This window comes from Dipodomys spectabilis, unplaced genomic scaffold, assembly GCF_019054845.1.
Source record: "Dipodomys spectabilis isolate Male_0828 unplaced genomic scaffold, ASM1905484v1 ptg000714l, whole genome shotgun sequence".
Taxonomy (NCBI): domain Eukaryota; kingdom Metazoa; phylum Chordata; class Mammalia; order Rodentia; family Heteromyidae; genus Dipodomys; species Dipodomys spectabilis.
In genome coordinates, this window is record NW_024871391.1 from 2,046,435 (window position 1) to 2,185,893 (window position 139,459).

The 139,459-nt window shown below is 54.4% G+C and overlaps 4 protein-coding genes across 4 annotated transcripts in view; all 4 read left to right on the top strand.

Moving 5' to 3' along the window:
* Positions 1-5,270, top strand: part of Fem1c (fem-1 homolog C) — a 14,373-nt gene extending 9,103 nt beyond the window's left edge. Inside the window, exon 2 of the mRNA XM_042672498.1 lies at positions 3,783-5,270. Within this exon, the coding sequence (XP_042528432.1) occupies positions 3,783-5,092 (1,310 nt within the window). The 3' untranslated portion in view covers positions 5,093-5,270. The remainder of the gene's footprint in view (positions 1-3,782) is intronic.
* A 53,249-nt stretch (positions 5,271-58,519) lies between these two features.
* Ccdc112 (coiled-coil domain containing 112) lies at positions 58,520-77,108 on the top strand. Its single transcript, XM_042672525.1, has 10 exons — positions 58,520-58,675; positions 62,472-62,590; positions 63,460-63,581; positions 65,681-65,770; positions 68,240-68,315; positions 68,633-69,023; positions 73,624-74,037; positions 75,564-75,659; positions 76,535-76,653; positions 77,066-77,108. The coding sequence occupies exons 1-10, from the start codon at positions 58,577-58,579 to the stop codon at positions 77,106-77,108; spliced, it is 1,569 nt and encodes a 522-aa protein (XP_042528459.1). The 5' UTR covers positions 58,520-58,576.
* A 774-nt stretch (positions 77,109-77,882) lies between these two features.
* Positions 77,883-100,473, top strand: Pggt1b (protein geranylgeranyltransferase type I subunit beta). Its single transcript, XM_042672503.1, has 9 exons — positions 77,883-78,049; positions 84,547-84,665; positions 90,876-90,943; positions 91,863-92,014; positions 93,378-93,510; positions 96,483-96,528; positions 97,275-97,459; positions 98,018-98,126; positions 98,597-100,473. The coding sequence occupies exons 1-9, from the start codon at positions 77,910-77,912 to the stop codon at positions 98,776-98,778; spliced, it is 1,134 nt and encodes a 377-aa protein (XP_042528437.1). The 5' UTR covers positions 77,883-77,909; the 3' UTR covers positions 98,779-100,473.
* A 20,041-nt stretch (positions 100,474-120,514) lies between these two features.
* On the top strand, positions 120,515-136,588 carry Trim36 (tripartite motif containing 36). The gene is made up of 10 exons (XM_042672526.1): positions 120,515-120,585; positions 125,689-126,014; positions 126,669-126,815; positions 128,195-128,290; positions 129,510-129,704; positions 129,998-130,056; positions 130,589-130,713; positions 131,257-131,547; positions 134,030-134,327; positions 136,234-136,588. The coding sequence occupies exons 2-10, from the start codon at positions 125,856-125,858 to the stop codon at positions 136,586-136,588; spliced, it is 1,725 nt and encodes a 574-aa protein (XP_042528460.1). The 5' UTR covers positions 120,515-120,585; positions 125,689-125,855.
* The last annotated feature ends 2,871 nt before the right edge of the window (positions 136,589-139,459 follow it).

Consider the following 139,459-nt stretch of genomic DNA (forward strand, 5'->3'; position numbering starts at 1 on the left):
AACTCAGGGTCAGAGCCCAGGCCCAGAGTTCAAGCCCCAGGACCCTCAAAGCAAAGCAGCCTTGCCTATGTATTCAGACTATAGGCCCTTCATCAGGTAGATGGTATATTCCATGCTAGCATTGGTATTTTGCCTCGCACAGTATGGGTTATAGCAGTTTAGATTTTTATTTAGCAAGCTGATTGTTGTTCATTTGGGCTATAGATCACTTATTTATTACAATAGTCAAATGTTACAATAATAAAATAGTTAAGAATAGACAATGCGATTTGCCGATAACATTTACTATGCAAGTTTTCCATGGATGAAACTACACGTAGTTTGTAATGCACGGCCTGTCCCAGCTTTGGCCTAGAGGAAGAGGGGTGGGGTGGCGTTGCACCTCTGTACTGTGTACGGCGGGGCTGTGACCGCCCTGTGAACTTGGCTTCACATAGCTAGGTGCTGTAATTAGTCATGTCAGCTTGTGGCATACATCTGTGTGACAAACCAGAAGACAATTTTTCCTCTAATTCCTCAGAGATCAGCGTCAAGCAGACGTCACTTGGAACACCCTACAAAGCCAAGTCAGAACCCGCATTTTACCTTGATCCCTTGGTGATTTTTCTACAGGAAAGTTTGAGAAGCACAGCTTTAATAGACTTAGACTAACTAACACAATGTGAAGAGTATATATACAACCAAATCTGTAGAATTTTTATTGCCAGAAAAGCAAATTATAATCTGCATTTTGTGTTTATTAAATGCTTTGTAGTCCTTAGGTGGACATTTTAAAAATTTTTTTTTTTTTTTTTTGTCGGTCGTGGGGCTTGAACTCTGGGCCTGGGTGCTGTCCTTGTGCTCTTCAGCTCAAGGCGAGAGCACTACCGCTTGAGCCACAGAGGCACTTCTGGTTTTTTTAGTGGTTTATTGGAGATCAGAGTCTCATGGACTTTCCTGCCTGGGCTGGCTTTGAACCGCAGTCCTCAGATCTCAGCCTCCTGAGTAGCTAGGATGACAGGTGTGAGCCACCAGCGCCCAGCCAGGAGGACATTTTTGTTTTACTGAAATGATCAGTTCATTCCCCGTATGCTTGGGCTTTTAGAAGCTTGCTCTGGATCCTGGTTCATTGTAGTGATTCACTGGGTAGAGACACTCACAGTACAACATTGAAGCTCTTCTATTATGTGGCAGTCCAGCTCCTGTGGTGAGTGCTATCGATAGCCGCAGCCTCCTTCGCTGTCAGACCCTGCCGCCGCTGGCTTCTAGGCCTCTGAGCTTCGCCTCTGGCAGGCTAGTAGCCTTGGGGTTACGTACGTAACTTATCGGCCGCTGCGTGGCACTCAGAATAGTTCTTGCCTCCTGTGTGTTGCTGTCAGAGTGCAGTTGGCTTCCTCTGAAGAGGTATTTATGTTTCTCTGGCTTTTGATTACCTATACTGGCGGTACTGGAGTGTTTATTAAAGTTGATTTTAGCTCCTCCGTGGCTTGTCCGTTTATGAAGAGCTGTAACCCAAGGCACGAGGCCTTGCCCAGGTTCCTGCCACTTTCTTCTCAGGCCTGCAAGTGACCAGAGATCCTGAGCGTTCTCAGAAGCTTCTTCCAGGATCCAAGGAGGCCGCTGGGGAAGGCGGGCTGTGCCAAGTGCTGCCCTGTGCTAGTCTTAGTTCTCCTTGCTGTCTCTTAAATGCTGCTACGGAAATTTAAAATGTGTTTCCACCAAATATGATGGTATATAGCTGGAATCCCAGCAGTCAGGAAGCTGAGATCTGAGGATTGTGGTTCAAAGCCAGCCCCGGCAGGAAAGTTGTGAGACTCTTATCTCCAATGAACCACCAGAAAGCTGGAAGTGGCGCTGTGGCTCAAGTGGTAGAGCGCTAGCCTTGAGCTGAAGAGCTGAGGGACAGCGCCCAGGCCCAGAGTTCAGGTCCCATGACCAACCAAAAAAAAAAAAAAAAACCAACAACTCAGTAGGCACTCCACCACATGAGTCATGCCCCAAATCATTTTTAGTTTTAGTTATTTTTTTATATAGTTTGTTGTGGTTTTGCCCTGGCTGGCCTTGGCTCTCAATCCTCCTTCTAGGCCTCCTGTATAACGGATCACAGGCAAGTACCACCACACCCTCCTTGCTCTTTGAGGTGATGTCTCTTTTTGCTTGGTCTGGCCTTGAACCTTCCAATTTCTACCTTCCTGGTAGCAGGGCTTACAGGCACGTGCCAGTGCTCCTAGACAAGGTATTTTTTTTGGGGGACAGGGTCTTACTGTAGAACCAGGGCTAACCTCAAAGTGGCCATCCTCCACTGTAGCCTCTTGAGTGCTGGCCTTCCCTGTGAGCCTCCATGTCCAGCTCTCCTGGTTCTTGTGCAAGACTCCTTTCTCTTAACCTCCCCCCCCCTTTTTCCTTTTTCCTACACATATTCCTTATTTGTTTCTCAAGAAAATCAGAAGTGGGATTCATTTTGAAATTGGCATTCGCTGCATTGTTTTGCTGGATTTTGTCACTCTGAATAGAAGATGCGATGTAAACCTTTTTCTCAGATTTCTTTTTACATATCGTGCTCTTCTTTCACTGGATATGGTGGAGAAAATGGGAGTAGCGAGAGTCTCCATTCAGAGTGGTTTTAAAATACACTTGTTGCAGTTGTGTTTAATGGAGATGGTTGTGGACAGATGAGCATCCATGAGCTGTTCTGCCTGGAATATCCTACACTGTTTTGCATCATTGATCTTTGAAATGCTGGGTCAGAGTAAGCATCGAGAAGAGCCATATTGGCCATGTAGATATCACAAGAGATTAAAAGTCTTAAAATACACAGGAAGTTTCTGCCAGGGAGACGCTGTTGCTGTGGTGTGGACAGCCTTCCGTCAGCCCTCCAGGACTGCTGCTTCCTGGGGAGGAGGCCACGTGTTGACTGTGAACCACTGTTTTGGCACCCTGAGTTTGCCCCCAGCCGGGGGTCAGCCTTGTGAATCTGTCTGAGGATGCAGCTCTGCCTGCTCTGTTAACTCTTGGCTACAGACATGTCTAAAAGGACGCTCTGTGGAAGCCGTCCACAGACGTGTACCTCTCAGGCGCTGTGACTTCTCTCCCGATAGGTAGTGGAATGCTGATCATTTCCCGCGGGGGGCGTGTGTGGGAAGCGCAGGGTGGTGTGGGAACACTCAGCGCTGCCAGCGGGAGCGGAGAAAGCCACGCTGCGGCAGGACGCAGTCGTCCCTTATGAAAGGACAGTTCAGACGCCTCCCGAAAGTTCATACGGAGCCACCCACGTGTTCGTCAGATTTGTTTTTCTTGTGGGAGCAGTTTCTCGGAGAAAGTACTATGTAGCTAGGAATTTTGACTAAAATAGCTCAAACTAGCTAGAAAAATAATTTCTGGCCACTGTTAGAGTCAGATGGAAAAATCAGCTCTTAAAGGTGGAGTCCTTGTTTATGGGTGAGTTCAGTGACTGTCAGAAAGACTGTCCGTAGCCTGGTCATTGTACTCATCTGCTCTTAGCCAGCAAATGAGCGCTTGCGAATCGCGAGGCACACCTAGAGCCATGGATTCGTTTTGAGGTTTATCGGGTGAGCTAGGTTCCTCTTTATTCTCATACCTAGTTTATTCATGGCACTTACTCAGTAAGTTTAGTGGGTATTTTCTTCAGTCCCTGTGGTGTAGAAGACACTTTTTCCAGATGCTGGGTATGGCGATGGTTTTCTCTTGTAATCACATGGAAACATGGGCTTCGTATTAAGGAGGAGGGCTCTGAGGTACGCACATGAGCCCTCAAAGTGTCTGTTCTCTCCCCTGTGTTTAAGGTAACACTGCCCTGCATGACTGCGCGGAGTCTGGAAGCTTGGACATCATGAAGATGCTTCTTATGTACTGTGCCAAGATGGAGAAGGACGGCTACGGGATGACCCCGCTCCTCTCGGCCAGCGTGACGGGCCACACAAATATTGTGGACTTTCTGACACACCACGCCCAGACGAGCAAGACAGAGAGGATCAACGCGCTGGAGCTCCTGGGAGCCACGTTTGTAGATAAGAAAAGAGACCTTCTGGGGGCTCTGAAGTACTGGAAGAAGGCCATGACCATGCGGTACAGCGACAGGACTAATGTCATTAGTAAACCAGTGCCGCAGACGCTGATCATGGCTTACGATTACGCCAAAGAGGCCAACAGCGCTGAGGAGCTGGAGGGCCTCATCGCCGACCCCGACGAGATGCGGATGCAGGCACTGCTGATTAGGGAGCGCATCCTGGGTCCTTCTCACCCTGATACCTCCTACTACATCAGGTACAGAGGCGCCGTCTACGCCGACTCGGGGAACTTCAAGCGATGCATCAACCTGTGGAAGTATGCCCTGGACATGCAGCAGAGCAACTTGGACCCCTTGAGCCCAATGACGGCCAGCAGCTTGCTGTCCTTTGCCGAGCTGTTCTCTTTCATGCTGCAGGACCGGGCTAAAGGCCTGCTGGGCACGACGGTCACGTTTGACGATCTCATGGGCATACTGTGCAAAAGCGTCCTTGAGATCGAGCGCGCCATCAAACAAACTCAGTGTCCGGCCGACCCCCTGCAGCTGAACAAGGCCCTCTCCATCATTCTGCACCTGATCTGCCTGCTGGAGAAAGTCCCCTGCACTCTAGAACAGGACCACTTCAAGAAGCAGACCATCTACAGGTTCCTCAAGCTGCATCCCCGGGGAAAGAACAACTTCAGCCCTCTCCATCTGGCTGTGGACAAGAACACCACCTGCGTGGGGCGGTACCCGGTGTGTAAGTTCCCATCGCTGCAAGTGACGGCCATCCTAATAGAATGTGGTGCTGACGTGAACGTCCGGGACTCCGACGACAACAGTCCCCTGCACATCGCCGCCATCAACAACCACCCGGACATCATGAACCTCCTCATTAAATCAGGTGCACACTTCGATGCCACAAACCTGCACAAGCAAACGGCCAGTGACTTGCTGGATGAGAAGGAAATCGCTAAGAATCTGATCCAGCCCATCAACCACACCACGCTGCAGTGCCTGGCCGCGCGCGTCATCGTGAACCACAGGATACATTACAAAGGGCACATCCCAGAGAAGCTGGAGACCTTTGTGTCGCTCCACAGATGACGGGCACTGCCGAAGCTCCTGCACGAGCACTGTTGTGGTAACGCCCGCGTTCACTTGGCTTGATGGTGGTGTGCGCTCACTCACCGGCTAGCGCACCCACCGCAGACGTCAGACTCCACAGGATTGGCTTCCAGTATTTAATAGAAATACACCATATAATAGATTGTTTGTGAATGATCGAAACATGTAACGTCCTATTCAAATTCCTAAAACTGTCTGCCAAAGGCTTAATCCATTCTGGTTTTGTTTGCGGTTGGTATTTGGGACAGTTAGCTGGTTTTAAGTGGTGTCTTTATACTCTACTAGTCTGTGGGTTTTATACAGATTGAAAGTCCTTATCCCTGCTGTCCCTTCTCTTCCCCAAGCTTCACCCGTTTCTACTTTCTTTCCTGACCATTTCTACCAGTTTCCCCGTGCAGACCTGTGCTAGCTCACACAAACTTTTCAAACTCCTTACCATTTGCAGTTACCGTAAGTGCTTTATCTTTTCTATGCACTGGCTTACACTTGACGGTTGTACGTTAGCATCGTCCCTATGCAGCGCTTGTCAGCTTCACTGAAACCCCTGGTTTCTCCTGTTCCTTTCGAAGTTCACTCTGTGGAAGTACGCTTAGAACATGAGGATTTGCTTATCTGAGCTCAAGCTTCCCCACCCCCCAATGTTTTTATTTTCTTTTCCCCCTACACATGAGGTTTCTCTCTCTAAATCGATAGAAATGTTGTACACTAAATTTGGGAAAGGTTATGACTCAGCCCCATTGCAGAGCAGGTCTGTCCTGGCAGTCTGTCACGTGGAAGGAATACCCTTTTCCAGAGAGACTCTCCCCCCCCCCCCCCCCCCCCCCAGCTGCTCCAGCCTTGCTGCCAGCGTGGTCCTGCTCGTGCTCATGTGTGACTAGGTGTAGAGAATTTGCTTAACTTTAACTTCAAAGTTACGCATCACACAGCTGATGTCACTGGCCACATTGACATCCTCTGTCTTTGGACTGCGCTCATTTTTAGTTAGAAAAAACGCTGGCTTGGTTTTTACCGTGCCCCGGGCCCCAGAACTGCCCAGGTTTCTGCCCCATGCCGCTGTGGCACCCGATCGGTGCCAGCAATAGCGCTCTTCCCCTCTTCGAGCTGATGTACACCTTTGAGATACTTGCATGGTTACTTTGGTCTCAGTTATTGTCACCCTAGCTAAACATAAAGGTTGCACAGCGCTTTCTGTTCTTGCACTGAGAGTTAGCTTCTTTTCCACCTTTTCCGTCCTCTCTTCCTTCCTCCTCTCCTTTTCTTCCTTTTCTCCTTCTTTCTCCTATTTGCTAATGCCACAGAAAGGGCTCTATTTTAACTTAGGAAAAGAAAACTGAAAAGTACCAAAAAAAAAAAAAGACTCAGGTAATGGGCGTGCAGCACTTTATTGTTGTTGAACACAGTGGTGACGGCATGCTTGCCCTGCAGAGGGATGTAGATGGTGCATGCACAGCTCCTCCCTGCGTGGCTGGGGGTGTGGTGAACGGAGCTCGCTGGGTCTGTGTTCACTCTTGTTCTGACGTGTCCTCCCCCTGTCAGGCCGTGTCAGGTCTTGGCTGCCACACAGTCATGTAGGTTTACCTGCATTTTTATTCAGCACAGTTGGAATGAAGAGCAGTAACTAAATCCACAACCGCAGACTTTTGGGTTAAAGAACTGAGTTGTTAAAAGGTGAACTTAACTCATTTTAATAGGTTATGCATTTCACCATTGGGATAAATTGGGATAAAATGGATTACGCACCAGTGGGCGCTTTGCCACCTTTAGATGAGCAGGTTTTTACTATGGGCAAATTAAACATTTCAGCTGTGTCATATAGTAAGAATACTTTAATTTGTGATTTAGACAAACATTCTAGAAATATCACACATGAATATTTTAAGTTACCTGCCTCTAACTTGAGAGTATTGAGAGTTACATATGCATGAGCTACTTTTTTTTTTTTTTTTAAATCTTGGTCATTCTAGTTAGTCCACAGTGGTTAATCTCAGCTTGAGGGGACAAGGTGACAGTGGGGTGGGAGGGAGTTAGACTCCCCCGTCCTCTGCAGGGGTGTGGACGGCGTGCTTCCCCGTCTCCTCAGAGGAAGGCCACCTCACCTGATCCACAGGGGATCTGAACCGTGCAGTTCTGGAATACACTGTAAGGATTTCGCACCACTCTACATAGAATCAGAAGGGCTGCCGTGCCTGGGCCGGGGCTCTCCCTCCCGCGTGCTGTCTCCACAGAGCCAGCGGGAGCCTCCTGTGAAAATCAGCCGGGTTCATAGCTCAGAGTCGCCCATGGGTTATGTTAGAGGAAGCTGACTAATAAATGTGACACCAGATGCTCTTCAGTCCTTCCTTGGGAAGTTTTCTCAGAATTGTGAGAGACTTCAATTTGTGTTTTTAGAAGCCAAAGATGAGTAAATTAGATGAGCTAATTCTACTCCTTTGAGTCAAACCGTTCATTCTAGAGGGTCATATTGGCTGGAGTGAATGTGTTCCATGGTCTCGGTCATTTCTGTAGAAGTGGGTCATTCCATTCAGATGCCAGTCTGCTTGCTGAAGACACACGGATTATAGACTTAAATACAGTCATTTTTACATCTGCCCAAAGTAAGCCCAAATCAGCAAAGGTAATTTTGTCCTTGTACCCCCACTTGTAATATTTTAGAAATTCCCACTCACTGTTACTTGGGAAATTGTTTAGGGTGTATTTGGAAAAGTAGCTCTTGTTCAGCACAATCCCTAGGCTGAATAAACAGGTAGAATATCTCCTGTAACTTTCTCTCAGGATTGCAGGGTCTAGATGAGGTAATCGCGCATTCTTCCATGCAGTAACAGCAACAGTAACAATTTTGGAGCTCGATACTAAGGAACTTTGATTGGCGGTCATCTTTTTCTTGTCTTTTTTTCTTCCTCTCCCCCTCATGTATCACTAAGCACCTGGTTTCTACCCCCATTGTCAGTTCCCATTGTGTGTATTTCAAGAAGTACTGTATTCAGATGCCAGCCAAGACATTGTCACACAATGGAAAGTGATATGCCACAGCATTCATTGTAAGGTTTAATAAAAGTACATTTGCATCAAATTTAAGCGTATTCTTGTTAATTCTTTAATCGTTATTATAGAGGTGGTGTGCAGAGGGGTGACAGTTACATAAGTCAGGTAACGAGCACATTTCTTTTTGGACAGTGTCCCCCCTTCCCTCGCTCTCCCGTTTCCCACCCACAAGTTGTTAGTTCATTTTCACTAGTGTCAAGTGAGTACCACTGCTGCATTTGTTCATTTATTCCTCCAGTTCTGTGAACTCCATCAATACAAGTTTTGATAGAGAACTTGTTGACTCCTTTAGAAAAAATTGCCTACTTGGAAACTCACAGCCAAATAAGAGAACATTTATTAGTCATTCTAGTGTAAAAAAAATCTGGCTTAGCTGGATGCTAGTGGCTCATGCCTATAAACCTAGCTACTCAGGAAGCTGCGATCTGAGGATTGTGGTTTGAAGCCAGCTCGGACAGGAAAGTTTGAGACTTATCCCCAATAAACTACTCAGAAAAAGCTGTAAGTGGTGCCGTGGCTCAAGTGGTAAAGCACTAGCTTTGAGCACAGAGAGGCTCAGGAATAGCACCTAGGCCCCAAGTTCAAGCCCCAGTACCAGCAAAAAATAAACTGGTTTGTGTATGATTTATCTAAATTTTGTTTTCCTAGTAAAGACCACAGGAACTGAAGATGTGAGAGGTGCTGTGGCATGTTCTTGCTTTTTAACGTTGGGGTTCCGGAGCTGTGTAGTAACAAAAGCCTTACTGGGAGGGTAAGTTTTTTTTATTTCCAAATTTTTTATTGTGATTAAGTGGTTACATAATTTCCCAAATTTCACAGTATTGTGGGATAGTGATGCTCAGTTAAAGCCACAAACACATTCTAACTTTCCTGGAGCAAATTGTCTATCACGGTCTGTAACATGAGTTCTGTGAGCTTTGCGATACAGTTATTTCTTCCACATTGGGTGGTGTGTACATTGCTTTTGCATAGCATCAACTGTTCCCTCTTTCCCACTTGTTCCCTCCCTCCCATCGCTGCCATTGAGTTGCTTAGTTCATTTTGGTCAATGTCCTGTGCAGCTGATGGGTCCTGCTGTTGTATGTTTTTCCCTGATTCCCTCTAGTTCTGTGTCGTCTTCCTAGTAACAGAAGTGTTACCATGAGGGTAAGTCTTATATAATTGTTTCTAGTACTTGTAAATCATACATTTGGGTTTTTCCCTGGCGAATCATTTGCACACGTCATCCTGCCATCCTTTTGTGATGGCCTTTTGTGATGAGTGTAGGCCAGTCCTCTGTGGGTGTACGTGTGGGTGTGCTGTTCCCACTGCCATTACAAATACTTGACGTCCTACCAACTCTAAAAGGCATATTTAAGGATCTAAACAAAACATCTTACCCCTCAGGATACTAAATGTCTTTTTTTTTAAATCTCTGAGCTATTGGATAGACTGACAATGGTTAAGAAATTTGAGGCTTTGGAGGGGAAATGAAATAATTGATCACTGATTCCAGACTGTCATGTTACCTTATTGCATGATTATTATAGAAGATTATTTGAAAGAAAGATTTTCTCAGATTTATGCAATTATATCAGCTCAGTTGCTTTTCCTCATATGTTCAGTTCATGTGTGATTCCAAAAGTCAAGTCATCAACTTTTCTGACTTAGGAAGTTGAAAATGTGGTCAGGTGCTGGTGGCTCACTCCTTTCATCCTAGCTGATGAAAGGGGGCAGCCCGGGCAGGAAAGTCTGAGACGCTTCCCTCCAGTTAAGCACCCAAAAAAGCTGTAAGGGGGCTGTGGCTCAAGTAGTAATGTGCTACTCTTGAGAAAAGAAAGCTCAGGGGCAGCATTCAGGCCCTGAGTTCAAGCACTACACACAAAAGTTGACCATTTAAACTTGTCAAGGAAATAAAATGAGGTTAATTCACACTGTGAGGAAGGACTGGGTGGGAAGTAGTTCGGGAGCACGTGGTGGTGTGTGCTGCTGCGTACCTGCACGGCAGAGGCCATCCTTGGCCTAGGGACTTGAGGTGCTTGAGCTGTGGCTGACCCCTTCATCCTGATGGACTTGGAGTCTGCTAGCAGTCATGTGTGTGGTCTTTTTTTTTTTTTTTTTTAATCAGTCAATGGGCTTGAACTCTGGGCCTGGGCGCTGTCCCTCAGCTCTTCATCTCAAGGTTAGCGCTCCACTGCTTGAGCCACAGCACCACTTCCAGCTTTTTCTGCTTATGTGGTGCTGAGGAATCGAACCCAGGGCCTCATGCATGCAAGGCAAGCGCTCTACCACTGAGCCACCTTCCGAGCCCCGTGTGTGGTCTCATTTGTCAGGGGCTCGTAGGCCGTACACATCCTTAGCCTTGGGATCTGGTCTGGTGTTGTATGACACAGTTGTCAATTGAGCACAGGATGGGCAGAAGGGAGCACGCAGTTACCAGGGATTACTTACCTTTTGTCTCTGTCTCAACCTCAACACCAAGTGCTCTGGGCTCACCTTGTATTTCCTCTGCCCGGTCTGAGAATCAGTGCTGGTGTTTTGAGGCACGACATCCCTTGCCACCTGCACTGTTTTACTTTTCTCTGCCAGTGAGAAACCTAACTTCCCATTGCTACAAATACTAATTATTTTGCCTCAGTGTGCATTGTAAAGTAGCTTCCGAGGTGCTAACCTAGCATCCCTGAAAGAGCATTGCCTGCTAGGGTGCAGTGGTCCCGACCCCAGTACTAGGGTCATGTTTGAGGGGCAGGAACTCTACCACTTGAGTCAACTCGCAGCCTTGGCTCAGGATGGCTGCGGATTCCAGATCCTCCTGCCTCTGCTTTCTAAGCAGCTGGGGTTACCATTGTGTATCGTTCCACCTGGCTCACAGACATTTCTGTCTTCAGACTTCCATTATTAAGTCAAAACATACTGTACTTGTTATAAAGGCAAACCTTTTTTGTGGGCCTGGGCGCTGTCTCTCAGCTCTTCATTGCAAGGCTAGCGCTCTACTACGTGAGCCACAGAGCCGCTTCCGGCTTTTTCTGTTTATATGGTGCTGAGGAATGGAACCCAGGGCCTTATACGTGCAAGGGAAGCGCTCTACCACTGAGCCACCTTCCCAGCCCTCCTACTGTATTTCAAAGGGTAGGTTTCGTAAGAATTGAGGCAAATCTTGTATCAAATTAGCTTATACTGACCTCTTTAAACAACGTATTTCACACCAGTAAGATTGGCTAGGTAACTTTTTTTAATCAAAATGAGACTGTGTAATAGTTCATTGACAGAATTTCTGGACATCATTATTGTGGTCAAAAACGTGTACTTTATATTTCCTTTTGCAACATTTTTTTTAGATGAAATGGTAGAACTGAGTGTGCATGTTTTCAAGTGACTTTATGTATTCTCACTAAAATTGACCCAGTGTACATTTGGAAGTCGTGTTTATCCTGATTGAAAATCCTAGTCAACCAGGTATATATAGCAAGATGGGTTCTGTGTATAGTATATATAGTTAGAAATTTCAAAGCATTTATTTATTATTATTTGGAGTTGGCCAAAGACTAAAGATGAGTAGAGTCGTCTGAATTAAATTATGCAGCTTTAAATTTTTGTTAGTCTCAAGTCTTCTTGAAATAGTTAAAATACTTTTAGACATCTTGAAACATCCGGGAAAATGAAAAATCACTCCTCAGCCACCACTGGGAAGGGAGATTTAACTTTTAGCCTTGCTTATGTGCTCTGGTCTTAATGTTGTCACAGGTTAAAAGCCGTCGAGCCCATGAATCAGATTGAGAACACGTCCTTGTGCTGTAAATTAGGGCACAGAAGAGGCAGTGAAGAGAATTAGGCCAGAGTCTGCCTATTTGGAGCAGCAGTGGTAGGTATCTTATTTTCCTTTTTTAAAAAATGGAATTTGCTTAGAATTTATCCATTGGTACCTTTACATTTTTTTTTTGGGGGGGGGGGTCTGGTTGTGGGGCCTCAACTCTGGGCCTGGGCGCTGTCCCTCAGCTCTTCAGCTCAAGGCTAGTGCTCTACCACTTGAGCCACAGCACCACTTTCGGCTTTTTTCTTTTTGCTTATGTGGTGCTGAGGAATCGAACCCAGGGCCTCAGGCATGCAAGGCAAGCGCTCTACCACTGAGCCACCTTCCCAGCCCTGCTCACTAATATTCTTGCCTGTGGACTCTTCTCATCCTCTTTATCTTTCCTCCCGAAGCTCCTGTTGAACATGTTGCTAGACTTTTCCAACCTATCTCGTGCCTTTTACCTCATCTCCCAATTTGCACTATGGGACTCTGATTTTCTTAGTGTATTCACTGCAATTTACTGTCAGACATCTCTGTCAAGCTTCTACATTTCAGTGGTATCTTTTTATTTTCACAAGTTCTGTTTTTCTTTTCCCCAAGTTGGTTTTCTTGAGTTTGCTGTGTACCTCATCATTTTAAGTACCCTACTTGGTATCTTCCCTGCTGGCCCTAGCTCTGACTCTCAGGGGGCTAATCTTCGGGGTTGCCACGTGGTGTGGCCTGTCTTCCTGTCAGTTGTAGTCTCTTCCAGCTGTATCCAGCAGTGGCATTACTTCTGACGGGACACCTGCACATCGGGAGGCCTTGAGGATATCCCCTCAGAGCAAGCTGGGGAGTTCTGGAATCTGCTTTTTTATATTGCATTTACTTCGAGGCAACCTGTCTGAAAAGGGGGAGCTAATTTGGATTTTAGATGACTGCACAACTCCAGATCAGGTTTCTCATGGGAAGACAGCAGAGGTGCCCAGCTCCCCCCTGGATTAGCAGGCTGAGGTTTCCTGGGCAGCCCTAATTCAAGTCAGGGCCCTTGCGGGAGTCCTGACGTTGTGCCTGTCTATCTGGGAGTGGCGGTGTTAGATGCGGAGCCCCAGCCAGGGACACAGCTCTCCCCACTGACACGTGTGGAATTCCCGTGTGAGTTTTGGAGTTCAGGGGATTTTTCTTTCATGCTCAGCTGTGTCATTCATTTTTTTCTAAATTGTATTTTTATCCGGTATTGCTGTGTGTTTGAAATGGGACAGTCATCTGTCTTTCTCATTTTAAACTGCTGCAGTTCCGCTACCAAAATGAAGAGATTTCTGATTTTATGAACAGGAGTGATTGGAGGCCATCTTACGTTGTTTTTCTCCCTATAATTCCATTCTTCCTTGTTAACAGACCAGAGAAGCATAGATTTGCCAGGCTCCGGCGGCTCAGCCTATAATCCCAGCTACTCAGCAGGTTGAGATTTGAGGATTGCCATTTAAAGCCGGGCAGAAGAGTCTACCAGACTCTTACCTCCAATTAGGCACCAAAAGAGTCAAAAGTAGAGCTGTGGCTCAAGAGGTAGAGCACTACCTTGAGCACAAATGCTCAGGGACAGCACCCAGGTCCTGATTTCAAGCCCCAGGACCAGTACCAAAAAAGCATGGATTTACCATTGTCCTGAGACTCAGACATGACCTTAGCACTCCTGTGTGAGTCGGAGGAGTGTGACATTATCTTTCCTTCGCACCACAGCATGGCGTGCTTGGGATGGCGAGCTTTGGGAGCTGCTGAGCCTGCCTTCACTTTGTAGTCACAGCTCAAATAAACCGTCCTGCCTGGTCCAGGGTACCGTAAGGGTAAGTGTTTGCATAATTCCTCTCATTACTAGGAAAATTCACTCAGGTTATATTCCTGTACAAAGTCCACCTTTTCTATTTCTTCTGTGTGTATGATTTAATGCTCAATAGGCTTTTAAGATAATGTCTGTCTCTAGGAATGGATACTGCCAAGTAGTTAAAAGAAGTGTGTATTTAATATGTCCTTTTGGCATATGCAACCATTTGATAAATATTACATAGTGGCCCCAAAACATTGCACTTGTTATATATGCTAATGTATGTGCATATATATTTGTGTGAGCATCTCTATATATAGGAGAGAGAAGCTCTTCCCAAAATGCGATTTAATACCCAGCTAAATGGTAACCTTTACGTGATTGGCTGAGCCAAAACTCGAGTGCTCATATTAATGTGAATGTTGGCTAAATTACAGTGGCAAGACCATTTTCAGTCATAGCACATGGAAGCCATTCAAGTGTCAAGTGTCTCAAGAAAGCAATGAGACTGGTCAGATGGTAATACACTTTAAATAATTGTGCCCGCATTTGTTTGGCTCGCTAGTTGCCTAGTGATATGGGCGTGACACCAGTGCACCAGTTACCTTGGTTATCAACCGCTGAAAGCTTGTAGAGCTCTGGTGATAGTCACTTACCTCTTCAGAAAAGAACTCCCTGGCCATTGCCTCCTCTTTAACTTCCTTGAATTCAATCAACATGGCCTTCGTGCCAGAGCTGGAGAGAGGGAGTTGAAGGATTAAGTGTGAATTCTGGAGGTGTTTGAGTTTCCTCAGGCAAATATTGAACGCCGTGGTTTTTCCTAGGATTGTGAAGTTACACGTGTGTTTTTAATTTATTCATTCAATTAGATTTTAATAAATGAGGTCAAAGGAGTATTGAGGAGAACACGACACAAAAATGTTTTTTGTTGGGGCTGGGAAGGTGGCCTAGTAGCAGAGTGCTCACCTAGCATGCGTGAAGCCCTGGGGTCAATTCCTCAGTACCACAGACACAGAAAAAGACAGAAGTGTGGTACTGTGGCCTAGTGGTAGAGCGCTCGCCTAGCATGCATGAAGCCCTGGGGTCGATTCCTCAGCACCTCACACACTGGAACAAGCTGGAAGTGGCGCTGTGGCTCAAGTGGTAGGGTGCTAGCCTTGAGAAAAAAGAAGCTCAGGGACAGTGCTCAGGCCTGAGTTCAAACCCCAGGACTGGCACAAAAAAAAAAACCCGAAAAACCCCAAAATGTCTTGTTTAAGACGTGGGAACTAACAAATAGAATATGGGAGAGTAGAGATTGATCCATTACTTAAGTGCATGAGTTTCTATTGGCTGACTGTCAATACCAGCTTATTGGCTGGTACTGTGCTACCTGAGCCATGCCTCCAACTCCTGGAGGTAGTTAACTTTTCTAAGCTACAATTTCATAGTTAATGAGAATACTTCTCTCATGAGATTTTTTCTTTAATGAGGCATAAAGAAAACTCTTTAAGGCTACAGAGAGTAGCCAGACACAATTTCCTAATAAAAATAGTACTAGCTATTATCTTTGGTGGAAAAGAATAGCTCATTAAAATACTTTCAACACTAGATTTATTTGGCTTTTAACCTTTACATGAACTTTATATCTACAATGAGATTATACATAATCAAAAATGTCGCTAGACCATGGTGGCTTAGGCCTGTCAGCTACTCAGGAGTCTTGAGATCTGAGGAATCTCACATTGAAGCCAGCCAGGGCAGAAAAGTGCCTGATACTCTTTATGTCCAATAAACTCAGAAAATGCTGGAAGTAGAGCTGTGGCTCAAGTGGTAGAGCACTAGCCTTGAGCACAAAGAGGTTCAGGGACAGTGCCTAGGCCTTGAGTTCTGGCTCCAAGGCCAGTGCATGCGCGCATGCGCGCGCACACACACACACACACACGCACACGCACACGCACACACACACACACACATACACACACACAAGTTGAATGTTTATTTTCTGAAATCTAGATTATAAAACTTAACAGACTTCTGGTGTTTAAAACAAGAAAGCTGACATACTTTCTTAGAAAGACAAACTCAGAGGAAAAGAGCTTAGAATTAGAAAAGCTTCATTTGGAATTCTGACTCATGCCAAGCCAGCCTGTGAAACCCTAATACCTTAAAAATTCTGTAATGACTGTTTGGAGTAAGTCCTGAAGCAGCATGCCCCGGATGAGATCTGTGTGGAACTTCTCGAAAGCTTCACTTTGAAGGGTCTTGCCAGGGTGGGGTTGGGAAAACTGACCCAGTGTTGAGTGCTAGAAGCCCAGAGGGAAGTAGGTTCTGTCTCTGGCTGCCTGTGGGAAGGGTGTTGCTAAGGAACAGAATTCCAGATCATTCTGAGAGCAGCTTGTCATTTCAGCACGTGAAGAACACCAGGCTTTGAAGGCAGTGATGTCTTCAAATCCAAGCAGCCAGGGCTGGATGTGTGGCCTAGTGGTGGGAGCGCTCACCTAGCACGCACGAAGCCCTGGGTTCCATTCCTCCAGTACCACAGACACAGAAAAGGCCGGAAGTGGCACTGTGGCTGAGGTGGTAGAGTGCTAGCCTTGAGCAAAAGAAGCTAAGGGACAGCGCCCAGGCCCTGCGTTCAAGCCCCAGGATTGGCAAAAAGCAAAAACAAAAATCCAAGCCACCTGCGTCTGCAACTGATTAGACATAACCTCCAGTTACGCAAGGTTCAGACATCAAAACATGCAGGACAGGCCAAGTCACCGGCCTGTGTGTGAGGGCTCAAAGGAGGGATCTACAGCGTTCGAATTGTGAGAACACAGTGAAAAGTAAGCGAGCATCCCTTGACCTTACAAGTAAGCCCGCGCCCTTCCCACCACAGCACAAGGCCCAGCAGCCAGGCCATGACTGGGAAGCAGATGCTGTCCTGCCTGGAGGACAGGCTAGCTGATCGGGAGCCTTGTGCTTTCCCGACCCACGTGCAGGGCTCGGCCACTGCACCCACCAGGCCAGGCCGGAGGAGAAGCACCAATGCCAAGGGGTGCCAAAAGAGGGGCCAGGGCTAGTGCACCCACATGCAGGCCTGGGCCCTTGGCAAGGCCTCTGGCTGGGTTCCTGTGCTTGCCCAGGAGCAGACACCTGCTTACCCCTGCCCTTTAAGGCACACCCAGGTGACCAGGTGACCGGGCCTCCTGCCAAGACTTGTAAGATACGGGGAGCTGGTTGCTGCCCACAGCCATCTGGTACTGTGTAGGAAGCCACCTGAGATGGCACGATTCCAGCTCTGTTCCTCTTACGACGCCTCATATGGCTGTGTGTGTGTGTGTGTGTGTGTGTGTGTGTGTGTTTGTGTGCACACACGCGTGCATGTGTATTGGGGTTGGGGCTTGAACTCGGGGCCCTGGGTGTTGTCCTTTTCTTTTCTTTTCTTTTCTTTTGTCTGTCAGTCGTGGGGCTTGAACTTAGGGCCTGGGTGCTGTCCCTCAGCTCTTCAGCTCAGGGTGCGCACTCTACCACTTGAGCCACAGCGCCACTTCCGGTTTTCTGGTAGTTCCTTGGAGATAAGAGTCTCACGGACTTGCCTGCCCAGGCTGGCTTTGAACCGCGCAGTAAGCATCCTGGGCCAGGCCCGGGTGCTCTGCTTCCTCCAGTCCTGACTGCGCAGACTTGGGCGTCTGGAGGCCACAGCTCTTGGCAGGAGCGTCCTGGGCCCCGGCTCCAGCAGGCAAGGGATGGACGTTTGGTGCAGAGGCCAAACCCGGTTCCAGCCCATGTTACAGAGTGGGCACCGCGGAGGGAGAGGACAGAGAGCAGGACGAAGGGATTGGGCAGGGCAGGCCAGGAACACTGCAGCCCCTCCTCGTACATAGGATTTCCTTTCTAAAACATTCCTGGATTGGAGGTAGCTTTATCCATCCTGAAACCCAGAGAATTGTCTTCCTGGGACACAGATACTTCCTCAGGCAGTATCTGAAACCACTCCCCTTCATCCAGAAAGGCTGTTCACCCCTATGGAAACTCCCGGCCAGAGGTCCCCGGAGCCAGGAGGCTGGCTTCTGTGAGGCCTGGTGGCTCAGCCCTGTCTGTCCACGTCGGAACCCAGCCCCCACTGAGCTCAGTACACATAAATAGATCTGAGCAGGAAAGGTGTGGCCCGACTGCACACACCAGCGCAAGGACCAGCTCCGCTAGACACTTAATTTGGAAGGGCCGCGTGTTTTGCTCCAGTTTTACCCTGTGTGACACATCCCTGTCTATACTGAAGCTCAGCTGGGTCTGCATCCCAGCCCCCCTTTTGTTGGTGGTGGTGGTGGTGGTTGTGGGGCCTGAACTCAGGGCCTAGATGCTGTCCCTGCGCTCTTCAGCTCAAGGCGAGTGCTCTCCCCTTTGAGCCACAGCGCCTCTTCCAGTTTTCTGAGTGGTTTATTGGAGATAAGAGTCTTATGGACTTTCCTGCCCGGGCTGGCTTTGAACTGTGATCCTCAGATCTCAGCCTCCTGAGTAGCTAGGGATGACAGGCGTGAGCCACCGGCGCCGGGGTCCAGCCCTGTTTTTATGAGAACGTGGTCAAGTTCTGACATAGACACTGAATCCCAAAGACATCCCTAAACAAACAAAGCAGTCAGCAAGTGAGTGCCACCACACGTAGGCGGTGAGACTGTGGGGTAGGGAAATGGAGCCGGGCCGGGGGCCGCCTGTGTGCATTCAGGATGGATGCGCGGGGCTCCGCTGTCCACCTTTCCTCCCGAGGAATGGGTCTGACCTCGGGGTGCCAGAGAGAACGCACACGTGTCCTCCTGTGGGTGCGCTTAGGACAAGAGGCAGAAGGAAAGAGATGTACACACGGCCACGGGTGGTCTCAGATTGTGTGTCCGTGGTTTGGGTGCAGTGGAAATCAATAGCAGAATTATGTTCAAGGGGGAAAAATAGTGAGGTAGAGCTGGCTGTAATCTGTGCTTTTAGTTATCTTTAAAAAAAATTTTAAAGCTTTTTATGAAGTCAGTGTGTTGGAGTTAGGGATTTGTTCTGACTGGCTTGGGAAAGGGGTGGAGGAAATTAAAGACAAGACCAATTTGGCAGCCATGGTCCCCTGTTCTCAGGGGGCCACTGGAAACGTTCCCCAAGCCACTTTGCCGAATTCTCTCCTGCCAGTATTTAAATAGAAGGCAGGCTTTCCTCTACTGTCTTCCAGAAAAGCCATGGGCAGAAAATAAACCAGCCTGTGTGGACTCTCTTCTATTCTAGTCTGCAAGAAACCCAAAGCCAAGCAAACCCAAAACACGAACACCAAAATAGTTCTTATCTTGTTAGGAAGAGAAATGGTTCTTCGTCATTGCTCCCATTGATCAGATAACCTCCCACCGTGACATGTATAGACAGTCCCCATCGCTAGCACCCCAGAAGCACCCGGGACTGGGAAGAGAGCAAGTGGTGTCTGATCTTGGTGATGGTTTTGAAAACACTGAGCCTCGAGTTGTAACAGGTGGCAGCGTTCCACCTGCCCTGCTTGAGCATAGCCAGTTCCTAATCTGTGAAAACACGTGTGTCGCTTGCAATGCTCTTAATTTAGCCATAAGTAAATGCTTCTCCTCCGAGGCCCATCATAAATACAGTTTTAATTGCATGCCAACTGTTAGACCCTAAAATTAGACAGCTTTGGTCTTGCTTTGCCAAGGGGAGGGGAGGGGCGAGGAGGGGGTGTTCTGGGGTACGCCAACTGAGATTTGCTGTGACACCACAGGCATTTCGGGAAAGAGAAGAGGCACAGAGGGTTTTTGTTGTTGTTGTTGTTGTTTTCTGTGATGAGTGAACATATTTGAGTTGTAGAAAACTTATTTCTGGGTCAGGCAGAAGCCGTGTTGAAATGTGTTCCAACAGCTTGGAGGCAGCCTGCCTTTTATCTTCTCTCTTCCTTGGGCTCCCTGGGGTCCATTGTGCAGGATGTAGCTGGTGGCCGGCTCAGAGGCTGCCTCCTCCTGGCTTGCTCCTGCCTTCTGGTCTTCCTTAATTAGCAGAGAAGGTGCTGGGCCCTGGTGACCAAGTGCCTTCAAAGAGCCACCCTCGGAGAGGCGATGTAGGGCGATCTTACAAATTAACCTGCGCACCAGGGAATATAGGCCATGCATGAAATTAGGCTGACCCCAATAGAAAACTGACAGCTTTGGACAAGGTCTTCCCACCAGATAAGCCTGGATAGGAACCATGGCCTTTGGACGGAGTTGCCAGGACTACCTCCGACCGTGTTTACCAAGCGGACACTAGGCCACCCCTGCTTCTATTTCCGTTTCCATCTCTTCCTGCTATGCGGACATGAAGGGCAGACTCGCCAGGGTAGAGTTCTTTGGAAAAAGGAGGTGGACACTGGGCACACATTGAATTTAAAAAAATCCATGTTCTTAAGACGGGTACTGGTGGCTCATTCCTGTGATCCTAACTACTCAGGAGGCTGAGATCTGAGGATCGAGGTTTGAAGGCAGCCTGGGGTAGCAAAGTCCATGAGACTCTCCAATTAAACAGTAAAAAGCTGAATGAGGAGCTGTAGCTCAAGTGACAGCATCCAGGCTCCAAGTTCTAGCTTCAGGGCTGGCACAAAAGAAAATCTGGAAGCTTTGCAGATACAAAGTATTTTATTTTTTCTTCTTTTTTTTTTTTTTATCAATCGTGGGTCTTGAACTCGGGCCTGGGCGCTGTCCCTCAGCTCTTCAGCTCAAGGCAAGTGCTCTGCCACTTGAGCCATAGTGCTCAAGTTCATTGGAGATAAGAGTCTCACGGACTTTCCTGCCTGGGCTAGTTTTTGAACTGAGGTCCTCAGATCTCAGCCTCCTGAGTAGCTAGAATGACAGGCATGAGCCACTGGCATCCAGCTTTAACAAGTCTTAATAGATCCATCCAGGGGCTGGGAAGGTGGCTCAGTGGTAGAGTGCTTGCCTTGCATGCATGAGGCCCTGGGTTCCATTCCTTATCACCACCTAAACAGAAAAAGCCAGAAGTGGTGCTGTGACTCAAATGGTAGAGTGCTAGCCTTAAGCTAAAGAGCTGAGGGACAGCGCCCAGGCCCAGAGTTTAGGCCCCACAACCAACCAAAAACAAAACAAAACAAAAATTCACCCAGCAAGTGTCCTGATACTGCATTTTTAAACAGCCCATACTTACTAGGAAAAACGAGCAAGCAAACATCGCTCAATAACAGGTGCTAGAGTTCTTTGCCTTTCTCCCTTAGATGTAGGAAGGTGATCAGGGACCCCAGCAGAAGCCTTGGCCAGCCCAGACTTTGGTCCTTCCTGTCCCAGAACAATTCTGAATGCAAAGAAGCAAAGCATGCATATCCTACTGTATGACAGAATTCCGGGGCGAGATATGTCGGTAGTTGACTAATCCCTCTGGTTGCATACGTCGGGGATTTGGGAAATGGGTCTGGGCTGGGAGATTCTCACAGCCACACAACAAGAAGATACTTTGAGAAAGAAAAAAAAAAAAGGAGGGCTGTGGAGAATGTCTGTGGTTGTGTTGTGGGATTTTTTTTTTTTTTAACAGACGGATACACCGTAGAGATATGAGGAGCTTCAGGGCTCTTGGTGAAGCAGGAGAGCTAACTGGAAGGCCCAGGGAGACGTTTACTGAAAACAAAATGGGCAACCGGAAGATGTAGCAATTGGAAAAAACAGAACTGATATTTCTAGGTGGTTCTTTCTATATGAGTACTTTTTTTTTTTTTGGTGTGGAACAACGTTAAAAACTTGAATCATAGCCGGGCGCTGGTGGCTCATGCCTGTCATCCTAGCTACTCAGGAGGCTGAGATCTGAGGATTGAGGTTCAAAGCCAGCCCCGGCAGGAAAGTCCCAGTGAGACTTCTATCTCCAATAAACCACCAGAAAACCGGAAGTGGCGCTGTAGCTCAAGTGGTAGAGCGCTCGTCTTGAGCTGAAGAGCTGAGGGACAGCGTCCAGGCCCAGAGTTCAAGCCCCACGGCCGACCAAAAAAAAAAAAAACTTGAGTCATTAGCTTGTTCAACAGTATATTACTGCTTGTGTCTTGTCGCTGATTCAGAGTTTCCTGGGTTGGGAAGGAGTAGCTATAGGTATTGCTTAAACTCCCTGAGGTTTTTTTGGATCAAGGCTGGTGCTCTACCACCTGAGCCACAGCTCCACTTCTAGCTTTTTAGTAGTTGGTTGGAGATAAAAGTCTTGGGAATTTTTCTGCCCAGGCTGCTCTCAAACCACGATTCTCAGATCTCAGCCTCCTGGGTGTCCAGGCATGAGCCACCGGTGCCTGGCTCAGGGCTGATATTCTCATAGTGTTTAGTGTCTCTGTCAGAGAAGAGCTATGTAAGCATACCTGTGGTCAGAAGAGAAGCTCACTGGGCCCCGAAGGAGTAGTTATCAAAAGTCGTGGAGGTCCCAAGCCCCAGGGCTTCCAGGGAGTAGCTTGCTTTCTAGAAGGTCTCTTTGGCCTCTGTCCCACAGAGCTGCGAGGAGCCTCACAGAGTTAGTGCCGTCAGCACCACCTTTGCCGTTGTGATGGGGGGACTGAGGATCAGTGCTGGAGGTCCGGGAGAGGGAGGGGAGGCCGGCCTGGGTTGCGAGTAATCATTGGAAGGTGGACGCCACTTTCAACTTCCGTGTTGGATTAAATAAAGTAATTTTGTGGTGGAATCTCCTTACGTAGAGCCTGGGTTGACCTCAAACTAACGATCCTCCTGGCTTTGCCTCCCAAGTGCCAGGACTGCAGGCATGAACTACCGTACTTGGCCAAAAGGCCTTCTTTTGTTTGTTCCCGTTGTCTCCACTTGAACTGAACTTTGGGTTCTTTTCGTAGGATATTAGAATTACGTAATTTCCTCTTAGTAAACTTCTTCTGGTGCTTTTATTTGTTTCATCAAAGCAGTATCCACCCATTTGAAAGTCTCTTGACTTGCCTCTTACGCCTCAATTTCTGGGTTTTCCAAGATCTACCATGATGGGCTTTGCTGGGCTTCATCCTCTGTTACATCCTTCCTTTGCCTGTCCACTTCCTTTGCTGTTTCCACTGAGATCCTGTGAAGAGCGGAAGCCCCTGGGCACCTGTCAGAGGGAGAAGGGAAAGGCTGGAGGAAGGAGCCAAAGTAGGAGGCTGACTTATTTATTTATTGCTGACTTGTCTCTGTAGCCACAACCTTTTCTTATTTCCGTCATCTCTGCTCAGGAAAGGAGAAGCTATGGGTAAATGCCGTTCCACATCTTATCTTGTGCCTCAGTGGGGCAGGAAAAATCACCACAGGACGGTGTAAGAAGTTGTTCCCACATGGGCCGCCTTCCTTCCAAAATGGCCGCCTCCCAAAATGGCCGCCTTCCAAAATGGCCGCCCCGACAAGGATTCTTTTGAAGGAGAAGCAACCACCACCAGCACAAGGAGGGACACGGAGAACCCCATGTTGCCTGAGGTCTGCTGACAGACATCAGGAGGTGAGGTCTGCTGACAGACATCAGGAGGTGAGGCTAGGGTGCCGGGTAGAGTAGGACGGCCAGCCCCACAGCCGTCCGCAGACTTCATCTCCCTGCCTCCTGCGGGGACTCCAAGGGGCATTCCTGAGAGAGGTCAGAGGAGGCATTCATTGTCCTGAACACATGGTCCCCTTGAGCCCCAGTCCCTTCCAGAGTCAAGGAGAAGAGGAACTGCGGAGAAGTTTAATAGTGATTGTCGGAGGTGATCAGAACTTTGGATTGGACTTTGTCCCGGTGGATTGTAATTTCTTAGGAAAGGTTTGTAAATGAGGATTACGGTAAACTGCAAACCGCATTTGGCAGGGCGTGGTGCGGTAGAGCCTACCTGTAATGTAACTGTAAGGCCTGGAGAAGGGGACCTCCGCCTGTTGGTTCAGGCAGACAGAGTTTATTGGGAGAAACCAGACCTGCTGGCCATGCACGAGGTGTAGTGTGCAGAGGGAAGGAACTAATCACGGAGACTGATTATGTAGGGAGAGGGCGGCGAGGACATGTGGCCACACGTAGCAAAGGGCAGATGAGGATGTGACCTCAGAGGAAGTGAACCTCCCACTGGGAACCTCCCACTGGCCCCAGCTGCGCCGGTTAGCTGGGTTACAGCTGTGGTACAGGGACGTCTAGGACAGGGGCCGGGCGTGCACCAAGGGAAAGCAAAGGGAAGGGGCCATTTTTCCTTGGCGGGCCTAACATTCCAACCTTTTGATAGTTATAAAGGGGTGCTAAATCTTTGGCTACTTCTTTCTGGCAAGGGGCAGTTGACATTAAGGCTAGAAAGTGGACATGTTGTCCGGTCAGGGAAAAGACATCAGTAAGAGTTCCTTGGTGGTGAATGGGCATGTTGTCTTTGGATGAGATCTGAAAGACATGAGGCAGAAGGTGAACAACTAGAAAAGAAAACAAAATATTAGAGGGCACAGCTATCCAGTGTGGAAAAGAATAAAGGTGGATGACTTGACTCATTCCTGGGTCCTGCCTTGTGGGAAGTCCTAGAGTTGCTGGATCATGTCCCTAACTACCTGTGACTGATTAACATCTGGCCACCGGGTAGGGTAGAGCATCATGGACTGGTTAAGAATAACCAGTCAGAAGCTATGGCTGGACTGAAGTGGTTAAAGGCCTGATGGGAGGCCTTCATCATTCTGTGCACTATAGAGTATGGGAGACCCAGGAAGGTACCAAGGCAAACGTAAGTCTAAGACTCACTGTACATTCCTGTCCGCTTAGAAGGCAGGCAGGTATGAGCATTAGATAGGCGTGCTCATTAATGACTCTCTTTTTGGCTCTGGTTAGTTTTGAAAAGGGTAGGCACAGAGTAACTGCGTTTAGGATCTAACACCATCCCCTCTTCTCCAGCTGCCTCTGGTAGACTCTTGTTGCTAGGACAAGCTGTGTCTCAGGGCAGTCTTCTCCTTGCTGGGATAATGCCCCAGTTGGCATTTCTTTTGTTGTTCACTGGCCTGAACTCAGGACCTGGGCGCTGTCCCTGATGAGCATGTTTGCTCAAGGCTAGTACTCTGCCACTTTGAACCACAGCCCTGCTTACAGCATTCTGCTGGTTAATTAGAGATAAGAGTCTCACAGGGACTTTCCTGCCTGGGCTGGCTTCAAACTTCAATCCACAGATCAAAAGAGTCTTTGCCCTATGAGCAACAAGATCAATAGGAAAGAATTTTTAAGCAGGGCTTACCTGAAACTTATAAAGAATAGAAGTTAAATTTGACCAATAAATACGTACAAGGGTTATTTATCCTTCTGTGGATCTGAATAAATGCTGCAGAGCTTAAATCTGTGATGACAAAACTCAGTGATGAGAATTTTAAAATAGCAACTGATTAAACCATATAGTTAATTTTTAACCAACTATACCACTTAGGATACTAAGTAAGATTGAGATGAATGTCAGCTCTGTCCCCAAGGCTTACCTCCTTGGGGAACAGCCCGTGGGCACAGTTGTTTGCACCCAGATCTGACGAGCTTATTTGCGGCTTGTGCTGAAAACGTCCCGTTTTTGTCCATTGGCCTGGAGAGCCAAGTAAGCCATGGTTACCTTTGAACCGCATGCGGTTTGAGGTTTTGTCCTGTGAAGCCAGTTAAGTCTTACTTACCAGAAAACCTTCAAAACAGTGTTGGTAAAGAGACACATTAGCATACGCATGGACCTTTGAACACTTTCTAGAAGGGTGGGGGTTGCATGAAAACCTGCCATGTGGCCAAGATGGCGAATTTCTAGACAAGTCACCATGGTAAGAAAACTTGGCTGAGCTTTATTGAGTAAGTAAGCAAGCAGACAGACCCAGCCCGTGTTTCACTCTTGGCACAAGCCAAAAGGCTGTCGGCTGGAATGGAGGAGACAGGAGAGAGGCAGAAGAAGGATGAGCGAGGAGAGCAAAGGAAGCCTGAACGTGTCCTCTGGCCATTTGCTCTGGCGTTGGCAGGAATGGTTGGTTATAACGGCTGCTGGATGGAGTCCTTCAGAGGGTGCCTGGTGAGGAGGTAGCGGGAGTCCCTGGGGATGCAGCAGGTAAGCAAAAGGCATAGGGGGTCTCGCGTGGCGAGAGGGGTCACTCCCCCGATGGAGGCTTGAGGCTAGTGAAGCTGTGGCCAGCAATGGTAGAGGGGAGAGGTCCCGTGTGAGGCTTCCTGGAGGGGGTCAGGAGGGGACTGAGCGGGGGGGGGGGGGGGGGGGGAGAGGGTCCAGCGACTCCCGACACTATCCCTCCGCGGCCAGCACACCCTGTGTAAGGTTTGGACAAAGGAGACCTCCACGTGGGGGCTGAGGCAGAGAGTTTATAAGCAGGATGGAGGCTCGTGGGAAGGGAACTAATGGTGGAGATTGCTTCTATAGGGAGAGGACGGGGCGGAGGGGTGGCCACAGCCAACACGGACATGACCACGGAGCCTGGGGACCTCTTAGGGTCTGAAGAAGGCGTGACTGGAGAGGAAGAGGAAGTGACCTCAGAGCCTGGGGCCCGCCCACCTGGCTTACAGACTCTGGGTGGGGCTTCTGGGGAAGGGGCCACGTGTGCACAGGTAGAGAGCAAAGGGAAGGGGCTGTTTTTTTCCTAGGGGGATCTAACAGTAACGTTATCCCTGCACCAGGGAGGCTGGGCAGGAGGACTGTTCGGTCTAAGGCCATTTGAGCCACAAAGTGAGACTCTCCAAAAAATAAAAATGTCCTTGTTTCTTGGCACAGCGTTGGCAAATTCGTTGGAAGGGCCTGATGAACGTGAGAGAGAGGAAGAATGAGAGAAAAGGAGAGAGTCGTTGGCAATATCGCAAGTCCCGAACGAATCGTTTATCACTAGAACCCCCTAGTATTTGATATAATAATAATAATAATAGAAACCTCCCTTCCCTTCTCCCCAGCCAGTTCAAGTCCCTTGAACCAAATATGGCCTTAGCACTTCCCAGTTACTCTTCCACTCTGGTCCCAGAGGGCCGGGGACTCACATGGACCATGTCTCCTAAGTCTTTCTGCCTGGAATTCTGTGGGCTCGGCACTGGCCTTGCGAGCTGGGGTCACCATGATTCCCAGCTGATGACCCAGGACGAGTCATAGCAACCTGCAAGGAGCCCCGGCCACACACACATCATGTCCCAGCTCCCTGGGACAGTGGCCAAAGGAGGTACATCTGGTGTCTTAGCCTTGCCAATGTGGTAAAACCTAAGTGTGGGCAGAGATGGGAGGTACTGGTGGCATATGGCATCTGCTCTGGGTCAGGTGTGTGGGTGTGAGTGTGGGTGTGTTGTGCGGGTGTGTGTGTAACAGAACTTTGTCTTAACATCTCTGTCAGACAGGAGATGGTTCACATACACGGCACCCCAAAGTTCCTGGTTTGGAAAGGTGGTTCATTGAGTAGAAATTTCCTCTTGTCACTGTGCTACACCTCTAGAGACTCAAAGACAAATCAGGGGCTGGGGGTGGGGGGGATAGGGGGAAGGGACAGGTGACCTCCAAAGTTTGGGATATCCTAGGAGCGAAGCTAAAGGTCTTGGAACTGGAGGCACGGATCAAGTGGTACGGGCCCGTTCAAGGTCATGCAGCTGACCTCGGGGCGGATGCTCTGAATGTCGACGGGAAATCTGGGTGACACAGCGCGCTCGTAGACTGCGCTTTATAAGCGCGGCACCTGTAGACTTGCTGTGTGTGCCTTTCGTAGGTGGTAGATGGGACACTAGCGAGAGCTATAAACAAATATGGAGCCCTAGCAAAACAGCGGGCGTGCTGGACTGTTTGGGCACGCAGATGGCCACCTGCAGTTGACATCAAAGGCATCGGAATGCGGAGGCGCCCGTGGGAGGTGGAGGCGCAGGCGGGTAGGTAATGAGATGGCATGGATGGACGCTGCCAGGCCCTCCGCCGTGCAGACGTCTGAGAGTTTTCATGAAGGAGGCTAGGGGAGGAACCCGTATCCCAGGCCTGGATTTCCACCCCAGGGTCTTTGCTCGTGTGACAGGGCCCAGGAGACTCTTGAGGCAGAAAGCAGCTCTGAAATAGCCCTCTGTCCCTGCTGGCACCCCCTCTGTCCTAACTGGAACCCCTTCTTGGGCCACTCCCCTTACCGTCACTTTGTAACCCCGTTCCCTGCCTCTGCCTTCCTCTCTCCCTCAGCCTGGGTCCCAGAAACACCAATGGTTCCTTCTTCGCCTTCCATCTTTTAGTGTCCTCCGAGTCACACCCAGGGGCTGAGCAGACCTCTCTGATTGCGGTTTTCACCTTTCGAGTAATAATCGGGTCCCCGCGCCGTCCTGCTCTGATTTCTGCCCGTTCCTTACAACAATAACCGTGGGTGGCGTTTGCACGTGGATATTTTATTTTATTTTATTTTATTTTGGGGTCTGGTCATGGGGCCTGAACTCTGGGCCTGGGCACTGTCCCTCAGCTCTTCAGCTCAAGGTTAGCGCTCTACCACTTGAGCCACAGCGCCACTTCCGGCTTTTTTCTTATGTGGTGCTGAGGAATCGAACCCAGGGCCTCAGGCATGCAAGGCAAGCGCTTTAACCACTGAGCCACCTTCTCAGCCCCAGCACGTGGATATTTTAATTCCAAGCACTTCCTTCTCCAGGAACAGCCCTGCCTTTACCTCCACCTCCTGAGTGCCAGGATTACAGGTGTGCACCACCACGCCCATCTGTGTGAACGCCCCCTCCCCCACAGGATAGACTGACCAGTGCCACCCTGTTTCCCACGCAGAGGATCTGCGAGGTGTTGGGTATTGCACTCGCTGACTGAGGTCAAAACCCACAGCTCCCTTGTGAGCCTCCTAGGGAATGAAGATTCTGTTCACAGATGAGGAAACTGAGGCCCAGAAGAGCGTTTTCCTGAGCACAGCAGCCAAGCAGCACCAGCAGCAGCTGGAGCGGGAGGAATGCCGTGGCTCCCCGGCCGAGTGTGGTGTCTTCCTGCCCAGCAGGCGGAGGCCGAGAGTGTGGAAGGGAGCTATTTCGAAGAAAAGCTAGAATTAGAACTCAGGTTGCATTTTTTCCCCCCTAACTTGGCCCAATATAGCGAATGACAAACCGCTTATAGCTGCAGCCATATGGGGTGTGTCACAGTACTGCACAGCCCTGGGGGCACGTGCCTGGCTGGCTAGCAGGGCACCCGTTAAAATCTGGCACAAACCAGGCGCCGGCGGCTCACGCCTGTCATCCCAGCTACTCAGGAGGCTGAGCTCTGAGGATCGCGGTTCAAAGCCAGCCCAGGCAGGAAAGGCCGTGAGACTCTGATCTCCAATAATCACCAGAAAAGCAGAAGTGGCGCTGTGGCTCAAGGGGTAGAGCGCTCGCCTTGAGCTGAAGAGCTGAGGGACAGCGCCCAGGCCCAGAGTTCAAGCCCCACGACCGACCAAGAATAAAAAAAGAAAGGAAGAAAAAAAGAAAAACATGTCAAGCAACACCTCCGCCAGCTAGACACCTTGGGCCTATTCCTTTGGGGCCTAGGGGGGAGGACATGAGGGGTTCAAAGCCCAACGCCCCCCTTCTTCCTTAGCAGGTACCTTTGGGTGTGGCTGTTCACACTCGTGTGTAACTGACCGCGTCTTACTTCTGTGCTGACCTTTGCAGCCCTCTCTCCCTAGCGTGTGTAGCCGGATCAGAGCTTTAGCGGCGTATTTTACTTGCTTTGGTCAGGCTGCTAAAGTTGTGTGACTCCTCTGCTCTCCGGGGCTCCTTGCCGTGTGAGCTGGCGTGGGTGAGGGCGGCCGGTCGCCCGCGGGACACCTGGACTTCTCACGTGGAGGTCCTAAGGAACTTTCGCGCGGACTTGCCTGGCGCGTAGATCCTAATCGATGGAGGACGGCAAGCGTGGGCACACGGGGACAGCGATCCCCTTGTAATGTGGCCCGGATTGGGGACACAGCATCCGCCTGCTGATGGCTGCCAGACTCCGGTTGTTAGCGCAGGCCCGTGCCTGGGGCGGAGGGATGGTGGGGAGAAAACTCAGGACCCGTCTTCCTCCGGCCATCTCATCAAGCCGTAGACCGGGGGACCCTGTCCCAGGACGGGAAGGGAAAAGACCAATTAATAATGACCCGTTAGTAATGACACGGCTCCGAGTATGCTCTCCTGGGACCCTGGGAAGGGGGAGAAGCGGGGACACTGCTCGCCGGGCCCTGAGGCACAGCCTGGAACATTCTCTGTCATCCTGGCGGTGGGCGGGGCCGGGGAGGTGGCATCTGGGTCTTTGCACTGAATCAGACTTCCTCGGTCTCTGATTTTTATTTATTTATTTGGTCGGTCGTGGGGCTTGAACTCTGGGCCTGGGCGCTGTCCCTGAGCTCTTCAGCTCAAGGCGAGCACTCTACCACTTGAGTCACAGCACCACTTCCAGTTTTCTGAGTAGTTTATTGGAGATAAGAGTCTCACTTGGACTTTCCTGCCCTGGCTGGCTTTGAACCGTGATCCTTGGATCTCAGCCCCCTGAGTAGCTAGGATGACAGGCGTGAGCCACGGCGCCCGGCTCACCCTCCCTTTTTTTTTTTTTAAATTTTAATTTTTATTATGTTCTTATTTCCAGAAGAAAAATTCGATCCCTTATTCTTGACTCAATCTGTCTATATAGCCTCTCTTTGTGATACTATGATACAGTATCTTATTTCTCAAAGGCTTGGAATCCCTTTTCTTCCAGTGGTTCTTGTTTATTTTTGCATTGCTTTTTCTTCAGAAATGCACACCGTAGGGCTGGAAGCTTTTCCTTTAGAGTCATCTGATTTGTCCAGAAAGAGCTCTCTGCTTCTCAGGTCTGTTCTGCGCGGAGGTACCTTCCGCAGATGTTTACACGTCATCCGGCCTCCTTCCTATTGGGGAAGCCATTTAAATGATAGAGGAAATAACGCTAGGAGACATGATCGGGGTTTCCTTTGTCAGAAGATGTCCAGTAACGCCTAGATGGCCCCCCATGTCCACCCAGCTCCCACCCTTCCAGCACCCGGGGTCTCCCAGTGTGGAGGACCTCCAGTTGCCCACTAGAGACGGAGCAAAGCCTCTCCTCCTGGGGGACTTACACCCCTGCTTTCCCCTCCCTGCTCACCACGCCCCTGCCCTTTATCCCGTCCGGTCCTGTCTTGCAGGACTACATCAGATCCTCTTGTCTGCTATCTTGTCTTTTATGGATTTCTACCTTTTTTTATTTTGTAGTTCCCTCCCTTTTGAATGAGTGGCATCTCAGGCAGAAGAGCAGATACACGCTGCCATCTTAAAATATGTACCCCATTCACATTAGGCGTGCCTGTTAAAATCTGTGCTCTTGGGGTTTTGTTAGACTCGCTTGGATTTATAGGTGAACTTGAGCGTTGTCAGCTTTGTGTTAGCCTGTTCCCCCTACACACACACACTCACACACACACACACACACACCAGGAACAGGGTAAGTCTCTGTATTTGAGTGCTGGGATCTCTTTTCCTGCTTGTATGCTCTTCTTCATGTTAGGAGAGTTAATTTAAAAAAAAATACTCCACTGATAATGTGCAAGACACACAATTGATTTTTTTTTTTGTTCTTTTTTTTTTTTTTGGTCGGTCATGGGTCTTGAACTCAGGGCCTGGGCGCTGTCCCTCAGCTCTTCAGCTCAAGGCGAGCGCTCTACCACTTGAGCCACAGCGCCACTTCCGGTTTTCTGGTGGTTTATGGGAGATAGGAGTCTCACGGTCTCTCCTGCCCGGGCTGGCTTTGAACCACGATCCTCAGATCTCAGCCTCCTGAGTAGCTAGGATTACAGGCGTGAGCCACCAGTGCCCGGCTAAGACACACAATTGAAAAGCAGATTCGTGCCAGGCGCTGGTGGCTCACGCCTGTCATCCTAGCTACTCAGGAGGCTGAGATCTGAGGATCGCGGTTCAAAGCCAGCCCGGGGAGGGAAGGCTATGAGACTCTGATCTCCAATGAACCACCAGAAAACCAGAAATGGCGCTGTGGCTTAAGTGGTAGAGCGCTCGCTTTGAGGTGAAGAACTGAGGGACAGCGCCCAGGCCCAGAGTTCAAGCCCCACAATCCACAAAAAAAATAAGTCAGATTCATGAGCTTGAAGACTGGCACAGAGGGACAAAAAGAGTGTCATAGATCATCTAGAAACCTAGGAAATAGACACCGATTCCAACAGCCTTCAAATAAGAGCCATTACAGGATTACAGGTGGCTCACGTCTGTCATCCTAGCTACTCAGGAGGCTGAGATCTGAGGATCATGGCTTGAAGACATCCCAGACAAGAAAGTCCATGAGACTCCTATCTCTAATTAACTACCAAAATGCTGAAGTAGAGATGTGGCTCAAGTGGTAGAGTGCCAGCCTTGAACAAAAAGCTGCCAGGCCTTGAGTGCAACCCCCAGTCCCCCCCCCTTTCTCTTTCTCTCTCTCTCTCTCTCTCTCTCTTCATACACACACACACACACACACACATTCCTTAGCTCTTGTTTACATGGAAACAATGCTGGCTTTGCCTACCTGACTCTCAGATTCTTTGTGTGAGGGTGTATGTATCCAGCACTATAACTGTCAGGATTATAGGAAGCAGTAGGAGGACATCATTGTGGTTATTTTTTATTAGCACAATTGTATAAAGAGCTTTCATTATGACATTTCAAAATAGGACATTTGTGTGTGTGTGTGTGTGTAATGATGTCTTTGTCCTCGTAATTTCTGAGCTCCTGAATTGATGGTGAATGCACAGGATACTTCATGTTCCCAGCAGAATGAACAGCGCCTGCCTCTTGGTGGGTGGTGAAATTCCCTTCCCTCTGCCGTCCCTTTCCCAGAGCTAGTGACTTTTCTTTTTGTCTTGTGATTTTAGTTCTATGTTTTTAAGTAGTTGCACGAAGGGGTGTAGCATGGCGGTTTATGTGTTTTGGTTGGTGTCGGTCCTTCCGTGACGCTCCCCGCCTTTCCCAGCCCCACCCGTCCCCTCGCCTCCGATGTGGGTTTGGCGGCCGGCTTTTCCCCATCTTCACTCTACCCAAGACGGTGCCCTGTGCTGACCGGGCCTGTTGGAGAAAGAGAAGCTGGCCCCTTCCTAGGGCTCCGACTGGTGCCCGCTGGGCACTCCCTTGTGAAAGAGGTGTCACCAACGCGTCGGACCAAACCACTTACTAGAAAGCAATTACAGCGGGTTAGCACTTGGGGGTTGTAAGAACTTTCCGCTTGTGTAAGGACTTGCCATAGTCCTGCGTGATCCCGATGCCGTAGAAGAGAACAGTGACACTCTTGGAAAACGGGCGAACAAACTCGCTCAAGTTCCTAACGCTGGTGAGCAGCAGAGCTGGAATGTGATGCTAGGCAATCCCTCCCAAGAGTTACCCCAACTTCTAAATCAGCTCTCCTTACCAGCCCAGTGCCCAGAGACTCTCCCAGCCTTTCAGGAGTCTCGTCTGTCATGCTAGTTACTCAGGAGGCTGAGATTTGAGACTCAAGTACTCAGCCAGCCCAGCCAGAAAAGCCTGGAAGATTCTGTGTCCAGTTCACCAGCCAAGAAGCTGGATTGGAGCTGTAGCTCAGGAGGTAGAGTGCCAGCTGTGGTTAAAAGCCAAATGACCACACAAGCAGGGCTGGGAAGATGGCTCAGTGGTAGAGTGCTTGCCTCCCATGCATGAAGCCCTGGGTTCAATTCCTCAGTACCATATAAATAGAAAAAGGCCAGAAGTGGCGCTGTGGCTCAGATGGTAGAGTGCCAGCCTTGAGCAAAAGAAGCTCAGGGACAGTGCCCAGGCCCTGAGTTCAAACCCCAAGACCTGGTCCAAAAGCTGCCCAAAGGAAGCAAGGGGAAGATTATCATCCACCACTGGAGTTTTGTGTTAACTCTTTTTCTGGGCAACCTACCAGATTTGGAGTGGATGACAAAGGCATATAGACGGTTCATCTTCTAAGAGCTTCTAATATACTTGGGTTAAATGTGTATGGGGAGGGAGGGGGGAGGCTGGGAAGGGAGGTGAAGGGTAAACAAAGGAGGAGGCTGCAATGCTTGGTAAGAAATGTACGCATTATCCTGCCCATGTAATTGTAACCCCTCTGTACAGTATGTTCTCAAATAAAATAAAATTAAAAAAAAAAAGTGTGTGTGTGTGTGTGTGTGTGTATGTCCACATATATACACACACTGGGTAAAAAGTAAACATACATTTATATATTCTACAACACGTAAGACATTACTGTGAAAATGCCAGGGCTCTTGGGAAGGGTAGATTTGAACTCGTCACTAGAGGATGATCATGTAGGAGTACTAGAGGTCTGTGCGCCGATGCCCCCTCCCTGTGCTGTCTTCCACCTCTGCCTTTTCCCCCCCTCTCGTGATCCACGCAGGTGATCAAAGCCCGGGAATCACCGATGACTTCTTTCACTGACTCCCTCCCCCTGACTGCTGCCTCTTGGTTCAAGGACCGACTTCTACCCGCCATTCTTCCTCCAGCCCTGAGCCCGGCTCTGCTGAGCTCAGCTCCCCACAGCCTTCTCTCTAACCTACAGTTGCAAGATCTTTTTATCAGACACCGTCGATCACATACCAGCGGATCATATCCCTGTTGGAAACCCGCCTTTTTTTAAGGTGTTGGTACTCAGCACAAAGAGCCTCTCTGCTTCCTGCCGCGGTCAGTGCGGCCCTCTCCTCCCCTCCCAGCGCCCACGTCCCTCTTCCGATAGCTGCTTCTGCTCAGAGATGGAGGGATATCACTGGAGGTTGTCACCCCTCCCTGATTCTTCTGCTCAAGTCTCCAGGGTTAGGAATCCATCTGGACAATCAGAATATTCTTTCTTCAGGTCACAGCGACTCAGCTGGGAGATGAACACATCTTCCTGACTTGATCCAACAAACCCAAGCCCCGGCCTCCCGCTGCAACACAGGAAGGCTGGCCGTGAAGATGGTTGACGTTTGACCTTGACAGCAATCTGTCCTTCGGCTCTGGACGCTAGCCAAGCCAAAGGAGCCTGCAGGTGGGAACGGCCGTGTTCTGCTGATTGTTTGAGACTAGCACAATCGCACTTCCCGTTCTTTTCAGTTGTATGAGCAGAAAAATAAGCCGCTTCTCGTGCTGAGATAGACCTACACCTGTCCACGTCTGTCGTTCAGAGACTGCGCCTGGCTTTCCAGAGGCTTCCTTTGCAGTCTGGCTGTGTGTAGCATTGGACAGTATTGGTTCTCATGTCTGGAGCCAATTCTGAGGCGCAGACCAAACCCAGCTGAGCGTGGCTCCTCAGAGGAGAAAGGACCCGAAGCGCGTCTTTCCAGAAAGGGCTGTCGGTGACCGATTGCCAGTTAGGACTTAAAATAGTTTGCAAAGGGGCTGGGAAGGAGGCTCAGGAGTAGAGTGCTTGCCTTGCATGCACGAGGCCCTGGGTTCGATTCCTCAGCACCACATAAGCAGAAAAAGCTGGAAGTGGTACTGTGGCTCAAGTGGTAGAGCGCTAGCCTTGAGCTGAAGAGCTGAGGGACAGCGCCCAGGCCCAGAGTTCAGGCCCACGACCGACAAGAAAAAAAAAAGACTGTCAGGAATCACGTGGGGTCTGCCATGGTCATCAGTAAACAGAGAGATGTCGGATGGACGCTCACGCCATCCTCAGACCTTATCATCTATCCGGGGAGGTACTTCATCCGGGGTTTGGGACGCGTGGCCCCAGAGTATGTTTTCTTCCCGCTGGAGAACGCGGCGGCGTGGAGTGCATCTGCTAGCACCTCCTCTCGGTAGAGCCGGTGCGCGGGGTCCACGCCGGCTGACTCGGGGATTCACTCCCGTTGTGGATACTCACAGCCCATCCTCCACGCTCCGAGCCCTTCCCTGTGTCTGGAGCCTTTGTGCCAGGCTCGAGCCGGCCCCGAGCAGTGAAGCCACGCCGCGCCCTTCTGTCAAGAGGGACCCATTGGAGGCTGAAAAGCTGGGCAAGGAGTCGGGGTTTGCTGGCATCCCGTTGTGTGGAGCGAGTGTGCCCTGTCAAATCAGAGATAAGAATCTCCAATAAGGACTTTTCTTCCTGAGCTGGCTTCAAACCATGAGCCTCACATCTCAGCCTCCTGAGTAGCTAGGATGACAGGTGTGAGCCACCGGCGCCCCCAAGCAATGCTGAGCATCTCGAGTGCCAGAGTCTGAGCTTTTCATCTGGGGATCGGAACAGGCGTGTGCTTTCAGTTCTGAACACGATGCCTCCAGGATCCCCCGACACCTTCCTGAGATTCGCAAAGTACAAGGAGGTTCGGCGTCTTGAGACGTAGTGTGGTGCATGTCTGGGTGCCAGTCAGGGGCATCATCTCGCTCACCAGGTGCCTGGCACTGGGCCCAGGGTGCCATCTCTGATTTCCTTCATAGCAGCTGCCCCCTGCAGGGCTTGGAGTGGACCCGGCAGATAGGCTAGTTCCATGGAGGATGGTCACAACATCAGAAATGCTTTCACTCACCTCCAAGGGTCTGTGATAGAATCATGGTGTTTCTGTGTGTGTGTGTGTGTGTGTGTGTGTGTGTGTGTGTGTGTGTGTCCATCCAGGGTGTTCTACAGCAGCTGGATTTCATAATAGGAAAGACAGATTACGATCTAAGAGAGCCTCCACTCCGTGACGTGAATTACGCAACTACCCACAAAGAAAACACCGCAGCTCCCAAAACGAGGGATGGATAAATGGATATGGATCGCCAGGTGTGTTGTCAAGCCCAAGATGAAACACTGTCTGCCACTTGCCACGTTTTATATAAAGGATTAAGGAGTAAGTGTAGTGTAGCATCTGTGCAAGGAAACTGGCAGGAGACACTAGACCAACTAGGAGGAGGTGAGGATGGGAGGAGGGGGAAGGGGAAGAGGACAGAGTTTTCAATGGACACTTGCTCTGTGTGTGTGTGTGTGTGCGCGCGCGCACACACACGCACGCGTGCATGCCCATGCATGTGCCCATGCACGCCAGTACTGATGCTTGAACTCAGGGCCCTACACTCTCAACCTGGCATTTGTTTTTTGCTCCAGCCTGGCTCTCCACCGCTGGACTCACAAGTCTATACCTCTGGCTTTTTGGTGATTAACTGGAGATCAGAGTCTCACAGCCTAACTGCTTGGGCTGGCTTTGAACCAAGATCCTCAGATCTCAGCCTCTCGAGTAGCTAGGCTGACAGGCGCGAGCCTCTGGGGCTGGGCTGTCTCTAGGCACAGAAAGAAACGGGCAGGCTTTTCACAGATGGGTTGCTCTCGTCTTCCCGCCAACTCCCGCCTCTCCCTGACGTCGTTATAATGTCCCTGAAATACCCTGTGTGAAAATATCCCACGTCTACTTCTAAGAAGCGGCTGCCTCCAGCCAAAAGAAAGAAGAGCCTAGATTCACCAGAAACCAAAACAAACCACGCCACGGCAACAACAAAACCCGGATGATGCGCGTGTGCTTTTTCCCTTCTGCCCTGGTAGGGGCCAGATGCTGGGGTTCTGGGAGTCACGCTGACCTGTTCGGCTGCTGGGGGACCCAGTGGCCAGCGCCTGGCCCTGATCCTGGAGGAGGACCTCAAGATGGCCCCTGGGCGGCCGGGTGCGTGACCGCTGGCTTGACAGGACCAGATGGGCCTGGTGAGTGGGAAGGAAGGATCGCCGGGCCAGAAGAGGAGCTCGGGCCCCGGGCGCTGCGCTGGGGAGCAGGAGGGGCAGCCGAGACCCCAGCACCCGCCCAGGCTGGCACTGAGCTCGTGACCCTGATATGGGAGCCCGGTGACCGCGACTGTCCACCCCTCCAAGGCCCGGAACTGAGGGTGCCTGCGTGACTTTCTGTTAGTGTCACTGGGCGCTGCATATGGGCACTGGGTCCTGCCCCGGTCCACCCACGCCCCAGTGCCAGGACGCATGCCTCCTGAGCATGCCCGCTGAAGCCTGCCCAGCGCCGACCTCCCCGGCAGGAGAGGGGCAGGGCCTGTGGGCTGCCTGCTGTCCCAGCGGGAGGTGGAGGTGCCGGGGAAGCAGTCACGGGCAGTCCCTGCCTCCTCAGTGCTTCCTCAGCCATCTATGCCTCCATCCACCCCTCCATCCACCATCCATCCACCCATCCATCCACCCATCCATCCATCCACCATCCATCCATCCACCCATCCATCCATCCACCCATCCATCCACCATCCATCCACCCATCCATCTACCCATCCATCCATCCATCCATCCACCCATCCATCCACCATCCATCCATCCACCCATCCATCCACCATCCATCCATCCATCCATCTACCCATCCATCCACCCACCCATCCACCCATCCATCTACCCATCCACCCATCCATCTACCCATCCATCCACCCATCCATCCACCCATCCATCCACCCATCCATCCATTCACCCATCCACCCATCCATCCATCCATCCATCTACCCATCCACCCATCCACCCATCTACCCATCCATCCACCCATCCACCATCCATCCACCCATCCACCCATCCGTCCATCCATTCACCACCCACCTACCCATCCATCCATCCACCATCCACCCTGCCATCCATCCATCCATCCATTCACCACCCACCCACCCATCCATCCGTCCACCAACTACCCATCCATCCACCCATCCATCCATCCACCCACCCATCCACCCATCCATCCATCTACCATCCACCCATCCATCCATCCAGCCACCCATCCATCCATCCATTCATTCATTTTCTCTGCTTCTATCAATCTCTCTTTCTGTTTTATTGTTTCTATTTCTTTCTTTGCCTCTATCTGTGTCTCTGTGTGCCTCTCTCTGTGTCTTATTCTCTCTTTATATGTCTGTTTCTATCTGCCTCTGTCTATGTTTCTTTCTCTGTCTCTGTCTCAGTCTGTCTTTCTCTCTCTCTCTCTCTCTCTCTAACACACACACACACACACACACACACACTAGTGGTAGGTAGATTTCTAGCTGCACCTCAGGCTAAGGAGAGAGTTAGAGCCCAAGTCCCTGGCTAGCTTGGGTCGTGGCCCCTCACCCTGTGTGGGGCTGAATCAATATCGAGGGGACCGCAGTCCTGAGGCACTGGAAGAACACTGACCGAGCCCCTAGGTGAGCTGAGCCTGACCGGGAGCTCCATTCCGTTCATTTCTGGATCCTGGGCCAGGGCCTTGGAGCCAGGGCGGTGTTTGTGGAGAGGAGATGGTGGCATGGCACTGGGCTGGGCAGACTTGCTCTGGGGCATGACCCACCGAGGCTCTGACTTGTGCAGGGGAGTGAGGGGGGGGCTTGATTTTGTTTAGTCTGGGCTTGGGGTTTCCGGGGAGGCTTAGCCTGGCTCCACGGCCCCCAGCGTGCAGGTCCTCAGCTCCAGGCGGATCCGCACGCCATTCGGGCAGGCAGGGAACTTGATATGCGGTAGGATGGTGGACACTCTCTGGCCACAGCAGCAGCTGCCCAGTGCTCAGGATGCCCTGCAGCGGGGCCCGTGCAGAACCACAGCAGAACCCGGCTATAAACGGCCTTGGGGCCCACGCGTGTGTGTGTGCCTGTGTGTGTGTGCCTGTGTGTGTGCGTGCCTGTGTGTGTGCGTGCCTGTGTGTGTGTGTGTGTGTGTGTGTGTGTCTCAGGGTTACGGCCATGCGCTGAGCCAGCTGAACCCCAGTCGTGATCAGTAACCCGGACGGTGGAGGCGAGTGAGGAGTGGAGAGACGCCCGGCAGGCGGGGTTCGGATTGATGGGCACAGACGTCTGGCTCAGGGGATCTTGGCTGCGGCGCTTGTCAGAAGGAGGGAGGAGAGCGTGGCTAAGCAAGACCCCTGCGTTCCAGGGTCAGCCTGTGAACCTGCCGTCCCTCAGGGTTGTTTTTCCAAAGATGTGGGAGAGCCCGGTGTGTGTGTGTGTGTGTGTGTGTGTGATCTCTTTTCTTATGAAAGGCTGAAAAACTAAACTAAAAGCTTAAGAGGATTTGTGAACAATATGTTTGTGTTAGCAGATGGCTAGGGCAACCCAGTACGCAAAGATGAACAGAAAAGGGGAAAGGGATCATCTTGTTTTGCTCCTGATTGTGGAAGTTTCCATCCGTGGTTGCTCAGCCCAGTTGCTTTGGGCCTGTGGGCTAGCCCCGTCCCTCACAGTGGAAATCCACAGCCAAAGAGACCCATTCACCCTGTGGGAGGCCTGGTCTCAGTCCTCTCCAAGAAGATGGTCTTAAGACCTAACCTACACATCAGCGCCTCCATGGGCCACAGCTGCAAGACCAACTTACCTGCAATGCCAGCCTGACCTTCAGCCTCACTCACTGCATGAGCCAAGTCCTCCTCCCTGCCCTGTGTGTGTGTGTGTGTACACACACACATACACATGTGTGCAAACATTGTATCAATCTTCCCATTTTATCTGGAAAACCCAGAAGTCTCAAGAATCCTGAGTGCAAGCTGGGTACCAGTGGCTCACGCCTGTCATCCCGGCTACTCGGGAGGCTGAGATCTGAGGATCGCGGTTCAAAGCCAGCCCGGGCAGGAAAGTCCGTGAGACTCTGATCTCCAGTGAACCACCAGAAAACTGGAAGTGGCGCTGTGGCTCAAGTGGTAGAGCGCTCGCCTTGAGCTGAAGAGCTGAGGGACAGCGCCCAGGCCCTGAGTTCAAGCCCCACGACTGACAAAACATAATAATTCAGCACCAAAAACATCATACTGCCTGAGCAGTGGCAGCTTTCCTGGTAATACGTCAAGTGCCAGATGGTTGAGGAACACCCGTGGAAAAATACCATTTCTCACAGCAGTCTGCCGGGTGTCTGTCACAGAGCTGCTGGTCGCAGGACCACCCTGGAGACAGACCTTCCCAGAGAGCGTGATCTGTCAAGGCTCAAGGTCCCTGTTCAGTGTGCTCTTCTAGAAGAAGAATGATCTAGAAGAGTGCATCTCACTTCACCTTGGCTGTCGATTGGAATCCCTTGGAGAAACTGAAGGCATCCATTAGAGTCTCATCACCACTGGGGCTGGGGCCTAGAAATTAGGGAATCAAGGATTTCAGAATGCCACAGACAGAGGAGAGCTCGCCTTACAGATAAGACAAAAGGTACTCTGAGAGACGGAGATTCGCTCAACATCCCAACTGTGTTGATAGCAGAGTTGTCACTGGACTCCATCTTGGGTGTGTGTGTGTGTGTGTGTGTGTGTGTGTGCGCGTGTGCGTGTGTGTGTGTGTGCGTGCGTGTGTGTGTGTGTGTGTGTGTGTGTTCAGTACTGATACATGATCTTTTTACAAAATATTTTGAATCCCCAGAGCTGAAACTGAAGGGCTCTGGGTCAGGTTGCACTAATTTGTGATCTGGAGTTGTGTTTTTTTGTTTTAAATTCTGATTCACTGGGGCAGGAGGGATGCATCATTGTTTTAGCTTCGGCCGAGTTTAATCGTTTTTAAATACCAATAGCATAAAAGCCAGAGCTGAAAGAGAAAGGCCAACGCGAGTGGGAATCGAGTGCAAGTCCCCCACTGTGAGCGCTTTTTCTGTTTGTTTTTTTAAAAGCATTTTTATCACCGGTGAGTAGCTGCATAAAAGAGTGGTTTCAATCCAGCAGAGCAATTTATGAGTACAATGAATAAGCTCATTAGTCATCGGGATATAAAACCCTTCTTCGGAGAGAACGTTCCAGAAGTGCTCTCAGGGATTGTGTCTGTTTCCTGCAGAAAGAGGAGTCTGAATTCTTTTGTAAGCAGCTTGAGATTTCAAAGAATCTTGGCGCTCTTATTTATTTCCAAGGAGCCGGGCTTGGTGAGCTGCCCTTGAATTATGTATGCACTTGCTCTGTGGCGAGGTGGGCTTAGATCAGGCCACAGCTGTATACACCGAGCGCAGTCCTCAAAGAGCGGCTGGATTTAGAAGACACTTGGTCTGTTTGCATCCACCGGCGTTTCCCGAGACTCTGGATTCTTCATGGAACCACCGGGGAAAGGGACGGGGCCCGTTCTACATAGCAACTTCTATGCTGCGGAGTGACCTTCAGGGAAGAGGAACTGGTTGGTGGTCTGTTTCCCCTTTGGAGAGGCCGCAGGGGCCCAGGAGGCTCGGGGAGGAGGCAGGTTTCATTCAGCTTCAGTGAAGACCCCAGCCACGCTGTTTATCCACAGACGGCTCGTGGTTAGTGGGATGAGTCATTGACTGGCTGACGGTAGGATATTGCTTTCCTCTCTCTGGGTGCTTACATGAGCTTTTAGCTGCGTCCCTCTCCCTTCATGCAGGTTGTTTTTAAAAATTAATGAATGAGCCGGACGCCGGTGGCTCCCGCCTGTCACCCTAGCTACTCAGGAGGCTGGGATCTGAGGATCACGGTTCAAAGCCAGCCTGGGCAGGAAAAGCTGTGAAATGAATGAAATATATATAGAAATTCTTTGTGCTGTTCCTGGGGCTTGAACTTAGGGCCTAGGCGCTGTCCCTGAATTTTTTTTTTTTACTTAAGGCTAGCACACCTGAGCCACAGCTCCACTTCTGGCTTTTCTGCTGGGTCATTGGGGATTAAGAGTCTCTCAACCTTTCCTGCCCAAGCTGCTCATAAACCACGATCATCAGATCTCAGCCCCCTGAGCAGCCGGAACTGCAGGCGTGAGCCGCCAGTGCCCGGCGGGTTTTTCTGAAGTGCGCACATGTGGTTGTTTCTCTCCGAATCATCTGACCGAGGTGGAGGCTTGTGGCCCACCCCGAGCTCCCGTGTGTGGCTGCCGCCGCAGACAGGCATCTGTAAAACCCGCCAGATGCGCTTGCAGACTGGAAGGCAGGAGCCTGGACCTCATGGTGCTGGCACGCCCACCGCAGATCAGCCTGCACACTTACTTCTGCACCAAGAAGCCAGGCCACGCTGTGGTGGTCACAACCAGGAAGAGACAGAGAGCTGGACCGTGCGGAGGGGTGCACCCGAGAGTTACCCTTGTGGAGAGGACCGTTCCAGAAATAGGCAGGCCGAATCTAGATGACATGATTACACGGGCGGCGGGCGCATGGAAAGGTTGGAGTGCCTGTTCGGCAGCTACGCCTTTGTGTTCCGCCCTCCTTTGGGTTTTGCTTCTTTTCAGCATGTTTTTGATGATCTTTGCGTCGTTGTACAAAGGAGTTGCCATCCAACAAAGCACTTTACGAATTCAGCGTGCGCCGATCATTCCCACACGCCCCTCCCCTCGTTCCTCTTAATGTTTTCGGACATGCGTTGAATTTTTTCGGTCGTATGACAAAGCAGTTGGTGTATAGCATGCATCTAGATCCCTGTCACATCTTCACCCCCTTCCACACACCCCTTCCCTACCTTTTCTTTCTTTTGGGGTCTCTACAATGAATTTTTTTTTTTTCTTTTTGTCTGTTATGGGGCTTGAACTCTGGGCCTGGGCGCTGCCCCTCAGCTCTTCAGCTCAAAGCGAGCTCTCTACCTCTTGAGCCACAGCACCACTTCCAGTTTTCTGGTGGTTCCTTGAAGATACAAGTCTCACGGACTTTCCTGCCCAGGCTGGCTTTGAACTGCGATCCTCAGATCTCAGCCTCCTGAGTAGCTAGGATGGATGACAGGCGTGAGCCGCCGGCACCCGGCTTCTACAATGAATTCTTGCCTGCGTTCTCTCCCTTCATTCCTCTACCCCCTCCCCTTGCCCCCCAGACACACCCCTCTTCCTTGTAAGTACCCAGCCTCTTCCGGCACTGGTTTTGTAGGGGGTTGACTTTGTCCTGGGCCTTGGGGCGACGCGCAGGTGTGGTGCAGGTTTGTGTTGGTTGTGATGGACTTGGTACTTTGAACTTTGCCAAGGGGATGCTTTTCAGATTTTCACCCCTCAATCAGACCCTAGCTCCCCGCCAGGGGGGGACACTGTCCAAAACAATCCCCTGCCTTACCTAACTGCAACCTCTCTCGCTGCCCATCACCTGTATCATAACGACAAAGCAATCGATTTTCTTTGTAAAAAGAAGAGCTCTGACTCCTGTCCGGGTCGCGTCAGACCCTCCCCCCCCCCCCCCCGTGGGAATCGGGGTGAGGTGACCATGACTGAGCTCCTGGAGAGAAAGCCCTGCCCGGCCGCGACACCCGGCCGCTGGGTACGCGGCGCCTGCCCCGTGGGGTGCGTGGCCTGGGCCCTCGTGGACGTGGTATGGTGGCCTCCCCAAGACACCGTGGCTGCCCCCCGCCTTTCAATGGGGTCCCGCACTCACCGCCTGCCGGGCCCCCTCTGATCCGTGGGAACGGACGGAGACAGGCCACCGCACACCCCCCTGCCCCGGGCGGCTGCTTCATCTGTAAGACTCTTCTCTCGCAGTTATTCTAGAACCTTCCATCCTCTATCATGGGTGTGTTTGCTGGGGAGGTGGAAATCCCTTCATTAAAAAAAAATGTATTGTTATTATTTTTTATTTGTTATTTTTATTGTTAATATTTTTATTATTGAAGGAGTTAGAGAGCCTTACATTTCCCTAAGGCAGGTAATGGGTGCAGTTCTTCCTGGAATTCTTCCTCACCCCTTCCTTGGCTCCCTCCCAATCTCCCCTCCTGTTCCCACCCACCATTCTGTAGCTCATTTACTTTATTTTATTTTATTTATTTGTTTTTTGTTGGTCATGGGGCTTGAACTCTGGGCCTGGGCGCTGTCCCTCAGCTCTTCAGCTCAAGGCGAGCGCTCTACCACTTGAGCCACAGCGCCACTTCTGGTTTTCTAGTGGCTTTATTAAAGATAAGAGTCTCACAGCCTTTCCTGCCCGGGCTGGCTTTGAACCTCGATCCTCAGATCTCAGCCTCCTGAGTAGCTAGGATGACAGGCGTGAGCCACCAGAGCGGGCTTCATTTTTTTTTAACATGGTGTAAAATACCATGGTTGCATTTGTTCCCTCTACATTTGTGTCCCCCACCCAAGAAAAACAGACAGATGGCTCACGCCTGTCATCCCAGCTACTCAGGAGGCTGAGATGTGAGGATTATGGTTCAAAGCCAGACCAGGCAGGAAAGTCCATGAGACTCTGATCTACAATGAACCACCAGAAAACTGGAAGCGGCGCTGTGGCTCAAGCCTTGAGCTGAAGAGCTGAGGGACGACCTACCAAAACAAAACCAACAACAAAACAAAACAAAAACAACGCCGTCCTTAAAGGGAGTGGTGAGAATCACCCCAGACGCTCCCTACGCAGTTGGCTCCAGTTGGGAGATTCTGCGATGGGTAACAAGCAACCTTATCCCTGTGCTGTGGCTCTCGGTGCCCACCCATCCACGCAGCCAGAGCTTTAGTAAAAGCAGCAAGCGACTAGATGATGCTCAGTGCTCTGTGCTTTGTGCTCAGTGCTTAGTGCTGCATGCTCAGTGCTCAGTGCTCCACGCTCAGTGCTCAGTGCTCCATGCCCAGGGCCAGCAGTTGTAAGGGCCCTGCTCTGAGAGTTCAGCCCCCACTCATTCCTTTGCTGCCCTGGTCTCTGGCTCGGCCCTGTGCTGCTTTGCTGGAGCCAGACTCTATTTCTGGAAGGCAGAAAGTTCAGGCAAAGGGTAAGCTGCCAGGAAGGTATTAATTTACTGCACGCAGCGTTCAGGGCAGGCCCAATAGGGAGAGGGTTATTTTGGAAGACTGTACTCATCCAGTTAAGCCAGGAACGCTTGGGGTGATCAGAGTTGGGGGAGAAGGCAGAATGTCTGAACCGGGGAGGGACTCTGTTCCTACTGGGGGTTTGGCTCTGCTCTGGCAGCTGCGCAACGGAACCTTGGAAGCTGGGCCTGGTGGGGCACACCTGTAATCCCAGCTACTTGGGAGGCCGAGGTAGGAGGATGCCAAGTCAGAGGCCAACTCTGGAAAAAAGGGAATGAGACCCTGTCTTCCAGACCAAGATAAAAAATACAGGGCTGGGAAGGTGGCTCAGTGGACATATAGTGTGTATACGTATATATGTATATATCTAGATAGATAGATATGTAGATAGATAGATAGATGGATAGATAGATGGATAGGTAGATAGATGGATAGATAGATAGATGGATAGATGGATAGATATGTAGATAGATAGATAGATAGATAGATAGATAGATAGATGGATGGATAGATGATAGATAGATAGATAGATAGATAGATAGATAGATAGATAGATAGATGGATAGATAGATGGATAGATATCTTATCCACTAAGCTGATGGAATAAAACGTCATCATTGTGTCTTGATTGACAGCCTAAACTTCTCTCTAGGTCCGAATGCATCGTCCGCAAGTACAGAGAGTCCTGATCACTCGACACCCTTGGAGGCGGTTAGCTCAGCTATCAGGTGACCTTAGTTGTTGGGTGCAGGTGTGAGCAGGGCTCACTGAGCAGGGCTGTGTGGTCTCCAGGGTGGTGATCATTTCATGAGAGTAAGGAGTAGCGATCTGAACTCCTGAGTCTTCGCTGGGGTTGGGGGTTGGCAGGAGGCTGGGGGAGCAGTCGGTTAGGAGTGGCCGCGGAAGGTCAGCGGTGGAAGGCAGTTGATGGAAACACAGCCAGGAGCCCAGGAGCAGGGGGAGACAGGCAGGGCCCGGCCTGGGATGGGAGTCAGCTGGGCAACTGAGGCAGGCTGACCGCAGGAACAGACACCAGCTAGAGGGCCGGAAACAAACCAGGGAAGAGCCATCCTACAAGGGAGCGTCCACAAGTGACTCAGGACACCCCCAGATCTCAGAGAGAATGCTCCAGCGCCCGCCCCAGCCTGCTGGGGGGGGGGGAGGGTGCCACCCGGAACTGGGCACTGTCCATTAGCTTTGTCTTTCAGGCCTGGCGCTCTACCACATGGACCACAGCTTCACCTCTGATTTGGGGGGGGATTCATTGGAGATCAGAGTCTCACAGACTTCTCTGCCTGGCTGGCTTCACACCTCGGTCCTCAGATCTCAGCCTCTTGAGTAGCTAGGATGACAGGCGGGAGCCACGGCGCCCGGCTGGAATCTCCTTTTGATTTGCGTTTCACTGTGGCTGAGGACGGTGCAAGGTTACTTGCCCCTTCTTGAGAAACATTGGCTCAATTAACTTCCTCTTACTGTGTAATCCATTCTATTGGAGCTAGCTTTGCTGTGCTCTCCTATATTCTGGATATTGAGCTATGGATTCTTCGATGAATAGCCGGCAAAGGCTTTCCCCCTCCTAATTCTCTAGAATGTTCCTCCATTGTTTCCTTTGCCGCGTGGAAGCTTTGTAATTGGATGCGGTTCCATGCCATCCATTTCCACCCTGTCTTCTCCAGCCGCTGCGGCCCTGTTGAGTGTCGCATCTCACGCGAAGGTCTTCGATGCACTTTGAATCGGCTTTTATGGGGGTGAGAGAGCGGCGTTCAGCGCATCTACATCCTGGCTGTGCTGGAGTTTGGTTTTTTGTGGACAGACACACAAGGAATGGATGGTATCGCTGACAGCGTCGACCTGGAGACGGGCTTCATAACTAATCCAGAGATGGCACACGGGGACAGGGCAGGTTATATACACACGGTGCGCCATGTTATACGGGGGGCTCGAGCATGTGGGATTTCAGTGTCTACTGACACCAGGCAAACACACACACACACAAATGCACACATAGGTCCACACGGGTGTACACACACATTTTTATGTACCTAGAAAAGCATAAGAGCTTGTTAGAGAAACGCATAGAGGGCCAGAGATTTGGTACCGCAGGGGAGGAGGATTTTGTGACGATCTGGATTTTTGTATGAATTTGTTGGTGGTGGTATTGGTGGAGATGGTCCTGGGGCTTGAACTCAGGGCCTGGGCGCTGTCCCTGACTGAGCTCTTTTGCTCATGGCTAGCTTTGTACCACTTTGAGCTACAGCTCCTCCTCCGGTTTTTGAGTGGTTCATTGGAGAGTCTCACAGGGACTTTTCTGCCTAGGCTGGCTTTGAATCTCCATCCTCAGATCTCAACCTTGTGAGCAGCGTGAGCCCCTGGCTCCCGGCTTTCATTAGAGCTTCCTGAATGTCCCGATCTTGATATTTAACTTCTTTTCCAATGTTTGATTTTAAGGTTTTCAATTGTTGCTATAAAGGAGGCGTTGGAGGAGCTACGGTTCCGTAGGTCAGGTGCAGAGTGCCTTTGTGTTTGGACCGAGTTTCCCCCCTTCCCCATCACTCTGGTAAGATCTAAAGTAGAACCTGGCTTCTGGTCGGCAGCGTTGGAGGCAGTTCCCGTGAACGGGGTGCTGTGTGCGCCCCTGGGGTCCCCTCTCTGAGCACCGCGCCTCACGGAAGCCCATCTTCCCGGGGCCCACGCCAAGATCAGGGGAGAAGAGGACACAGGAAAGCCCCTCCCGGGAGCCGCCCAGCGGCCGGGGGTTCTCTGCCAGCTGGACCTTGTCCTGCCTGCACATGGTGTTCCGAGCAGGCTGGGTGGCACCCAGTGGCCTGGGCCAGGACCCGAGCCTCACCCACCCTGGAGAAGCAGGTGCTCTGCCAGGCCTGGGCCTGGGGCCGGGAGCGTGTCCGTCTGGGCTTCGCACGGCCGTCAGGGTTAATCTCCGTTTCATCCTGCCAGTGGGGGCAGCCTGCCAGCCTGTGCCCGGAGGAGCAGATGGCCCGAGGGGTAACATTCGATTCCGGCTGCCTCCCGCCAGCAGCCCTAGCGACTTGGCAGGTGGAGAGGGGAGGAGGATTGAAGTTCAAGGCCGGCCAAGCACGGAAAGCGCCGGGCACGCCGCCTCCGTCTGAACCCCGGGTGCCTGCCTGTCCCACTAGCTTTGGGGGTGGGGGCTCCCAGCGAGGTGTCACCCTGTCCTCTCAGACGCTGGGGTGAGCGGAGATAGGTGGATCACAGTCTGTGCTGGCTCGAGCACCCAGTACAAGAGCATCTCAAAGCCAGCCGGTGCACCGAGCGCCCTGCCGCTCCTCCTCCGCAGTGCTAGCTGCCTGTCCAGGCAGGCTGTCCCCAAAACAGGCTCAGAGGGTGGGGACCGCGGCTCCGCCAGGCTCTTCGGCAGCCCTGGGGCTGCTGCAAGCCACCATCTCCGCACGGGTGTTCACTGGCCCACAGGGAGGCCACATGTGCCTCTGTGGACCAATCACCGTCCCTCCGATTTTCCCAGGCCCGCCCAGCCCACCAGGTCTGAAGCCAGAGCCCCTGAGGACCAGGGGCGAGGGGGAGTTTCAAGTCTCTCCTCCTGCAGTTCTGCAACTTTCCAGAGACTTCTCCATCTTCAGCCCCAGCCTGCTGGCCCTACGCTAAGGCTCCCTTTATCTGAGCTTAAGATGAATGGATTTCCACTTGAATTAACCTCCCACAGGGAAGATCCTCCTGGGCAGGTGGGGGGGAGGGGAAGGGGGGGGAGAGAAAGCATTTGACGCCCTAACCTCCATCTCCGGGATCCCCTGGGTCTGCAGCAAGACCTCCGTGCCCCTTTGTGCCCTCCATGGAGAGTGGTCTCCGCCCTCAGCCTCTGGGCATGACTGAGGATGGCAGAGACCCCAGCAACCTGTGAATGACTTTCTTTTGTGTGTGTGCGTCTGTGGGGGGGGATCGTGGGGCTTGAACCCTGGGCCTGGGTGCCTTGCAGCTCGCACACCGCAGCCGTGGCCAGGAGGGGCGTGGGCTAGTGCCACGGGCTGCCAGCAGGTCAGGGGGGAGCCAGGTGGGCCTGTGCTGGGAGCCGTGGGAAGGTGGGAGTGGGCGCCCCGGGCCCAGGAGTCTGAGCCTGAGCAACACATTGGTGGCCTGACTCCTGCCGGCCACCTGTGCCAAGCCCCCAGACTGCACAGCTAGCGAGGCACCGGTGGCTCACGCCTGTCATCCCAGCTACTCAGGAGGCTGAGACTGAGGATCGCGGTTCAAAGCCAGCCCGAGCATGAAAGTCCATGAGACTCTGATCTCCAATGGACCACCAGAAAACCGGAAGTGGCGCTGTGGCTTAAGCAGTAGAGCGCTCGCCTTGAGCTGAAGAGCGCAGGGACAGCACCCAGGCCCAGAGTTCAAGCCCTACCACCCACAACAAAACAACAACAATGAAGAATGCACAGCTGGCAGTGGTAGCTCCAGGCTGAATGTTTGGGATTCTTCGACTCTTGGAACACGTGCTTAAGGATAACACACACACACACACACACACACACACACACACACACACACACACACGTGTCCTCACGGCTGTCTAGCAGCTCCTGCCGGTTGTAGGATGAATGGCTGAGTCTCCAGATCTCCCTGGGGCCTGGACGGCAGAGCAGGCTGTTAGGGCAATCACGTGACTTCCAGAAAACACCAGACAGGTCATGACTGGGCTGTGATGTCATGGGTCCCGTGGGGGATGAGCAGCCCCGGAACACCTCGGCCGGTGGTGTCAGCCTCTCCAGGAAGCAGAAGTACCAAGGAAGGGAGGTGCGTGCTCTCCAACCATTACACAACTCCAGTGTGACCGAGCAGAGCAACCCTTGTTTTGTTTTGTTTTGCTTTGCTTTATTCCATACAGAGATTCCAGCTGCCAATCACTTTTTGGTCAGTTGTGGGGCTTGAACTCTGGGCCTGGGCGCTGTCCCTCAGCTCTTCAGCTCAAGGCGAGCGCTCTACCACTTGAGCCACAGCACCACTTCCGGTTTTCTGATGGTTCATTGGAGAGAAGAGTCTCACGGGGACTTTCCTGCCTGGGCTGGCTTTGAACCGCGATCCTCAGATCTCAGCCTCCTGAGTAGCTGGGATGACAGGCGTGAGCCACCGGAGCCTGGCTTTTTTTTTTTTTCTTTTGAGCAAAATTGCTGTAGGTTCAATGTACTTTCCAGGCCATCAGAATAGCTCCTGGGTTCGCTGGCGTGGTCTGATGACGCCAGCCCTGCCTCTCCGGGTGCTTGGGCTATTTAGAACCTACTGGGTCACCAGTCTCTCATCTTCCTTCCTTCTCCACCCATTCTGGTGTCACCTCATTTCCTAAAAAAGATCTGCAAAAATAAATTTTTAAAAAAATACATGAAAGCCTGAGAGAAAGCTATCTCCAGAGGGAAAGATTTTGAGACAGAAACCTACTTTTTGTATTGGTGTTTTGTGGGGGCAGGAGAGGAACGCCGTTCTGATCTCGCAGACTTTGAAGAAACTGCTGTTTTGGATCTTAAAAGGCAGGCGTGCATTATTTCTTATGTTCATCCTCGAAAGAGTTCCAGAAGGAGTATAACTCAGGTTTGAAAGGGATGGGGGACAGTTCACTGATCACAAAAATAAAAATTAAAAAATGACCCTCCCCCTCCCCCGGGACAGCTAATCGATGCCAATTTAAAAATATTCGAGACGGAAGTAAAAAAATAAATAACTAAAGGTGCGATTTTGGAGGTGCTGCTTCTGCTCCAAGGCTGTTTCCTGTAGCTGGTGAACCAGGCCTGAGGTGTGTTCTGATTGGTTCTGGTTGGTGGTGTAGCCACGGCTGAACCAATCCCGGTGGACAGAGGACGGGCATCTCGTTCGCTGGCTGGGGAGGGACTGAGTCAGGAGTTCCACCCTCACAGCCAGGTCCCGGGCCGGGCCGGGCAAAGAACAGTTATTAATATCACATCACTACCACCGCCAGTCACGAGTGAACTATTCCCCTCCCTGGCAGGGAGCCGCGGCTCGCACACGTGGAAGGATCGGCCGAGGAGTCTTAGGTCCGTGTAGATGTCAAGACCCGGCCACCTGAGGCCCGTGCACACGGGCCGGCCACGGGAGACGTGGCTGCATCCCAGAGCCGGTCCGGCTTTGTGACCACCCTGGCCGCGTGTGCCTGGGGGCCACGGCGAACTCCCTTGGCTACAACCATGGCCAGTTGGAGGCCTCTCCCTAGGTGTGTGAGCCAGGCGTCCCTGGCTTTGCGCTGCCTTGGGATGCTTCCAGAATGTCCTCTGAGGGGCTGCAGAATGCACCCCTCCCCAGGGGTGTCTAGGTGTCTAAGTGGGGAGCCCCTCCCACCCTGGGGTCAGGTGCACGCTCTTTCTTCTGGATAAAAGAGTCCATCGCAGTGAGTGTGTCCGCCATGGATAAGCGGCTCAGCCTCTAAATAAAGACATAAACCCCACGGTCACTTCACCGTGACCTGCTAAACAGGACAGCACACACCCAAGGAAGGGAGGGGGAGAGGGAGGAAGGAAATCGGAAGGGAAGGAGGGAGGAAAGGAAGTAGGGAGGGAGGAAAGGAGGGAAGGAGGGTGAGAGAGAGAGGGAGGGGAGGAAGGGAAGGAAGGAAGAAAAGAGGGAGGAAGGCAGAGAGGGAGGGAGGGAAGGAAGGAAGGAAAACAAGACACTACCTTCAAAACTAACATCAGTGACCAGGCATGGTAGCTCACCTCTGTAATCCCAGCTATTTGGATTACAAGAGACTGAGAAAAACAACTAAAGCTAAAAAGGACTGAGGGCATAGGTCAGGAGTAGAGCCTGTTTAGCCAGTTTAAAGTCCTAAGTTCCACGCCCAGTACCGAGCAACAACAAACAATAACGAGACTGAAGGATCTTTAAAGACATGTTGAGGACCAGAAGACAGCGCATGCAGTGGAATCTACAGAAATCCTACACCTGGCCTGGTCTTTAAAATGACACCGCCATAATTTCCACACACGTCAAATAGAGGTGATGTCACCAGTGGCCTGCAACTATCAGGAAAAGGGAAGCCGAGTTCAGATAAACTCACCGACCTGTAGAGAGGAGAGGTGGGGGATGGACAGGTCCATGACTATTGTCTCCATTAAAAATGATTCGTAAAATCTAGAATGTGCACGAGAATAAGATGTAAAACTGTAACAGAAGTAGACGGGAAGCAGCGCTGTGGCTCAAGTGGTAGATCACTCGCCTTGAGCAAAAGAAGCTCAGGGACAGCGCCCAGGCCCGGGGTTCAAGCCCCACAACCGACAACAACAACAACAAATCTGCACATGCAAGCCACAAAGCCAGAAGGAAAAGAAATCCCGAGCCCAAAGTTATACTCAGTTCAAAATAAAGCAAGAAAGGGAAGGAAATGAAATGGAGCCAGCAGGAAAACTCAAAACAAGACGAGAATGAGACAGCGAACCTGACTCAAACCTATCAGCAGGTTTTGTGGTTTGGGATTTTTTTTTTTTTTTTTTTTTTTTTTTGGTCCGGTCGTGGGGCTTGAACTCTGGGCCTGGGCGCTGTCCCTCAGCTCTTCAGCTCAAGGCTAGCGCTCTACCACTTGGGCCACAGCGCCATTTCTGGCTTTTTTCTGCTTATGTGGTGCTGAAGAATTGAACCCAGGGCCTCATGCATGCGAGGCAAGCGCTCTACCACTGAGCCACCTTCCCAGCCCTGGTCTGGGGTTTTTATTTTTGCCAGTCCCGGGGCTTGAACTCAGGGTCTGGGCGCTGCCCCTGAGCTTTTTTGCTCAAGGCAAGCACTCTACCACTTGAGCCACAGCGCCACTTCTGGTTTTCTGGTGGTTGATTGGAGACAAGCGTGTCACAGATTCTCCTGCCCGGGCTGGCTTTGAACTGCGATCCTCAGATCTCAGCCTCCTGAGAGGCTGGGATGACAGGCGTGAGCCACATCAATTATGAGCCTAGTCCTTTGGATTAAGGCAGCAGCCTAGCGTGGTGGAAATGAACTCTGTCTAAAAGGGACACTTTTCCATCACCCCCTATGGGGCTTGACTTCCACTTCCAGTGTTTTCCTCCAAATTTACCCAGCCACCTTATCAAAAAGAAATCCATGTCACAGCTGAAAGCTAAAAGATCAGGAATAAAATAAGTGCTAGAAATAGTGACCTCGTTTCCCTAGAAACTGAAGGAAATGACTGCTTTATAGGTCACTGGATTTTTTTTTTTTTTTTGGTATCAGAAGCATCTGACTCAATTAGGTTATTGCCAGATGACCTTTAACTGTCTCTCACATAAATAACATGTCCCAAGAGAGCCCTAGGAGCCCTGTGCACTGAAGACATTTCCACCTATTGAATAAGGTATCTTATTTCTGGGTTCAGGAGAAACTTGGTTCCTTCAAATGAACCTAATATGAAAATCTCAGGATTGGAGGTGATACATGATAGAGTTGATAGAGTGCTAGCCCGTGAGCAAAAGTGACAGGTACTGAGTTCAAGTACCAGTCCCGGCCCTACAACAACAACAAAATGAGATGAAAATCTGTTCAAGGCCAAAGGTAGGTGGGTGAGGAATATGTCTCTGTGTAAGAGGATCTCGGTTCGAATCCAGCCAAGGTAGCAAAGACCATGAGATTTTTATCTCCAGTCAACTAGCCCGAAGCCAAAAGTGGCAATGTGGCTCAAATGGTAGAGCACCAGCCTTGAACGAAAAAGCCAAGCGAGTGCACAAGGCCATGAGTTCAAGCCTCCATTCTGGCAGCCCCCTCCCCCCCCAGCCATACAAACAAAAACTCTTATGGGTCATATAAAAGGGATATTATTGTAATCATGATAGGGATGCGGAGATAAAAGTGTGTTCTGACCGGCCAGCACCACACCGTGAGGCCATATCTCAACAGAAACTATCATCACCGTTTTCAAGAGAAAAGCATTCTTCCACGTAGGGTAAGATTGTGAAAAACCACACGCATTGAAGTCTTTAACATTTTCCATTGGCTGTATTTGTGAGTCCGGAGTTGAGAGGCTGCATTTGTGAGTTTTCATTCCTCCGCAGGGCTTTGGCTGGTATGTTTCCTCGGCACGCCACCACAAGAACGTTCTGATTTCCATGCAGGCAGATGGAAAGTTGTGCGGTGTATTTTAATTTGATTTTTTTTTTTAAATTTGCCAAGCATCAACACTGGAGACTGTGCTTCTGAAAGCTGTTTCTCTGGCGACATCTGGTGGCGAAACACTGAACTGCAGCAGCACGAGGCAGGTGCTCTGGGCAGGTGGGCTTGAGCCTCTCCTGCTCGGTCCAACCGTGCTCCTTGGGCTTCATTCTGCTGGATTCACACCTGCGTATTCGGATGTATGTAAATATATATGCACACATATTCATATGTATGTATGTGTGTGTTTGTGTGCATGTACACTTATATATTGTATATAATATGTACTATATGAACATGTTAAATGACTTGGATCATCTTCGTACCCTTTCCTTAATTTAATTCCTGATCAGATAGCTGTTAGTTTGTCACAGGAGGGCTGGGGACTCGGCTCAGCCTCCACTACTCAGGCTGCGAGAACGGACAGAAATCCTGAGGGATTTTGATTTTCCTCTCTCTCTCTCTGACTGTATCGGGGCTCGAACTCAGGGCCTCGGGCTTATGAGGATGGCATGGTACCGCCGAGCCACACCCCCCGGCCCTGTTCGGCCTGGTTCGTTTTAGGATTAGGTCTCGCTTCCCTCCCAGGTGCGTGGCTGAGCGCAGGGGGTGTTAGGTCCCTGCTGGGGTCCCAAGCAAGCGGGTGCTACAGAATCTGGTGACCCTCCGTGGAGAGGGTGGCATGTGGCTTTTCCTGGCCGGGCTGGCCTCAAATCACCAGCCTCCTAATTACAGCCTCTCCCATTGCTTGGTGTGGCAAACAGAGCTCCTAGCTAGGGACTGAGATGGAGTCTCTTGGACTTTTCTCCTTGGGCTGACCTCCAACGGCAAACCTTTTTTTTTTTTCCTGCCTCACAAGCAGCTAGGATTACAGATGCGAGCCACTGAGTGCCTGTCTCCACTGGCACAAACTGGAAATAAGATCACTTGGAAAATACAGAATAACTTTAATTTCCCCCCCCCCCCAAGATCACTGAAGCCCCAACTGCTCATGGCCATTTTATTGTTTCCTTGATGTGTGCTTGGTGCTCTTCTATGTTTGTGTAGAGGAATGTGGGTTTTCATTTAAAATTCTCAAACAGGAGTAAAGATGTAAACTGGAAAACTGTTTTATACCCACCAGCCAGACGTCTGAGAAATTGCCTCTAAATCCCAAGGACTCTACATATGAAATATGAGTTTAATATCCAAAGTAACTAAAACAAATGAGTACCTCCTCCAGACTTTCTGGAATAAATGCTAGGCGCACATACGTGGTGTGGGCTGCAGTTCTCTGAGAAAGGTACTCTATTGGGATGAAGTAACGTGGCGGTGAAACTCATCCACACCAAAGAGACTTACTGTCCTGAGGTTGATCTGATGCTTAAACCTAGAGCTCACAGCAAAAGAATTTCCAACAGCCATTGTCTTTCACATTTTTTTTTGGCCGGTCCTGGGGCTTGAACTCAGGGCCTGGGCACTGAATGGCTCAGTGGTAGAGCGCTTGCCTAGCATGCATGAAGCCCTGGGTTCGATTCCTCAGCACCACATACACAGAAAAGGCCGGAAATGGCGCTGTGGCTCAAGTGGTAGAGCGCTTGCCTTGAGCTAAAGAGCTGAGGGACAGCGCCCAGGCCCAGAGTTCAAGCCCCACGACTAGCAAAAAAAATTAAAAGTCTCTGTGAAGCAATTTCTTCCTGCCCTGTTGATTAACACTGGTTTCTATCTCGAACCACAAAAGACATCCATTTGTGAAAAGTATGTAAAAGAGTGATAGAATGTTCAGATGACAATTAAAGTGTACTTAGTGTATTATTTAAAAAGATGAAAGGGGCGGCGTGGACTGATGTGCGCTGACAGCCTGAATAAGGATAAGCTTTGTACAGCTGCTTAAAGACAACCAGGGAGGGAAAAAGGGTAAATCTGATGCCCAGGCATAAGATGGATATCTCGGATGGTTTGCAGATTTGGAGGGATTTCCTTGGCTCTCCTGGGCCCGGTGGCCTTGGGCTGGGATCGGCGATGGAGCTGTGTGCCGGGGTGGTTCACTGAGCTACATTCGTTTGGATTGTACTTGGAAGGTGACCTTAGGTGAGGTTTTGGTTTGCTCGTTTCTGGTACCCATCCTGTCTTATTAGCCAATTACACATTCCTTCCTAGGCCCGGGTCTGCCGTCCACATGGTAGTAGCAGTCACAGTTCCATGCGGTCCAGTCACACCTGTCCAGCTGTCCTCTCCTCAAATACAGCCATGAAAAACAAAGAGCACAAGAAAGGAAAGGCAGTCAGGGGAAACATTCACAAAACCCCTGTGATTCTTCAGCGTCCACGCGTAAGTCCACACGCAGAGCCACCAGGGTGGCAAGGGGTGCGGGAAGCCTCAGCGAGTGGAACCCCCCTCCCCCCTCCCCTCCCTCCCCCTCCCCTCCCCTCCCGCCCTCCCCCCTCGCCCCCTCCCCCCTCCCCCCTCCGTCCTCCCTCTCTCCCTCCCCCTCCCCTCCCCTCCCCCCTCCCCCCCTCCCCTCTCCTCTCCCTCCCCCCTCTACCTCTTTCCCCCCCTCCCTCCCTCCCCTCCTTCCCCTCCCTCTACCTCTCCCTCCCCTCTCCCCCTCTCCCCCGTCTCCTCCCCCTCTCCCTCCCCCTCCCCCTCTCCCTCCCCCTCTCCCCCTCCTCCTCCCCCTCCTCCCTCCCCCCTGCCCCTCCCTCCCCCTCCCCTCAACCCCCCACCCCCCCCTCCCGCACATCAGGGCGAAATCCCAGCCTTCCAGACAGTCTTCACCGCGAGGCCTCCACCCTCTCCTCCCACGGGGAGAGGCCTCGGCGGTCCCCAGCAAGCGGCTCCCGGTGATGTCAGACCACGCCGGACCCACACGGGAGCAGCAGGGTCGTCGGCCCACGGCAGCCCCCGGGGCGGAGCCGGAGGGGCGTGCCCACGGACGGCCCCGCCCCGCCCCACGCTCCAGCCCCACCTCCGTGGCCTCCGCCCCACGCTCCAGCCCCACCTCCGCGGCCCCGCCCCGCGCTCCAGCCCCACCTCCGCGGCCACGCCCCGCGCTCCAGCCCCACCTCCGCGGCCCCGCCCCGCGCTCCAGCCCCACCTCCGCGGCCCCGCCCGCGCTCCAGCCCCACCTCCACGCCCCGCCCCGCGCTCCAGCCCCACCTCCACGCCCCCGCCCCGCGCTCCAGTCCCACCTCCGTGGCCCCGCCCCGCGCTCCCGGCCCGCCCTCCGTGGCCCCCGCCCCGCGCTCCAGCCCACCTCCGCGGCCACGCCCCGCGCTCCAGCCCCACCTCCGCGGCCCCCGCCCCGCGCTCCAGCCCCACCTCCGCGGCCCCGCCCCGCGCATCCAAGCCCCACCTCCACGCCCCGCCCCGCGCTCCAGCCCCACCTCCGCGGGCCCCGCCCCGCGCTCCAGCCCCACCTCCACGCCCCCGCCCCGCGCTCCAGTCCCGCCTCCGCGGCCCCAGCCCCGCGCTCCAGTCCCACCTCCGCGGCCCCGCCCCGCGCTCCAGCCCCACCTCCACGGCCCCGCCCCGCGCTCCAGCCCCACCTCCACGGCCCCCGCCCCGCGCTCCAGCCCCACCTCCACGCCCCGCCCCGCGCCTCCAGGCCCACCTCCGCGGCCCCGCCCCGCGCTCCAGCCCCACCTCCACGGCCCCGCCCCGCGCTCCAGCCCCACCTCCACGCCCCGCCCCGCGCTCCAGGCCACCTCCGCGGCCCCGCCCCGCGCTCCAGCCCCACCTCCGTGGCCCCGCCCCGCGCTCCAGTCCCACCTCCGTGGCCCCGCCCCGCGCTCCAGGCCCACCTCCGTGGCCCCGCCCCGCGCTCCAGTCCCACCTCCGTGGCCCCGCCCCGCGCTCCAGTCCCACCTCCGTGGCCCCGCCCCGCGCTCCAGGCCCACCTCCGTGGCCCCGCCCCGCGCTCCAGTCCCACCTCCGTGGGGCCCGCCCCGCGCTCCAGGCCCACCTCCGCGGCCCCCGCCCTCCGCGGCCCCGCCCCGCGCTCCAGCCCCACCTCTGTGGCCCCCGCCCCGCGCTCCAGTCCCACCTCCGCGGCCCCGCCCGCGCTCCAGCCCCACCTCCGCGGCCCCGCCCCGCGCTCCAGCCCCACCTCCGCGGCCCCGCCCCGCGCTCCAGCCCCACCTCCGCGGCCCCGCCCCGCGCTCCAGCCCCACCTCCGCGGCCCCGCCCCGCGCTCCAGCCCCACCTCCGCGGCCCCGCCCCGCGCTCCAGCCCCACCTCCGCGGCCACGCCCCGCGCTCCAGGCCCACCTCCGTGGCCCCGCCCTGCAGCCCGGCACCCCCGGGCGTGGCGTGGCGTGCGGACGCCGGCGGGCCGCGCGGGGCCGAAGCCCCAGCCCCGGCTGCTGGGCCTCGCTCCGTGAGGAGACATGGCGGCCCTGACGACGGTGGTGGCGGCGGCGGCGGCAGCCACGGCGGGGGCGGGGGCGACGCCCGGGCCCGGCGCGGGAGCGGCGGCGTCTCCACAGGTGACAGGGCCGGCGGGGCGCGGGCCGGGGCGGGCGTGGCCTGGGCCCGGGTCGGGGGGAGGGGGTCGCAGGCCGGGGTCTGAGGGCCGGGGTCTGAGGGCCGGGGGGGGGGCAGGCCGGGGTCTGAGGGGCGGGGTCTGAGGGCCGGGGTCTGAGGGCCGGGGGGGGGCGCAGGCCGGGGTCTGAGGGGCGGGGGGGGGGGCAGGCCGGGGTCTGAGGGGCGGGGGGGGGGCAGGCCGGGGTCTGAGGGGCGGGGGGGGGCAGGCCGGGGTCTGAGGGCCGGGGGGGGGGCGCAGGCCGGGGTCTGAGGGGCGGGGGGGGGCGCAGGCCGGGGTCTGAGGGGCGGGGGGGGGGCGCAGGCCGGGGTCTGAGGGCCGGGGGGGGGGGCGCAGGCCGGGGTCTGAGGGGCGGGGGGGGGGCGCAGGCCGGGGTCTGAGGGGCGGGGGGGGGGGCGCAGGCCGGGGTCTGAGGGGCGGGGGGGGGGGGCGCAGGCCGGGGTCTGAGGGGCGGGGGGGGGGGCGCAGGCCGGGGTCTGAGGGGCGGGGGGGGGGGGCAGGCCGGGGTCTGAGGGGCGGGGGGGGGGGGCGCAGGCCGGGGTCTGAGGGGCGGGGGGGGGGGGCGCAGGCGGGGTCTGAGGGGCGGGGGGGGGGGCGCAGGCCGGGGTCTGAGGGGCGGGGGGGGGGGGGGGCGCAGGCCGGGGTCTGAGGGGCGGGGTCTGAGGGGCGGGGTCTGAGGGCCGGGGTCTGAGGGGCGGGGGGGGGGGGCGCAGGCCGGGGTCTGAGGGCCGGGGGGGGGCGCAGGCCGGGGTCTGAGGGGCGGGGGGGGGGCGCAGGCCGGGTCTGAGGGGCGGGGTCTGAGGGCCGGGGTCTGAGGGCCCGGGGGGGGGGGGGCAGGCCGGGGTCTGAGGGCCGGGGTCTGAGGGGCGGGGTCTGAGGGGCGGGGGGGGGGGGGCAGGCCGGGGTCTGAGGGGCGGGGGGGGGGGCAGGCCGGGGTCTGAGGGGCGGGGTCTGAGGGGCGGGGGGGGGGGCGCAGGCCGGGGTCTGAGGGGCGGGGTCTGAGGGCCGGGGTCTGAGGGGCGGGGTCTGAGGGGCGGGGGGGGGGGGCGCAGGCCGGGGTCTGAGGGGCGGGGTCTGAGGGGCGGGGTCTGAGGGCCGGGGTCTGAGGGGCGGGGTCTGAGGGCCGGGGTCTGAGGGGCGGGGTCTGAGGGGCGGGGGGGGGGGCGCAGGCCGGGGTCTGAGGGGCGGGGGGGGGGGGCGCAGGCCGGGGTCTGAGGGCCGGGGGGGTGCGCAGGCCGGGGTCTGAGGGGCGGGGTCTGAGGGGCGGGGTCTGAGGGCCGGGGTCTGAGGGGCGGGGTCTGAGGGCCGGGGTCTGAGGGGCGGGGTCTGAGGGGCGGGGGGGGGGGGCGCAGGCCGGGGTCTGAGGGGCGGGGTCTGAGGGCCGGGGGTGGGCGCAGGCCGGGGTCTGAGGGGCGGGGTCTGAGGGGCGGGGTCTGAGGGCCGGGGTCTGAGGGGCGGGGTCTGAGGGCCGGGGTCTGAGGGGGCGGGGTCTGAGGGGCGGGGGGGGGGGCGCAGGCCGGGGTCTGAGGGGCGGGGTCTGAGGGGCGGGGTCTGAGGGCCGGGGTCTGAGGGGCGGGGTCTGAGGGCCGGGGTCTGAGGGGCGGGGTCTGAGGGGCGGGGTCTGAGGGCCGGGGTCTGAGGGGCGGGGGGGGGGGCGCAGGCCGGGGTCTGAGGGGCGGGGTCTGAGGGGCGGGGTCTGAGGGGCGGGGTCTGAGGGCCGGGGTCTGAGGGGCGGGGTCTGAGGGCCGGGGTCTGAGGGGCGGGGTCTGAGGGCCGGGGTCTGAGGGGCGGGGTCTGAGGGCCGGGGTCTGAGGGCCGGGGTCTGAGGGGCGGGGGGGGGGCGCAGGCCGGGGTCTGAGGGGCGGGGGGGGGGGCGCAGGCCGGGGTCTGAGGGCCGGGGGGGTGCGCAGGCCGGGGTCTGAGGGGGGGGCGCAGGCCGGGGTCTGAGGGCCGGGGGGGGGGCGCAGGCCGGGGTCTGAGGGGGGGGGCGCAGGCCGGGGTCTGAGGGCCGGGGGGGGGGGCGCAGGCCGGGGTCTGAGGGCCGGGGTCTGAGGGCCGGGGGGGGGGGGCGCAGGCCGGGGTCTGAGGGGGGGGGCAGGCCGGGGTCTGAGGGCCGGGGGGGGGCACAGGCCGGGGTCTGAGGGGGGGGCGCAGGCCGGGGTCTGAGGGGCGGGGTCTGAGGGGGGGGGGCGCAGGCCGGGGTCTGAGGGGGGGGCGCAGGCCGGGGTCTGAGGGGCGGGGTCTGAGGGGGGGGGCGCAGGCCGAGGTCTGAGGGGGGGGGCGCAGGCCGGGGTCTGAGGGGGGGGGGCGCAGGCCGGGGTCTGAGGGGGGGGGCGCAGGCCGGGGTCTGAGGGGGGGGCGCAGGCCGGGGTCTGAGGGGCCCAGGGGCGGCAGGGCCCAGGCGCAGGCGGCCCGTGCGGGGCGGGAGGCGGGTGCTGGGGGCCACGCCGACCCCCCCCCTCCGCCCCGTCCCGCCGGCCCGGGGCCTGGTGGGTCCTCGCGTCGTTCAGGCGCCCGGCCCCGCTCTTCCCTCCCCGCTGTTCCCTGGCGCGGCCGCAAACCTATGGTGCGTGCGCCCCGTCGGCAGCCCCCCCGCGCACCCCCCCCCCCCCCCCCCGCGCACCCCAGCGCCCCGCACGGTGCCCAGCTGGGGGACGCCACCCTCCTCCCCCGCTGCCGCCCGGGGCTTGGACTCAGCTCCCTGCTCTCGCCTTTGGGCGAGGGGGGGGGGTTGTGCTCATCGACGGTCACAGCACTCCGTTTAGCACTTTAAAACATATTCCGGTCCTTGCCTGGAATCCTAGCTACTCAGGAGGCTGAGATCTGAGGATCGGGGTTCAAAGCCAGCCTGAGTGGACTTTTATCTCCAGTCAACTACTCAGAAGAAGCCATACGTGGCACTGTGGGTCAAGTGGTAGAGAGCTAGCCTTAAGCTAATAAAGCTCAGGGACGGCGCCCAGGCCCAGAGTTCAAGGCCCAGGACTGGCATAAGACTGATATTCCTTTTTCCACAAAGTATTCTGTGTGCGCGCCCGCACAGACACACACACACACTGGGGCTTGAACTCAGGGCCTGAGCTTCTGTGCTCAGGGCGGGTGAGCTACAATTTGAGCCATAGCTCTACTTCTCCTCTTCTTGAACTCAGGGCCTGGGCACTGTCCCTGAGCTTCTTTTGCTCAAGGCTAGTGCTCTACCACTTGAGCCACAGCTCTGCTTCTGGCTTTTTTTGTGTATGTGGTACTGAGGAATCAAACCCAGGGCTTTATTCATGCTAGATGAGCACTCTACCTCTAAGCCACCTTCCCAGCCTACTTCCCACCTTTTTGGTGCTTAATTAGAGTTAAGGGGCTCACAGGCTTTCTTGCCAGGGCTGGCTTCGAAATCCGATCTCCAGATCTCAGCCTCTTGAGTAGCCAGGATGACGGGCTTGAGCCACAGCGCCTGCCCGTAGGTGTGGGTTTTTTTATTTTTATTTTTTGTGAACATACTGTACAGAGGGGTGACAATTACATGGGCAAGATAATGAGTACATTTCTTATCAAGCATTGCAGCCTCCTCTGTTTACCCTTCACATCTCTTCCCAGCATCCGCCCCCCCCCTCCCACGTAGGTGTGTTTTTTAAAAACTGGTTTGACCCTAAAAGGATCCCCTGAGAAACTCTACTGTTGATGTTCTATGTGAAAACCATTGCACATGGATGTTTTTATTATTGGTACTGATGTTTTTGTTCTCTGTGCAGAGCAATAGCTATCTGGGTGCCTCTGGTAGAATTCGGCCTCAGCTGCAGAACTGGAAGCAGAAAGTTAGTCGCATGAAGAGAGCAGAATTCCTACGCACAGCAGAAAAATTAAAAAATCAGTAAGTATAGCATTACTAGTAATTTGTGTATGGACAACAGAAAATTAATCCAACAGGACCTTACCTACTCCCACATGATTAGAAATATCCTGTCCAGTATAACAGCAGAAAGGCAGGCTTAGATCTGTGGATCACGGTTCAAAGCCAGCCCGGGCCAGAGAGGCTGTGAGACTCATCTCCAGTTAACCACTAGAAAGCCAGAAGTAGAACTGTAGTTCTAAGTGGTAGAGCACTGGCCTGGGGGACAAAAGCTCAGGGACAGGCCCACACCAGGCCTTGAATTCAAGCCCACAACTGAACCCCCCAAAAAAGATTGACACTTGATAATAGACTACTTAATATAGTCTATTTTACCATACTAAAGTAGTATACTTCAAGGACAATACGATAGCTATCTCTTTACATTTTTGTGTATCAACATTTTTCATTTTTTAGCTGTGCTGTACATATTTTAACATTTATTAGTCATATAACAGTTCAAATTACAGTTGATACTCGTGGAACTTAACTCCCTGCTCTTTATTTTGACTAATATTTTGATTCTTGAACTTTGTTAATCAAAGTAATTATTTTCTTATTCTGTAAATGAATTGATCAGAATATAAAGTTGTGATTACCACACACATTTTCATATTTTAAATAATTAAGCATATTTGAGTCAGCCAGGTGGTAGACCCCAAGACTTCAATGAAAAAGCTAAGGGACCACACCCAGGCCCTGAGTTTAGGCCCTAATAGTGGTACTAAAAAGATTTATTTATATATATTTATATATATACATTATATATGTATATATACATATATATACTTAAGTAAATAATCAAACTTGTTAATCTGAATCACTTATACCATTTGTCTCTTTTCCTGAAGGGTTATTATCATAGAAAAAGATAAGTACAGTCATCTCTACAACCAAAAGAGTGACTTCAGAACTGAGCACAATATGCTGGAAGAATTGGAAAACAAATTGATTAACAGCAGGAAAACAGAAAGTAAGTAGAGTTTGATGAACAGAAACGGTTCACGATGAAATCCATCCTTTCCTGCCCGTCCATCTGTGCTGCGTGTTCCGTTGAGTCCTTTGGTTGGTGTTACATGTGTCTTTCAGCTCACTCACTTGACTGGTAGCTTCCATTTTAATAGGAAAGAGAATGGGGGGGAGGGGGTAATTGACTCATCCGTACATGCTATTAAAATCTCTCAGAAGTGGCTTGTGTCCTGGGCTGTCTGACCTTAGCTGGTTCTGGCCGTGGTGACTGGGTTCTGGCTCCCTTAAGCAACACAGATCAGAATGTCTGCTTAGGAGCTGTAGGAAGTAACAGGCCACATGGTTCTGTGTTTCCGCCCCAAGAGAGCTGAACAGAATAAAGTGCCATTGTCCGCACAGGTAAATCTGCCCTGCGTGCTGTGAGATGAAGGCATTCTCAGTGGTGTGCTTAATGCTCACCCGTAGAAATCTGTGATGGTACCTTGTAGACTGCACCCGTGCATGCTGGGAAATCTGTATCAAACTGGTGCTACTTAGCGTTGCTTACGGGAGAGATAAGGGTCCCCAGGCACCTAAGTTTTGTAAAATACTGACCTACTACCGTAGAGATTGCACTGTGTGTGGTACTCTCGCATCACCAGTTCACAGAAATTTCTAGTCATTCTTTCACAGTGCTAGAGCACACTGTTTTAAAAAGTCGCCCAGTCAGAGTGCTCCCGGTCCTCATGTGAGTGCCTTGTTCTGGGCCACCCAGAGCTTCGCCTCACAGATAAGTGGAGACATTGCTGGCCTCGTATTCTTGCATTGCTTTTGCAGAGAAGCAGAACTGCTGGTTGGTGACTCTGAGGCCACTTCACTCCCCCTTTGCAAAGGCGACCTGGACCTCCCATTTCCCTTTGGTAATGACACCTAGGTTTGTCTGAGCCAGGAAGGTTTTCCTTGATGGAATTCCCAGGTTGTACGTTTTAAAGGATAGAGCCAAGCTGGAGTTGTGGCTGTTTCTTTGGAGGCTGATTGTGCTTCCCTGGCTCAGGCTGCAGCCTGGCTCAGTGTGCGGGGCCTGCACCCGGGCCTGGCTTTCATCCTCAGTGCCACCAAAGGGGAAAAGAAATTGTAAGGAGTTTTGGATTGAACTGTTAGGGTGCTTGGGGTTCATTTGTGAAAAATTGCAAAAGCAGAAAAAAAGAGAGTGCATAAAATACCTAAAGATGTACAACGCTGTTGCTGCTGTGTGACTCTGTATGTATGAAGGTGACTATGAGCTACACCGGCTACTGTAAAGAAATGTTACCATTATTAGTTTAGGAAAAAACCAAGGAAGGAGGACTGGGAACGTGGCTCAGTGGTAGAGCGCTCGCCTAACATGCACAGAGCCCTGAGTTTGATTCCTCAGTACCACATAGAAAAAGCCAGAAGTAGCACTGTGGCTCAAGTAGTCAAGTGCTAGCCTTGAGTAAAAGAAGCTCAGGGACAGTGCCTAGACCCTGAGTTCAAGCCCCAGGACTGCCCCCTCCCCCCCAAAAATGGAAGAAGAATCCAGTCAGCTTCCTGCTGGCAAAGACCACATGGGAAGGCCTCAACACCCCTTGTCTATGAGGCTTTTGTTCTGGACCTCGCATTTTACTTCAGGCCGGTCCTTTGATTGAGCTTGTATGCCAGACACACCTCCTGGGGCCTTGACCCTGATTTCACTCACGATTGTAGAGGATGTGTTCAGATTAAGGTGATGGCAATAGGTTTATCAGTATTAATACAATTGCTGGTCACATAGTTCTAGTATGTCTACAATAGTGCTAAGAGTTCTAGTTCTATAATGCAAAACAAAAATGATTTTAAAGAACAAAGGACGATGAGCTTCAAGTTACTGATCAAGCATTTAAAACCCTGTCCGATAACTCAGTCTCCACAGAGGAGCAGCCAGCCCGCTTCCCTCAAGCAGCGAGTAGTGAAGGTCGCTGTCCTTTCAGACAGGGAGGAACGCGAGAGGAGCTCTGTCCTGCCTCGCCCTGTGCTTCCTTTCCTCGGTGACGGGTCGCCTGTGCACAACCCCAGCTGTCACACTTGTCACAGAACTGCTTACAGGAGTGTATTTCTTCCTTACAGGAGCAAAAATCCAGCAGCAATTAGCCAAAATACACAACAACGTCAAGAAGCTTCAGCATCAGTTGAAAGATGTGAAGCCCACCCCTGATTGTAAGTGAACTGAAACGTTGGCATCTTTCTCACCTACTGCTATTTCTAACTACTCACTTAAGAAAATGTGCTTTTCTAATAAGATAGATATTTCTCTCTTTAAAAAAAACAAACGGCTGGGCTGGGAAGGTGGCTCAGTGGTAGAGCGCTCGCCTTGCACGCTCAAGGCCCTGGGTTCGATTCCTCAACACCACATAAGAAAAAAGCCGGAAGTGGCGCTGTGGCTCAAGTGGTAGAGCGCTAGCCTTGAGCTGAAGAACTGAGGGACAGCGCCCAGGCCCAGAGTTCAGGCCCCACAACCGGACCCCCCAAAAAAAAATTGGCTTTAATGCAACAAAACTCTGTTTAAATGATTGGGGATTAGTAAGGAAGCACAAGAGGTTTCTAAAGTGTTTTAAAAAGTTTTTTAACCTTTACGTGCTGCTAAATCTTGTACAAGTATAAGACAGAAGGCCAATGCCTGTGGCTCATGCCTATAATCCTAGCTACTTGGACTGCCAAAATCCAGAGGGGCATGACTCAGAGCCAGCCCAGGCAGAAAGCTCTACAAGAGTCCATCCTGAGAATTACCAGCCAGAAGCCAGGTTGGAGGTTTTTGCTCAAGTGGTAGAACATCAGTCAAGCAAGTAAGCCAGCTGAGCAAATGTAAACCCAAGTTCAAACCCTAAGGAAGGAAGAAAGGAAGGAAAGAATGGGAGGGGAGAGAGGGAAGAAGGAGGGAGGAAGGGAGGGAGGACAGAGACTAGTTCATTTGTGAGGTGGAAAGCATGAGGTACAGCTAATTAAGAGGAAAAAAAGAGGCCAAATGCTGGTGACTCACGCCTGTCATCCTAGCTACTCAAGAGGCTGAGATCTGAGGATCGCAGTTCAAAGCCGGCCTGGTCAGGAAAGTCTGAGGCTCTTCTCTCCAATTAATCACCAAGTGTTATAAAGTGCACTGTGAAGGATAGTGCCCAGAACTTGAGTTCAAGTCTCAAAACAGACAAACACCAAAAACAGACAAAAAACATACATGATAAGGGCTCTTTCAAGAGGTGAGTGGATATATCTATGAGAAAATTTAACCACCACATTTGTCTGATGCAAACTGCAGGTCAAACAACAGTTTGCTAAGTAGGAAATACTTTTTTATTAAAAAAAATTAATTGTAACATTTAATGATATGTATGTTTGGGAAAAAAGTTGTAATGAGAAATGGCAGCCAGGCGCCGGTGGCTCACTCTTGTCATCCTATCTACTTAGGAGACTGAGATCTGAGGATCCTGGTTCAAAGCCAGCCTGGGAGGAAGAGTCTGTGGGACTCTTATCTCCAATTAATCACTCCAAAACCAGAAGTGGTAGAGCGCTGGCCTTGAGCTGAAGAACTCAGGGACAGTGCCCAGACCCAGAGTTCAAGCCCCATGACTGATAAAAAGAAAAAAATTGCAGTAAAAAAATTTGCTTTTGGGGCTGGGATTGTGGCTTAGTGGTAGAGTGCTTGCCTACTGTGCATGAAGCCCTGAGTTCAATTCCTCAGTACCACATAAACAGAAAAGGCCTGGAAGTGGTGTTGTAGCTCAAGTGGTAGAGCGCTAGCCTTGAGCAAAAGAAGCTCAGGGACAGTGCCCAGGCCTTGAGTTCAAACCCCAGGACTGGCAAAAAAAATTTTTTTAAAATTTTGAACAGAGTTTTCTTAATTGCTTAAGAAATGTTTTTTTTTTTGGGTCCGGTCGTGGGGCCTGAACTCTGGGCCTGGGCGCTGTCCCTCAGCTCTTCAGCTCAAGGCTAGCGCTCTACCACTTGAGCCACAGCGCCACTTCCGGCTTTTTTTTTTTCTTTTTGCTTATGTGGAGCTGAGGAATCGAACGCAGGGCCTCAGGCATGCAAGGCAAGCGCTCTACCACTGAGCCACCTTCCGAGCCCCAAGAAATGTTTTTTTTTTTTTTTTTGGGTCCGGTCGTGGGGCCTGAACTCTGGGCCTGGGTGCTGTCCCTCAGCTCTTCAGCTCAAGGCTAGCGCTCTACCACTTGAGCCACAGCGCCACTTCCGGCTTTTTTCTTTTTGCTTATGTGGTGCTGAGGAATCGAACCCAGGGCCTCTGGCATGCAAGGCAAGCGCTCTACCACTGAGCCACCTTCCCAGCCCCAAGAAATGTTTTTAAATTAGGGAACATCTTGGGCTGGGAAGGTGGCTCAGTGGTAGAGCGCTTGCCTTGCATGCCTGAGGCCCTGGGTTCCATCCCTCAGCACCACATAAGCAAAAAGAAAAAAAGCCGGAAGTGGCGCTGTGGCTCAAGTGGTAGAGCGCTAGCCTTGAGCTGAAGAGCTGAGGGACAGCACCCAGGCCCAGAGTTCAGGCCCCAAAACCGGACCCCCCCCCCAAAAAAAAAAGTTAGGGAACATTTTTTTTTCCTCCTCAACTTCAACTTGGCCATCCTGAAACATGACAAGAAAATAACCATTTTCCCATGGACTTTCTTTGTTTTTACAGTTGTTGAAAAGCTCAGAGAAATGATGGAAGAAATTGAAAACGCAATGAATACTTTTAAAGAAGAGCAAAGGCTGATGTATGTGCAACCTCATTTTCATATGGAACAGTGGCCTGCTGACTTTGCATCATTCACCAATAGGTCCTTGTATATCATGAGTCTCACATCAATGCAAAGTGGCCCCTGTCTGTCCCTTAGGGTTTAGATGGCTAGAAGGGGACATATTTGGCTTTTTTTTTTTTTTTAATTCCCAAGGGGAGCAGGCTTGTTTTGAAGACTCAGATTTGCATTGGTGTCACCTGGAGGGGTCCCATAGTTCAGTTTTGAGGGGAATGAAGGGTTAAGGTGGACCGGCCATATCTTCTTCCCCAAGTTTCGTTTGTCTTCTGTTGCAGATACGAAAAGCTTATTAAGGAAGAGAGAACCACTAACAACGAGTTGAGCGCCATCTCACGAAAGATTGACACTTGGGCTTTGGGGAATTCAGAAACAGAGAAAGCTTTCCGCGCCATCTCAAGCAAAGTGGCGGTGGACAGAGTGGCGGCCAGTACCCTTCCGGCGGAGGTGGTGGAGTTTGAAAAATTCCTCCAGCAGACAGGAGGGCGCCTGGGGGGCTGGGATGAGTGTGACCACCAGAACTTCCTGCGCATCCGGAACAAGCACAGGGGGAAGGCCGCCTTCACGCGGGAGGCTCTGCAGCACCTGCCGGGAAGGACGCAGGAGGAGGTGGAGCTGCACGAGCAGTGGTTCCAGAAGTTCCTGGCCCTGGAAGAAAAGAAGAAAAAGGTGAGGATGAGATTAATGGCAAACTCTCACTGGGTTTCTGTGTTGTGGGAGGGTGCTATACTCAGAACAACAACCTGTGAAGTACGCCTGTGGCACTGACAAGCAGACTTGTCCTGCCAGTGTTTCTAGCCCACGAATCACACAGCGGGACATAGAATGTCTGATAGTCCACTTCCCTGCTCAGATTTGCTCAGACTTGTGAAACAAGTCTGCTTCACCAGCCAGGACTGTGCTACTCGGGAGAGGAAAAGCAAGAGGCTGTCGGGAAAAATGCTCCACTGTTACAGGCTTTGAGTTTTTTGTTTCGTTGTTGGTTGTGGGGCTTGAACTCTGGGCCTGGGCGCTGTCCCTCAGCTCTTCAGCTCAAGGCGAGCGCTCCACCACTTGAACCACAGTACCACTTCTGGTTTTCTGAATGGTTTTTATTGGAGATAAGAGTCTCATGGACTTCCCTGCCCAGGCTAGCTTTGAACCAAGATCCTCAGATCTCAGCCTCCTGAGTAACTAGGATGACAGGCGTGTGCCACTGGCACCCGACCTCTTTTAAGATTTTTGACTCACACTTCATTACCCATATTAAAGACTCACAGTTTGGCTATCCCAGATTTTTTTTTTTTTTTTTTTGTCGGTCGTGGGGTTTGAACTCTGGGCCTGGGCGCTGTCCCTCAGCCCTTCAGCTCAAGGCGAGCTCTCTACCACTTGAGCTACAGCGCCACTTCCGGTTTTCTGGTGGTTTATTGGAGATAGGAGTCTCACGGTCTCTCCTGCCCGGGCTGGCTTTGAACCACGATCCTCAGATCTCAGCCTCCTGAGTAGCTAGGATGACAGGCGTGAGCCACCAGCGCCCGGCCGTGATTTTTTTTTTTTTTTAAGTAACCTTGGATTAAAGCCAATTCTCCCCAAGTTCCATTTGCATGAAGGTCCTGGATGGCGTTGGCTGACGGGGTGGTAGGTAGCATCCCTTCCTCCAGCTGCTGAGCCCTTCCTCTGGTTATCAAAACAGCTCTGGTTCCTGAAACTACAGCACAGCCTAGCATGCGCAGGCTCTGGGTTCAGTGCCTAGCAACACGCACGCACATGCACACTCACTCTATAACCATCAAATTCCCTTGGGAGCAAAAGGAAAAATCTGTTCTGGTTGAAAACCAGGGGCTTATATAATCTATTATCTAAAAGTCTGACTTCTGTCCTGGGGTTTGAACTCAAGGCCTGGCGCTGTCCCTGAGCTGCTTTATTTTGCTCAAGGTGAGCACTCTACCACTTGAGCCACCGTGCCACTTCTGGCTTTTTCTGTTTATGCTTTTTCTGGAATGGAACCCAGGGCTTCATGCATGCTAGGTGAGCTCTCTATCACTAGGCCACATTCCCAGCCCTGACTTCTTTATTTGCTTAGTAAGAAATGTATCTGTTCAGCCCGGCGCCGGTGGCTCACACTGTTATCCTAGCTACTCAGGAGGCTGAGATCTGAGGATTGCGGTTCAAAGCCAGCTCGGGCAGGAAAGTCTGTGAGACTCTTATCTCCAATAAACCACCAGAAAACTGAAAGTGGTGCTGTGGCTGAAGAGCTGAGAGACAGCACCCAGGCCCAGAGTTCAAGACCCACAACCAACAACAAAAGAAAAGAAAAGCAATGCATCTGCTCACAGATGATGAAACTGGAGTAATAAAGAAATACGGACTTAGCTGGGCACCCATGGCTCACACCTGTCATCCTAGCTACTCAGGAGGCTGAGATCTGAGGATCATGGTTCAAAGCCAGCCTGGGCAGGAAAGCTCCTGAGACTCTTATCTCCAGGGAACCAGAAAAATGCCCGAAGTGTAGATGTGGACTCAAGTGGGCTTTGCCCATGCCCTGAGTTCAAGCCCCAGGTCCAGCACCAAAAAGAAAGAAATGTAGACTGTTACCAATTCCATTTTTGAAGGTTTAGAGGAAGTAGCAGGGTTTGTGTTGTTCTGGTTGCTCTCTGTCTCTCTGGCCCCCCCCCTCCAGTATGCTGATTGTAGAAAGTTTGGCTTGGGGAATTTTTTGGAACGATTTTGTGAAGCATACGCCAGTTTATAAAGATGAAGCACACGCTCTCCCCGCCAGGCTCCCCTGTCCCACGCTGTTGCTCTTGCTGGCGGCCGCTGCGCGCAGGGCTGAGGTGGAGGCGGTGGTAGAGCATGTGGAGTACTGGCGGAGGGAGGCCGTGGAGTGGGGAGATGGAGCCAAGTTGGAATCTGTGGAATCATAAGACATCAAGGGGAGCCAACCACCTCTGTCCCTCACCTTCTGCCTAGACATGATCTTCAGACATGCGTGGATTTTGTGCGTGCCCTTGAGTGTCTCCTTAACTGTCTGTTCCTCTCCACCCCACCTCTACACACATCGGCCTATCCAACAGAAGCAGGGAGCCCAGCAGCCATGGATATTTGTTTTAGGCCATTTTAGTGACACACGGTGCCATGCTACATCATACCACACCTGGAAACAGGGCTGCTCCCACTTGGTCCCCAGACCCGATGTCCAGTCTGCAAAATCCTGCAGGTGGACAGAGAGGTGATTCCTTGAGATGCGTGTTGTGCCCCTTAATTGACTTTTTTTTTTGGTTGGTTGTGGGTCTTGAACTCTGGGCCTGGGCGCTGACCCTTTTCAGCTCAAGGTGAGCGCTCTACCACTTGAGCCACAGCACCACTTCTGGTTTTCTGGTGGTTCATTGGAGGTAAGAGTCTCATAGCCTTTCCTGCCCAGGCTGGCTTTGAACTGTGATCCTCAGATCTCAGCCTCCTGAGTAACTAGGGCAACAGGCGTGAGCCATAGCTCCCTGTTGACTTTTTTATTTTATTTATTTATTTTTTGGGTCCGGTTGTGGGGCTTGAACTCTGGGCCTGGGCGCTGTCCCTCAGCTCTTCAGCTCAAGGCTAGCGCTCTACCACGTGAGCCACAGCGCCACTTCCGGCTTTTTTCTTTTTGCTTATGTGGTGCTGAGGAATCGAACCCAGGGCCTCAGGCATGCAAGGCAAGTGCTCTACCACTGAGCCACCTTCCCAGCCCCAGACTTTTTTTTTTTAATAGAAAATTTTCTCACTGAAGGAGGAAATGCATTGATTCATTGTGACATGAATTCCTGACATTGAGGACCAGAATTCGAGAAACACTGAATTAGATAGCATTTCGTTTTAATCACCTATGGATATATGTTCAATAAGGGAGGGAGGAGGGAAGGAAAGGGAAACAGTTTCTTGGGAGGGAAGTTATGCAGTATAAATATATCCTAGAGAAGGCTGGTAGAATTTGAAAGGATCTTTACAAACCTGTACTTGGAGCACTGACTATTACTTTTTCTCTGTATGGGTACTGGGGCTTGAACTCAAAGCCAGGGTGCTCTGTCCCTTAGCTTTTTCCACTCAGGCTGGTGCTCTACCACTTGAGGCACAGCTCTACTTCTGGCTTTTTGGTGGTTCATTGGAGATAAGAGTCTGATGAAGAGCTGGGAAGGTGGCTCAGTGGTAGAGCGCTTGCCTTGAATGCATGAGGCCCTGGGTTCGATTTCTCAGCACCACATAAGCAGAAAAAGCCGAAAGTGGCGCTGTGGCTCAAGTGGTAGAGTGCTAGCCTTGAGCTGAAGAGCTGAGGGAGAGTGCCCAGGCCCAGAGTTCAGGCCCCATGACCAACAGCAACAACAAAAAGAGTCTCTTCCTACCAAGGTTTGCTTCAAACTGTGATCCTCAGATCTGATGCCCAAGTTTATAAGATGACAGATGTTGCCAGGTGGTTTTTGTTGTTGCTGTTGTTATTTTTGTGTTTGTTTGTTTTAACACTCTCCAACCCTGTATGCCATGCCCTTTGGAGATGAGCAGGATGAAGAAGACCACATCTAGTGAGCAGCGTGGCCAGGCTTTGGTTTCAGGTAGTCTGGCTACAGGGATCATGTTCTTGACCACCCTACCTCTAATTCCTCTCCTGATACTTGACCATCCAGAAGGTTCTCTCTGCAGTGGAAGGCCACATGGAGGCGACAATGAGACACAGGGAAGGAGAGAGAGGAAGAGATGCACATGGCACTGTGGCCTTGACCTCCCGAGGATGGAGAGGAAAGGAGGGAAGCCGAGGGTAGTCCATTCTTCATGGTTTTTAAAAGTATAGTGATTTTTTTTTTTTTTGGTGCTGAGGAATCGAACCCAGGACTTCATGCATGCTAGGCAAGCGCTCCACAACTGAGCCGCATGCCCAGCCCTGTCCCTGAGCTTTTATGCTCAAGGCTAGCACCACCACTTTAGTCACAGCTCCACTCCCAATTTTTTTTTTTTGTACTTGGAGGTAAGAGTCTCACAGACTTTCCTGTCCAAGCTGGCTTTGACCTTTTATCCTAGGATCTCGATCTCCTGAGTAGCTAGGATTACAGGTGTGAGCCACAAGTGGCCAGCTGGGTGTAGTGATTTTTCTTTTAACAGAGGAAAATAGGAAAACAGTTGCCATTGGTTCAAAACAAAACAGAAAGCAGAGCAGCCAGATCCAGTAATCAATATTCTTTCTAAAAATAATGGGTTTGAGGTTGTATCTCAAAATACTGAAGGTTATTTAAAAACATTTCTATCTTTTTTTAAAAAAATCATTTAGTCTATTCAGAATTGGAAAACTAAAAAACAGCAAAAAAAGGAAGAACTCATCAAGTTAAAAGAAAACCCAGACATGGTGCCTGTTACTGCTTCTAACAAACCGGAAGATCATGAAAAGCACAAAGAGGATCAAAGAAAGAGACAGAAAATGGCGGTTGAAGCTTGGAGAAGACAGAAGAGCCTGGAGCTGTCGATGAAGTCGGCCTCGCAGCTGAAAGAGGAGGAGGAGAGGGAGAAGCGGCAGCAAAGGGCACGCCAGCGCCAGCTCAAACTCAGACTCCTGCTGGAGAGTTACACCCAGCAGAAGAAAGAGCAGGAAGAGTTTCTGCGGCTTGAAAAGGAGACAAGGGAGAAAGCAGAAAAGGCAGAGAGAAAGAAAATCGCTGCTGATGAAATTTCCAGGTTTCAAGAAAGAGTGAGTGGGCTGGGAAGATGGCTCAGTGGTAGAATGCTTGCCTTGCATGCCTGAGGCCCTGGGTTCCATTCCTCAGCACCACATAAGCAAAAAGAAAAAAGCCGGAGTGGCGCTGTGGCTCAAGTGGTAGAGCGCTAGCCTTGAGCTGAAGAGCTGAGGGACAGCACCCAGGCCCAGAGTTCAGGCCCCATGACCAGACCCAAAAAAAAAAAAGAGTGAGTAAATGTATTTGAACTCAGGGCCTCAGGCTTGGGAGGCAGAGCTCTATCTACCCCATAAAACAAAACTGCCAGGCCCCCGAATGATCTTTACAGGCCACACACACACAGGCATTACTTCCAGCTTCTGGTCCACAAAAGTAAATTGAGTTGGGTGCCACTGGCTCATGCCCATAGACCATAGCCTCTCAGGAGGCTGAGATCTGAGGATCTTGGTTCAAAGCCAACCCAGACAGGAAAGTCTATGAGACTCTTATCTTCAATTAGCCAGCAAAAAGCCAGAAGTGGAGCTGTGACTCAAGAGGTAGAGGGCCCAACTTGAATGAAAAAGCTGAAAGAGAGTTCCCTGGCCCTGAGTTCAAGCCCTAGTACCAGCAGAAGGTAACTGCTGTGGTGACAGGTGTGGCCCAATGCAGAAGGGGGTGGGGAGGGGTTGGGGGGGTTGGGGGTGTCTGCCTGATGAAGAAGAAAGAGAGATGGTCCTGGCAGTGGGGGCGCTGTATGACATGTGCGGCAGTACTATCCAGCCACAAAGAAAGGGAGGCGCAGAGAAAAATACATTCCTAGTAGAAATGGTGCTTTCTCTCTTTGAAGCCTTTTTTTTTTTTTCTTTTGGTGCTGGTCCTGGGGTTTGAATTCAGGGTCTGGGCACTGCCCCTGACCTTTTGTGCTCTAGGCTAGTGCTCTACCACTGGAGCCACCACGCTGCTGCTTGAGTAGTTTATTTGAAATAAGAGTCTCCACATAACAGAAAAAGCCAGAAGTGGCGCTGTGGCTCAAGTGGTAGAGCGCTAGCCTTGAGCTGAAGAGCTGAGGGACAGCGCCCAGGCCCAGAGTTCAGGCCCCACGACTGACCAAAAAAAGAAAAAAGAAAAAAAAAGAGTTTCCACAGACCTTGCCCCAGCTGGCTTCTAACTACAGTTCCCAGATCTCAGCCTCCCAATGAGGGTGACAGCTGTGAGACACCAGCTTGCTTTCCGTTTCTTCATAAAAGTTCTATCGAATGAATAGCAGGAGATCCCAGGCCTCCCCGCTCTCCCGGAAGCGAAGCAGGCCATGTAATAAAAGACAAACAACAAACAAAGTGGAGCATTCAGTGACTGATGTACAGCTAGATGGGTTTGTGTTGATAAGTGCGCCTCTCCCAGGAGACGGAGCCTGAGCCTGTGAGCAGGACCAAGGACAGCTCCCAAGGGTGGGGGAGGCCTGCTGCGGCCCATCGCACTTCAGGGCCCTTAGCTTGCGCACAGCTAACACTGAGGCAGATCCTAACACTGTTTTCTTCTCTTTCTGTTGGTATTATTTTAGGATTTACACAAACTCGAGTTGAAAATTCTAGATAGACTGGCAAAGGAAGACGAAAAGGCAGAAAAACAAAGAAGGCTGACCAAATTAAAAGAAAAGGTACTCAGTTCTGAGATTTTGGGTATTTTTTTTTTTTTTTTGCCGGTCCTGGGGCTTGAACTCTGGGCCTAGGTGCTGTTCCTCAGCTCTTCAGCTCAAGACAAGTGCTCTACTACTTGAGCCACAGCGCCACTTCCAGTTTTCTGATGGTTTATTGGAGAGTCTCACGGACTTTCCTGCCTGGGCTGGCTTTGAACCGCAGTCCTCAGTGTCCTGACTAGCTGGGATGACAGACAGCCAGACACCGGAGCCCAGCTCTTGCGAACTTTCTTGTCCAAGCTGGCCTCCCCACTTTGAGCCCTCTGATCTCAGCCTCCCAGATAGCTGGGATTACAGGAGTACGCCACTGGGTTGCTCAGCTAGCTGTACCTCATCCTCTATGTCGACTTTCCCTTTCTTATTTGTTTACATATTTGAAAGCAGCTATTGTTTGAATTCCACCATTGTACATGAGCAAGCAGCTTTTCTTCCTCCCTGAATTATTTCGCCCTTCCTACGTGTCGTTCTTAACTGTATGTGCCTGTGTTTTGTGTCTACGGTGGTATGCTCAGAACAGAGTGTGCTAGAGCCTTTACAGGCCAAGTAGACACTCAGTGATCGTTTTTCACCATTCATTTACTGTGTGATTGGATCACCATTATGCTTTTCCAAAATAGAATCAGATAATAGAAAAGTAAACACCTGGTTTATTGATAAATACACGTAGCCCAAATTTTATTTCAGCTACATGAGCACAATTAGAAGTTCGTTATGAACAAGTCACTTTTTAGCTGATAACAAGTATGTTCCATACTGCTGCTGCAGGTCTCACTCGTGTAATAGAAATAAATTTATTTCCTGAAAGTTAACTAGCCCTACTTTACTTCTGATTACAGGTTGAGAATAATGTCAGCAGAGATCCCTCCAGGCTTTACAAAGCTACTAAAGGTTGGGAAGAACGAACCAAAAACATAGGACCGACAGGCTCTGGGCCGCTTCTTCATATCCCACATAGGTAAAAGGTGTTAGAGACTCATCTACACAGCATGGCTGTGTTGTAAGCGATTTCCTCCTGCACAGAGCCCCGCTGCTATACAGCAGCAGAGTGATAAAAGCAAATATATATATATATATTTTTTTTTCTTTTTTTTGGGTCTGGTCGTGGGGCTTGAACTCTGGGCCTGGGCGCTGTCCCTCAGCTCTTCAGCTCAAGGCTAGTGCTCTACCACTTGAACCACAGCGCCACTTCCGGCTTTTTCTGCTTATGTGGTGCTGAGGAATCGAACCCAGGGCCTCATGCATGCGAGGCCAGCGCTCTACCACGGAGCCACCTTCCCAGCCCCATATCTCTATTTTTAAGCTACTGTATCATCAGTTTTTTTCCCTCCCCCTGCATAGGTACAGTAATTGCTATTTTCTGCTCCTAGGGCAATTCCAACCTGGAGACAAGGAATGAAGGGAACCCCCTGAGCCGGCGGGGTCCCTGCGTGCGCGGCGCAGGGCCGCCGTGGGCTGCAGGCGGCCGGCCGGGTCAGGTTGGTGGTTCGGCCGGTGCGGGCCCGGGCCGGTGCGGGCCAGGGCCGGTGCGGGCCCGGGCTGGCCCCAGCTCGCTCGCCAGGCCCTGCTTCCACCCGGAGAGCACCTGCCAGTGTGCACCGGCCTCTCCGGACGCCAGCGACTGACTGAAATACGGCCGTTACTCCATTCAAATGCCCAGGACGGCGCGGGACGTGGGGTTCTCCTCCTGGCACGGCAGACGGCCTGGACGCCGGCTGGGCGTGTTGCAGAGCCGCTCGTGTGCACCTCTAGCTCGGCAGCGCGTCCGCTCGAGGATCGGCAGGAGGCGGGGCCACTGAGTGAACGCTCTGTGCCTGCGTTATTAAACCGCTGTGCCTCCGCCCGGTGCCCTGTGCTTGCCCGCGCACGCGCGCTGCGGCCGCGGCCGGCGTCCTGCGGCGTCCCCCCCCCCCCCCCGCTCCCCGCCCCCCCTTCATTTGCCGTCCAGCCCGGGCGGAAGTGGCCCGGAAGGGCTCCTCGGCCCGCCCAGGCGCCGGGGCGGGCCGGGCTCCGCGGGCCCCTCCACGCGGGCGGGAAGGCCGCGCCCGCGCAGGGCTCGGGCCTCCCGCGCGGGAAGCGCGCTGCGGGCGCCCGGGACCCGCCGGGCGGCGGGAGGGGCGGGGCCGGGCGGCGGACTTCCCACCAGGCCGTCGCGCGGCCCCGCCCCCGACGAGTGCTTCCGGGTCGCGGCGGGGGTCTCACTTCCGGAGCAAGATGGCGGCCACGGAGGACGAGCGGCTGGCGGCGGGCGGGGATGGCGAGCGGCTGGACTTCCTGCGGGACCGGCACGTGCGGTTCTTCCAGCGCTGCCTCCAGGTCCTGCCCGAGCGCTACTCTTCGCTGGAGACCAGCAGGTGGGCGCCGCGGGGAGCGGGGAGCGGGGAGCGGGGCCGGCGGGGAGCGGGGCCGGCGGGGAGCGGGGAGCGGGGCCGGCGGGGAGCGGGGCCGGCGGGGAGCGGGGAGCGGGGCCGGCGGGGAGCGGGGAGCGGGGAGCGGGGCCGGCGGGGAGCGGGGCCGGCGGGGAGCGGGGAGCGGGGCCGGCGGGGAGCGGGGAGCGGGGCCGGCGGGGAGCGGGGAGCGGGGCCGGCGGGGAGCGGGGAGCGGGGAGCGGGGAGCGGGGAGCGGGGCCGGCGGGGAGCGGGGAGCGGGGAGCGGGGAGCGGGGAGCGGGGCCGGCGGGGAGCGGGGAGCGGGGAGCGGGGAGCGGGGCCGGCGGGGAGCGGGGAGCGGGGAGCGGGGCCGGCGGGGAGCGGGGAGCGGGGAGCGGGGAGCGGGGCCGGCGGGGAGCGGGGCCGGCGGGGAGCGGGGCCGGCGGGGAGCGGGGAGCGGGGAGCGGGGCCGGCGGGGAGCGGGGAGCGGGGAGCGGGGAGCGGGGAGCGGGGAGCGGGGCCGGCGGGGAGCGGGGAGCGGGGCCGGCGGGGAGCGGGGCCGGCGGGGAGCGGGGAGCGGGGCCAGCGGGGAGCGGGGCCAGCGGGGAGCGGGGCCGGCGGGGAGCGGGGCCGGCGGGGAGCGGGGAGCGGGGAGCGGGGCCGGCGGGGAGCGGGGAGCGGGGAGCGGGGCCGGCGGGGAGCGGGGCCGGCGGGGAGCGGGGAGCGGGGAGCGGGGAGCGGGGAGCGGGGAGCGGGGAGCGGGGCCGGCGGGGAGCGGGGCCGGCGGGGAGCGGGGCCGGCGGGGAGCGGGGCCGGCGGGGAGCGGGGCCGGCGGGGAGCGGGGAGCGGGGAGCGGGGAGCGGGGCCGGCGGGGAGCGGGGAGCGGGGCCGGCGGGGAGCGGGGAGCGGGGAGCGGGGAGCGGGGAGCGGGGAGCGGGGCCGGCGGGGAGCGGGGCCGGCGGGGAGCGGGGCCGGCGGGGAGCGGGGCCGGCGGGGAGCGGGGCCGGCGGGGAGCGGGGAGCGGGGAGCGGGGCCGGCGGGGAGCGGGGCCGGCGGGGAGCGGGGAGCGGGGCCGGCGGGGAGCGGGGAGCGGGGAGCGGGGCCGGCGGGGAGCGGGGAGCGGGGCCAGCGGGGAGCGGGGCCGGCGGGGAGCGGGGCCGGCGGGGAGCGGGGAGCGGGGAGCGGGGCCGGCGGGGAGCGGGGAGCGGGGAGCGGGGCCGGCGGGGAGCGGGGAGCGGGGCCAGCGGGGAGCGGGGAGCGGGGAGCGGGGCCGGCGGGGAGCGGGGCCAGCGGGGAGCGGGGAGCGGGGAGCGGGGCCGGCGGGGAGCGGGGAGCGGGGCCAGCGGGGAGCGGGGCCGGCGGGGAGCGGGGAGCGGGGCCGGCGGGGAGCGGGGCCGGCGGGGAGCGGGGAGCGGGGCCAGCGGGGAGCGGGGCCAGCGGGGAGCGGGGCCGGCGGGGAGCGGGGAGCGGGGCCGGCGGGGAGCGGGGCCGGCGGGGAGCGGGGCCGGCGGGGAGCGGGGCCAGCGGGGAGCGGGGAGCGGGGAGCGGGGCCGGGCGGGGGGAAGAGAGCGAAGCACGGCCCCTGTCCTCGCGGAGGTCCCCGTACCGCACCCCGGAGAGGCCTGTTGGGGAGCCCCGGCGGTAGAGCCCTCTGATGGGTGCAGGCCCCGGCTCAGGCCGTGGGCCGTAGGCACTGGGGTGCGCAGACGTGCCCGGCCATCGTATTGACACTCTGACTTGTGAACTCCCAGACATTTGAATAAAGTCTGACCTTTTAGCCCAGCGCCAGGGGCTCGCGCCTGTCATCCCAGCTACTCAGGAGGCTGAGATTTGAGGATCGCGGTTCAAAGCCAGCCCAGACAGGAAAGTCTATAAGACTCTTACCTCCAATAACCCACCAGAACACCAGAAGTGGCACTGTGGCTCAAGGGGTAGAGCGCTCACCTTGAGCTGAAGAGCTGAGGGACAGCGCCCAGGCCCAGAGTTCAAGACCCACAACCAACAAAACAAAAAACCCTGCTCTTTTGTTAAGTTGTATTTTCGAGTCACATTCTGCTTACAGCTGTAGTTACAGGTCTATGACTTTATTTTCAAAATGCCAGAGTTTTGCCCTGTAAATTTCCAGGTTTATGAAACCCTGTAAAAGAATACAAAGTGGGGCGGGGGGGGGGCAAGTGCTAGCCTTGAGCTGAAAAGCTGAGGGACCGTCCAGGCCCAGAGTTCAAGCCCCACCACTGACAAAAAGAAAGAAAAAAAGTACAAATGGTGTAATCTTTGCTCATAAGCCTGATTAAGTGAATAGAGAAATTGTATGGGGCTGGGAAGGTGGCTTAGTGGTAGAGCGCTTGCCTTGCATGCATGAGGCCCTGGGTTCAATTTCCCAGCACCACGTAAGCAAAACAAAAGCTGGAAATGGCGCTGTGGCTCAAGTGGTAGAGCACTCGCCTTGAGCTGAAGAGCTTAGGGACAGCTCCCAAGCCCAGAGTTCAGGCCCCAGGACCAAACCCACCCCCACCCCCCAAAAAAAAGAGAGAAATTGTATGACTTAATGAATTTTTACTTATTTATTTGTCAGTCATGGAGCTTGAACTCGGGACCTGGGTGCTGTCACTGAGCTCTTCAGCTCAAGGCCAGCACTCTACTGCTTGAGCCACAGCACCACTTCTGGTTTTCTGGTGGTTCATTGGAGATAAGAGTCTCATAGACTTTCCTATCCAGGCTGTCTTTGAACCACAATCCTCATATCTCAGCCTCCTGAGTAGCTAGGATGACAGGGTGAGTCACCTGGGCCAGGCTTGACTTAATGAGTTTAGTAGTTCATTTTTATTATAGGTCTAGGATTGACACCAACCATTGAATATTAGAGGATAGATATGTTGCATCCTGGTACATTAATAAAGAGATGAGTATTTATATATTTTCTCTCCCTCCTCTGTCCTCCTGCCTAAGACCTCATCTTGCTGTATAGACTGACCAGTGCACCCAGACTCTCTAGTGCCAAGATTACAGGCATCTGCCACACTGAATTTTAAAATCATTTTTAGTTTCCTATGGCTTATTTTTAAGAAATAACTGGATGGATCGCATTAGGTCGTTTATTTTTTTCTTATGTTTTTGTCTTGAAGGATTCACAGTCTTACCTGTGGTTACACTATGTTTTTTTTGTTGGTTTTGGTTTTTGTTTTGTTTTTGATCATGGGGCTTGAACTCCAGGCCTGGGTGCTGTCCTTCAACTCATCAGCTCAAGGCAAGCACTCTACTACTTGAGCCACAGCAACACTTCCGGTTTTCTGGTGGTTTATTGGAGATCAGAGTCTCATGGACTTTCCTGCCCTGGCTGGCTTTGAACCATGATCCTCAGATCTCAGCCTCCTGAGTAGCTAGGATGACAGGCAGGTGCCACCAATGCCTGGCTTACACTGTTTTTTTGTGATATTTGTGATTTATAATTAAGATTGTGTTGCACAAAATCACAACCTTTTGGTCACAAAATATCTTGAGTTTTTTGGGGTCGGGTCGTGGGGCCTGAACTCTGGGCCTGGGCGCTGTCCCTAAGCTACGCTACCACTTGAGCCACAGCGCCACTTCCGGCTTTTTTCTTTTTGCTTATGTGGTGCTGAGGAATCGAACCCAGGGCCTCATGCATGCAAGGCAAGCGCGCTACCACTGAGCCACTTTCCCAGCCCCCATCTTAAGAGTTTTTTTGTCGATCATGGAGTTTAACTTTGGTCTTGGGAGCTGTCCCTCAGCTCTTCAGCTCAAGGCAAGCACTCTACCTTGAGCCACAGCGCCACTTCCAGTTTTCTAGTGGTTCATTGGAGATAAGAGTCTCACAGACTTTTCCTGCCCAGGCTGGCTTTGAACCGGGATCCTCAGATCTTAGCCTCCTGATAGCTGGAATGACAGGCGTGAGCCACCGGTACCCAGCTCTTAAGAGTTTTAAAACACAACACTGTGGCCTGAGTTAGGTTCTTGCTCAGTATTTCAGTTCAGCTCTACATGCGTTCACTGAGTGCCTCTGAAGAAACAAGTATGGGCAAAGACAAACCAGCAAAATAGGGCCCTCAAGGCTGGTGTTGGACTGGATGTTTAAAAACATTCCCCACTATTAGGGCAAAGTTACTCCATTTCCTTGCTTTTTTCAGTCTGATAAGAACGTGTGTGTGTGTGTGTGTGTGTGTGTGTGTATTTGTAGGTGGTGGGTTGGGTTTGTTGGTATGGGGTTTGAATTCAAGGCCTCTGGCTTATTTGGTTTTCTTGCTTGGTGGCACTCAGAAACACAACGTTGTGGTCACAAAATATCTATTGATAGTAAGAGTTTTCTGATGACCATGTCTCACGAAAATTAAATGTGTCATTTGCTGAGGTTTTTCTTTTATATTAAGAAAGGAATAGAAGACCCATTCTGAGCTAGGTGTTGTGGTGCAAACCTACAGTCCAGCTGCCCAGAGGCTGGCATGGTGAAAGACTCTTTAAAAAACAACAACAACAACAACAAAAAACCCACCAGTGTTCTGGGGATCAGGGGAGTAGGAGGATGGAAAGATAGCCGTCCTGAGCCGATAGGAATGAGTAGTGCTGTTGTGTCAGGTTGGACTAGCACGTTGGGAATGCTGATGTATGAGCGTTGACTGTTCACAGAGTTTGAGCCACTTGCTTTGCTCACCTCCTTTCCTTCACGGGTGTCCCTGGGGATCTTTACCAGCTGCCTAGATGTCAAGTGGGGACATAGCTACATCACAATGCAGTGTTCTAAAATTAGGAATAAATGACTGCATTAAAAAAAAAAGTAGACTGGGTACAGTAGCACCCACTGTAATCCCAGCTCCTGAAGAGGTATAGGTCAAAAGAGTCTTGGTTCCAGGACAGCCCAGGAAAAAAATTAGGGGCACTTTTTTCTCAACAAAGAAGCCAGGTGTAGGATTGTGTGGCTGTGGTTCACAGGTAGGAAGTCAAAGGCAGGAGATTGAATTGTCCAAACTGAAGACCCTACTTGAAGAGTGACCTAAAATAAAGCACCAAGGGTGATAGGCAGTTCTGGGGCCGTCAAGGAGTAGAGTACCTTCCTAACACCGAGAGGCCCTGAGTTCTACTCCACTACCACCAAAAGCGAGGAGGGAGGCAGAGAGAGCTGCTGGCAGGGGGAGCAAAGGAGGGGCTGAGAGGCTATGAGGAGGCCCCGCCCCCTCCAGCACGCACACCGCACCCAGATCTCAGCACGTGCTCGCGAAAGGCTGAGGTCCCGTGTGAAGGAGAGTTTGAAGCGGTGTTCATTCATACTTGGCTGCGGCTGACTCACCGCAGCTGTTTGAAGCTTAGTCACATCTCTACAACTCCTTCACAGGGGAAGTAGTGTTTCTAGTATCACACATCCTTACAAAGAAAAATGTTTACCGAATAGCTAGTACGGAACTTGTAGGCATCACGAAACAGAATCCAACTTCCAGACCAGAACCCGGTCACGTTTCATTTCTAGTGTGTTCTCCTTTGGGGAGTGGTTTCAACCCAGGAGTCCTGTGGGGGCCACTCGGTCCTCTCCCAAACCCAGTCCAGCCTTGCCCAGCCCAGCCTTGCCCAGCCCAGCCCAAGGAATTTGCCTTGGCTTGGTCAGGCCCATTTCCACTCGGCACAGGAGGAACGAAGTGGGGACTCAGTTTTCCATGAGAACCAAGTGCTCGATATGACCTCCTGAGCAGGCAGAAGCAGCCCTGGGGACTTGGTTCTCCATGAGAACACAAGTGCTCGGATGTGACCTCCCGAGCAGGTGGAAGCAGCCCTGGGTGCACTCTTCCCTGTTCTGAAACCACAGATAAACGCGGTGCGGCGCGGCGCGCCTGGACCTTGGAAGTCATCTCTCCATCTTCTCGGGAAGAAAACCAAGTGCGCCGGTCCCCCATCCCTTGATCCATCGGTGACGAGGACCACAGGGCTCTAAAGCAGGGTCCCGGCGGGAGGGAGTCCTAGCTACTCCCAGGGCTGGGGTCTGAGAGTCAAGGTTGGAAACCAGCCAGGGCAGGAAGGCCTGTGAACTCTTTCCTTCAGTTCATGCCTGAAAGCCAGGAGTGGAGCTGTGGTTAAGGCGTTAGAGTGCCAGTACTGAGCAAAAAACTAAGGGACAGTGCCCAAGCCTAGAGTTCAAGCCCCAGTACCTGGAACCCCCACCCCCAAAAAAGCTAAAACCTAGAAGCATACCTGCTTTTGCCCTATCAGCCTGTCCAAAGCCCATTGTACTGGTTTTCAGCTCCTCAGCCGCTCATGCTCGGGCTCCAGTGGACTCAGCTGCTTCGGGTGAGCCCTTAAAGCTCCTTTTTTTAATTAAAGGTGCGACTGAGGCTATTGAATTTAAAAGCCATTGCGTCGTGTGGCGATGCGGTGGAAGCGGTGCTGTGCTGCCTTGCTGGGCCGGCCCCGCTCCGTGGGCTCCGCTCCGTGGGTTCCGTGGCGTGACAGTGAAGGCGGTGTTTTGTGTTTTTTTTCTTTTAGGTTGACAGTTGCGTTTTTCGCTCTCTCCGGGCTGGATATGTTGGACTCCTTAGACGTGGTGAACAGAGGTGACATAATAGAGTGGATCTACTCCCTGCAGGTGCTCCCCACCGAAGACAGTGAGTGAGTTTTTAGCCTTTCATTTTTACGGTGGCTGGTCGGACCTCGTGGGGTGTGTTAGTGTTTACTGAAACTGTGAGTGTGCTTGTGCCTGTGCTTCCCGTGGAACCAGAGCAACCTGGGGTCAAGTGGGGACCCACACTGTCACCCCGCTGTGGGCACCCCTCACTGGTGACCCATGCTTGCTCTTCACATGTGAGTGACCTAGACTGCCCGCTCCCCCCACTCCCCGCCCCACCCCCCACTTGTCTCCTCAGCATAAAAAACTGCCATCAAGTTGCCTTTCCGCTCAGTTGGGCCCTTTCTCCTGGTCTTTATGTTTAATTGATATTTATATGGTTTCTTTAGCACTGTTATTACAGCCACTTTTATAACTTGTAAGCCACTTCTGTAAACTTGGGTGTTTTGCTTGATTACATTTCCAAAATTCAGAAGGTTCGTGATCAGCTGAATGAAAGCACACTTTTTTTCTTTTGTTAAGCTCTCAAGTGCGGAACGTTAGCACGCTCAGGCCTGTGTGTTGGGCCCTCCACAGGGAGTAGTGGAGATGGCACGGGAATAAAGATCACGAAGTGGCAGAGGCTCGTGCAGTCGCGTCAGCGGCCACCGCTGTCTGTCTGATGAGAGTCGGCACTTCCTAGCCATTTGGCGCTGGCGGGTAACCGTCTCCAGCTCATCCAGTGGTTTGTGAGAACTGAACATCTAGGACTTTTATTTAGAAGGAAGTTTTGTCTATTGACATGGCCTTGGAAATAGTAGATGGCTTTCTAGTTCATTTTTGAAGTCCATAGTTGTGGGGGTTTTTGTTTTTTGTTGGTCACGAGACTTGAAATCAAGGCCTGGGCGCTGTCCCTGCGCTCTTCAGCTCAAGGCGAGTGCTCTACCACTTGAGCCACAGCACAACTTGGAGTTTTCTGGTGGTTTATTGGAGATAAGAGTCTCACAGACTTTCCTACCCGGACTTGCTTTGAGCCACAATCCTCAGATCCTCAGCCTCCAGAGTAGCTAGGATGATAGGCGTGAGCCACCAGCACCCGGCTTGTTTTTATTCAGCTCTTTTAAATCTAAATTTAGTAAGTTCTTGTTAAAAATTGTTAAGCATTCTAGAGTAGATCTATCAGAATTTAATATATCTAACACCTTTCTTATAGGCACTAATTAGGATCAAACAATGACATCGTGTATCTGGCCCTGGGGTCTGTCCTGGAGTCTGTCCGGGTCTTAGCTACTTGTGAAGCTAAGAGTGGGAGGACTGTGGGTCCCAGAGACGCCTGATCCCAGCATGTCCGGAAGCCTAAGGTAGACGTTTGCAGGTCAGGTGCGTGCCTCGGGCAGGAAGCAAAGCCTTACCCACGAACAGCCAGAGGGCCCGGGCCTCCAGGTGTGGCGTTGCTTCTGCTCAGCAAGCCGAGGGCCTGAGTTCAAACCCTGGTCACTGGCAAAAAAAAAAAGTTAATATGACTATAAGGACTATTACAGATTGTGCAGTAGTACAGAAGTAGGCCTGTGTGTGTGTACTGATGTGAATTCTGCTCACTGCATGTGACACGTGGTAAGCTAAAGCATACAGAGAGCTGGGCATGGTGACGTGTGCCTGTAGTCTCAGCCTACTTGGGAGGCAGAGGCAGGAGCTTAGTCGGGAGTTCAAGGCCAGTGTAGGCAGCACAGATTGGAAAAATGTTGAAATGTAGACAGTAAAAAGCTTTCAGTGTTAAAAGTCTTAAATTGGAAAAGGCCTTATAACTTTCAAAACAAAAAAAATAATGTAAAAATTACATGGCTGTATACAAATGGTTTATTTTGCTCGCGGCTGAAATGATGCTGTACATTCAGCATCTTGCAGTTGTGAAAGCACTGCCAAATACATTGTCAGGTTGCCTGGAGAGAGCGCCTGAGGCCCCGCAGACGTGACTGAGATGGAGTAGAGCCAGAGCTCCGGGCCGCGCTGCCCTGCTCTGCTGTGCAGTAGCCAGGCCCCAGGCCCCGAGTGGAGAATGGCCCAGGACACTGAATAGTTCATCAAATCCACCCTGACCCCCGCTTAGCCTCAGGATTGTGAAATCCCTAATCCTGATAATTGGTGTGGTCAGATCACTGGAGCTTCCCGGTGCTTCCCCACCCCCACCTCAAGGGGTTCAAGAAGCGTGAGGCTGGGCTGGGACTGCCACGGGCCTCAGGCCCACTGTAAGACACCTAGTTAATGCCGACAAGCTCCAGCCAAGGCAGTGTCTGGTCTCTCGCCTTCCGTAGACTCGGTGCATCAGGAATTACTTATCATGTATTGTTTTTTTTTGTTTTTTTAGATCCAAAATCCTGAGGCTGTCTTATGGTATGATGTGAGAGTCTGGTCTTTTTTTCTTAGATCCCATTAATTATTGGAAGTAGGTGATTAGAAGTCCTGAAAGGTAGCCAGGATCCTGTGGCTCATACCTGTCATCCTACCTACTCAGGAGACTGAGATCTGAGGATTGCAGTTCAGAACCAGCCTGGGCAGGAAAATCTGTGAGACTCTTGTCACCAATTTACCACCAGGAAGCCGGAAGGGGAGCTGTGGCTCAAAGTGGTAGAATACTAGCCTTGAGTAAAAAAGCTCAGGATAGAGCCCAGGCCCTGAGTTCAAACCCCATGGTTGAACAAAAAAAACCAAAAAACTGAAAGGTTATTGTTTAATGTTTCATTTTCAGTTGGCTTTTTGGATTTGTTCCCTTCTTAAGAAGTATGTTTACAGGAGCTGAGAAGGTGGCTCAGTGGTAGAGCGCTTGCCTTGCATGCCTGAGGCCCTGGGTTTGATTCCTCAGCATCACATAAGCAAAAAGAAAAAAGCCGGAAGTGGTGCTGTGGCTCAAGTGGTAAAGCGCTAGCTTTGAGCTGAAGAGCTGAGGGACAGCGCCCAGGCCCAGAGTTCAGGCTCCACGACCAGACCCCCCAAGAAAAAGAAGTATGTTTACAGTGTTTTAAATATGACTTTTTCAAGCATATTGCACATTAAATTATTATCCATCAATCTTAGAATCATGATGTATCAAAAAGTCTTTGCGAGCTGGGCACTGCTGGCTCATACCCGTAATCCTAATACTCAGGAGGCTAAGATCTGAGGGTCGTGGTTCAAAGCCAGCCCTGGCAATAAAGTCCGTGAGACTCTTATCTCCAGTGAGCCACCAGAAAACAGGAAGTGGTGCTGTGACTCAAGAGCATTTGCCTTGAGCTGAAGAGCTGAGGGACAGCGCCCAGGCGCCAGAGTTCAAGTCCCATGACCAATAAAAAAAAGTCTTTGTTGAAGGAATTTCCTCATTACACTCAGGCCTAGTCATGTGTCTGGTGGTCACACAGATGTTTCACCATCCAGGTGTCATTCTAAACGCTTGACTTTGTAGTTTGTTGAAAGAAATACTTGGTTGAGATACAATGTTTGTGTTAAGCAGAGTGCAGCTGTGCTGGTTATTAATAGTAGTGTTTGCCCTGGCTTGGAAGATGCTTGAGACTAGCCTGAGCTAGAGGGAGACCTCCTTTCAGTACTGATGATGATGGGGGCGGCGGCTATGGATTGCTCTCTTGGTTGAGTAAGTACTCAGTGCTGTGCATAAATCTTCCTGTACAGATTATTTTTTTGCTGTTTCTTCATTACCCAAGTTTTATTTTTCTTATATAACTGTGATCCTTATGGGTGCACAGTTATCTAAACTTACTTCCCGTAATACAAGCTAGTCTACCCTTCACCTCTGCAAAAGCAGAGTTTACCAAAGCTGTGGTTCTTGGTTGTTTTTCTTTTCTTTTTTTTTTTTTGGGGGGGGGGGGGTGGGTCCGGTCATGGGGTCTGAACGCTGGGCCTGGGCGCTGTCCCTCAGCACTTCAGCTCAAGGCTAGCGCTCCACCACTTGAGCCACAGCGCCACTTCTGGCTTCTTTTCTTTTTCCTTATGTGGTGCTGAGGAATTGAACCCAGGGCCTCAGGCATGCAAGGCAAGCGCTCTACCACTGAGCCACCTTCCCAGCCCCTTGGTTGCTTTTCTTGATGAATGAAGCAACTCATTCTGACCCTAAACTCGTGGTTTTCTGTGGGCCTGGGTGGGGGCCGAGAGGCCCCATGGCTTTTCAGATCTGTGCTGATGTCTGCTGCTCTCCTTGCTTGTGCTGAGTGGGAGCACTGGGCCGTGCAAGGAAAGGACCAGAAAGCATGAACTGAAGGGTGGTTTTGCACTCAGGGCCATGCTCCAGCCTGGCATTTTTATGGTTTGTCGGTACATGGCTTTGAACCGCTATCCTCCAGGCCCCAGCCTCCTGAGTACCCAGGATTAGGGTGTGAGCCTGGTGCCCGGTTTACGAGTTGTTTTAATGAGTCTGTTTAATGGGCGATTTTTTTTTCTTGCATTTTAGGTATTTAATGGTAATCAGCTTTCTGAAAGTACTTTTTTTTGGGGGGGGGGGGGGGAATCGAACCCAGGGCCTCATGCATGTAAGACAAGCGCTCTACCACTGAGCCACCTTCCCAGCCCTGAAAGTACTATTAATGATCTTGTTTTGGTTGGTTGTGAGGCTTGAACTCAGGGCCTGGGCACTGTCCCTGAGCCTCTTTTGTGCTCAAGGCTAGTACTCTACCACTTGAGGCATAGGGCCACTTCCCATTGCTGTTGTTTTTTTTTTTTTTTGTCAGTCATGGGGCTTGAACTCTGGGCCTGGGCGCTGTCCCTCAGCTCTTCAGCTCAAGGCGAGCGCTCTACCACTTGAGCTACAGCGCCACTTCCGGTTTTCTGGTGGTTTATTGGAGATAGGAGTCTCACGGTCTCTCCTGCCCGGGCTGGCTTTGAACCACGATCCTCAGATCTCAGCCTCCTGAGTAGCTAGGATTACAGGCGTGAGCCACCAGCGCCCGGCTTCATTGCTGTTGTTTTAACTGAAGTATTAAGCTATCCTTTTCTCCAGCTTCAGAGTCAGCGCTTCCCCCCCCCCCCCCCCCTCGCTTTTGTCTTTTGTAGTACTGAGGCCTTGGCTCAGTCTCCCATTCGCTAGGGCAGCACTTTCCCTGCTGTGTTCCACTGACTGGAGAGCTGAAGAGCTTGTCCACAGTGGACTCGCTGAGCATGACAGACCTGTGATACCTTGACAAAAGGGTCTCACAGACTTTTTTGCCTGGGCTGGCCTTAAACCTTGATCCTCCTGTTGTCAGCCTCGAAAGTAGCTAGGATTCTATAGATGTGAGCCGCCAGTGCCCATACTGTATATACTTTTTTATTCAGTTTGTATTGTCTTTTTTACAGAGGAGGGGGAGGAGGAACAGGGAGGGAAGGAGAGAAGGGAAAGAAAAAGGGGAAGGGAAAAGGAAAGGGATAGAGGAGAAAAGGGTATTTTTACTTTGAAGAAACTTTTCTTCACAAATTGCAAGGAAAGCTATGGATATCTTTCCATGTTACTTTCGATGCTATGTAATTGACCGATTTTCCGTGGTTACTCCTTGTGGAACTTGGGTCCTGAGCTGAAGTATCTCTGACATGTTGTTTAGGAGAGCCAGCAAGGTGGGGGGGGGGGGGCCACACCTGTTAGCAGCTGGTGGAAAATGGAAGAAACTGTGCTCATCGCTTGTTTTCTATGCCTGCATAGCTAGGAGGAATAAGACCTTCCTTGTGCATTCTTTTTAGTTTATTTTGGAAGCAGCGCTGGGGCTTGAACTGGACCTTAACACTTGCCAAGTGCGCTTTCCATCCACGCCAGCCCGAGAGCTTTCCACCCACGCCAGTCTGTAGTCAGTCTCCTAACCTTGATGGCATGTGGCTCAGTGGTGGAGTGCTCCCTAGCACGCATGAAGCCCGGTTCAGTTCTTCAGTACCGCATCCACAGAAAAGGCCGGGAGTGGCGCTGTGGCTCAAGTGGTAGAGTGGCCGCCTTGAGCTGAAGAGCTGAGGGACAGCGCCCAGGCCCAGAGTTCAAGCCCCATGACCAACCAAAAAAACAAAGCAGTGGGACCGCAGACAGGTTGTGGTCCTGAGTAACCCATTGGGCGTGGCATTCACGGGGCATTTGTTTCCTGTTGATCATGTGTAGGGTGAGTCACGTGGTCATGTGAGGGAGGCCGTGTGTAATAAGTCCCTGCTTCAGAGTGCCCCGTGCAGGACCCGTGCAGCCCGCCCGCGTGATATCAGCCTGGCTGCGTGGGGAGCATCTGTGAGACCGCAGGAGTGAGGAGTGTTCTAAAGAAGTGTGCATTTTGTTTTCTAGGATCAAACCTAAATCGCTGTGGTTTCCGAGGCTCTTCCCACCTGGGCATCCCCTTCAATCCGTCCAAGGTCAGTTCCCACCGGGGTGTGGACTGAGCAAACAATGCAGACAGATGAGACTGTCCAATAAAGTGTATTACAAACTAACAGCATCTATGGGAAACCTGCACCCCCTCCCTGGAACATGTACTCCTGGGAATTTACACTGTTAAATGGAATGGCTCAAGCAGAGATTGGCGATCGTGCAGCCCAGGCCTTCGTGAGGCTTTGGGTACACGCACATGCACCATTTAATTTCTAGCCAGTTTGTCCTTTCTAGCTTTTTGAGCTTATAGGAAAGTCATATGTTTTTCAGCCTGTATCTCCCCCCACCCCCCGCCCCCCCCACCCCCCGCCGTGAGTCAGCCTGGTTGCTGTCCCTGAGCTCTGTTGCTTACCTGTGCTCTACCACTTTGAGCCACAGAGCCACCTCCAGTTTTCTGGTGGTTAATTGGATATATGAGTTTCAGGAATTTCCTGCCCAGGCTGGCTTTGAACCTTGATCCTCAGATCTCAGCTGCCTAAGTAGCTAGGATGACAAGTGTGAGCCACCAGTACCCAAAATAAAACTGCTGGAATGCTAACCTATGAAATCGTACCATACAGTACTACTTTAAACATATAACCAGCCGGGTACCGGTGGCTCACACCTGTCATCCGAGCTACTCAGGAGGCTGAGATCTGAGGATCACGGTTCAAAAGCCAGCCCAGGCAGGAGGCCCTGGGTTCTATTCCTCAGCACCACATAAGCAGTAAAAGCCAGAAGTGGCACTGTGGCTCAACTGGTAGAGCGCTAGCCTTGAGCTGAAGAGCTGAGGGACAGCGCCCAGGGCCCAGAGTTCAGGCCCCATGACCGACAAAAAAAAAACAAAAAACCTTGTGTCAAACTAGTTAATGAAGCATTCATATTTCAATTTCTTAATTGACATAAAATTGGTTTGAATTGTAGAATCCTGGAACAGCTCATCCTTACGATAGTGGCCATATAGCAATGACCTACACCGGCCTTTCATGTTTAGTTATTCTTGGAGATGACTTAAGCCGCGTAAACAAAGAAGCTTGCTTAGCTGGCCTGAGAGCCCTGCAGCTGGAGGATGGGAGGTAGGATCACTGGAAATTACTTGAGGGGTATGTGTGTAAGTATAATTACCATGTGTGTATTGTTGTGTGTGTGTGTGTGTGTGTGTGTGTGTGTGTGTGTGTGTGTAAGTAAGTATAAGTACCGTGTGTGTATCATTGTGTGTGTAAATATAAGTACCGTGTGTGTATCAATGTGTGTGTGTGTGTGTAAGTATAGTTATTGGAACGACAAAGATGAACTTACACAGCCAATGGTTAGAGGATCCTGTGTTCTTGTCAGAACCACCTAAGGTGGAGGTTGTAGCTCTGTGCACTCATTTAGCGCATGCAAGGACTCAGTTCAACCCAACACGGCCAGAAAGAACAAAGACCAGGTGACGTCCAGTGTGCAGTGTGTCCAGCCAGTGCTTCATCAGAAAAATCATCTTTATAACCCCAGCAACCTGGAGGGCAGAGATCTGGGGGTTGCGGTTCGAGGCCGGGCTGAGCAAAGACCAGTTGTGAGACTCCATCTCATGGCCTGTGGCATGGCCCAGGCACAGAAAGCCAGACCCTCCCTGAAAACAGCGCACGCGCACATGCATACACACACACGCTGGGCCGCAGCTCGAGAAGGCCTGCCTGCACAGTGGATAAGTAAAAGGCCCTGACAGTAAAAGGCACACACACACACACACACACACAGTAAAAGGCACATACACACAGTAAAAGGCACACACACACACACGCTGGGCCGCAGCTCGAAAAGGCCTGCCTGCACAGTGGATAAGTAAAAGGCCCTGATTTCAGTGCCCTGGGCTGCAGAAAACAAAGACAGGAAGGAATCCAACACATTCTTGGTGTGAATGAGGGCAGAAGTAATTTCACTTACCTTCTACATGAGAAACTATTTTGAAGTAAGCATCCACTTCTCTCCGGAGCTTCCTGCTGGCCGAGGAGGAGCACGCGTGGAGCTGCGTGCTCCGGGCAGGCTGGCTCCGTGTCGGCAGGCTCACTGCTGCGCCCACGTGGACGGCTGCAGGTGGGGCAGCAGCACTACGCTTGTCTGAGGAAGACTGCAGACAAAGCCAGCACGCCGCCTATCTGAGCTTGGCGTTCTCTAAACTTCTTCATCTTGGAGCTGAAGGGGGAGATTTCCTCACAGCAGAGCAATGGCTCACCCTCTGCCTGTCTGGCGGGGCATCTCAGTGGTGTGCAGTAGCTCTGAGCCAGAGCGCTCTCAAGTTGACGGCCAGTAGAGAGTGTTTTATATCATTGTCCTAGTACGTCATACAGGTAGCATAGGATTTTATATCAGTAGCAGAGACACAAAGTAGGTGTTTGAAGCCCCCTGTAAAAATATTTGTGTCCAGCATGTTAATAATCATATACTTGTTCCTTTCAGCTTCTGTGCAGTTCCGGAAGGCAGTGAAAATGACATGCGGTTTGTGTATTGTGCGTCCTGTATTTGCTATATGCTCAACAACTGGTCAGGCATGGATGTGAAGAAGGCCATCAGCTACATCCGCAGAAGTATGGTGAGTGGCGTAGACACTCCTGTGCGGGCTATCAGTGCTGACACGTGTGTGTGCATTAATTAAGATTGCTGTCCTGGTGCGCCATGATTAGAGACCATGCAGAGCTCGTCATACTAGAAGAGCAGATTAAGTCCTTGGTCATGAAAATAGAATACTTGTGTGAGTTTTTTCTAACATTTATTTTTAGGAAAATACCATGGACTATAAATAGTAGTCTTACCCAGAATAATACTTTGCTCTGGTTTTTTGGTTTTTCGTGCTAGTCCTGTAGCTTGAACTGGGGACCTGGTCCTGTCCCTGAGCTTTTTCCGCGCTGAGCCACAGCTCTACTTCTGGATTTTTTGGTTACTGGTTGGAGGTAAGAGTCTCACAGACATTTCTGTCTGGGATGGCTGTGAACCACAATCCTCAGATCTCAGCCTCCTGAGTAGCTAGCATTACCAGCGCCCTGCTCCTTTGCTCTGTTTATATGTTATATAAAATTGGAAAAATAGAGCTGCTTTCTACGGTTACTGCTTCTCAGATGTGACATTTGTAGTGCTCTAGATTATTTAAAACAGTTTCTTCAAGCTTTACCCAGTATTTATAAATAGAAATGTATGTGAATGAATTCTCAGAGGAATGGAGTTGGTTTTAGATGAATATGGGACTATGGATCAGATTATGTAGAAATTTGCCCAGTATTTAAAAGCTAGTGGACACAGAGGCACCTTGAACAGATTTAGACCTGTTAGGGAGGTGGGCCAGGTGCACTGACTTTTCCTGTTCATGCATTTGTCCTATTTTTGTTCCCTTGGGTAAAGTGATATGTGCCAGAGTTTTCTCTGCAAAGCTAGCATTTTTTTTCCTCTCTGTAATTATTTACTATCTCATAATTTGGATGCTTTAAATACACTGAATACACTGTCATGAAACTTCTATCCATTTGTGTTTAAGTGTGCACTAATGGTTGTCTAGCTCTGACTGCCATGCTATAAATGGCGATGGAAATGCTTCAGACTGAATTTTTGTGTTATTTCATGGGAGACAGTCTGTCTTGTCAGTTCCTGTTTGGCTGTTCATTGAGGCTCCGATTTAGCCACTGAGAGTCTTTTCACACAGGCTCGGCTTGGCTTGCTGCGTTTCCTTCATGCTCAGGGCCTTCCTGCTTCCCAGCATAAGATATTCCAGGTTCATCTGCAGTCCTCGTTCTTCTGGAGGACGGTGTTGAGAGAGTGTGCATGGCTTCTCGGCCCCTATCAGTAGGAAGGGCTAGATAGTGTGTGGACGCTTTCCCAGACGCCCTCACACAGACACACGCAGTGTACACGTGTCTGTCCGCGTACTGCACACCATGATCCAGTGCAAGAGTTCTTCAGTTCTCTGATACTACAGTGTTCATTTATTTTTCCTCTTTAGTGTCAGTATGTCATTTATTTGAAGTCAGCTTCAGGTGTTTGCACAGTTTGGGTCCCCCTGTCTTTGTTGACCTTCATTTATGTAACGTGTGCGATGCTGGCCTGCTTCTGAATATCAGGACTGTGCGAGAGCCGTGTTCAGAGAGGTGTGACCCTCCGCCCTGTGCCTGCCATCTGCTCGAGAGGATGTCTTACTGGTTTTTCCATCATCTTCCTTGTGTTGCTTCTTCATGGGACAATATAAATCTATCTTATTTCTCCTTTCCCTACTTCAGAGATAGTCTACCACCGGCCTTGTTTTTTTCCCCCACTGAACAGCATACCTTGAGACTCGCCTGCAAGGTCGTGTTTTCCTCATTCTTTCTGGTAAAGCAGTGTGCTTCTCAGGTGCCCCTTAGTGGTTTCAGGCGTTCTGTATGTAGTGTGTGTGTGAGCTTGGTGTGACTCCCATCCCGTGTCAGTGTCCCACGCTTCTTCACTGCGCTTGTCATCTGCGTGTCACTTTGGTCTTCTTCACTGCGCGTGCGGTCCTCTTCACGATGCCGCCTTAGAAAGGCAAGCGTCCTGTGCGCTCACCACCCGGCCACGGCGCCGTGACAGAGCCACGGTGGAGCCGCTGGCAGACAGGGATGGCACTGATCACTGATCCCGATGGCATTTGTCATTTTTGTCAGGATTCCTGGACCAAAGAGCTTACTTTAAATGGTTGAAGCCAGTATGCTGTGATGACTGAGATCGAAGCCATTTGTAAATCTACACTCTGGGTGACTGGACTGGGTGCGTGCTGGAACTGTGGGGGCCAGCTTGCCCGAGACGCTGTGGGGGCCGTGAGTGTGCGGAAGGCCCGCCTCCAGCAGTGCCCCTTTCTCCTTCCCAGCCTTAGCAGAGCTCAGCTCTCTCAGCTCGGTGACTGTCGGAGCTGGCCGGCCAGCGCGCGACGTGTCTTCCTCTACCGGCAGTGGTCTGACGCTTCACCATGCTTTCTAAAACCCACAAGTTTTCACTTGTTCTCCTTGCTCTCTTGATTTTGGAGGAAGTGTGAGCAGAGGGAAGTTTTATGCGCAGGCTCGTTATATTTTCAGTCAGCCAATACATACTAGGAAGTGTGCAAGGGAAGTAGGGCCCAAATGCTGGGTAGAGCTGGATCTGTAGACAGTATCTCCGAACTGAGTCCCTGCACTCAGACATTTGGGTTGGGAAAGGAAACTAGGCTGGGTCCTTGAAAATGGCTACTTCTACTTCTCTGGAGAAAGAGTGCATATTTTGGAAAATAGTTTTTTTTTAAAAAAATGGAGTGTTAAAAAAAAGGGCTGGGAAGGTGGCTCAGTGGTAGAGCGCTTGCCTTGCATGCATTGAGGCCCTGGGTTCGATTCCTCAGCACCACATAAGAAAAAAGCCGGAAGTGGCGCTGTGGCTCAAGTGGTAGAGCGCTAGCCTTGAGCTGAAGTGCTCAGGCCCAGAGTTCAGGCCCCATGACTGGACCCTCCCCCCCCCCCCCCCAAAAAAAAAAAAAAAAAGGAGTGTTCTTCATGTATTACTATTTCTCTGCAAACTAAGCAGTGTTTTCTTTTTCAGTCCTACGACAATGGGCTGGCCCAGGGAGCCGGACTTGAATCTCACGGTGAGACTCAATAAACATGATGCTGTCTTTCACTTCTTTGAAAACTCCACAGTATCTTTAGTACAGTGACTTTAATGGGTCCGCCGTTACTGTAGCCTGTTTCTTGTTCTCTCTTCCATTCTGCAGTTCTAGACTGAAGCCTCCTAGTCTCTAGCCATCACCAGACTGTTCAAACCTGCATGCTCCCATGATGCAGTTATCTGTTCACTAGTTAGCTGCATGAAAATAACTTGCAGCTATTCCTTAAGCTGTTGTTTAAAAAATAAAAGCTTAGCCAGGCGCTGGTGGCTCACACCTGTCATCACAACTACTCAGGAGGTTGAGATCTGAGGATCACAGTTCAAGGTCAAGGAAAGTCCATGAGACTCTTATTTCCAATATACCACTCATAAAACCGGAAGTGGCACTGTGGCTCAAAGTGGTAGAGCGCTGACCTTGAGCTGAAGAGCTCAAGGACAGTGCCCAGGCCCAGAGTTCAAGCCCCACAATCAACAGTAAATAATACAAGCTTAGTTTTCTTTGGCTTAACATTTACTTTCTTAAGTATAATATTTTGTATAGCTTCAAATTACCTTATGTTGATCAACGTGGCATGGAAGAGTTTCTGTACTGAGTGGATATTTTGAAATTGTCATTTAAAAATTGTATTCCACTGTTTTCATTTAACCCCCCACCCCACCCCCCCCACCCCCAAGTAATTTGTACAGTGTTTTCATAGCATCTCAGTTATGGGCTTTGTTTAACAGGAGGATCAACTTTCTGTGGCATTGCCTCCCTGTGTCTGATGGGCAAGTTGGAAGAGGTGTTTTCAGAAAAGGAGCTGAACAGGATAAAGAGGTGGTGCATAATGCGGCAGCAGAACGGCTACCATGGGCGGCCCAACAAGCCTGTGGACACCTGCTACTCCTTCTGGGTGGGAGCGACCCTGAAGGTGAGGGGCCACTCGGGCGCCTGCACTGCCCATCCAGCAGGATTAGCTGCGGCCAGTTCTCTTTGTTTGCTGCTTGAAAACGTCCATCTTTACACCAACTCTGAGACCACCTGCCTCCCAGGGTCACAAGTACTTGCTACTGAAGCTAACCAGTGCTTTGTGTAGAAGAGATATCTTTCTAGAAGTTATACCAGTAAAGATTATGTGGGAGCTGTTAATTTAAAAATGCCAGGTGCTTGGTAGCTCACACCTATAATCCTAAAAGTAAGAGTAAATGGCGTTTTTAGAATGACAGATGGGTCAAGTGTACTGGAGAAGTTATATGTTGAGTCTACATCCGTTCGGCTTGATTCAGAAGAAAAAACCAGCGGGTTGGAAAAGGAGAATAGATGTGGTAAGGAAATAACACTTGGGCAGTTGACTACTTTCAGGTGCTCAGGTCTGCAGAGAGCTGCCCTGGGGACCTTAGCTGGAGACTTGTCACGGACGACACACACTGAGTCATGAGCCAGAGGGTAGCATAAGAGCTTACGTGTTCATGGCTTTTTGTCATTTCAGCTCCTGAAGATTTTCCAGTACACTAACTTTGAGAAAAACAGAAATTATATCTTATCAACTCAGGACCGCCTCGTAGGGGGATTTGCCAAGTGGCCGGACAGCCATCCAGGTACTGTGCAGGACAGTCCCTCCCGAGTCCCCGCCCTCCCTGCCCTGCCCCGCCAGTCCGTAGTAGAATCTCAGGAAATTTCCCTTTGATAACACTTTTTTTGTGGATCGTGGGGCTTGAACTCGGCCTTTGGGCGCTGTCCCTCAGCTCTTCAGCTCAAGACGAGCGCTCTACCGCTTGAGCCACAGCGCCACTTCCGGTTTTCTGGTGGTTCATTGGAGATAAGAGTCTCACGGCCTTTCCTGCGTGTGCTGGCTTTGAACCACGATCCTCAGATCTCAGCCTCCTGAGTAGCTGGGATGACAGGCGTGAGCCGCCAGCGCCTAGCTAATAGCTCATTTTGATGATATGTATTTTAAAACTTGGTGAAAACTAGCATTTTCCTGAATGTGATTTTAATTTTCTGTGGGGCTGCTGGATATGTATTTCGAAGTGTGTACATACGATAACTAAAATCACCTGCCTTCCAGATGCTTTGCACGCGTACTTTGGGATCTGCGGGCTATCTCTCATGGAGGAGAGCGGCATCTGCAAAGTCCATCCTGCCCTGAACGTGAGCACACGGACGTCAGAGCGCCTTCGAGATCTCCATCGCGCGTGGAAGAGCCAGGGCTGCGCGCAGAGCTCGGAGCACGTGCAGGTGGAGACGTGACGGCGGCAGGCCGGGCGCGGAGCACGGCTGCAGCACAAGGCTAGAGGCCACGTGCGACCAAGTGTGCTCCTCCGCAGAGAGCCATGCCACCATGCGGTGCAGGCTGGCGCCAGCAACCTTCCCACCAGGCTTCAGGAAAGCCTCGGTTGAAGTTTGAACCACAGCAGTGGATGTTGTTTGGTTCTTAAATGTTACACTGTATTTTTAAGAAATTCTTTGAGGCAAATCAACTGTGTGGAGGTAGGTTATCTTTTTAAAACGCTTTGGTACAAATTATATCTTAAAATATGGACACAGATCTTCAAACCAGTTTACACTTCACTCAGCATTGATAACCCTCAAGTGGCAATGACTGTTTAACAGTCCTGACTGGTGCCGGTTGGGGAAAGATGGCTTTACTGAATCATGTGTCAGGATCATTCTTCAAAAAGAGATGATCCCATCATTTTTTTTTTTTAAGAATGACTTGTTTTATTCTTCAGTGTGCCAATTAAAACTTTTGTGGCCTATAAAAATGAAATTGTTTGTAACAAGAATAAATAGGTGCAACTAATACTTTAGTTTTCTAAAGGGAAATTGTTTTCAGAGGACTATTATGTAAGTGAGAGAAAAGTAACCTGACTGATTATAAAAGAGAAAGTTTTGTGTTCTGTGAGTCTTTAGACATTACTGGTGTGAGTATCGATGTGTGGGGTTTTTAAATCTGATGCATTCACTGCCTTCTAAGGGCAGTGGGAGGGAGACACTTTTTTAGAAGGAAAGACAGTGAGAGTTATTTTTCTGAGATTTTTGATACTGTAAATTATACTTGTTCTTTTATAACTAAGTGATTTTTAGCCATTTGGAGATTTTCTTCCTTTTTAAAAAAATTTTTTTGTTGCTCTCAGTGTATAAACTGCTCTAATTTTAAACTTCCAGTTTGAGCATCCTTAAATTCAAAATCCAAACTCTGAAATGCTCTGAAACGCAAACTCTGCGTACCTACGGGACCCCCCGAGTGGAAAGTTTCATAGACCAAACATGCAGGCATGCTGAAACTACCTTTAGCTGCTGGTATCATCAGTCAGCTTTGTACTTAACCTTGGATCCTGTCCGTGAGATGCGATGTGGATACGGAAAGCCCAGATCTGAAACCCTTGTGGTCCCAAGCATTTTGGATAAGGGATGCTTAATCTACAGTAATTTTTCTTTTTAGTTTAAAGAGTTCAAATACAAAAAGGGAACCACTCAAGTAAGCTTCATGGTGCGGCTCCGTGCATGTCATTTCTATTTTTATATTTTAGGTAAGTGCTAGGGAGATACAGAACCATCCAGAGCTTAAGAACGTTAGTTTGGTTTAATTCGTTGTTTTGTCTTCATTCTGTGAACTCACTCGTCCTAAAGGAGCTAGGGTAAAAACGGCTCCACGCGAGCTACCAGCTCAGCACACACCACGGCCTTCAGCTCAGGTAGGCAGACAGGCAGGAGTCCAGTCCTGAAATGGAGAAAGAAAATTCTCCACGGGAAGAGCCAGGCTTCCATCAGTCCAATAATAAAAATTGAATTGTTCTACAGACTTCAAAAGCTAAATGATTAGGAACACTAGGTACCGTATTTTTTAGGTATAGGCATTTTTAATTTACTTTTATTTCTTTTCTGAGACATGCCCTAAAATAAAACCCTTCTAAAAGGAAGTGCGAATACTTGAAACAGTCATTTACTTATGATTGGCATGCTTAGTTTTCAACCTGATTTTACAAAGTCAACTTGAGCCTTTTTATTTGGGGGCTGGGGACAGGTAAGAGCAGGTGAGGGTGTAATTCACTGAACACTTGCCCGGTATAGATGCGGCCTGGCTTTGATCACCAGTGCGGGAAGAAAAGTTAAAAGCCTGATTGGAAATTTCCCATCAGTGGGAGAAAATGAGCTTGCCAGATTTTATTCTTCTGTAGGTATTCCAGTTGCTTCTGTTTCAGTCCTGGAAAGTTCACACCTGGCCGTGTCAGGCTAAGTTACCACCTAGATACGTAGACCCTGACTCCGGGGTGTGGCAAGGCCCATGCTGCCTGTCCTGAATATAGAGCAGTGGGCTCTATGTTCTTAAGTGACTAATAGCAAGATTTTTTTTTGGGTGGGTGGGGGGGCTCCGGTCATGGGGCCTGAACTCTGGGCCTGGGCGCTGTCCCTCAGCTCTTCAGCTGAAGGCCAGCGCTCTACTGCTTGAGCCACAGCACCCCTTCCGGCTTTTTTCTTTTTGCTTATGTGGTGCTGAGGAATCAAACCCAGGGCCTCAAGCATGCAAGGCAAGCGCTCTACCACTGAGCCACCTTCCCAGCCCAGCAAGAGACTATTCATGACATAATGACTCTAGTTGACATGCCTGGGACAAGGTTTCTTGTGAAATTTGAAAGTCCAGTAAAAGTTCACTTTTCGTAGAAACCTATTGACCAGGAAATAGTAGGTCCTTCATTTGTGGAAAAATTACTGCTAACACGTTCAAGTGTTTACTTGGCAAGAAAAATGGTAATAAAGTAAATTGTAAGCATCAGTTCATATCTGTACTCTGTTCTTTACGGTAGTTATATAGTGAGAAGAGAAGTGTATTTGTATTTGTTAAATTTTTAAGGAATCATTTCCGAGTAATGGAAGCTCAAAGTTTGCTGACAGTGGCCCACAGCTGGAGAGTGGCTGGCCCTGAGAACATTTGGTAGACTTCAATAAGGAGATGCTTGGAGGGCGGATGATTTGGGTTCAATCCCAGATCTGCCAGGTGAGCAGCACCATCTTGGACCCTAGATTTGCCATTGGTAAAATGAGAAAAAGAGGACAAACTCGTGGGTGTATTGAGGATTGAGTGAGTCAGTGAACGTCAAGCACTGAGTGCAGCGCCAGCATCGCAGTGAAGCCCTGATGCACTTTGTGTCATATCATCATAAGATTCTGTGTAAAGGTGGAGTCTTTCAGAGCTTAGCCTCAGGGAGGGCAGGACACTGGCCCAAGAATGAAGCGTAACAGTCCGGAGGAGCACTGGGGGAAGGCAGCTGGTTCCTGAGCTCCCGCTCTGCGCCACTGCCCACAGCCCTCAGGAGAGTTGAGTGGACCAATGAGAGCAGAGCCAGTGCCGAGACCCTTCTCCAGAGGGGCCATGCAGCAGAGGAGCGCTGAGGAGAGGTGGCCCCGTGCTCCCGGGGGACCCTGCGAGACTTGACATCCAACCTGGACAGGACGGGCATGTCCGCGGGGACATCCGCAGGCAGGCAGTCGCCCAGAGCACCCTCCTCCCGAAAAGCACAGACAGACCCGCCTCAGGCCAGAAGCTGGCAGGGCCAGGACTGGGGAGCTCAGTAAGACAGCTCCTGTGTACCTGGACTGCTACCCAGAAAGCCCGAAGCTGATGACCCAGTACAGTAGCAATAAAACACAGCGGATGTCCCAGGGCCCTCATTGGACCACGCGTGAGCCCACACTCTGGTTGCACTTGGGAGCCTCGCCAGTCACTGACGGACGAGCAACGCGCGTGCCAGCACGAACACCTGCTTTGCATCGGAGGGGCGCGCGTGGGCCACCCCCACCGCTTCAGCTCGAAGAGAACGCGGGCCTGCTGCTGGGAGTGTCTTGTTTCTCCTTACGCAGGTGCACTCGCTTTATGAGTATTTATCCATCTCTGCACACATCATTTTTGCTATGTGTGTATGATTTCAACAAAAAGACTTTGTAAAAAGAAGACTGTACACATGTGCAACATACAGGTACGACATTCACATGTGTGTGTATGTCTTTGTATATACACATACTTAAACTATCAGAGAATTACCACACCCGGCCTTTTCTGTTCAAATGTAGTCTCAAGTTTCCTGCTCAGGCTAGTCTGGAACCTCAGTCCTCCTGATCTTTTTCTCCCAACTAGCTAAGATTGCGGCAATGAGCTGCCAGTGCCCCAGCGGTATTGATTGGGGTTTGAAGTCTGAGACTCCAGCTTGCTAGGCATGCACTTGGCTCTGTCTGCTGAGCATGTACCCTGTGAATCACCTCTGGGTTTACTGATTTCCAGGACAGCCGTGTGTGTGTGTGTGTGTGTGTGTGTGTGTGTGTGTGTGTGTGTGTGTGTGTGTGTGTGTGTGTGTGTGTGTGTGTGTGTGTGTGTGTGTGTGTGTCTACATCCCCGCCCCCTGGCAGTATAACTCCCTCCCAGCTTTGGCTGTCATGGAGGTGATGTTTGCCACTGGCCTGGCAGGTGGATCCCAGTGTCTCTGATGGCCAGTCTTCAATTTCAGCTCAGGCCCCTGAGCAGGGAACTTGGCTCTGCTGCCCCAGACTTCAGGCTGTACAACTGTGAGCTTTTGAGGCTGCCTGCTAAAAACATGGTAATTTATTTCTCAGCAGTAGAAAAGGAGCACCTCATAAATTATGAATAGTCAGTACAGACGGAATTGCAGTGATTTTTTTTCAGGGCAAGCCACAAAACAAAGGAATAAAAGGAGCCCCTCCTCCCCCCCCCCCCCCCAAAAAAAATGTAGCATGCGTACTGTCGACCATGGCACCGTCTTCGCGCTTCACCAGTGCTCTAAATGGGCTGAGCTCAGCAGGTGGTGCATTTCAGCTGCCTTACAGCCATGACTGGAAATTGTGAAAACATGGTTGATGATACTACCTTAGCATAATACCATGCAACATAGAGACACTGCCAAGCAAACTACAAGCGTGTTACTAGCACCCAAGCACATCTCCACAGAGATTTCTTAAAGCTGTAACGAAGTTACGGGTTGTTGGGTAGGATCTGCTGAACGGATGGATAGCGTACTACGGTTCTGTAGGATGTCTTCAGTGGAGAAGCCCATGAGGCATGTTTACAGTCAGGGGCGTGGTGGATCTATCAGCACCACCCCGAGATCAAAGAGAAATCCGCACATGGGACCATGAGAGGCACGGGAAATTCACAGGAAAAATGGAAGTAAGGGAGATTCATTCCAAGTGCATCCCTCATTCAATCCTACATCGGCAAGTCGGCATTCATAGCGTTTTGTGGGGTCTTTAAAGAGCGACGAGAAATGGCGAGTCAAATATCTAATTTGATGAATCCCCGAGTAGCTCCTGGAATGTTAGATTTTTTTACCTTGCGATTTAAATTTGGAGTCCCCCAAAAAAGTGGCAGGAATAGAACATTTGAAATGCCGAAGTATTTGTTAAGTACAAGTCCACAGCATCTAAGGATCTCAGCTAGCTCCAGGCGTGAGAAACAGAAGGTCCAGAGCTGGTGCAGCGTGACGGCAGAGTTCCCATTGGAAACTGCAAGTGAGGGTGCGGTGGAACGCTTCTACTACCCAAGGACACCGCCATCAACCACGAGTGCTCCCCACTCCAAGGATGCTCTCACACAACTGGAAGAAAGCCAGAGGGACGGGCAAGCAAGCATGGCCCGGTTACGGACACCCAGCTGAGGAGAGCCAAGCCAGGAATCCCTATATTCTGTGGGAAACTCTCATCTGTCAAGTTTGAAACTCATTAAGCCAAGCACCCGAGCTCACACTTGTCATCCTAGGTACTCAGGAGGCTGAGATCTGAGGATCATGGTTCAAAGCCAGCCTGGGCAGGAAAGTCAGTGAGACTCATCTCTAATTAACCAGCAGAAAACCAGAAATGGTGCTGTGGCTCAAGAGGTAGAGCCAAGTGCCAAGACCAGCATGCATGTGCATGTGCACACGCGCGCGCACACACACACACGCACTGTACTCTGCCTGACTTCTGGAATTGAAACCCCTTAATAAATATTTTTTTCAAAATTGCTCATGTGAATGTGCCAGGGTACAAGCCCAGTTAGATCCCGCGCTTGGTTTGGGAGTTGTTTGGTGGCTTTTTCTTCCCGGCAGGGACTCTGGCCTCTCCCTGGGTTATCTGGCTGGCCCCGGAGGCGTTCAGGCTTGCGTCACGTTCACTGCGTGGTTGGACTGGCTGCTTCTGAACACATCCACACATTAAAAGGTACGTTTTGTTAAGAACAGGTGATCAGCCTATTAAAGGTGGGTTTAAGCCTTCAAGGGCATTCTGATGAGAAGAAGTCATACTGCGGATATGGGTTTCCTTGGTGGCCTCAGACAGATACATGTACGGCTGGGGTTTGGTCTTTTTTTTTTTTTTTAACGCTTGGGGGTTGGTCTTGGGTCTTGAACTCAGGGCCCGGGCACTGTTCCCAAGCTCTGTTGCTCAAGGCTAGCGATCTACCACTTTGAGCCACAGTGCCACTTTTGGTTTTCTGGTGATTCATTGGAGCTAAGAGTCTCATACTTTCCTGCCCAGGCTGTCTTTGAACCATGATCCTCAGATCTCAGCTTCTTAAGTAAGGATTACAGGCCCCCCAGCACCCGGCCTTTTTTTACGTTTTTGTTTTTTAGTTGTTTTTTGTTATTGTTGTTGGTTTTTTGTTTTTTTCCGGTCATGGGCATGAACTCTGGGCCTGGGCGCTGTCCCTCAACTCTTCAGCTCAAGGCTAGCGCTCTACCACTTGAGCCACAGCGCAACTTCCGGTTTTTTCTGCTTATGTGGTGCTGAGGAATCGAACCTAGGGCCTCATGCATACAAAGCAAGCACTCTACCACTGAGCCACCTTCCCAGCCTTTTTTTACATTTCTATTGGCACAATTAGTTTGCTCAAGGGAGTTACATGTTGACATGTCCCTGTATTCATACAAGCGATGGTTTGGGCCACGTATTTAGGGGGAGGTTTCTAGCAAAGTGTTCTTTTCCTGGAGGTGCATCCTGGAGGACTTTAATGCTGGTTCTAGGGCTTGAACTCGGGACCTGGGCCCTGACCTTGAGCTTTTTAATTGAAGGTTGTGTGTTACCACTTGAGCCATACCCCCAGTTATGAGTGTTTGGTGGTTAGTTGGAGATAAGCATCTCATGAACTTTCCTGTCCAGGCTGGCTTTGAACCTCAGTCCTCAGAGCTCAGCCTCCTGAGTAGCTGGGATGACAGGCTGAAGGTTTTGTTGTCTTTTTAAGAGCAGCAGTTCTTGAGTGTCTGCATCAAGCCTAGCTCCCCCTCAGCCACATCCAACACCAGAGAAGGAAGGTGTTTTCGTGGAAAAACATTACCAAGCGGGATTGGCTTAGTGCCAGTTACCTACGTATATGCCCCGTGGGTGAAATCTACAACAATAAGGAGTTGTCAGCGTCAGACTTGTACAGTTCAAGTAGACAAGTGTCCAGATGCAGTGATCTTAGCCTCTGAACACACACGAGTAGAAGAGAACATGCAGGGCCCACGCCAGACGCCTCATCCCCACGAGAGGCTCCGGCCCCCGCACGCGGCCAAGGCCTGCGGAGAGCAGAGGTGCGTGGAAGGGGAGGAGGTGCTCTGTCCTGTGTCTGTGGCCCCCACCTCCCCCAGGGCGGCGTTGGAGAGGAGGGAGGGGAGCGGAGGGCAGGAGAGCGGACTGCTGGCTGTCCCCTCCGGTCCCTTCCTATGATTTGTAGAAATCACAGCGGAAACGTCACATTCTTCAGAATCTGATTTCCAGGGATTTTCCTTCTGAAGTCTGGTTCCCCGCAGACCAGGCAGTTGGGCAGCATTGGATTTTAGTGTTAGGAGATTTGAGACCTGAACACAGCTCAGAACGCGCCATGCTGGACGCCTTAGGGGTAAAGAGATCACCCCCAAACCAGGAGGCAAAGGCACATTCACCCCGCAAGTGCTCTCCGCGGGGGGGAGGGCCACTACGCTGTGTACACTTCTTTTCTTGTTGCTTGCTTTGTTTTTGGTAGGTTCTTGAGCTTTTGCCTGCGGTGGCCAAAAGAGGCAAGGGACAAGGAAGAGTACTAGGGGTAACACGTGTGGTCAGAGGGCATTACGTGAATATATGATTACCACCTGCCCAATAACCCGTCAAAAGAAGACATAGAGCTGCTGGCTGGTAAATCATGGCTCAGGGCTTTTCTCTTTCTCTTTTTTTTTTGGTCATGGGGCTTGAACTCACGGCCTGAGTGCTGCCCCTAACCTCTTTCGCTCAAGGCTAGCGCTTTACCACTTGAGCCACAGCGCCACATCTGGTTTTCTTTTGGTTAATTGAAGAGTCTCAAAGACTTTTCTGCCGAGGCCGGCTTCAAACTGCGATCCTCAGATCTCAGCCTCCTGAGTAGCTAGGATGACGGCGTGAGCCGCTGCTCCCAGGTTGGCTCAGGGCCTTTTTAGCCTCAAAAGTGTGCCTGCATATTGATCCCCTGTTAATCCCGAAAACTAGTAGGCGGTCCTTTCTGGAACAAAGCGGAGCACACAGAACCAAGTAACCTTTCAGAAGCGCCAGGCGCAGCAGAGAGCCTTCGGGGCTGTGACACTGGGTCCCCAGCCCGGATGCGGAGTCCTCCAGGCTTGGGCGGTTCCCCAGGGGCTCGCGGTCGCCTAGCAACCACGGCATCCTTCCTGCACCTGCCACGGGGCTTTGCCTGGGGTCTGGAAAGGGTCTCAATTAACAACTGCACCACATGATCACTGAGCCGGGCACTGCACCGCGTGGTGTTAGTACCCAGCCTGGGACCCATAGCCGGCGCTGGCTCCCGTGTGTGGAGTTGAGCCCGTTTTTCTGTCCAGTCTTTGAAGGTCCTGGGAGCAGTAAATCTTGGCTCCACACTGGGCCCTGTTCTGGGCCACCTGGGGCCATCTTTCCCCACGCCACCTCCCATCCCTGCGTGACCGGAACCGTAAAAGCGGCCACCTGGCTAAGCAGACAGTACAAAGGGGCGTGCGTGCCTGTCTACCCAGACGCCAGAGATGGAAATCCGCCGGCCAGTCACACACAGCACAGGACATAACTGCCGTCCTCAAGCCCTGGGCCCGTTGTACATCAGGCGAGTGCTGTACTGCGGAGCTACATCTCCAGCTCATTTTGGTGCCAGTTCTGGGGCTTGAACTCATAGCTTGGGCGCTGTCCCTGAGCTGTTTTTACTCAAGGCTAGTGCTCTGCCACTTGAGCCACAGTGCCTCTTCCAGCTTTTTCTGAGTAGTTTATTGAGATGAGAGTCTCATGGACCTTTCTGCCCGGGCTGGCTTTGAACCACGATCCTCAGATCTCAGTCTCCTGGGTAGCTGGGATGGCAGGCGTGAGCCACCGGTGCCCGGCCAAACAGGCACTTTTCTTCCTGCCTGCCTTTTTAAAAGGCCTCCATCCATTCCTCCATGCTCCGCTCCACAAGCTATTCTCATATAGACTGTGCCCATGAGCAGGGAGAAAATGGAGCCACGTTCTAGTATGTGTCTCAGGAAATCACGAGTACCTGACTGGATGTTGCCAGCAGCCGTGGAAGCCCCGGGAATGACCGCCCCACCCCCCACCCCCAGCACTGACTTTGGGCTTGCAGGCCAGAACCTCTCCAGGGTTTCATAGCTTGTGGAAATGAGTGGGGCTTGTATTAACCCATCTTGGAGCCGAGCTGTTATCGTGCTGGGGCGGGGGTGGGGGGAGGGGGAGAGTCGTCTGAGGTGCTAGATCAGTTAGGACTAGGTTGGAGGTGACAGAAAATAACATCCCTTCAACAAGTCCATTTTCTCTTGAGAGGAAGAAGGCGGGGGGGGGGGGGGGGCGGGGCAGGCAGGAAGAGTGGCAGGTATCACCTCCTTCCACTCGGGGTGCTCTTCTCCCTCATCTTAGTGGGACTTCTAGCTTTAGGAGCGTCTCAGAAATCCAAGGTGATGCGTGTCGGTAGCGCTCACCTGTGACCCTGGCTGCTACTCTTGTAGGAGGCTGAGATCTGAGAACCCTGGTTTGCAGCCAGTGCAGGCAGAAAGTAGGTGAGACTCATCTCCAATTAACCTGCAAAAGAAACCCGGGCTGGAGGCATGCTTCAAATGGTAGAGCACCGGCTGTAAGGAAGAAAGCCAAGCACCTTGAATTCAGTCCAGGGACCCCTCCCCAACCTCCCCAATCCTTTGTAGTTTTCAGATAGGATCTCCCTAACCTGTGCTCCTTGGCCTTGAACCATGATCCTCCTGTCTCTGTCTTCCCAGTAGCTGACATTACAGGTATGTGCTGCCAGGCCAAGCCTGGCAGTTGAGTGACAGTTGGCGATGGCTAAAATCTTTAGCCTCAGTTGGGAAGTAGATAGATTCATTCATTTAGTTTCCCCTTTATTTCTTCATTGGCTACACACTTGTTTGGATGTTTCTATCAGAAAGTCATTTTTTGTTTCATTGTTTACAAAGCAGTGAGGTAATATGTAGCCAAAGATTAAAAGCTGTTACTCAAGTACTTGCATGACTGAACACATAGAACTTCTTTTTATGTACTTTTATTATCTTGAAAGAGTTGTAGGGGATTTCCATTTAACATGTCTTTGCAACTAGGTAAACCAGAATTGTCTTAATGGTACGTGAGAGAAGAAATGAAATTCCAATTATATGAATATTCCCCTCTAAGTGTGCATTACGTGGAGCAAAGCACACACTCTGAATTTTTATATACTTGAAGACAAGTATTAACCACTTTCCTTTTTAGGAGTAAATGGCATGCTGGGAAATGCTTTTCTTTTCATCGGTCGTAGGGCTTGAACTCTGGGCCTGGGCGCTGTCCCTGCGCTCTTCAGCTCAAGGCAAGCACTCTACCGCTTGAGCCACAGCACCACTTCCGGTTTTCAGGTGGTTCATTGGAGATCAGAGTCTCACAGACTTTCCTGCCTGGGCTGGCTTTGAACCATGATCCTCAGATCTCAGCCTCCTGAGTAGCTAGGATGACAGGCGTGAGCCACCGGCGCCCGGCTACTTATTTCTTAAAAAGGAGTTTCAGCATAATTTCCCTTTTGTGTCCTTGATATTAAACAGAAAGGGTGATTTAAAAAACAAAAACAAAAACAAACCAAGATGGCATTCCTTGGTGACCTGGTGGCCCTGGCCCGTCTGCCCCTTGGGAACACCCTTCCGCTGCGTACTGTTATTTTGACAGTGAAGCTGCAGAGCAGCCTTTCCTTAGCGCTTTCCTCCACTGGGCATTCCTGTCCAGATGGTTCTCTCCTCTGACAGCCTGGCAGGCACTCCGCGGACTCACAGACATTAGTGTTCGTGCCTGGCAATGAAAGGCTAAGGCGTGCCTTTTGTTGGGGGTCTGCAGTAAAACATGAAGGAATTTTTAAAAATACATACATATGTCTTGGGGGGACAATGGGGCAAGAGCCATGCTTTGTGATTTTTACTGGAGCTGATAAATGTCCTATCCAGTCATCAGACAGTAGACCGCATTGTGCTTATGAATAACGCTTCCTGCTCCCGTCTGCTCGCTCACTGCCTGCGGAGAGCCATGTAGACCTGAGTCTCCGCCTCGTAAATCAGCTGCCTTCTTCCTCCCTCTCCACACAACAAACGGCGCCACGGTAAAGCAGCAGAGGGCAGGGAGCAGTAGTCAGCCTGCCTCCTTCCCCGGCTACTGGATGACTTCAGCCACTGCCTGTCATCCTAGCTACTCAGGAGGCTGAGATCCGAGGATCACGGTTCAAAGCCAGCCCGGGCAGGAAAGCCCATGAGACTCTGATCTCCAATGAACCACTCAGTAAACCGGAAGTGGCACTGTGGCTCAAGTGGTAGAGCGCCAGCCTTGAGCTGAGAGCTGAGGGACAGCGCCCAGGCCCTGAAGTCAAGACCCACGACCGACCAAAATAAGTCAATAACTAAGTTCCTTTCTCCCTGGCTTGGAGCTGTCCTGCAGCAATGTCAGGACATTCTAGAACGATGCAACAGATGCAACAACCTTGGCCAGTAGCTTTGAGCCAAGGCCGAGCCAGCCAAACCCAGCCCTTGTCCCCAAGTTGATGACTAAGGTGCTGCTGGAAGGTTCTACGATCGAAGGGACTAAGTTATTCCCAGGCTGCCATAGATCAATGGGTGACCGGTGGGTGGGCCGGTGGGTGGGCCTGTGGGTGGGCCGGTGGGTGGGTGGACTGGTGGGAGGGCCGGTGGGTGGAGGGCCTGTGGGTGGGCCGGTGGGTGGACCTGTGTGAGTTGATAGGTGGGCCTGTGGGTGGGCCTGTGAGGAGGCAGGTGGGTGGGCCGGTGTGGGTGGGTGGGTGGGCCGGTGGGTGGGTGGGCCGGTGGGTGGGTGGACTGGTGGGAGGGCCGGTGGGTGGAGCTCGGCCCCGCCCCCCGCCCGCCCCGGCTGCAGCCCCAGAGGAGAGCTGGGAGGGCGAGGGGCAGATTGGGGGACCTAGAGGCCAGCGAGGACCCCCGCGCCTGTCCAAGGGGGCCCAGCTGCCTGCCAGGCGGCCGTGCCCCCGGCGCACCAGGAGGGGGGGTCCCGGGCGCACGGGGAGGGGGGGGGCGGGTCCCGGGCGCACCGGGAGGTGGGGGGCGGGTCCCGGGCACACGGGGAGGTGGGGGGGCGAGGGCGGGTCCTGTGCGCACTGGGAGGTGGGGGGGGCGAGGACGGGTCCTGTGCGCACCGGGAGGTGGGGGGCGGGTCCCGGGCGCACGGGGAGGTGGGGGGGGCGAGGACGGGTCCCGGGCGCACGGGGAGGGGGGCGGGTCCCAGGCGCACCGGGAGGTGGGGGGGGCGAGGACGGGTCCCGGGCGCACGGGGAGGGGGGCGGGTCCCAGGCGCACGGGGAGGTGGGGGGGCGTTGGCGGGTTCCGGGCCCGGCGCTGCGGTGAGGAGGGAGCGGGGAGGTGGCCCGTCCACGGCCCGGCCGCCTTTTCTCCGCGGGGGGCGCGGGGGGCGTGGGGGGGGCGCGGGGCGCGGAGGGTGCGGGGGGTGCGCGGGGGGGCGCGGAGGGTGCGGGGGGTGCGCGGGGGGGCGCGGGGCGCGGGGCGCGGGGGGGGGACGGGGGGCGCGGGGGGGGGGGGGCGCGGGCCGTCCACACCCGCGCGCACCCGGGCCTCCGTCTGCCCTGCGGGGAGCCCCGGCGTCCTCGCCCGCTGACTCCCGGCCCGGCCGGGGCTGCTCCCTGCCCGGCACTGCAGACCCGGCTTCTCAGCCCGCGGCGCCCGCCGGGCCGGGCCGGGTCCGGCTTTGTGTGCACTCGGCCCCCCTGGGAGGCGTGGCGTCCGCGGCCCCGGGGGCGTGGCCTCGGCGGCCCTCGCGGGGGCGTGGCTTCCGCGCTCCAGTAAGTGGTCTCGGCGCCCTCCAGGGGGCGTGGCCTCCGCGCTCCTGTGTGGTCTCGGCGCCCTCCGGGGGCGTGGCCTCCGCACTCCAGTGTGGCCTGCGTGGCCCTCCCGGGGGCGTCGCCTCCGCGCCCCTGCCGGGGGCGTGGCCTCCGCGCCCTCCCGGGGGCGTGGCCTCCGCGCCAGGCCCGCCCACCCAGGGTGGCGGGGTCGCGTCGCCGCCCGCATTTGTTCCGCCAGCTCCCGCCGCCCCGGCCGCGTCCCGGGCCCGACCTGCGCACCCCGCGGCCCGGGACCCCCGGAGGCCTCCACCCGCCCAGCCCCGCCTCCCGCCGGTGGGCCTCGGAGCGGCGCCCCGGGCCCCATGCGCCGCGCCGGGCGCCCGGGAGTCGGCGGAGGGGCGCGGCCATGGCGGCGTCGGGGGACGCCCGCGACTTCAGCTACATCGCGGACCTGCTGGCCCGGGGCCGGGTAAGCGCGCCCGGCGCGGCGCCGTGCGTGTCCGCCGCGCGTCTGAGGGGCGCGGGGGGCGCGGGACCGGACTGCGTCGGGGGGACGGGTGAGGGCGCGGGGCCGGACTGCGTCGGGGGGACGGGTGAGGGCGCGGGGCCGGACTGCGTCGGGGGGACGGGTGAGGGCGCGGGGCCGGACTGCGTCGGGGGGACGGGTGAGGGCGCGGGGGGGGCGGGGCCGGGCTGCGTCGGGGGACGGGTGAGGGCGGGGGGGGGCCGGGCTGCGTCGGGGGACGGGTGAGGGCCGGGGGGGGGGGCGGGGCCGGGCTGCGTCGGGGGGACGGGTGAGGGCCGGGGGGGGGGCGCGGGGCCGGACTGCGTCGGGGGACGGGTGAGGGCGCGGGGGGGCCGGGGCCGGGCTGCGTCGGGGGGACGGGTGAGGGCCGGGGGGGGGGGGCCGGGCTGCGTCGGGGGGACGGGTGAGGGCGCGGGGCCGGGCTGCGTCGGGGGGACGGGTGAGGGCGGGGGGGGGGGCGCGGGGCCGGGCTGCGTCGGGGGGACGGGTGAGGGCCGGGGGGGGGGCGCGGGGCCGGACTGCGTCGGGGGACGGGTGAGGGCGCGGGGGGGCCGGGGCCGGGCTGCGTCGGGGGGACGGGTGAGGGCCGGGGGGGGGGGCCGGGCTGCGTCGGGGGGACGGGTGAGGGCGCGGGGCCGGGCTGCGTCGGGGGGACGGGTGAGGGCGGGGGGGGGGGCGCGGGGCCGGGCTGCGTCGGGGGGACGGGTGAGGGCGGGGGGCGCGGGGCCGGGCTGCATGGGGGGGACCGTCCGAGGGCCGGGGGGGCGCAGGGGGGGCCCGCGGGAACCCTGGGGTCCCCGCCCCGCACGGGCTTCCCGCAGCCCCGGCCTCCCCGGCCCGAGGCTCCGACGCGCGGGCCCCGGGGGACCCCGCCGTCCATGCGGCCCTCCGCGGACCCCAGCGGGGACCCCGGGCGCCCGGGCCGCGCGGGAACCGGCCAAGGGCGCCCCCTCGACTCCCGGGAATGTTTGCGCCCGGCCTCGGGGAAGAGCAGCCCGCGGGCCACCTCTGGATGCCTGGGGTTTGGAGAGCAGGCTCCCCGGTAGAAAGTGCATGCCTGTGCGCATGCGCGTGCATGGGTGTGCATTGTGAGTGCATGGGCTGTGTGCGTGCGGTGTGCACTGAGTGCATTGCTTGTGCATGTGTGTAAATGTGCGTGCGAATGCATGTGTGTGTGCGTGTGAGTGCACGGGCGTGCGTGCATGTGTGCGCACGTGTATGTGTGCGTGCGTGGGCATGTGTGCAGGTGTGTGCACATGTGTGCACATGTGTGCATGGGCGTGCGTGTGCATCTGGTTGCCTCCTCACCATTTCAACTCCAGTGAAAACCGCTGTGTGACCACACTGGCTTTAGGTGTGCACTGTCACCCTGGATTAACTTCCGTCTCCCCAGGAGTCAGACCAGGCTCTGTGGCTCAAGTTGGCCGTGTGTGTGATTAAGGGGGGTGCAGCTGGCTTGGGGGGGGAGAGGGAGAGGAGACAGCCAGCCGGGTCCTGCGGGGGTTCAGCCTGGGCCTGTAGGGGTCAGCCTGGGCCTGCAGGGGCCTGTGGGGGTCAGCCTGGGCCTGCGGGGGTCAGCCCAGGCCTGTGGGGCCTGCTGGCCAGCCTGGCCCTTCCGCCCTCCCCTGCCTTAGAGCCGGCCACAACCTCTGCACACACGCTCATCTCAGGCTGTGGACGCGGTGTCTGAGGCTGCAGCGTGGTGGTGGTGGTGTCTGCCTCACAGGTGTGCGGCTGAGGATTTGATTCCCAGGACCCCCACATCTTCTGGCTCTGGGGAAAGAAAGGTTTTACGGCCTCCACATAGGAAGCCATTTCCCCATCCAATCCCCTCTTCTCGGGTGGACTTCACATTCAATGAGCTGATGGTGTGTGCTCTGATGGGGGGCGAGAACCTGTTATCCGTGTAACCCAAGACCCACTGGGCCAGCTCCCCGCCCCCCCCAAGGCAGATAGCGCCCTCCCCCATGAGGCTGACGTTAAATATTTAAAGCACAGATCTGCAGCCCCGTGAGCCTTCATCTCAAACAATCCTCCACTCACACTGCGGCGCGGTGCTCCTGGTGCCTCCCAGGAGGCTCAGAATCCACGCCAAACCTACTCCCCCCCATCCTCTATGTGAAACTGTGGCCATTTCTGAAAGCTAGCTCTCTGTCTCTGTCTCTGTCTCTGCAACTCATCTCTTGGACTAAAAGCTTTTCACGTCGGCGGTCAGTGTCTAGGATTACTCACAGTTTTCAAACACCATTAGCATCTTGGAAATGTTTGCATGGCTGCCATCTCCCTCTCCCCTCCACTTCGCTGCGCTGTTCTGGGATCGATACAGAAGCCATGATGACAAGGCACCGGAGAATTAAGCGGCGCGCACGTGCACGCCTGTAGTTCACATTCGCGTGGACAGTGAGAACCTCTCCTTTCCCCCAAGGAAGACAGAAGTTTGAACAAAATGACATTTTGGAGAGTGCATTTAATTTTGGTAGAGATAGAGGCAAAGATCCCAGTTACTTGAATTATGATTCTAAATTATGAACTGCATTACTGTACTCTAAAACTAAATAAAAATTTAACTGTTCACTTTGAAAGGTCTTTGAGGCACAAAAATGTAAGAACTTTAACATAATATTACATCGATTCCAAAACAAGAAGATCCCCCCTGTGAATCAGGCTTAGAAAGTCTGAAAAACTTGAGGGATGTGAAGTCTTTACGTGGTTTTGGGCCTGAAATAAAATTGCCATCCGTTTCTGCTAGAGAGCTGCTCACACTACCAACTTATTTATTCTTGTGAAGGTCCTGAGGTTTGAACTCGGGGCCTGGGCACTGTCCCTAAGCATTTATATTCAAAGGTGACAATCTGCTACTTGAGCCGCAGCTCCGCTTCCTTTTTTTTTTTTCTGGTAGTTAATTGGAGATAAGGATCTTACAGGCTTTTCTTCCTAGGCTGGCTTTGAACCTGACCATCAGGTCTCAGCCTCCTGGGTCTCTAGGATTACAGGCGTGAGCCACGGGCACCTGGCTTCTCCCTTAGCTTTTTGGTTGTTGTTCAAGGCTGATGCTCTATTACTTGAGTCACAGCTCTACTTCTGGCTCTACTTGCTGGCTAATTGGTGACAGTGATTTGTCTGCTTTGAACTGTGATCCTCAGATCGCAGCCTTCTGGTCGCTTATGATTACAGGTGTGAGCCATGAGCACCCACACAACTGAACTCTAAACTTGGGTGATGATGATGGTCACATTGTGCCCATTGTAAAGTTTTGTTTTTTAGTTATTTTACTTTTTGTTGGTCGTGGGGCTTGAACTCAGGGCCTGGGCGCTGTCCCTCAGCTCTTTAGCTCAAAGCCAGTGTTTACCATGTTGAGCCACAGCGCCACTTCTGGTCTTTTTTTTTTTTTTTTTTGAGCGGTTCATTGGAGATAAAAGTCTCACAGGGACTCTTCTGCTCAGGCTGGCTTCGAACTGTGATCCTTCGACCTCAGCCTCCTGAGTAGCCAGGATTATAGGTGTGAGCCACCAGTGCCTGGCTTAGGCCAGGTATTTCAATGAAATGGTCAATTCCGGTTTCTGGCTTTCTATAGCAGACATCTGCTCACCCAGGCTTGGCTGGGGCAGTCTGGAATGCAGCCCATTGAAGGTGAGGGCGGCGCTGTCGGGGTGGAGGAGGGGAGGAGGGGCATTTATTACATATATCCTTTGGGCAGAACTCTCCCTGCTCACTAAGCTGTTGAAATAGTTATACCCATATCTCATGCAGGCCTCTTAATACTATTATTGGCACATAATAGAGGCTCAGTAAGTAGAAGTTCTTATGCCTAGCCCTTGTGCAAGCTGGGCTGGGCGGGAGATACCTTACATCCAAATTGTGTGCGGGTGAACACGCACAGGCGGACTTTCCCAGTAAAACACAGGACGTGGAGTTCAACGTGAATTTTAGATCGTTTTTTGTGAGCATGAGTATTTTCCACACCATTTCAGATTGCTCCCAGCCACACCTGTCTGGGCCACCAGCCTTTGGCTCTTCACGGAAGAGCTGGAAAGCACGGGAGAAACATCCACCACCCATTCGGGTGTGGGTGGCTGGGTTAGAGGAGAGTCAGTCAGTGAAAGCTGGCGACCCGGGCTTGAAAGATGAGCCGGAGCCCGACAGGTGGTGGAAAGCTGACCTTCCTGCCTCTCCCCTGACTTTGTCCCCCAGAAATGCTTTATGGCTGCTGTGTGGCCTGTTAGAGGCGTGGGTTGGTAACTGATAGCTCTGCTGGCTTCCTGGCACAGAACAGGACAGGTGGACAGTGTGTGTGTGTGTGTGTGTGTGTGTGTGTGTGTGCGCGCGCGCGCGCAGAGCTTGTATCTCCAGTTTACCCTCACTTCCTTATTTGCCTTATAGCCCAGGAGCTCTTGGGATTTTGTAGGGAGTTGTTAAAGACTAGGCGTTTCCAGGGACAAGGTTTAGGAGGCGGGGGGTCATATCACTTTGGGGTGTGTGTGTTCACGCCCAGTAGTGGGGCTCCAACTCCTCCTCAAACTCTCACTTCTGGCCTTTTGCTCTTACCTGGAGATAAGAATCTGATCTGGGGCTGGGAAGGTAGCTCAGTGGTAGAGCGCTGGCCTAGCAGGCATGAAGCCCCGGGTTCGATTCCTCAGCACCACAGACACAGAAAAAGCCGAAGTGGCGCTGTGGCTCAAGTGGTAGAGCGCCAGCCTTGAGCTGAAGAGCTGAGGGTCAGCGCCCAGGCCCAGAGTTCAGGCCCCAGGACTGACCATCCCCTCCGCCCCAAAGTGAAGAATCTGGCCTGTTGGCCTGGGGTTGGCTGAGAGCCTGTCTTCGGATGGTCACATCCGGGGTTGTGCGTGGGCCTGCCACGCCCGGCCGGCTTCCACGTCCACGCTGGCCGCGCTGCCCGGGACCAGCCGGGCTGCCGAGGGCCCGCCCCGCCGCTGGACGCTGGTCGGTGCCCGAGTCCGTGCGGGGGTGTGGGTTGCCGGAGCAGGCCGGGCGTGCGGGCCTCGGTGCGGCCTGCGCGGCAGGTGCACAGGGCGGCGGGTGGGCAGCTCTCGGGGGACCCGGGTTGCGCAAGGCGGGTCCTGAAGGCTCGTGTGCACACCCCCGTGGTCTGCCCTGCACGTCCCATGAGCTCCCTGCCGCCTCCCTGGGCTGTGTGTGTGCGGGGGGGGGGGGGTTGATAACGTATCAATAATCAATAATCGATTATTAAATGATCATCACAGTCAATCGCATCGCGCGGGGGGGGGGACCGGGGGGTCTGCGCGCGGGGCCCACCTGGTCCTTACCTGGTCCAGCCTTAGTCCATCCGGGTCCCCGAGGGCAGCTGGGGAGGCCCCGGGTTCGAGCCCCGCGACCCACACAGGACGGACAGACGGACGGAGGACAGAAAGAAAACGAATACACAGTGGCGCGGCCTCAGCTGGGGTCCGCCCGGGCCGCACCCCGGGCCGCGGACTCCGCAGCGGCTCCCCGCTCCGGGCGCTACTTCCGCAGCCCCGCGGCTGGGGACCCGCGCGGGACCCGCCCACGGCCGGGGAGGGGAGGCCGCGCGCGGCGCCCGCAGCCAATCGCGCTCGCCCCACCGCCCCGGCCCCGCCCCTGCGCCCAGACCACGCCCTCCCCGCGTGGACACGCCCCTGCGTAACCCCGCCCTCTCACGCCCCGCCCCCTTTGTGCGGCGCGCGGTTGCCGCGGCGACGCCCCGCCCCCGGCCCCGCCCCGCCCCGCCCGCGCGGCCGCCCGTCCGTCCCGCCGCCGGCCCCGCCGCAGTCCGCAGCAGCCGCCGCCGGCCCAGGGCGGATTCCCGGCGCCGCCAGGGAGCCCGCCGAGCCCCGCGCCCGCCCGCGCCCCGCGCCCCCGCCCCGCGCCGCCGCCCCGGCTCGGCCTCGCCGCGTGGGGCCGCGGGCGGCACCCGGCTCCGAGCCCGGCCCCGCCGCCGGGACCGCGCCCGCCCGCGCCCCGCGGACAGCGCCGCCGCCATGGAGGGCGACCAGCCCGACGCGCTGGTCAGTGCGGGCCGCGGCCGGAGGGGAGCGGCGCGGCCGGAGGGGAGCGGCGCGGGCGGAGGGGAGCGGCGCGGCCGGAGGGGAGCGGCGCGGGCGGGGGGCGCGGGGCGCGGGGTGCAAGCGCAGCGGGCGCGGGTTGCGGGGCGCGGGGCGCGGGGTGCAAGCGCAGCGGGCGCGGGGTGCGGGGCGCGGGGCGCGGGGCGCGGGGCGCGGGGCGCGGGGTGCGGGGCGCGGGGTGCAAGCGCAGCGGGCGCGGGGCGCGGGGTGCAAGCGCAGCGGGCGCGGGTTGCGGGGCGCGGGGCGCGGGGCGCGGGGTGCAAGCGCAGCGGGTGCGGGGGTCGGTTGCGGGGCGCGGGGTGGGGGCGCGGGGTGCGGGGTGCGGGGTGGGGGCGCGGGGCGCGGGGTGCGGGGCGCGGGGTGCGGGGTGCGGGGTGGGGGCGCGGGGCGCGGGGCGCGGGGTGCGGGTGTCGGTCGCGGGGCGCGGGGTGCAAGCGCAGCGGGTGCGGGGGTCGGTTGCGGGGCGCGGGGTGGGGGCGCGGGGCGCGGGGTGCGGGTGTCGGTCGCGGGGCGCGGGGTGTCTGGCGCGGGGCGCGGTGGGGCGGGGCCCCGCTGCCCTTTGTCCCTCGCGCGCCCCGCGCCCTGCGGCTGGGTGCGGGCTGGGTGCGGGCTGGGTGCGGGCTGGGTGCGGGCTGGGTGCGGGCGTAGGGGCGGCTGCGGGGCAGGCGCGGGGGTCAGGGGTCAGGGGTCGGGCCCCTCCCCAGCCGCGCCGCGGGGTCGGCGGTGCGGTGGAGGCGGTGCGGTGGAGGGAGCGGGAGCCCAGCGCCCCAGCCCTCGCTGTGTCCCCGGTGGGCAGGTGGAGGGGCGGGGCCATCTGTCAGTCTGTCCGTCAGTCTGGTGCCCTGCCGCAGCCGGGCCCTCCCCCGCGCCCCCCCTCCCCCACCCCAGCCCCGCTGGAGGCCGAGGATGGAGGTCCAGAGCCTGGCCTTGAATTAACCACAACTGACCCCCAAAAAGCAGGGGTTCACACCCCAGGACCCAGACAGACACACACACATAGAGACACAGACACACATAGAGACACAGACACAGATACAGACACACAGACACACAGACACACAGAGATACAGACACAGACACACAGACATAGACACAGACACACAGACACAGACAGACTCACACAGACACAGAGACACAGGGGCAGACACACAGACACAGAGACAGACATACACAGACAGAGACACACAGACCCACAGACACATAGACACACACAGAAACACATAGACACACAGAAACCAAGACACAGACACAGAGACACACAGACACAGAGACACACAGACACACAGAGACAGAGACACAGACAAAGAGGCACACAGACACAGACAGACAGACGCACACGCACACTCAGAGCCTGGGATGTGCAAACCCCTTCACAGGGTTGACAACGCGCGCGCCGGCCTGCCGCGGCCCCAGGGCTGAGCCACGGAGGCCGGGAGCCTGCGCCCGGCCAGCGCACCCTCTCCAGCCCCGCCAGCCCGCCTTCCTGGCAGCCCTGCTGTGGGCTGAGGCCTCTGGTGGGAGGGAGACGGCCCACACCCCGGCCCGTGGACACGCGCCGCTCGGTCCCCCCTGTGCGCTGCTCGGGCCGGTGTCCCCCGGCTCCGGTGACACAGGGATGTTGTTCTTGAGGTGGCCTTGGGTGACAAGTATCATATGTGACAGATAAACACCCCCCTCCCAGGCCAGCCCTGGAGCCGGGTCCTTTGGGGCCTCCTCCTCCTCCTCCTAACTGCTGGGGTTACAGGGATGCGCCACCACGCCCAGTACGTTTCCATTGAGCTTCCTTGGTCTGCGATGCCAGCTTTCCTCCCGGGGGCCGTGGCTGCTGAAGGGAGGCGGGTACCGGCCGCTCCCGCAGGTTAGGAGGAGCGTGGACAGAAGGAGGCAACTAGGTTGGCAGACTCTGACTGGGCGCCGCGTTCCCTTCCAGGTGACCATTAAGAATATCGAGCGAGAGCTCATCTGCCCGGCCTGCAAGGAGCTGTTCAGCCACCCGCTGATCCTCCCGTGCCAGCACAGCGTCTGCCACAAGTGCGTGAAGGAGCTGCTGCTGTCCTCCATCGACGACTCCTTCAACGACGTGGCCTCCGACGTGTCCAACCAGAGCAGCCCGCGCCTCCGCCTGCCCTCGCCCAGCATCGACAGGATAGACAGGGTCAGCCGGCCAGGTGCGTGCGTGCGAGCGTGCAAGACAGACACGGGGGGGGGGGGAGCCCCCGGGAGCACACACCAGCCCCGGGGGGAGTGGGGTGAGGTGCCAGGCCCTTCCGCCCCGTGGTCACTGGGGAGGATGATTCTGTGTCTTTCGCCTGAGCGCTGGTTTTCCCCCCGGGTGCATAAGCTAAAACCAGAGCTTCAAAAGGTCTCTAAACTGCTAAACTTGTGTTCTTTCCCACGGTCCTTCAAGAGGACAGTCATCAGACACCGACTCGGTGCTACAACTCCTGGTTAGGGGGTCCGCATACTAGGGGGTTTGCATGACCCCAGGGATTTCCGAGAGGAAATACTAGAGGAGGGGCCTCGTGTGGCAATCTGCCAGGTAGGCCCGCAGAGTGAAGCCCGGCGTTGATGGCTTGTTAGCAATGATGACTTCTAGAAACTTCTTGAGCCGGTTGAGCTAACATGCTACCTGTCTGGAGGATGATGCAAGGCAGGGAAGGCAGATGCCGGTGGCTCGCGCCTGTCATCCCAGCCACTCAGGAGATCTGAGGATCGAGGTTCAAAGCCAGCCTGGGTAGGAAAGTCCGTGAGACTCTGATCTCCAGTGAACTACTCAGAAAAAGTGGCGCCATGGCTCACATGGTAGGGCTCCAGCCTTGAGCCGAAAGAGGCTCGGAGATACCACCCAGGCCCTGAGTTCAAACCCCAGCACCAGCAAAAAAAAAAAAAAAGAAAGAAAATCAGCTGCATTCCGGGGCGCGCGTGGACTCGGATGCGGTGTGACCGGTGTGGGTCCGCACCAGTGCCCGGCCAGGCTCACGTCGATTCGTGTTGCCACAGTGAAGCCCTGCCTGGGATTTGCTCTTGGGCGGGTTTGGGGGGTTTAAGGTAGCCAGGCTAGCACCCCAGGGTGGGGCCGGGGGTGGAGGTGCCACACCCCAGGTCCACTGGCCTCTGCCACCCGCCTTCAGGACCGGAAGCCTTGTTCATCTCAATTCCTTTCCTGGGAAAGCCTCTCTGGGTGGAGGGAGCGCTGTGCACAGGCGGCCGCGGGCAGGCGGCGGCAGGGCGTCTGCCCACACGCGTGGGCTCGGGACCGGCGCTCAGGGCAAAGCGGGCGCTGCTTTAGACGTCACTGGTAACTTGGGGGATGTTTTGTACAAACGCAAGTGAGTCTCACCCCACAGCGGGAGCGGCAGCAAGCTGTGCGTTAGCGGAGTGCGGGGTAGCAGGGATTCAGCTCTGCACCGGTTACTCTGCCAGGTTACTGTGTGTGTGTGTGTGTGTGTTCCTGCATGCATGTGTGCTCCTGCAAACACATACTTGTATACCACAGTGCCTGTGTGTGCACACACGGGTGGTTTTGTATGTGAACACGTGCACATACACAAGTACATGGATGTGTAAGCATGCAGTGCACTGCGTGTTCACACGTGTGCATGTGTATCTGTATGTGTGTACATGCGTATATTTTGGATATAACAGGTTAAATAATGTTATCAAAATTTTATTTATTTATTTTTTTTTGCCAGTCCTGGGGCTTGAACTCAGGGCCTGGGCGCTGTCCCTCAGCCTCTTTGTGCTCAAGGCGAGCGCTCTACCACTTTAAGCCACAGCACCACTTCCGGCTTTCTCTGTGTCTGTGGCACTGAGGAATCGAACCCAGGGCTTTATGCATGCTAGGGGAGCAGTCTACCACTGAGCCACCTTCCCAGCCCTAGTTCTGTGGCCGGTGGGGAGCTTTGGCTGCAACGTTTTACTTATTAGTTCACAATTAGTAAACGGTGTCTGGAAAGGGGAGCGGTTACCGTAGCACATTAAATAACGCAGAAATGAAAGCCACATCTGAACCACTTCTGGGTGTAGACTCTTCCTGTTGTCTGGAAGAGCTGCTCGGTTTTCGTGGCGTTTCCGAGTGCGTTCAGGCCAATACGAAGTGGACCAGACGCGTCTTCCCGCTCCCCAGCGCGCCGGGTACTGCCGCGGCTCGGCAGCGTCCCGGGTTGGAGGAAGGGAGCAGGGACAGGGTCTGTCCCTGGCTTGGATCATTGAATAGCTGTGCTGTGTGCAGCACACAGCGCACGCTTTCTGTTTCGCTCACAAGCTGCGATTCTTCTTGCATGGCGTCCTCAATGCAGCTTTCTGTGCATTGTGCGCGGCGCGCTGTGTCTCTGGGAGGCCCGGGGCCGCGGGCCGGGCCGGGCCGGGCAGCCTGGCATCGAGTGGAGTGGCACCGAGCCCACGCACGCTCACGGGGCTCCGCACTGGCGGCGGTCATCTCCCACCGCACAGAGAAAGCGAGGTGACCTGAAAAGGTCACCCAGCAAGTTCTGATGCGTGAAAGGGCCCGAACCCCAGAGCGCGCATTCTGCCAGGAGACAGGACCAGACGCGGGTGTCTTGAAAATGACAGATTCCAAAACTGCCCGGCACCCTAGCTACTCAGGAGGCTGAGATCTGAGGATCACAGTTCAAAGCCAGCCCAGGCAGGAAAGGCCTCTCTAATGAACCAGCAAAAAGTTGAAAGTTGGGGCCATGGCTACCGTGGTAGAGCGCCAGCCTGGAGCAGAAGAAACCAAGCCGAGAGCCCGAGGCCCTGAGTTCAAGCCACCAGCACACACACACTCACGCACACATGCACATGCTCACACACGCTCACACACAGGTGTGCACACAACGTACCTGAAAATCCTTCACATTTCCCAGTGTGTACCAAAGCCAACTGTTTACCCCGTGAGCCCTTAGAGAAGCCGATCCTTTCTTAGGTGGTAAGCTTTTGATTAATGGTATTGATTTTTTTGTTTTAGTTAATAAAACATAATCTTGTTTTATTCAGTTTTTATTTTTTTTTACTTTGCTGTCAATGTTTTAAGGTATTTGGCATCCGGATTTTTAACACTGAACCATCCATCTGTCTTGTCTGTCTATCTGTGCATCCATCCATTTTCATTCCAGTTGACCTTTATTTTAAAGGAAGATTGTCTATTGTTGGTGAGATGCTGGCAGGCTCCGAGACCCCTTTCTGTTTTCCTCCTGTCTTCCCCATCTTTTTTTTGCAAATCTTCTAAACCTGCCTCTGAGACTTGTATTGTGATTCAGTCCACTTAAGCTACTTTCTTTTTTTTTGGTCGGTCGTGGGGCTTGAACTCTGGGCCTGGGCGCTGTCCCTGTGCTCTTTAGCTCAAGGGGAGCGCTCTACCGCTTGAGCCACAGAGCCACTTCCGGTTTTCTAGTGGTTTATTGGAGATAAGAGTCTCCCGGACCCCGAGATCCTCAGATCTCAGCCTCCTGAGTAGCTGGGATGACAGCTTAAGCTACGTTCTCCTCACCTGCTTTTCATCCAGAGGGCCTCTGAGAAAAATAATTTTTACACGTTGAAGAATTCTATTGTAAGTCCTCATCCCGTAAGTAAAATGCACAGACATCACACTTTTTGGCTGAAAAAAAAGTTTGAGGTATACAGAGAAAGGAACAAAACGTCTCCATCCAACCTTCTAAACACGGAGACCGGAACCTGGATGTGGCCGGCATCGTTTTATGTCATTTAACTTCTCCGTTGTAACTCATTCCTTCACTGGTCATTACTTTCATAAAACCTAGAGTAGCTCTTTTACCTTTGGCTGCTAAGATGAGCTGTTTACTCATTGAAATTTCCGGCTCCTAGTTCCTGGAAGGAAATAGGCATTTGCCTGTACATTTGCATTTGTTTCCACCTAACCACCATATGGCTTGGCTTCTTGTGGGGAGCCTGGGCCTGTGTGTTCCCTAGCTTTCTGAGGGAAAGGAACTGAGGAACAGCACCCAGCTCCAGGGTTCTAGGCCCAGGACTGGCCAGAAAACCAACCAACAATAACAACAAAAAAGATGAGGATCTCACTGTTTTGTTTTTCCCCAGGATATCTACCTAGTCTCTTCCTTCTGAGTAACTGGGCCCACAAGTGTGAGCCACCTTTCTGGCCCAAGGGTAGATTTTAAGTGAGGGGAAGCAATGTGCTTTCTTTGGAAGCAGCAGATAATGTCTCACACCTTAATTCACCTTGATCACTTGAAATTTCTAACTTTAGAGTGATAGCCGCCAACAAAACTGTGGTGTGTAGGGTGCAGCTATTGAATTACACATTACAGAATTCGTAACACTAATTGGATGCCCTGTGCATTGTTGATGAGTGAAATAACCTTGTTTGTTTGTTTCAGGCCACAAGAAGACGTTACTAAACGGTTGGTCCCTTTTTAAAGTTACTCAATTCTAGATCTCTTAGTGAGTGGCTTTTCATTCTTTGCTGCTGCCTGCTGGATTGTTCTAGAGAAAACAATACTACCGTGGGTGCTTAAAGCTTTTCTTCACGTGCTTGGGGTTGTAAAATTCCTTTGAGACGCTGATGAGAGCTATAGATCAACCAGAAAATGTGTGAACAAATGGAGAATTGTGCACACAATTTCCAACCGTTCCTAGGCCCATTAGAACCTGTTCCTGGGCGGTGGGTTCTGGACCCCTCAGTCAGCCAAAGGAACATTTTAGGGTACATTTATGCCTTTGGATCTGATGGATGCGAATAACAAGAAACGTCAATTCTACAAGTCGAATAACAAGAAACGTCAATTCTACAAGTCAAAAGAGACCCCTCCCCCCATCCCCACGTAGCATTGTCTTCTGTGTTTCTGTCTTCCTATCATGTGGCTGAATTGAGTTTTTAGGTGGCATTTTCTAGACAATATTTTCGTTCTCTGTTTGCCTCAACTATTTGATCACAGATCTCCTACATAACCAGAGGAAGAGTGTTTCCCAGATACACATTCAGTGTTTTTTGTTTTTGTTTTTTTGTTCTGCTTTGTTATTTGTCGGTTGTGGGGCTTGACCTCTGGGCCTGGGCGCTATCCCTCAGCTCTTCAATTCAAGGTGAGCGCTCTACCACTTGAGCCACAGCGCTACGTCCAGTTTTCTGAGTGGTTCATTGGAGATCAGAGTCTCACGGACTTTCCTGCCCGGGCTGGCTTTGAACCGCGATCCTGGGTTCTCAGCCTCCTGAGCAGCTGGGATGGCAGGCTGCAGTCAGTGTTTGTGGGTGGGTGTCTTCCTGCCCGCACTCACCCCCGGCCTCACCCGACACACAGGCTGGAAGCGCAGCTCTCTGCCGTCCCAGAGCATCGCCTTCCCCTGCCCGGGCTGCGGGCACGATGTGGACCTGGGGGAGCGGGGCATCAGCGGCCTCTTCCGCAACTTCACGCTGGAGTCCATCGTGGAGCGGTACCGGCAGGCGGCCCGGGCGGCCACCGCCATCATGTGTGACCTGTGCAAGCCCCCGCCCCAGGAGTCCACCAAGAGCTGCGTGGACTGCAGCGCCAGCTACTGCAATGAGTGCTTCAAGATCCACCACCCGTGGGGCACGCTCAAGGCCCAGCACGAGTACGTGGGCCCCACCACCAACTTCAGGCCCAAGGTGAGGGCGCGGGCCGCCCCGCTCGCAGCCCGAGCGCAGATCCGGGTCTCGCCGGCCCCCACAGGCCTAGAAGGTGACACTGGCCCCGATTCCCATGCACAGCCCAGAGCAGCTCGGTACAAGGAACGGATGCTCATTACGATAGTTCTCACTAGAAGGGGAGGGATTGCCTCAGATACAGACACCCAGCCCAGCCTGAGTCCTTGCAGCTTTCCTGCGCTCCTGAGATAACCTCACCTTTTGCCTTCCTGGGACAGGTTTAGGACGTAGCTCCAATCCCGTCAGACCAGCTTAGGTTCCCAAGGCCACCAACTTGGCACATTTGTGACTTGGCCCTGATGTTTATACCGTTCTAGCACGAGGAGCCTTCTGATCATTAATGGACCAGGGCTTTTGTGAATGAAGGGTTTCGTGAAGTTAGGCACCCATGGCTCACGCCTGTCATCCTCTACTCCCAGGCTGAGTTCTGAGGACCGCGGTTCAAAGCCAGCCTGGGAAAGACGGATCTGAGAGACTCTTAGTTCCAATGAGCAAAATGCTGGAAATGGCCCCGGTGGCTTGATTCCATCAGGCAGATCTTTGAGTCCTGAGACCGTTGATTGCTGGAAGCCTGGATCCTTAATCATGCTTTTGTTCACTCACTGACCGCGACAGGTTTTGATGTGCCCAGAACATGAGACGGAGAAAATCAATATGTACTGTGAGCTGTGTCGGAGGCCCGTGTGCCACCTGTGCAAGCTGGGCGGCGTCCACTCCAACCACCGGGTGACCACCATGAGCACGGCCTACAAGACCTTGAAGGTAGGGCGGGGCTTCGGGGTGTGGGCTCCACCCCCGGGGCGGGGCTTCGGGGAGGACTCCACCCCCGGGGCGGGGCTTCGGGGGAGGCCTGGGCAGGACTCCACCCCCGGGGCGGGGCTTCGGGGGAGGCTTGGGCAGGACTCCACCCCGGGGCGGGGCTTCGGGGGAGGCCTGGCGTGGGCTCCACCCCGGGGCGGGGCTTCGGGGGAGGCCTGGCGTGGGCTCCACCCCCGGGGCGGGGCTTCGGGGGAGGCCTGGGCAGGACTCCACCCCCGGGGCGGGGCTTCGGGGGAGGCCAGGCGTGGGCTCCACCCCCTGGGCGGGGCTTCGGGGGAGGCCTGACGTGGACTCCACCCCGGGGCGGGGCTTCGGGGGAGGACTCCACCCCGGGGCGGGGCTTCCTGGGAGGCCTGGTATGGACTCCACCCCTGGGGCGGGGCTTCGGGGGAGGACTCCACCCCCGGGGCGGGGCTTCGGGGAGGCCTGGGCAGGACTCCACCCCCGGGGCGGGGCTTTTGGGGGAGGCCTGGGCAGGACTCCACCCCCGGGGCGGGGCTTCGGGGCAGGACTCCACCCCCGGGGCGGGGCTTCGGGGAGGCCTGGTGACTTCCCCCACCTACTCCTGGAGGGAGGGGTTGGAGCGGTGGGGGGGGGGGGAATGAATCCTGTGCACCACCCTGGTCGGTTGGGAAAAATACACCCATCTGTCCGTCTGTACTTCCATACTTGAAGTGGGCTTATATATTACTGCGCCCGTGTGTCGGTCACGCCGGCATGCCGTCCCCCTTGGCGCCATGTACGCTGGCCGACTTACTCTGCTGCTTTGTGCACTCAGTCTCTCCCTCCACAATTACTGGGTCAGGTTGAGTGGATTTTCCTTCATACGTGTTATATACCTGTGCTCTATATTGCATACAACACATATTACACATACTAGAACGTGATACGTGTAACGTATAGTATCGTGCGTATACATTATAGGTTGGTGTACGTATATAACGATAAAATGTCAATCTAACGAAGGCTTAGTGGGAGGATCATTACCGCAGCTGAGTTTTACCGAATATTAATCATAAAGATGGCCACTGGGTAATTAAAACCTCTGCGAGTTGGGGGCTGGTGGCTCACGCCTGTGATCTAGCTACTCCCGAAGCTGAGATCGGAGGATCTCAGGGTGAAACTGGCCCGTCTGAGAAAGTCCTCTAGACTAATTTCCAGCTAGCCAGCGAAACGCTAGGCTGGAGGCACAGCTCAGGTGGAGAGTTCCAGAGCACAAGGCCCTGAGTTCAAGCCCCAATACCGACACAAAAAGACTGCAGTGAACTCTGCAGGGTCTCTGCTAACCTGTTTTTGCCCTCTGTGTTATGCATGCTCCACAGGAAAAGCTTTCCAAGGATGTCGATTACCTCATTGGTAAGGAGAGCCAGGTGAAGAGTCAGATTTCGGAACTGAACTTGTTAATGAGGGAGACGGAGGTGAGTGGCGCCGTGGCTTGAGTAGCACCGTCCCTGCAGACCTTGCTCACGGCCGCGTGCGGCGGCGGGGCGTGAGCTGGAACCAGCCTGCGGGCCTGCGGGTCTGCGGGCCTGCCGTCCATCTCAGGCCACCTTGAGGGGGCCTAGAGACAGACGCCAGCATTTGGGATCTGTGCTGCTGACCGTGACTGAGTGACACCCTGGGAGCACAGGACGAATGACTGACCAGAAGCGATGGTTGCTAGATCTCGTGGTAAACTTACCTTAGCTCTGATTTCAGAGCGATTCACGATGCGTGGCCGGGCTTGGTGTGGCACCCCTGTAATCCCCAGCACTCCGGAGACTGAGGCAGAAGGATTTGACAGACAGATGCTACTCAGGAGGCTGAGATCTGAGGATCGCAGTTCAAAGCCAGCCCGGGCAGGAAAGTCCATGAGACTCATTTCCAGTGAACCACCAGAAAACCGGAAGTGGCACTGTGGCTCAAGTGGTAGAGCACTCGCCTTGAGCTGAAGAGCCGAGGGACAGCGCCCAGGCCCAGAGTTCAACCCCTGACCGACAAAAAAAACCCAAACAGCCAGACAGATGGACAGTCGGATGCTCAGACAATGGACAGACAGATGGGCAGACGTGCAGATAGTTGGACAAATGGACAGATAGAGAGACAGATACACAGACGGACAGACACACAGATGGACAGACAGACCTCCCTCCAAAATGGAAGTGTTGGATGCACATTAATATGTGCTCAGCAGTCAGAATGTTCAGAGCACGTGGCTCTGCAGCGTGAATTTTATGTAAATAACCCACGCGCATCGCGTAGACACGCCGGCCGGGCCCGGCCCCGGGCTCAGGGTTCAGGGACCGTGCCTTTAACTTTTATGTCTTAGAAAAGCGTGACTTCGGTGTCGGTGTCGTTGTTTAAATTTTGTAGCTAGGATTTCACTTACAATTCCATCGCATAAGAGGCTTAAACCTCCCGGATGCGAAAGGAGGGCCGGGGCCTGTTCACTTCCACCCCGCGCCCCCCGCCAATACCCGGCGAGACTCATCAGAAACGGGTTGAACTAGAGCGAGTTAAAGAGGCCGTCATCACTGTGGCGGAGGGTCAGAGGTCAGCACCCGCGGTCTCCCGGACGCCGGGAAACCAGCCCATCCGTCCGTCTGTCCATCCGCGTCCCCCGGGGCCCCCGGCAAACGTGGCTCTGTCCCCCCACAGTGCAACGGCGAGAGGGCGAAGGAGGACGCCATGGTGCACTTCGAGAAGCTGTTCGACATCCTGGAGGAGAGGAAGTCCTCGGTGCTGAGGGCCATCGAGGCTTCCAAGAGGCTGCGGCTGGGCAAGCTGCAGACGCAGGTGGAGGAGCACCAGGGGCTGCTGGAGAGCAGCGGGCTGGTGGGCTACGCCCAGGAGGTGCTCAAGGAGACCGACCCGTCCTGCTTCGTGCAGACGGCCAAGCAGCTCCACCTCAGGTGCTCCGCCCCCAGGGCCCCGCCCCGCCCACGGCCCCGCCCACGGCTCCGCCCAGGCCAGCCCCGCCCACAGCTCCGCCCCGCCCATAGCCCCGCCCACGCCCAGGCCAGGCCCTGCCCCCGGGCCCCGCCCCGCCCCACAGCCCCGCCCACGGCCCCGCCCAGGCCAGCCCCGCCCACAGCCCCGCCCCGGCCAGGCCCCGCCCATGGGCCAGGCCAGGCTACGCCCAGGAGGTGCTCAAGGAGACCGACCCGTCCTGCTTCGTGCAGACGGCCAAGCAGCTCCACCTCAGGTGCTCCGCCCCCCAGGGCCCCGCCCCGCCCACGGCCCCACCCACGGCTCCGCCCAGGCCATCCCCGCCCACAGCTCCGCCCCGCCCAGGCCCTGCCCCACGGCCCTGCCCCGACCAGGTCCCGCCCAGGCCAGCCCCGCCCAGGCCAGGCCCCGCCCAGGCCAGCCCCGCCCACGGCCACGCTCAGGCCAGACCAGGCCCCGCCCACTCCTGAGCCCTCCCACCATCCCATCTGGGTGTGTGTGTGTGTGTGTGTGTGTGTGTGTGGTATGTGCCCGTCCTGGGGTTTGAACTCATGGCCTGAGCACTGTCTCTGAGCTTTTTTTCCTTCCCCGAGTCCAGCGCTCTGTCCCTTGAGCCAGGACTCCACGTCTGGCTCTTTTTGATCCTTCATTAGAGATCAGGGTCTCTCCTGCCCGGGCTGGCTTTGAACCGCGATCCTCAGATCTCAGCCTCCTGAGTGGCTGGGATGCCAGGATGCCCGGCGTGTGAGCCGCGGGCGGTCTTGGGTATAAAACGTCTCTCCTGGCAGAATACAGAAAGCCACGGAGTCTTTGAAAACCTTCAGGCCCGCCGCCCAGACGTCGTTCGAAGACTACGTGTTGAACACCTCCAAGCACACCGAGCTCCTCGGGGAGCTGTCTTTCTTCTCGAGCGGTAAGTGTCAGCCAGGCCGCCCGCCCTGGGGGTCTCAGGTCTCGCTTTTGACACGAGGAAGGAACATCATGGACTGGGGCCCAGCACCGCAGCCCTGGATCCCTTCTGTGATTCACTCACGGCACTGTCTTCTACTGGGTCAGGACTGGTGCTCTGCCTCTTCAGTCGCGCCTCCAGTCCAGCATTTTGCTGTGGAGTCCCTTGGGCATTTCATCCCATGCTGCTTTGAGCCGTGGCCCTGTGAACCTCACCGTCTTCGGCCTGAGCCTCTAGCGCTGTGTGGTTTTAAATCCCCTTTTGGTAAACTGCCTTCTATTCCTTTTTTTTCCCCTTTTTTGCCAGTCCTGGGGCTTGAACTCAGGGCCTGGGCGCCGCCCCTGAGCTGCTTTTTGCTCAAGGCCAGCGCTCTACCACTTGAGCCACAGCGCCACTGCCGGCTTTTCTCTGTGTCGGTGGCACTGAGGAATCGAACCCAGGGCCCCCTTCCCAGCCCCCAGGATGATCGTGTCTCACTGTCGGCCTTGGGTTTGGGGGTCCGTGCAGGGGTGGCCGTGCCGGAGATCAGCGAGGAGCAGAGCAAGGTTTACAACAACGCCCTGATCAACTGGCGCCAGCCGGGCGGGGACGAGGCGGACAGCTACGTGCTGGAGTACCGCAAGGTCAGCCGGGAGGAGGACGTGCTGGCGTGGGACGAGGTGGAGGTGCTGGGCACCAGCAAGGTGGTCTCCAACCTGGACAGCAACGCGCACTACGCCTTCCGCGTGCGCGCCTACCGCGGCTCCATCTGCAGCCCGTGCAGCCGGGAGCTGGTCCTGCACACGCCGCCCGCGCCAGGTATGCCAGGGCCTGCCCGCCCGCCGGGCCACGCCGCTTCCCTTTACATTGTGACTTCATCTCGTGCAGCAGCAGCTGCTGCTGCGCTTGAACTCAGGGCCTCGAGTCCCACGGAGATGCTCCTCAGGGCTGGCGCTCTACCGCTTGAGCCACGGCTCCACCCTGGCTTTTTGCCGGTTCATTGGCCATGGGAGTCTCAAGGACTTTCCTGCCCCGGCTGGCTCCCGCCTGGGGGTCCTCAGGCCTCGGCCTCCCCGGGTAGCGAGGATGCCAGGCGTGAGCTTCAACCGGAGGCCTGGCTCCTCACTCCTGCTTCTAGAAGACTGCATGCAGACAGACAGACAGGCGGGTGTGGAAGGAGCCCTGCTGCCCGGGCTGGACCGAGCGGCTTACAGGGGTCACGGCGAATCGGGGCGACCCTGCGCGGAGCCGGGCTGCCTTTAACGTTTGAGGTGGTGTCACCCCATCATCGCTCAGCGTGGCGCCCCCTCTCAGGCCTAGGGGTCTGCATACTCCCAGACGCCCCTGGATTTAGTGGCGCTAGATTGTCATTGTCACTGGTCCTGAGGCCCAGGGCGTGGGCTCCCGCTGCGGGCGGGGAGGTGCTTCGGGAGGTCTTTGTACCATGAGTCATGGCTCTCCAGCGCCTGCGTGTGTGTGTGTGTGTGTGTGTGTGTGTGTGTGTGTGTGTGTGCGCGTGCGCGCACACGTGTGCCTCAGGGCCCGGGACCTCGCGGCTGGAAGCCGGCCCGGCCCTGTCCATCACCCCTGGCCCCTCCGGTTGGTTCTGCCCGCTGTCCGTCTTTAGCGGCTCATGAGCTTGGATTTTCCCTGCCCCGGCTCCCCCACCTCCCCCCTTTTTTTTGGGGTCCAAAATAGGGAAGCGTAAGCGCAGGCTTCCCCCTGTGGCCTCCAGACACATCCTGGCTTTTCACGCTCGGCACACACGGAGGTAGTGCGCTAAAACGATTTTTCCTGAACGTGGATCACATCCAGGGGGCCCTGGCTGCCTCTCCCAGTTTGAAGCCGGTGCTGTGGGTCCCCCGTGGGGTCCCCCGTGGGTTTCCCTCCCCCCCACCCTTGCTGAGTGCGGTGTCGGAGGAGGAACTGGAACAGAGCCGCTACTGTTTTGGGGACGTGGGCGGGGGAGGAGAGCGGACTTCCTTTTCTCCCCGAGAAGCCGTCTGGGGGAAGGTCGCCACCCCTCCCTCCGTGCACTGCGCAGTGGGGAGATGCAGGAGATGGGGAGGAGGCGGGAATGGTTTTCCACCCCTCCGTGCACTGTGGAGAGTCGGGAGATGCAGGAGATGGTCTTTCAGGCCCCGGGAGGAGAGCCCTGCTGTCCCCCTCCTGCCAGGGGCCAGGCCTTCACAAAAGCAGTGATGGTGTCTGTGGAGGAAGCGTACCCGAGTGACCACACAGCTGCCCTGAGAGTGTGATCCGGAACCCCCGGCCTCATCAGTAACTCCCTGCTGCGATCAGTAGTAACTCCCCGCCAGGATCCATAATTCCCTGCTGTGATCAATAACAACTCCCCTCCATGATCAATAACTCCTTGCCACGATCAGTGATTTCCCCCCAGCCGTGGTCAGTGACCCCCAGCCGTGGCCTGTGACCCCCCCAGCCGTGGCCGGTGACCCCCCCCCAGCCGTGGCCGGTGACCCCGCTCCCGCCGGTCTGTGGCCTTCCCTTGGGCGGGCTCCTCACAGGAGCGGCCTGGCCACGCTGGTCCTGCGTTTCCCGTCGTGGCGTTTCCCGTCGTGGCGGCGTTGGGATCACTTCCCCTTTGAGTGCCTTTGCTTTCCTCCTGAGGATCTTGGTGGTTTCGGTGGAGCTGAGAGTCTCACGGACTTTCCCGCCCGGGCTGGCTTTGAACCACAATCCTCCAATCTCAGCCTCCTGAAGGGCTGGGACGAGGGGCGCGAGCCGCCCACGCCCGGCTGCCCTATTCAAAACGGCTGCTTCTGTGTGAAGGCTCCGGGCAGGGGCTGTGGGGGGCCCTGGCAGAGTCTGTGGGGGCCCTGGGGAGGGCTGTGGGGGCCCTGGCGGGGCTGTGGGGGCCCTAGCGGGGCTGTGGGGGGCTGGGAGGGGGCTGTGGGGGCCCTGGGGAGGGCTGTGGGGGCCCTGGCAGGGTCTGTGGGGGGCCCTGGGGAGGGCTGTGGGGGGCCCTGGCGGGGCTGTGGGGGGCCCTGGGGTGGGCTGTGGGGGCCCTGGGGAGGGCTGTGGGGGGCCCTGGGGAGGGCTGTGGGGGCCCTGGGGAGGGCTGTGCGGGGGCCCTGGGGAGGGCTGTGGGGGCCCTGGGGAGGGCTGTGCGGGGGCCCTGGGGAGGGCTGTGGGGGCCCTGGGGAGGGCTGTGGGGGCCCTGGCGGGGTCTGTGGGGGCCCTGGCGGGGCTGTGGGTGGCCGGGAGGGGGCTGTGGGTCCGCGGGGCCCTGCCCTCCGCGGGGCCCTTCCCACGCCAGCCTCACGCTCAGCCCGCTCAGTTTTCAGCTTCCTCTTCGATGACAAGTGCGGCTACAACGCGGAGCACCTGCTGCTGAACCTGAAGCGGGACCGGGTGGAGAGCCGGGCGGGGCTGGCCACGCTCCTGGAGGCCGAGCGCATCCAGACCGGCCACCACGCCAGCCTGGACTACATTGTGGCCGACGCGGGCATCGCCAAGGGCCGGCACTTCTGGGCCTTCCGCGTGGAGCCCTACTCCTACCTGGTGAAGGTGGGCGTCGCCTCTCGTGACAAGCTGCAGGAGTGGCTGCACTCGCCACACCAGGCCCTCAGCCCCAGGTAGGCCCGCCCCCTGCCATGCCCGCATCCTCCGTTTGGTCGGTCGTGGGGCTTGAACTCTGGGCCTGGGCGCTGTCCCTCAGCTCTTCAGCTCAAGGCGGGCGCTCTACCACTTGAGCCACAGCGCCACGTCTGGTTTTCTGGTGGTTCAGTAGAGATCAGAGTCTCATGGACTTTTCCTGCCTGGGCTGGCTTTGAACCACGATCCTCAGATCTCAGCCTCTTGAGCAGCTGGGATGGCAGGCATGAGCCCCGGAGCCTGGCTCCATGAGATTTTTACCTCCACTGATAGTACAAAAATGCTGGGAGGGTGGTCTTGAGCAAAAAAAAAAATGAAAAAGAGCTCAGGGACAGTGCTCAGGCCCTGAGTTTAAGCCTCAGACACACACACACACACACACACACACGCGTGCGTGCACGCGCACATACACACACACACACACACACACACACACACACACGGAGAGTCAGGTTGTCTGAATAATGAGATCCAGGGGCTCATCTCTGGTGCCAGGAGGAAGCGGATCTGTTTGGATAGTTCGGATGATGGGTGCAGCTTTTTTTTTTTCTTTTTTCTTTCTGCCAGTCCTGGGCCTTGAACTCAGGGCCTGGGCGCTGTCCCTAATCTTCTTTTGCTCAAGGCCAGTGCTCTACCCCTTGAGCCACAGCGCCACTTCCAGCCTTTTCTGCTTCTGTGGTGCTGAGGACTCGAACCCAGGGCCTCATACATGCGAGGCCAGCGCTCTTCCACGGAGCCACCTTCCCAGCCCAGTTTTGGGGTTTTAAGACAGGCAAGTGTGACTACCCGGGCCCGGGCCGTGGAGGGGAGGCGTACACACACCAGTGAGCCGCCCGGGTGCCACGCTGGGCGGGCACCTCCACGCCCCGGGTGTGGACTGGGGGTGGTGGCCTGCCATCTCTGTGGTTTGGCTGTTCACGTCCTGGTGGATGGCTTGGGGGGAGGACGATGTGTGTGTGTGCGTGTGTGTGTGTAGCAGGGCATGTGTGTGCATGTGTGTGTGCGTGCGTGTGTGTAGCACGACGTGTGTGCGCGCGTGTGTGGGGTGTGTGCGCGTGTGTGTGTAGCAGGGCGTGTGTGTGCATGTGCGCGTGTGCGTGTGTGTGTAGCACGGTGTGTGCGTGCGCGTGTGCGGGGTGTGCGTGTGTAGCAGGGCGTGTGCGAGTGTGCGCACGTGTGTGTGCATGTGCAGCACGGTGCGTGTATGTGTGTGCACGTGTGCGTGTAGCAGGGCATGTGTGCGTGCGTGCGGGGTGTGTGCATGTGTGTAGCAGGGCGTGTATGCGCGTGTGTGTGCACGTGTGTGTGCGTAGCACGGCGGGGTGTGTGTGCGTGTGTGCGTAGCACGGCGGGATGTGTGTGCATGTGTGTGTACCATGGTGGGTCGTGTGTGTAGCTCAGCGGGGTGTGTGCGTGTGTGTGCGTGTGTGTGTAGCACGGTGGGGCGCGTGTGCTGTGTGCGTGCGCGTGCGCGGAGGCCGGGCGGCCCTGACGGCGGCTGTGTGCTGTGTGCTGTGTGCGCGTGCGCGTGCGCGGAGGCCGGGCGGCCCTGACGGCGGCGGCGTGCTCTGTGTGCGCGTGCGCGTGCGCGGAGGCCGGGCGGCCCTGACGGCGGCGGCGTGCTCTGTGTGCGTGTGCGCGTGCGCGGAGGCCGGGCGGCCCTGACGGCGGCGGCGTGCTCTGTGTGCGTGTGCGCGTGCGCGGAGGCCGGGCGGCCCTGACGGAGGCTGTGTGCTGTGTGCGCGTGCGCGGAGGCCGGGCGGCCCTGACGGCGGCGGCGTGCTGTGTGCGCGTGCGCGGAGGCCGGGCGGCCCTGACGGCGGCGGCGTGCTGTGTGCGCGTGCGCGGAGGCCGGGCGGCCCTGACGGCGGCGTGCTGTCCCCGCAGGTACGAGCAGGACAGCGGCCACGACAGCGGCAGCGAGGAGGCGGGGCCGGAGGCGCCGCAGCCCTTCACGCTGGTCACGGTGGGCATGCGGAAGCTGTTCGTGCCGCGCGCGGGCGCGGCGTGCGGGGCGCCCGAGGCCCGCGTGCTGCCCATGCCCGCCAGCATCGGCGTGTGCCTGGACCACGACCGCGGCCGCGTGGCCTTCTACGACGCGGCGCGCATGCGCTGCCTGTGCGAGCGGCCCGTGGACCGCGCGCACACCCTCTTCCCCGCCTTCGCCCTGCTGGGCGGCGCGGGCGTGCAGCTGGAGGAGCCCATCGCCCCCCGCTACCTGGACGAGGCCCGCGACGCCTAGCCGCCCGCCCGCCCATTACACGGTCACACGCCTTCCCGTGTCCGCTGCTTCCTCGGCCACGCCGGGCCAGACTCCCCAGGGTGCCCTGGCCACCACAGGCCACGCCGGGCATCACCAGGCCACCCCGGGCCACTGCAGACTCCCCAGGGTGCCCTGGCCACCACAGGCCACGCCAGGCCACGCCGGGCCACACCGGGCCACTGCAGACTCCCCAGGGTGCCCTGGCCACCACAGGCCACGCCGGGCCACACCGGGCATCACCAGGCCACCCCGGGCCACCGCAGACTCCCCAGGGTGCCCTGGCCACCACAGGCCATGCCGGGCCACGCCAGGCATCACCAGGCCACTGCAGACTCCCCAGGGTGCCCTGGCCACCACAGGCCACGCCAGGCCACGCCGGGCCACACCGGGCCACTGCAGACTCCCCAGGGTGCCCTGGCCACCACAGGCCACGCCGGGCCACACCGGGCATCACCAGGCCACCCCGGGCCACCGCAGACTCCCCAGGGTGCCCTGGCCACCACAGGCCATGCCGGGCCACGCCAGGCATCACCAGGCCACTGCAGACTCCCCAGGGTGCCCTGGCCACCACAGGCTACGCCGGGCCACATCGGGCCACGCCAGGCCACCACAGACTCCCCAGGGTGCCCTGGCCACCACAGGCCACGCCAGGCATCACCAGGCCACCCCGGGCCAGTGCAGACTCCCCAGGGTGCCCTGGCCACCACAGGCCACGCCGGGCCACACCAGGCATCACCAGGCCACCCCGGGCCACTGCAGACTCCCCAGGGTGCCCTGGCCACCACAGGCCACCACAGGCCACGCTGGGCCACCGCAGACACCCCAGGGTGCCCTGGCCACCACAGGCCACACCGGGCCACATCGGGCATCACCAGGCCACTGCAGACTCCCCAGGGTGCCCTGGCCACCACAGGCCACGCCGGGCCATGCCGGGTCACGCCAGGCCACCCCGGGCCACTGCAGACACCCCAGGGTGACCCTGGGCACCACAGGCCATGCTGGGCCACGCAAGTCCACCACAGACACCCCAGGGTGCCCTGGCCACCACAGACCATGCTGGGCCACGCCAGTCCACCGCAGACACCCCAGGGTGCCCTGGCCACCACAGACCATGCTGGGCCACGCCAGGCCACCGCAGACACCCCAGGGTGCCCTGGTCACCACAGGCCACGCCAGGTCACACCAGACATCACCAGGCCACCGCAGACACCCCAGGGTGCCCTGGCCACACGGGGCCACGCCAGGCCACGCCAAGCTGGTGCAGACACCCCAGGGTGCCCTGGCCACCACAGGCCACGCCGGGTCACGCTGGGCCACACCAGGCTGCCACAGACACCCCAGGGTGCCCTGGCCACATCGGGCCATGCCAGGCCACACCGAGCCACTGCAGACACCCCAGGGTGCTCTGGCCACCACAGGCCACGCTGAGCCCTGTTGAGCCACGCAGGCCACACTGGGCCTCCCCCGGCCACTGTGGGCTGCCCCAGCTACTGCAGGCCGCCCAGGCCGCGCTGGCCACTTGCAGAGCACCCAGGCCTCCCCGGCCCTCCCACCACGGCAGCGGCGGCCACGCCTCCCTGCCTGGCCCTGAGCGCTCACCACCGTCCCGCTGGGCACTGGGCGCCAGGGCTGCCCCATCCCGGGCCAGTCGGCCCACTGGCTGCATCTGTTTGTATCATGTTTACATCTCAAGAAGCTGTGTTTGAATGCGTTAAGTGTAGACATCAGCATGAAGCCGCATGACTTGCATTTGGTTTTCTCAGGAAGATAGGGAGAGAGAGATTGGGACAGAGGGAGAGAGAGAGAGAGAGACCAGACCACGCTGCTGTGTGGGAATCATTTATTTTTCATGTATTTTTCAAATGTGAAGCTAGAAAAGCCAGTTGCTTGGGAAATGAGCACAGCTGGTTGTTTTGTTTTATGAAGACCACAACACTGTGTTGGTGTAAGAGCATTCTGTCCGTGCGTGCACACGTGTACGCCAGTCCCGGGCCTTGAACTCAGGGTCTGCACACCATCCCTTAGCTTTTTCCGCTCAAGGTTGGTGCTCTGCCCTCTGAACCACAGCTCCACTTCCAGCTTTTGGTTTTTTTTTTTTAGGACTTAGAGATAAGCGTCCCACAGACGTTCCTGCCTGGGCTGGCTTCGAACCCCCAGTCCTCTGGTCTCAGCCCCACGAGCGGCTGGGATTCCAGGCATGCCCACCAGCGCCGGGCTGGTGAGGGCGTTGCTTTGGTTTGCTTGGCTGGTGCTCACACCGTGCCTTCCCGACGGGCGCGTCAGCGTCCTGCTTCATCCCCATAAAAGCAGAGGAAAAAAGCTGCCTTCAGTTTTTGTTTTTAACTTTTGCGACATCCCGTGTCAGCGCGAAGAGTGATGCTCCAGCAGTGACGTGAGGCGAATGCGCTGTCCGCCCTCCTGCCTCCACCGTGGGATTTTTATTTCACTCTTCTGGCATAAATGCTACCAGACATCCCCAGCTTACGTTTACAAGTGTGAAAATGTATTCTTAGCGGCAGGAAACACGTTCGACGATGCGGAGCTACCGACGGCTCAGTGTGGCACTTTCTTTGTAGTCTGAGCAAGTTGAATGACAAGATTGAGACCATGGCTGAAATCGCCGCACAGGGCCCCTTCGGTAAGCGAAGCCTCTGTTAGTTTAGAGGATCGTATTTTATCTAAATCAGGTATTTATTTTTGGAAGTTTTTTTTTTTGTGTGTGTGTATGTTTTAGTGCTTTCACTAGGGCTTGAACTCAGGGCCCGGGCGCTGTCCCTGAGCTTTTTCACTCAAGGCAAACGCGCTACCACTTGAGCCACAGCGCCACTTCCAGTTTTTCTGGTGGTTCAT

Bases quoted from the DNA above. Each gene is read 5' to 3' on its own strand.
- Ccdc112 (XM_042672525.1), top strand. From the start codon at position 58,577: ATGGCGGCCCTGACGACGGTGGTGGCGGCGGCGGCGGCAGCCACGGCG. The intron at 63,582-65,680 runs GTAAGTAGAGTT...TCTTCCTTACAG, and splicing joins TAACAGCAGGAAAACAGAAA to GAGCAAAAATCCAGCAGCAA. The intron at 76,654-77,065 runs GTAAAAGGTGTT...TTCTGCTCCTAG, and splicing joins CTTCTTCATATCCCACATAG to GGCAATTCCAACCTGGAGAC.
- Pggt1b (XM_042672503.1), top strand. From the start codon at position 77,910: ATGGCGGCCACGGAGGACGAGCGGCTGGCGGCGGGCGGGGATGGCGAG. The intron at 97,460-98,017 runs GTGAGGGGCCAC...TTGTCATTTCAG, and splicing joins GGGTGGGAGCGACCCTGAAG to CTCCTGAAGATTTTCCAGTA. The intron at 98,127-98,596 runs GTACTGTGCAGG...CCTGCCTTCCAG, and splicing joins GTGGCCGGACAGCCATCCAG to ATGCTTTGCACGCGTACTTT.
- Trim36 (XM_042672526.1), top strand. From the start codon at position 125,856: ATGTGTGACCTGTGCAAGCCCCCGCCCCAGGAGTCCACCAAGAGCTGC. The intron at 128,291-129,509 runs GTGAGTGGCGCC...GTCCCCCCACAG, and splicing joins TGTTAATGAGGGAGACGGAG to TGCAACGGCGAGAGGGCGAA. The intron at 131,548-134,029 runs GTATGCCAGGGC...CAGCCCGCTCAG, and splicing joins GCACACGCCGCCCGCGCCAG to TTTTCAGCTTCCTCTTCGAT.